The 139,959-nt window shown below is 33.9% G+C and overlaps 9 protein-coding genes, 1 non-coding gene and 1 pseudogene across 10 annotated transcripts; 8 read left to right on the top strand and 3 right to left on the bottom strand.

Moving 5' to 3' along the window:
• Positions 1-8,279: 8,279 nt before the first annotated feature.
• Positions 8,280-12,862, top strand: LOC115972203 (serine/threonine-protein kinase SAPK3-like). The gene is made up of 9 exons (XM_031092408.1): positions 8,280-8,867; positions 10,181-10,255; positions 10,919-11,020; positions 11,148-11,201; positions 11,282-11,374; positions 11,506-11,598; positions 11,817-11,921; positions 12,039-12,137; positions 12,368-12,862. The coding sequence occupies exons 1-9, from the start codon at positions 8,745-8,747 to the stop codon at positions 12,644-12,646; spliced, it is 1,023 nt and encodes a 340-aa protein (XP_030948268.1). The 5' UTR covers positions 8,280-8,744; the 3' UTR covers positions 12,647-12,862.
• A 1,432-nt stretch (positions 12,863-14,294) lies between these two features.
• Positions 14,295-14,366, bottom strand: TRNAW-CCA. Its single transcript has one exon. It is a non-coding gene; the product is annotated as a tRNA-Trp (tRNA).
• Positions 14,367-23,646: 9,280 nt separating this feature from the next.
• Positions 23,647-24,561, top strand: LOC115970726. Its single transcript, XM_031090322.1, has 2 exons — positions 23,647-24,073; positions 24,359-24,561. Exons 1-2 carry the CDS (start codon positions 23,737-23,739, stop codon positions 24,373-24,375), a joined length of 354 nt encoding a protein of 117 aa, XP_030946182.1. The 5' UTR covers positions 23,647-23,736; the 3' UTR covers positions 24,376-24,561.
• A 6,012-nt stretch (positions 24,562-30,573) lies between these two features.
• Positions 30,574-31,542, top strand: LOC115970183. Its single transcript, XM_031089845.1, has 2 exons — positions 30,574-31,076; positions 31,176-31,542. The coding sequence occupies exons 1-2, from the start codon at positions 30,574-30,576 to the stop codon at positions 31,540-31,542; spliced, it is 870 nt and encodes a 289-aa protein (XP_030945705.1).
• Positions 31,543-43,524: 11,982 nt separating this feature from the next.
• On the top strand, positions 43,525-47,215 carry LOC115972325. Its single transcript, XM_031092581.1, has 5 exons — positions 43,525-44,288; positions 44,991-45,089; positions 45,291-45,335; positions 45,620-45,757; positions 46,591-47,215. Exons 1-5 carry the CDS (start codon positions 43,899-43,901, stop codon positions 46,939-46,941), a joined length of 1,023 nt encoding a protein of 340 aa, XP_030948441.1. The 5' UTR covers positions 43,525-43,898; the 3' UTR covers positions 46,942-47,215.
• A 3,667-nt stretch (positions 47,216-50,882) lies between these two features.
• LOC115971276 (DNA repair endonuclease UVH1) lies at positions 50,883-57,491 on the top strand. The gene is made up of 9 exons (XM_031091094.1): positions 50,883-51,841; positions 52,432-52,655; positions 52,884-52,969; positions 53,242-53,397; positions 54,260-55,024; positions 55,777-55,887; positions 55,979-56,239; positions 56,324-56,547; positions 56,987-57,491. Exons 1-9 carry the CDS (start codon positions 50,988-50,990, stop codon positions 57,195-57,197), a joined length of 2,892 nt encoding a protein of 963 aa, XP_030946954.1. The 5' UTR covers positions 50,883-50,987; the 3' UTR covers positions 57,198-57,491.
• Positions 57,492-60,636: 3,145 nt separating this feature from the next.
• On the top strand, positions 60,637-64,852 carry LOC115972404 (phospho-2-dehydro-3-deoxyheptonate aldolase 2, chloroplastic-like). Its single transcript, XM_031092685.1, has 5 exons — positions 60,637-61,251; positions 62,069-62,346; positions 62,618-62,894; positions 63,674-63,919; positions 64,199-64,852. The coding sequence occupies exons 1-5, from the start codon at positions 60,766-60,768 to the stop codon at positions 64,454-64,456; spliced, it is 1,545 nt and encodes a 514-aa protein (XP_030948545.1). The 5' UTR covers positions 60,637-60,765; the 3' UTR covers positions 64,457-64,852.
• Positions 64,853-74,256: 9,404 nt separating this feature from the next.
• Positions 74,257-80,291, bottom strand: LOC115972293 (wall-associated receptor kinase 2-like). The gene is made up of 3 exons (XM_031092517.1): positions 79,304-80,291; positions 78,791-78,940; positions 74,257-75,595 (listed from the first exon to the last, which is right to left on the bottom strand). Exons 1-3 carry the CDS (start codon positions 80,229-80,231, stop codon positions 74,421-74,423), a joined length of 2,253 nt encoding a protein of 750 aa, XP_030948377.1. The 5' UTR covers positions 80,232-80,291; the 3' UTR covers positions 74,257-74,420.
• Positions 80,292-101,819: 21,528 nt separating this feature from the next.
• Positions 101,820-114,144, top strand: LOC115970184 (annotated as a pseudogene).
• A 4,175-nt stretch (positions 114,145-118,319) lies between these two features.
• Positions 118,320-119,934, top strand: LOC115970084 (protein FIP2-like). The gene has a single exon (XM_031089756.1). It carries the CDS (start codon positions 118,719-118,721, stop codon positions 119,820-119,822), a length of 1,104 nt encoding a protein of 367 aa, XP_030945616.1. The 5' UTR covers positions 118,320-118,718; the 3' UTR covers positions 119,823-119,934.
• A 10,445-nt stretch (positions 119,935-130,379) lies between these two features.
• LOC115972182 (cationic amino acid transporter 6, chloroplastic-like) lies at positions 130,380-134,345 on the bottom strand. The gene is made up of 5 exons (XM_031092364.1): positions 133,912-134,345; positions 133,543-133,768; positions 132,678-133,008; positions 132,322-132,550; positions 130,380-131,029 (listed from the first exon to the last, which is right to left on the bottom strand). Exons 1-5 carry the CDS (start codon positions 134,321-134,323, stop codon positions 130,476-130,478), a joined length of 1,752 nt encoding a protein of 583 aa, XP_030948224.1. The 5' UTR covers positions 134,324-134,345; the 3' UTR covers positions 130,380-130,475.
• Between the last annotated feature and the right edge of the window lie 5,614 nt (positions 134,346-139,959).

Genomic DNA, 139,959 nt, shown 5'->3' on the forward strand with positions numbered 1-139,959 from the left:
ACAACACAAAAAATTGACTTTAAAGAACCAAAATTGTCAAATGTGGAAAATAAACCTCAATTCCTAACTTGACCAAGAAGGTATATATTGTGTTTCAGGTGTAAGTAACGAGAAACTCATAACCTATGGCTCCATTTTCAGGGTCTATAGCTGCGTTTTTCAAACGTGGCTATAGCCTTCGTTTTTTGTAGTGTGTGAATTTTACCAGTATATAAGGCATGTGCGAGACTTGCTATATAAACCTAAAACACAATTTACTTTTTCTACTTGATGAGGCATTTCCTATTCATTGAAATTACCAATTTTTTTTACAATGCAAATCAATCCCCTTGTCTTTTTGTTTGACTTTGAATTCTTGCAAATTGTAATTAACTAGTTGATGTCCCATTCGACATGCATGTATGCTATAAATTTCTTTTGAAATATTTGATAAAAACTTACTTTTATAAACAATTTATAATACTAAGTTATAATATTTGAGAAATAAGTTTCAGTTACTCACATGTCATTAGAAAAATATAAATATAAATTTAAAATTAATAAATTTAGAATATGAACATATTGTAATATTGTTTGCATAAATAGGTAAATGTTTATCTACTTTTTTAATTTAAGAACAAAAATATTCTTTTTATATTTTTGAATATTAAATTTTTTTTGTTGGATTTTGTTAAAATTTGATTTATTCTCTACAAATTCGTCAAGTGATATATATTATATATTAAAATTTGATTTTTATATATTAGATAGAAATTTTACTCTAATCTAATCTAAGTGTATATGTGTAATACTCTCTTTTAGAAACTTAAATCTCGACTCTTGTCTTTCATACTTTACATATATTTATATTTGTGAAGTGATTATCGTGCCAAAGGTGCACGATGGTAATATTATAACATTGATTGAGGTTCAACCCTTTTAGCCATATCTTGTCACATCAAGATATTTTCCATCATCAAGCCAAGAAAAATAAAAAATAATAGTCTTCCTCCATTGTCGTCTACAGTGAACCGTAATCTATTGCAAATTGATTGATGACTATCCTCTCTTCTTCGTTCTTTTTCTTTTTGATTGGTTGATGAAGCATTTTGCGTTGGCAGTTTGTCATTGCTTGGTGGCCTCAGTCTTCGGACACTGTGGAAACCATGGGCAACTCCGTGTTGAGAGGGAAGGTTAGGCATTAATTGGACCGACATTATTAGATAATATTAATTATTTTAAAATTGATGTACTTTCTGTTAGTCAGCTATGATTATGTTTGGTCCCTAGTCACTTCTTATTGTTTACTTTTTGTTAATTGGCTATAATTATGTTCCCTGCCGCTCATTCTATGTCGTTTTCTCTTCATTTTTGCTGTTTTGGATTATTTTTGCCTTTTAGGGCTTGGTTGGTGGCGTGTTTAAACGATAGTTTTTATTTTTAAAAAAAAATAAATATAAATAAAAAAAGTGTGTAAAAATACATATAATGTTATTTAAAAATAAAAATATATATTTAAGTTTATGTACTAAACAGCTCTTAATTTTTTATAGCGTTACTTTTGAATTTAGTATTAGTTGCAAGTGAACTCTCGTAGGTTGTTTGAATTTAAGATTGATTGACTCCTTAAAATAAAAAAAATTGTCTTACTAGTCATTGTCAAGTAATATCAAAGTTAGCCTTGGCCAACAATGTGCTTTAATTATTCCCAACAAATAAAAACAAAGTTTTTTTTAAGAGTTCATGGTTATAATTCTTTAATTTAACTGCAAGAGAGTGATATTATTGCCAAAACATGTCGGGATAAGATTTAGTAAAGTATTTATGGCATATGTTAAAGCCTAATTGGATTAGAGGATTTGAGAAAATAGAATCAAAAGAAGAGAATATTTTATTTGAGGATATGCTCTAGCTCGTTAAGTAAAATTTTCTTTTCCGTGTTTGTATGGATAAAGTTTGTTTCTTGATACATAAATAATATTGTTATTGCTGATTTACCGACTGTTCAATAATACTCTTAAATCTCAATAATTTGTTTTTCAAAAAAATATATATATTTAAAGATGTTGTAAACTTAGTCTACCACTTAGAATTTATTATAATTTTGTAAAAATATTGTAAATTTAGCATTTCTAATTCTATTTTAGTATTTTACTCCATTTCATTCTTTTCCGCTCTTTTTTTCTATAAACTCGGAAAGATAGTGTTGGCTAAAAGCAACTTTTTAAGTAAAATAAATGCTTTTAAAAATGCATTATAGATAACTCATAACTCATTTTGCACCTTTTTATTTTATCATTTGTCACTTTATCATCTATTGGGATAAAATGATAAGTTTACGTTTGCAAATTTTCATTTATAATCTTAAACATAAATTTCATATAATTTGTACTTTAACTCTCTCTCACGCACACTTCAAATGAATCTTTCAATTTCTACCAATTTTTATTTAGATATAAGACATACAGTATGCTAATAAAATAAAAAGTCACATATCTTACATCACATCTAGTTAAAAATAATAAGAAACTGAATAATTCAATAGAGGAAATCATTTTCCAGACAGGTTACACCACCTTTCCCTTTTAAATTATTTTCTTATCAACATGAGACTTAATGTTATTACTATAATTTATTACATTTCTAACTTAAAAAAAAAAAAAGATTTATTATATCTCGTTATTTTTCTAACAAATATATATATTTTTAGATAATTACAAATACTGCTAATCTCGCATCTTAAACATTTTCACTCTACATCCTCAAAGACTTTATAAATGGGAGGAACCAATTACGGTCAGGTTGTTGACATTTTTTTTAATCAATACAAGATTCCGTAACAACCAGGAAACCTCCAAAATTATTTCTTTAATGGGCTAGACTGACTTTTTTTTTTATTTTTTTTTTGAGAAAGGCTAGACTGACTTGACATAACATAAACTATTTAAGACTAACCTATCAAGAGTTCTATTGGATTGACGCAACCTTTTTTTTTTTTGAGAAAAAGATTGACGCAACCTAATACTAAACAATGTTGATTAAATTATGTTTAATTTTCTTCCATGTTAACATTTTTAATTATTAAGGTTGTAAAGAATCCTAAATTTGTCGTTGCATATGAAACCTAAGAAGAACTTACTTGTCATCAGTTATTAGACTTAACACTAAATTTTTTTTAATTAAATTATATTCGAATTACATATGGTCATTCCTGCCAACTATCTGGATTGAAGTTTTTTTTTTTTTTTTTTTTTAATTGATTAGTTAGATACTTATTATTATTATTTGCAGATCCCACATGGCAAATGAGTTAGCGGCTAGTTTAGTTTTATGTGATAAAAAATAATAATAATAAAAACTGATAAGTTGGAAACAAATATCTACACTCTTAAGAGCTGAAGAGCTATAATGCATCAATGAAGTTATGAAATTTATATTTCATGAAATTTATAATTGGGTTGCTAAACCATTATTTAAAAAAAATATTAATCAAAGTAGATATGTTAAAAATTAAAATGAATGGATGACTGCTAAGTGAAGGAGGGTAAAAGAGAGAATGAAAAAAAAAAACATTTCATCAAAAATGCATTTGGCAAATAATTTTATAAACAACCTTTATACATGTATTATTTAAGAATTTTGATGTCTAGAATTTAACTATAAAAGATATGTAATTCAAAGTATTTACAACGCTTGTAAATTGTGAAGTAATAAATTCTCTTAGAAAAACGGTTTATAGCTTCCCAAGAAGTTAGTTTAACTGGTGAATAGGTAAGAGTCTAAGGACCTTAAGACTCCTCTAAAGGTTGTATTTGTAAATTTCAGTTAGCTTAATTAGTAAAATCTCTGATAGTTGAATAAGAGATTTGAGGTTCAATCTCCATCTATACTAAAAACTGATTGGTGTCTTAATCTGATTACAAAGAATTATCATCAAAAACGGACGTCATAAATTGAAACTTTCTTAAAAAAAAAAAAAAAATCCTTCAAATAAAAGGGGGAACATTTCATGAATAATGAGTACATGGGTGTTGTGTTTTTTTTTTTTTTTTTTTTTTTTTTTTTTTTTTTAAGTTTTTACTGGTAGTATCATTCACATATATTTTTTTTTAATGTGTGGGGACCATTAAACCTGCCGACATGATTCTTCCTGAGTACATTGAATAATTTATCTTACGACATATAATCAACCAGTCTCACACCTTTCAGACAGTATATTCTATACCACCAAAGAATAAGCACACTCTCTCCGGTTTGGTCCAAGGTATCGTTTTAGGATCCACCTATCTTCATGAGTGTCAAAGTTTTTTAAGTAGGAAAATGCTAATACAAATTTTACTTTAAAAAACTTACAAATTGATATAAATATAGTTAGTATTACCTTAATAATATCAAATACTATATAATAAAAGTTTCACCATAAAAGTTCTGATTGTGCCAACTATCTTCTCTTTTGTGACAAGTAGTTACACTCTCAAGATAATTTAAGTTAAAGGAAACTTAATTACCAAACATCAAGTTTATCATAATTTTTTTTTGAGAAAGTTTATCATATTTTATTCTATCATCTAATTTTCTTAAGAAGGCTAAAATGTAAAAACCACCATTTTAGTTTCATCAAAATTTATTTCAATACTCTAGCAAAATGTTGCGGTTAATTGTCCAAATTTTTACTTTTTTTTTTCCTTCAAATTTTTTATTTAAAAAATCCAATTAATGATTGAAATTTTTTTTTCCTAGAATTTAAAGAACTAAAATGAATTCTGTTGAAACTTAAAGAATATATTTTCTATTTTTACTTTTTAAAGAAATTTAAAATTATACTCGAACTAAGCTCACTGGACCCATTTCAATTGTTTTCGTATGGGCTTGGTTATTTTATGACCCATGTCGTCCATGTTGTCCGGAAAACTATGCAAACAAGGCCCATCCTACACATTCAATAGTTTGGGCTCGCAGTCCAACTTTGTGTTTGTTTGGGCCGGCAGGTTGGTGTTGCGCTGTCTTGAACCCAGTGGATATATGCCTCAAGCAAATCCCAACTCCCAAGCTACCAGTGGCACAAATGTCATTAAAGAATTCAATTGGATATGGTTTATATTCAACCACGTCCATTTAAATAAAGTATCATACAACAAATCTTGCCCTGCTGATCAGAACTTTGTTATGGTTGTAAAATATTACTATTTGATACTACAAAACGTATTTTTACACATTTTTCCATCTACACGTATTTCCATAAAACTTAAACAATTTTACTGGAAATTCAATATACAATTACAAGTTCTCCATTATTTTTACTCAAAAAAAAAAAAAAATCTCTCCATTATTTAATCCCCAAAAAATAATACTAATTCAAAGCTTAAGCTAGGTAAAAAAAAAAAGTAATCAGCCAATCTGGAGATGCCTGGAATTTATTTATTCCAAAGATCAATTGGAAGGTCATATAGTCAAAGATAAAATAAAATTAAAAAAATGGAAGGTCATATGTTCAGACATGAAAATTCAAACACTTCAGATAAGGCCCAAAAAATCACTAAAAAAATCATACTTTTTCACTTAACCGTTTTTCCTTTCGGTGATTTTTCCGAAAATGAAAGGCAACAAGAAAGATTAATCAAGGTTGGTCTATTAGAGCTTTAGAGGTTGAGAATTTGGACACCACTGAAAGCAAATCAACCATTCCATTTGATTTGATACCTATATATATATATATATATATATATAAATTTTTTTTGTTTTTTTGAGTTTCCCACCATATTTCTTCAAAACTTTCAACCAGAGACTAATTACTGTTCGCGACAGGTGGCCCATAGCGAGGTAAATCATTGGCCCATGGAGTTTTTTCTAAGTATTTCAAAAGCTTCCAATCAAACTCAAGATAGTCACTTTGAGACCGAATACTCAACCACTTAGCCAACCCCATTGAGTTGATATCCTATATCTTCTATCTTATTTTGTTTGACTGTACAAATTCTGCATATCAATATCAGATAACGCGTGTATGACTATGTACTGTGAAAATAATAGTATACATAATATAGTGTGAAAACCATGAAAAAATTGATGACTTTTACATACAAATCAAAAGGGGACTTGGCATCAGCTTATTAACGAAGAAAGCGGCCTCCTAATCAAGAAGTGGGGCCCACCCAGAGCTCCAGGTCGGCCCAGCTGGGATATCCACTAAAATGCGCCTTAATCCTTTACCAAATTTTGGAATTCGCACTCAGGCGCGTGATGAGACTAACAATCTTGGCGGTTCATATGCATATGGATTAACAGGAGTTTCGGGCAAAACCAAAACCCAAATAAAAACAGTTTGTCACATTTGAAATTTGAAGTACTAGGACCTCTTATTAGCAGATTTTAAGTATTGTTATTCAATATTATGTGAAAATTGTGGTTTAAAAAGGGTTGAGAAAATATGTTTAAAGTATTCATAATACAAATGATCAATGTGAGCTAAAAAAAAAAAAAACACATTTAGTAGAAGATTTCTTTTAGAAGTGTTTGAGTTACGCTTCTCATTTTAGGGTGTTTGAACACTGAATTTAAAAAACTTCTTCTACTAGTTTTCAGTTTTCAAATAACATTACTTAATGACAATTTTATAAATATGTTAAAAACTGTAAGTTCCATCGGATTAGACTACATGAGGTAACTTTCTCTCTCTTCAAATAAAATATTAATAATACTTTTACTTTACTTTTCAGCTTTAAAAAAAAAAAAAAACACACACACACACACACACACATATATACCAAACACACATAACATATTTTAAAAGAGAGATATTTTAAATACACATACACATACCAAACACACCTAACACATAACATATTTTAAACAACTAAACCAGCTTTTTTCACATTTTAAAATATGTTATTTGAAACATAGTATCAAATACATTTAAATAAATATGTTAACGTAGTAAATTGGGTAAATTCCAAATTACACCTTTAAAGTTTGAGAGCATTTAGATTTTACACCCTAAAATTTTAAATTTTGGATTTTATCCCATGAAATTTTGAGGTGTTTGGATTTTATCCCATAAATTTTAGGGGTGTTTGGATTTTACTCCCTAAATTTTGAGAGTGTTTGGATTTTATACCTTGAAGTTTCAGAATTTGAAGTATAAAATCAAAACACCCTGAGATTTAAGGGGTGAAATTCAAATTCTGATAATTAGGGTGTAAAATCCAAACATTTCCAAACTTTAGGGGTGTAATTTGTAATTTACCCTAGTAAATTTTATGGATCAATAGTGTATAATATTAATAATTACTAACTAAAATGCTGGTCTTAAAAATAAAAATAACTAAACTAATTAATATCTATAATTTATAGGAGGTTTGGTTATTGATGCTAGAGAAGTAAAACTCAGTTGGATGGAAGTCTCAATTAGCCTTGTAGGTATAGTTGTCAAAATGTAAATTGTATTGTGATTTGATTTTTGATTTTTGATTTTTTTATATTATGTATCGGATCTTGTATTGTAAGACACATAAATATTTAATAAAATTTATAGATATACATATATAAAGAATATATTCATTATAAATTCAAAATATATTCAACTAATAATTAATTTAATATCACTTATGTAATAATATTAAACAAGCTAACTAAATAAATCAAATTAACATATGTTTATAATATACATATTCAAATTAATTAAACTCAAAAATAATAATACATGACAAATAAGCCAAAAAAATAATTTATTTTTATCATATTCTTCAATTTGCCTAATCAACTACATCTAAGTCAGTGTTATCATAATATAAAAATCAGTAAAAAAAAAATCAATTCCTTTTTTAGTTTTAAAAAATAAAATTCGACCGACCTCAAAAATGACAAACTCAGAAACTTAAAATTTGAACTTTGAATTAATGATAAAGAAAGGTCGTATATACGAGAATGTTCCAATAATATTCTTCTTTGACCTATGATAGAAAAACTAGTGTATGTATTGCTGTCCACAAAAGAGAAAAGAGCGTGAGGCAGCCGACTTAACCTTAAAATACAATACAAAACAAAAACTGAAAACACGAACAGCTGCTAAAAGCCTACGCCCATGATTAGATATTATTAATATTATACCCACGTGAAAACCGACCGCCTCAAGTAACTACCATGGTCGGGACCCACGTGGCGTACGTTAGCTGATCACTATATTCGGACAGCGAAAGGAACGTGTCGTGCGCCTTGTTGGACCGTAACCTACGCATCCCAGAAAGATAGAATTAGAAACAACAAAGAAAACTCGTTTCGTTTCGTTTCGTGTCAGAAACGTTAAGAGTGGTCTGTGTAGTGTCAGAGTCAAGAGTCTTAAAAACACTCTTTTTTATCAAGCGACACTTGGAAGCCACCCTTTATGGCGTACGTGTCCTTTAATTCTCTGCCAAAAGACAGATCTACCTTTGGATTTCATTAGATTTAGATATATACTACTTTCTTAAAAATCTTTCTGATATTTTTCCCTCATTTAGAGAATGACTGTGTCTCAGATTCTCTTTCAATTTTTGGACCTTTTCGAACGTTCCTGGAAGGTTAAAGCTTGAGTCTGTCTTCGTTTTTTGCAGCACTCCCTTTCTCTTGTTGTGCTTTTTGTTGTTATCTAGGGGGACTTTAGGATTTGTTAGTGCTTGGTGTCTATAAAATTTTGTTGGGGTTGTTTGGTTTTTACTTGCTTTGTGATTTTTGGCATATTGGTATTGTGATTTTGTGTGTGTGATTGTTGTTCATTGGGGTGAGTTGAGATGGAGGAGCGATATGAGCCATTGAAGGACCTTGGTGTAGGGAATTTTGGGGTGGCAAGGTTGGTGAGAGATAAGAAGACAAAAGAGCTTGTTGCAGTCAAATACATAGAAAGGGGAAAGAAGGTAATTTCAATTTGGAGTAAAGTTAATTCAGTCATGCTTTGAGTTCTGCAAATGTTGGTGCTAGAAGTTGTAGTGTGTTTCTTCTTTCTTATGTTTTACTTCTTGCTTGATCTTATATTGTAAATTAGGCTTCTTTCCCCCGGCTGATACATAGAAATGGCGTGCTGGCTTTGTTAAAATTAAGCATTGTCTTGCTTAAATTATCAATTGCTGCTTTTATATAGCTTATTGTTTGATAGAGATTTTTCATTTTTTATGGGCATCCATAAGAAACTGTTTTGCTCATTGTTTGTGTGTACTCAAAACTTGTAAAACACTATATATATATATATATATATAATGTATATTTGGCACTACAAGTACCATAATGTTATGTTTGTGACTTTGTGCGTATTATATAGTCAACACAAGTTTTGTGGTCGAGCAGAAGTAGTGATTTTGTGAATTCGGAAGGAGGCTTGTTTAATGCATGCTTCACTCAATCAGTAAAACTTTTTTTGTTCAATTGCTCAGTAACATTATTATCTCATTATTGGGGAACCACTTTTTGTAATCATGAGGTGTTCAACACCATAACAATTTGTGTTCCTTCACTCAGTGCATTCTCTATGATAATAGCTTGCCATGAAGGTGTATTGCCTGGTTGGACAGGTGTGACCTATGACAAGTGCTACAACCTTATCAATCTGTCAATCACAAGGTTGTGACCTTGCACGAAGGGATGGGTTTGTGTTTATAAATGAGACACAAGAACTGAACTATTGATTATCAAGCCATTCTTATTCTCCATTTCTGGGACAACATTCCTAGATTTGATTTCCATCCACACAAGACTACCTTCCACAGTCCACACAGTGGGACCAACACTTTTCTGTTCCCATGCTTGTGTTTTTGCAGCTGGATATATGCAAAATTTCACAATTTTTCCAGCCAAGAGAACTAGTTAGTTTATGGTGTTTCACAACTACATTATCATGTCATTTTCATAATTCATTACCTGATATGTAGCCAGGCCATGGTTAATAACTTAATATTGCATAACAACTTTTTCCTTTCAAGTCATTGGGCTCCTCAATTGTGGATTAGGTGTTTGGTTCTGTAATTTCTTTCCTACGTTTTCTTACTTTCTATAGTTTGTTGACTGCTTCATATCACAATGGATGTAATTATTGATTTATTATGAAATTATTCTTGTTGACCTATGAGTTTTGACTCAAATGGGTACTTCCTCTTCTTATAAGAAAAAATAGAAAGTGATGTGTGTAACTTATTAATAAATAAAGAAACATTATGATTTCTGTTCTGGGTTTCAGATTGAAGAGAATGTTCAAAGAGAAATCATTAATCACAGATCTCTGAGGCATCCAAACATTGTCAGATTCAAAGAGGTAAGAGTTTGGTATACTGTATGCTTATTGTGTACCTTCATTAGGTTGGGACTCTTAAGGTCTTTTTTTATTATCTACAAGGGTAGTTTTTAGGTATGCCACAATCTGATATTTATAAAGTTAGGGGATGACATTGACTCCAAATCCTGTATGCAAATGTACACAGACTCATGAACAGAGAGGCTCTTAATTAGCCTCATTTTGTCATTTGTGTCCATGTTGTTTATGTCATTTTAATTTCATTAAGGAATCATTTGCATTTTGTTTCTAGAAATCTAGTTACACCAACATGTCTATATAAAAAATTTTGAGCTACATGTGGGGAGATATTTTCTACAAATAATTTGTATGAAGAAAACTAAAATCATGCTAACTAAACCAATACACAAGGATTGGAAACAGACGTATTCCATTATATATTCAAGTCAAACATCAATTTGAATGCACAACAATAAAACACTTCCAAATTTTGTTGGTTAGCAATTAGCATGTTCTTTTCTATTTTCTATGAGGTCTATGGTTGGTTTCCTATAGGCTTAACTGTGTGAAATTTTTCTGTACTTGATGATATAAATTAAACTTGAAACTTGCAGAGAAGATTGTAGATAAACCTTTATTGAGTATATACACAGGAGCATACTTTAAATATCATTTTGGCTGCAGGTATTGTTGACTCCCACACATTTAGCTATTGTCATGGAATATGCAGCTGGTGGTGAACTCTTTGAGAGAATATGCAGTGCTGGCCGATTTAGTGAAGATGAGGTTGTAAACTTGCAGTTTGTACATATCTGTTTAACACATTGGGTCAATTTGTCCTTCAGTTTGATGCATATGGAAGTCATTTATTTGAAGTTCCCTACTGACTGTTTGATGGTGACTCTTACGGCAGGCGAGATTTTTCTTCCAGCAGCTAATCTCTGGAGTCAGCTACTGTCATGCCATGGTATCATATATGAATTTTTTTTCTTCTAGTTTTGGATTACAATCTTGTTTTTTTCTTTTGTCATCTTGCTTTTATTGCAGGAAATTTGTCACAGGGATCTGAAACTGGAAAACACACTTTTGGATGGAAGTCCAACACCTAGACTTAAGATATGTGACTTTGGTTACTCCAAGGTTAATGAATTTCCCAGATTAAATAAGGCTATATTCATTTGAGCTCAGGAAATAGCTTTTGATGCTTTCTTACAGTAACTATTTCTATTCAATTTTGATATATTAGATTTTGGATTTTTCATGCCTTGCAGTCTGCTTTGTTGCACTCCCAACCTAAATCAACAGTTGGAACACCTGCATACATTGCCCCGGAGGTACTCCAGCGAAAGGAATATGATGGGAAGGTACCTAATTCTCTAAGTTCTATTGCAGAATGACTAGAAAGCTTTATTGGGGCATTCCACTTATTTGCAGGGAAGTCTTGGGTGGTTCTTAGCATCTACGTATTAGTTATGGTCATATTGTAGCCATTGTTTACTCTCATAATATCAAATAAATGGATATTCCTACCATATATTTCATAATTTGTTCTATTTGCTTGATAATTTGGTAGCGTTTGTAGATTGCAGATGTTTGGTCATGTGGTGTGACGCTATATGTGATGTTAGTAGGAGCATACCCATTTGAGGATCCTGAAGATCCTAGAAATTTTCGTAAGACTATCGGGGTGAGTCTCTTCTGAACACTAAAATTATGGTCAAATAAAAAATCACCTCTGACCGTCCACCCACATTATTGTTTATTCTTGACTGCTAAGTTAATTTCATTTCATTGTTATTAACAGAGAATAATGAGCATTCAGTACTCCATTCCTGACTATGTACGCGTGTCGGCAGACTGTAGGCAACTCCTTTCTCGTATTTTTGTTGCCAATCCTGCCAAGGTATCTTGTCATGTATCTGTGCATATAAGTTAACAGTTTCATATGCTTCACAAAGCAGTTGATGTGAGCCCACATGATTTCTTCTTATAAATGCCTATAGGATCTTGTAGGTGAACATGAATGCAAGCTTATTCTTATTTAGAAGATTTTGTGTTATTGATATTGGTTCAACTCCATCTTGTATGCCTCCCAAAATATCTACTAACTAATCCTTTCAATTCTCTCTACAGAGGATCACACTCCCAGAGATTAAACGGCATCCTTGGTTTATGAAAAATTTGCCAATAGAACTAATAGAGATTGAGAAGACTAACTATGCAAAAGCAGAAGCAGAACAACCAACTCAGAGCATAGAAGAAATAATGCGGATCATACAAGAGGCAAAGATGCCAGGAGAAGGATCCAAAGCTGGTGGTCAAGCTGCTGCTAGTACATCGGACATTGATGATATAGAGGCAGATATTGAATCTGAAGTTGATGTCAGCGGTGACCATGCCTCTGCTGTGTGAGCATGGTTTAGGAATTATGCTGATAGAGGATTTGTGTTTTAAGTTTAATTACACAAACTTTGGCTTTCATTTGTTGTGTGGAACATATTGTACAGTTGACTATATCCAAGAAACATGTGTACACTGTACACGTAAACTTGAACTGTGTATTGAGCTGGGTTTTGTGTGTATGAAATATATTGCGTTTGCGTGCATATTTTTCATTTATACAAAATATTTTTCCACTGATTGGGATTTACCGCATGTAGTGTTTATGCTTATGGTTGTGTCTCTCACCTTTAAAATAAGTTATATTAACTAATTGACCCTTGTCTTATCAAAAAAAAAAAAAAAACTAATTGACCCTTGGATAAAATATTCTATCCTCACAAGGCTAAGAGGTGGGAAATGAATTTATTTCATGCATCTGTTCTTTCCATATTATTGATCAATTTGGCATTTGAAAATTTATCAATATGATCAGTTTCATTGTTGCCTTAACATCAGTTTCAATATTTCCTTTACAAAAAAATGAAAAATCAGAAAATAGATTACCAAAATATTTCAATGTTTTAATATATATATATATATATATATATTAAATAAAATTTGGCTATAAACTTAGTTGTAGTCTAAGACTACAAATTTCATTAAAAAAGTTAACAAAATTACATATTTTGAAAATTTAACCATTAGATTACATGACACACGTGTCAAATTTCGTGTCAATCAGCTCATAATTTATTTTTTATGCATATTTTAGATTACAAAATTTTGAAATTTAAATATTTGATTGATAAGATAGTTATTAATCTTTGATTTTTTAGAAATTTTGTAATCATGGATGATATAAGAAGAAAATGTAATCCAATGATGGATTTATTAAAATTCATATCTAATAAGAAGATATTGAGTAAAGTTGTAGCTCTAGACTACAACCAAGTTTTTGTTGTCAAATTTTATTCTTTTCTTAATAAGTGTTTTTTTTTTTTTTTTTGCTGAATTTCTTAGTAAGTGTATTTATAGTTGAACTGACACTTAATAGGTTTTTTCATAGAAACATGTAAGTTCAAATCTCCCCCCTCCATTATGACTATCAAATTTATCAACAACAAAAAAATTTGTAACTGAAAATAAAAAACTAATGTGCCGTGTCTCAACTTTTAACCAAACTATTTAATTCTCTATTGTTGAGACATTCTGGAAAATCAAATGGAACAATATCGTGGTGTCTAAAATCTAAGACCTCCAGAACTAAGTCACAACTCATAACATCAATGAGCCCATTTTTTACAATCTATGCACACTTTTGATGGTTTGATGTTTTAAAATAGCAATTTGGGGATTTTACATACTACAACGCTAATGCTCTTAACAAGTGAAATTCAGAACAAAGGCCAACAAGAAATTGACGAAGCTGTTTCTATTTCTCTTCAAAGAAGTCAAAAATAGTTGGACCTGGACACAACTTTAACTTGAGCACGCGCTATTGTTTAGCTTTGAAACGAAAAATTGAAAAGGGGAGAAGAAAAGAAAAACCGATCCGTTAAACGAAAAATTGAACCCAAACACGCGCTATTATTTACCTTTGAAACGAAAAAATTGAAAAGGGCAGGAGAAAATAAAGACCGATCCGTTAAACGATAAATTGAAAAAATAAACAAAAACTTGAACCCGACGTGAATCGAACACGCAACCTTCTGATCTGGAGTCAGACGCGCTACCATTGCGCCACGGATCCTTGATGTTAATGGTGGGGACCATATAATTAATATACCAATACTATCCGGTTTGTGAAATATTTATGATCCAATCAATACCATAGTAAAGCCAATTAAAATAATGACACTTTTTAAACAAAAAAATAAATAAATAAATAATGACACTTTATCTACATTAACTCACTATTTCATGTAACGAGAGATTATAATAGTGTTGCTCATAGTTTGGCCAAACATGCACTTCACATTCAAGACTTTTTAATATGAATGGAGGAAACCCTATCACAAGTTTTTCATGTACTTCAAGTTGATTTACCGATTTATTTCAATGAATTTACGGCTTTCCCCCTCAAAAAAAAAAAAAAAAAGTTGTATGGTGAGTTATGAATCTTTTTTTTTTTTGGGTAAATTTTCAACCTATGGTGTTTATTTCTAATAATAACTCTTTAATCATCAGACTAAGACACCAATCAGTTTTTAGTATAGGCAGAGATTGAACTTTAGATCTCTTATTCAATTATCAGAGATTTTACTAGTTGAGCTAACTGGAACTCACAACTCACCATATATCTCATATCTTATTTTTAAAACGCAATCGAACAAAGTATTTCTCTAAATTAGTTTGAAGAAAAATCCTACGAACTCCTCATATAACTTTATATTGAGTGGGAATTTTGAAAATCTAACTGTTAAATTGCATATTATTATTATATACTTCATGCTTATAAAATTTCAAGAATATTAAAGATTAATTGCTATATCATCAAACAAATGTTAAAATTTTAAGTTTTTGTGATCTAAAATTGTATATTAAAAACAAGTTTATTAATTGAATAGTAAATAACATCTTAATTGAACGAAATTTTATATGAATGTTAAGAATATAAAGAATATGAAATTCAACGGTTTAATTTTCAAAATTTACCACCAAAAAAGAGATATATGAAAAGTTTAAAAAGTTTCTCTCTAAATTAGTTTGGAGAGAAACTTCATTCCAGCAAAGCCTCCTCGACGAGAAATTATACAGTCCTCTGGTGGACTACGTCACTTGTCCACTATTCTACTAAAATACTTCCACTTGTTTAAAATTACTGAGTCAGTAATCAGTTTCAGTTTAAAAGAGTTTTCTAATTCAATAATTTTAAACAAGTGTGAGTCTTTTAGTGGAATAATTGACCACGTCACTTATCCATCCTGTGGACCTTATAATTTCTCCTCCTTGCCCACCGTCACCACAATTGTAGGAGCAAATCAGCCAAACCTACTACCAAATAAAAAAACAAAAAAAAAACAAAACCACCACCACCACAAAAAAGTCAGCAAGATGAACTATTGGTCGAACCTTCCCCTACACATTTTTTTTGCTTTTGATGGTTACAAGAGACCATGTTGTAGATTCAGAGACACAAGTCAACATGATTTCAAAACCAAAGACATTGACTTCTGACAGAGAATGAAGTTTAGCGACAGAAACAAATTGCATTGAATGTTCTGACATTAAACCAGACAAAGCACAACACTAGGAAGACATCATCGAGCATCACAATAATAGTTACGGTACAGGACAGCAAATTGTAGTCCACAACACTACCAAGTTAATAGAAAAGAACACAGAGACCACGAAGAAACCCATTTATTTGTAGTAACAGGCATGGAAGTAGACACTAGACACCACCATGTAAACTAGTTAAATGAGAACATATCATTCCTCCTCAGATTCAGACTCAGCACTCTGGAGCAATTCGATGAAAGGTCGAGCATTCATCCATATCTGAGAGTCTTTGTTGCCTCCCTTCAGGTATGTGAAGTGGACACCACCTAGGGCCGGCCCAAGGCCTAGGCCTAAGGCTCCACAACAAATAAAAAATTTTCCTACTAAAAAAAGTTCATCTCTCTTGGTCCAAAATTTTATAAAAATATAACATTTTTTAAATAATTGGTATTTTTTTTTAAGAGTGATACTAAAAATACTACAAATTTTACTATAGGTTTAACTGACATATCACCAATCACATAAAAAAGTAATTCAAATACAAATAAATTAAGTTGTTGAAATTCATCAATTATAGTCATAATCACATTTATTGTGAACATTTTGTAATATTTTTCTTTTTCATTTCTAACAAGGCTTTTGAAATAGGAGACCAATAAAAATTTAAACCAATTGAAACCCTCATATGTTTCAAAAAAAAATGTTGCAAATGTGATAAATCATCAATAATGACTAATCTCCTGTTAAGCCACACACCAAATAATATCTATCTATCTCTTTCTCTTAAAAAGAATATATAAAATTTTTGCCTTAGGCCTCAAATTTTGTTGGGCCGGCCCTAATACCACCAAGCAAACTAGTTAAATTTCATCGGTAATGTTCATCCATTTTTGTAAAAATTCAAATCTTAGCTTTTTAATCCTTTTTATGTAATGTTTTCAAATTAAAATGTGTTTTTTAACGGAAAAGTTAGAGGTGGATTATGATAGCCTAATGGAACAGATCTCAAGTGGGTAAAGTGCTAAATTTTGAACCACAAATATGTAGTTTAAAATCGAGTCAAACCACAAGTGAATAATTTGTAATTAACCCAAATATAAAATCATTAAGCCTAATCTTCTTTGGTTTAAATCAATTATTTACGATCACATAATAATAATAATAATAATAATAATAATAATAATAATAAACGGAGTAATTTGCGCTGAAAAAGTAAAGATAAAAAATTGTTAATATCAATGTATAGGAAAGACTTCTTCCAAAAAAAAAAGAAAAGAGTATTTTGTGTTTCAAATATGTGTAGTAAATCTCTAATAGCTTGTCAACCCCACGCACCATTGGGACCACTTATTATGATTGTTTTCACTTCATAAACCTGAAACACAATATATCTTCTCGGTCAAGTCGGGTATTGATATTTAATTTCTAGATTTGACGCTTTTTTTTTTTTTTGAGAAAAAGATTTGACGCTTTTAGGTCTTAAGTCTTTAAGAAAGTCCGGACTTTTACACTAATTTTTTACACCCTAGAGTAGTTGTTATTTATTTTTTGAAACAATGCTAGGGTCACAACTTTTACCACAACTCACCATATAACGAGTTGTGAGTAACAGAGAAACAAATGGTAGGTCCACTCCTCACCACTCACAACTCGCTAAACAGTGAGTTATGTAAAAAATTGTGATTCTAGCATTTTCCTTGTTTCGGCGACTAGTGAAGTGAGTGTGTGAGAGTATGCGGATTTTCTGTGAAAAATTAGCATTGCTGGTAGTCTTTATACATCCTTGGCAATAATGTTCACTGTTCAGATTGACTGGCATTCTTTGAAGCAATCAAGTAGGCATCTTCAGACTTCAGCTATAATTGCCTGAACTTGGAATTAAACTAGGTATATTGAATCAATTTGTAATCAGTTTGTATGGGTTTTTTTTTTTTTTGGTGCGTGTTTTGTTCTTTCAATGGGGTTTTTTACTATTGAAAAGTTGTTGGGAAAAGAACTTAAGAACCATTACAAAAATAATATTGCAAACCATAAAGAATGTTTCAGTGTCAATGATAGAAAGAATGATTACCTAAAGCTCGTAAAATTTAAACAGCTTAAAGCCACTGATTAGTGAGTAGTAACTAATTCAAAGGATTATGGCTTCTTAATATGAACTAAAGAACATGAGCCCCTCAATTGATTTGTTCAAACTTGAAAGGCATTTCTCTTCAATGTGAACGTTGGGTGGCATTTGGTTATGGCCTATCCTATTGGTAACCATAATCCAAAAGGGACGCTTAGTAAGACACAGTGGTTGCCAAAATTTGATTCTCTTTGTAATGGTGGGGTCTCAGCAAGCAAATCAAGAAAAGAAAATCAAAAGGGAGGCGAAATCCCATGTTCACGCCTACCTTAGATGTTCTATGTTCAATTGGAAGTCAATAAATATATATACTTACAAATTTGCAATCGTCAAATGCTTGGAAATTTGAATCAAAGAAAATCCACAATTAAGAGGTGGAAGTTTCCGTATCCCTTTCTTTAGATCTACCATACTTTACACACGCCTTATTTCAATCTTTTCCATTTGATTCTCTTCTACTATTATTTTTCTCATGTAGCTAATCAAAAAAAAAAAAAAAAAATGATGGGACATGCAGCTTGAAGACTCAATGTCAAGTCTTTTCGGTGAGAAATGAGCAAGCTTCTCAAGTTGAAGAGAAATGGGCTGCAAAATGAGCAATGATAGTTTTACACTGTGTATTCTAGATACACAATGTCATGTTACCTGAAATCATGTTTTACAAATATAATTTTAGTTAAAATTGTAAAATCGTATTTCAAAACACAATTTCATCATTTCAAAATTATAACTGAAACCGTGTTTTCATTTCACAAGGAGTATGTAATAAAATATAGCCCAATTGTCAATAGAGATCACATCCCAATCAGTGAGTTTGAGCTCAATTTACACCTCATGTTCCTAAATTGTTTTAAAAAAAATTGTGAAAATTTTTGTATACTTATTATTTGATTTGAACTTCAGAAGAAAAAGAGATCTAATAGATTCCTGTTATGTGTTATTTTTTGTATTTGGTGTAGAGGGAGTTTTTTGGTATATTTTGAATTGGGTTACATGAGATGCATGTCTAACGTTGAACTGTATGAGTGATTTTTTATTTTTATAATTTTACATAAATTGTTATAATTTATTTCAATCAACCAGTTCTTTATTCTTTCCAATTCTTTGTAGTTATATCACAAAATATATATATATATATATATATATTAAAAAATATTGAGGAATATTTTCTGGACTTCTAAGAAAACCCTAAAATATTGGATTGATAAAAACTCAACCCAATTGAAACCCTAAATTGTTTAGAAAAAATATTGTAACTTGATCTATTGAATTATCATTAATGAAATTTTTTTTAATAGCTTGAGTGTTCAATTTTTGTAAACTAATCATCATACACACGTGGATTGTCAACACTAGTCACTTTTAATCTTTCACATAATTACACTACTCTCCCTCATTTTGAAAAGCTAGATTCTATTTTTCCCAAATACATATATCCTTTATAGGATTTTAGTAATAATACTTGTTACATTTGTTTATGTTCAAAGAAAATTTTCAAAAAAAAAAATCCTACTTAATTATGATCAATATTTATGTCACAAAAACATTGAGTATATTTATCAATTAAAAAAATTGTTTGCGAAAAATTAATTAGTTATTTTGCATCACCAAAAGTAAGAAGAATGATTTTTAATATCAATGTGTAGGAAAGACTTCTTCAAGTGATAAAAAAATAAAAAATAAAAGTATATTGTGTTGAATCTCTAACAACTGTGAGCCCCACGCACCATTGGGACCACGCATTGTGATTGTTTTCACTTCATAAACCTGAAACACAACATATTTTCTTGGTTAAGTCGGGTAATGATATTTAGGGGCTGTTTGATATAACTAAAACAACAATTTTTAATGTTTAAATAATATTATACGTATTTTTACAAATTTTTTCATTACATGTATTTTCAAAAAATATAAACAACATTACTAGAACAACGTTACTAAACACCTTCTTGATTTCTAGATTTGATGCTTTTAGGTCTTAAGTCTTTAAGAAAGTTCGTAATTTTACACTAAATTTTTACACCCTAGAGTAGTTGTTATTTATTTTTTGGAACAATGTTAGGATCACAACTTTTGCCACAATTAACCATATAGCAAGTTGTGAGTAACGGAGAAAAAAATGGTAGGTCTACACCTTCACCACTCACAATTTGTTAGATAGCAAGTTATGTAAAAAGTTGTAGTTCTAGCATTTTTCTTGTTTCAGCGACCAGTGAAGTGAGTGTGTGAGAGAATATGCGGATTTTCTGTGAAAAATTAGCATTGCTGGTAATCTTTATACATCCTTGGCAATAATGTTCGCTGTTCAGATTGACTCGCATTCTTTGAAGCAATCAAGTAGGCATCTTCAGACTTCAGCTATAATTGCCTGACCTTGGAATTAAACTAGGCATACTGAACCAATTTGTACTCAGGTTGTATGTTTTTTTTTTTTTTTTGGTGTGTTGTTCTTACAATGGGGTTTTTTAATATTGAAATTTTTTTTGGGGAAAAGAACTTAAGAACCATTACAAAAATAATATTGCAAACCATAAAGACTGTTTCAGTGCCAATGACCGAAAGAATGATTACCTAAAGCTCTTAAAAGTTAAACAGCCTAAAGCCACTGATTAGTAACTAGTTCAAAGGATTATGGCTTCTTATATAAACTGAAGAACATGAGGCCCTCAATTGATTTGTTCAAACTTGAAAGGCACTTCTCTTCAATGTAAAAGCCGTGGGTGGCTTGTGGTTATGGCCTATCCTATTGGTAACCATAGTCCAAAAGGGAGGCTTAGAAAGACAGAGTGGTTATCAAGATTTGATTCTCTTTGTAATGGTGGGGTCTCAGCAAGCAAATCAAGAAAAGAAAATCAAACGGGGGCGAAATCCCATTTCCACGGCTACCTTAGATGTTCTATGCTCAATTGGAAGTTTATATATATATATATATATATAGTTGGGTTTAAGTTACATCTGGTGTAACTCTAAGCGTTATTATATCACTTAATAACTTATTATTAGATGTGAATTTTGAGAAATCTACCGTTGGATTACATTATATTCATATACTCTCCATGCTTGCAAAATTTCATAGTGATCAAAGATTAATAGTTATATTATCAATCAATTATTTAAATTTAAGTTTTTGTAATTTAAAATAATTCATAAAATATGAGTTTATGGATCATATGGCAAATAATATCCGATTGGCATGAAAATTGACATACGTGTAAAGCACCTATAGAACATGTAATTTATCGGTGGGATTCTTAAAATATGAATTTAATAACAAATTATTGGGTGGTATAACATTACTTAGAGTTACACTAGGTGTAACTTGAACATAATTCATATATATATATATATATATTCTTACAAATTTGCAATCGTCAAATGCTTTTAGAAATTTGAATCAAAGAAAATCTACAATTAGAGAGGTGGAAGTTTCCATATCCCTTCTACATTTAATTCTCTTTCACTATTCTTTTTCTCATTTAGCTAATTAAAAAAAAAATGATGGGACAAGCAGCTTGAAGACTCAACGTCAAGTCTTTTCGGTGAGAAATGAGCAAGCTTCTCAAGTTGAAGAGAAGTGGGCTCCAAAATGAGCAATGATGGTTTTACACTGAACTAGATACAAAATGTCATGTTAGCTGAAATTATGTTTTAAAAATATAATTTAAGTTAAAATTGTGAAATCGTACCTCAAAACACAATTTTGTCGTTTCAAAATTATAATTGAAATCTTGTTTTCATTTCATAAGAAGTGTGTAATAAGATTTAGCCCAATTGTCAGTAAAGATTACATTCCAATCAATGAGTTTGAGCTCAATTTACCCATCATGTTCCTAAAAATAGGTTGAAGGCTGAATTCTAAGATTAAATTCTTACATTATGTCACTAGATAAATGACCGATCAGTTAGCTTACAATCCCAACACTGGTAGAATGGCTTGTTTTTGATAGGTGGCTTGGATTGGATCCAAAGTTATCAAATTTTAATGGCATTAGGAATGTCAATGTGGATTTTTGGATTTGGTTTGAGCTAATACTAGGGACACAAATTTTTTACTATCTTTTTACATAGCGTGTCAAGTAAGTTATGACTGCAAAAATGTCATTTTTATATGGATTATTATTCACACTACTTTTATAATTAACACCATACCACCTAAATTGTTATAAAAAAAATTGTGAAAATTTTTGTATACTTACCATTTGATTTGAACTTCAGAAGAAAAAGAGATCTAATAGATTCCTGTTATGTGTTTTTTTTTTTGTATTTGGTGTAGAGGGAGTTTTTTGGTATATTTTGGATTGGGTTATATGAGAAGATGCATGTCTAACGTTGAAATGTATAAGTGGTTTTTTATTTTTATAATTTTACATAAATTGTTATAATTTATTTCAATCAACCAGTTCTTTATTCTTTCCAATTCTTTTGTAGTTATATCACCCAAAAAAAAAAAAAAACTAAAAAAATATTGTGGAATATTTTCTGGACTTCTAAGAAAACCCTAAAATATTGGATTGATAAAAACTCAACCCAATTGAAACCCTAAATTGTTTAGAAAAAATATTGTAACTTGATCTATTGAATTATCATTAATGAATTTTTTTTTAATAGCTTGAGTGTTCAATTTTTGTAAACTAATCATCATACACACGTGGATTGTCAACATATATTAGTCACTTTTAATCTTTCACACAATTACACTACTCTCCCTCATTTTGAAAAGCTAGATTCTACTTTTCCCAAATACATATATCCTTTATAGGATTTTAGTAATAATACTTGTTTCATTTGTTTATGTTCAAAGAAAATTTTCAAAAAAAAAAAAAATCCTACTTAATTATGATCAATATTTATGTCACAAAAACATTGAGTATATTTATCAATTAAAAAAATTGTTTGCAAAAAATTAATTAGTTATTTTGCATCATCACCAAAAGTAAGAAGAATGATTTTTAAATGAAAAGATAAAATATCAAATAATAGAAACTTAAAAGCAAATATTATTTAATTGATATTTAAACATAAGAAATACCTCACTTATATTAATTGACTTAGGCGAATATTGAGCCAGTTCTGCTAATAAGAGGGGAGGGCTGCTTAATTGGTTTGCCGAGGGTTGCAAAGGGACTGGTGTGTTTTGTGTCTGTATGTGAAAATGTTTTATGCCTGAGCCCAGAGGTAAAGTATTATTTTACACCTTTCTCAACAGCTGTGCTTTGTCAACTGAAAATATTTTCAATTTGATCAGGATTTTATTTCAATTTGCGCAAACACTCAAAAACACCAAAAATATTTTTGGAAAAATATTATTGGCTGTGCTGCCATAAGCAACCTAATTAAGGAGAAATTATTACGTCTACCAATTTTTGTTAAATTATCGATGTTCCAGAAGTTTAAGTTATTGAGATAGGATAAATTTAATCATTTAACCACATACTTCTAATAATTTTTCCCTTGCTATAGCAATATTGATGAATGACCACTGTATTCTGACATAATTTTGCTCACAGGTTTGTGCCCAGTGTCCACTAAGCTCATTCTCCACAGTCAATGGTCTGGAATCTAGAACTACTATCAAAGTCTTCCTGCACATGGATTCAAATGATGATAAAACCTAAAATATTGAAAGTCCAACTTGTACAGCCACCCACATTAACGGAGAGAATGAACAAAGAGCATCTTGCACCGCCAAATTAAGCCCTCCCATCCCCTATATATATTATTATCAGTCATTTTCAATCGTATTAATTCATTCTACCTTGTAGAGAAAAAGGGAATGGGAAATATGATGAAAGGCTCAAGGGTTTTCATGCTTTTGCTAGTGATCACCATGGTTGTTTTAAGCATGGAGGAGGGTGTAAAATTGGCCAAAGCTGCAGGACCAAGCGCTGCGCAATGCAAAGAGGAGAGGAGGCTTGGGATTAATGCTTGCAAGCCAGTTGTTTATGGCAAGCTTCCAACGCCAGAGTGCTGTGAGCGTGTAAGGGTTACCCATATTGAATGTGTTTGCACTGTCGTTACACCAAAGTTGGCTGCCCTAATTGATATCAATCGTGCAATTCGCCTCATTGAAGGTTGTGGTCGCAGGGTTCCTCGCCACTTCAAATGTGGGAGTAAGTACTCTGTCTCTCCTTTATCTCGAGAAATTATTCACTCTTATAGGATGAGTCATTCCATTCAATCTCTATATATGTTACAAAATATTGGAAAGTTGGACTAACTCTTATTTAGAATTAAGTTATTTTCAATCAACAGAGAGTTCATGAATTAACCAAGCTAATTAATTACATATAGTTTGATATGAAAAGTTTTGGTCTTTTTACCTAAATTAAACATTTAGTTAACTGAATACATGCTTTGTGTTAATGACATCTTTTTCTTTTTTCTCCTTTTTGCAGGTATCACTACTCCATGAATCAAAGTTGCTAATGCTTTGTTGGCTTCCTTTTCTGGTTACTATAAAAATATGATTAGCTATTGTCAACGTGGTTGGAGAGAGGATGGGTAGCCTTGGATCAACAGATAATAATGGATTATTATTATTAATAAGAAGTTCTTGGGTTATTTCCCAGCCTCATGATTGATGATTATGTAATGTACTGTTCTTTAATTTCTATGAATTAAACTTATTTATTATACTAAAGAGTATATTGTGGGCTTAGTTACATTTTTTTCATTCCTTCGGATATCTCAGCATCATCATTTGTGGGTACAACAGAGAAGCTAATTTTTCTGTTTTTGTATTTGTTATGAGGGTTTCTGATGGTAGAAGTGTTAAGAATATGAATCATAGTAAATCACCATTTGTTGAAGCTATTGAAGATAAAGTTAGAGAAAAAGATAAAGTCTCACGTAACATCAGATAACTAGAGTTTATCCCTTTTTTGTTGTAATCTTTTTATTTTTCAAATGCTTTTAAGCCTGGAGATTGATTTGGCTAGCTTTCTTTACACTGTTTTTCAAACTTGAAGAACACTATGGCAGGGAATGATTTTTTTTTTTTTTTTAGAACCCAATTTACTGCTGCTTGGGTATTTTTGCTTCTTAGGATGCAAGATGGTGAAAAGATTAAAGATTTCATCATTCATTTTCATATTTTGACAGTAAAAGATGGCCAAACGGGTTGAATTTCTGTAAAATTTTCTGGCTGTGATTTTAACAAGTTTTCAGTTTTTTAAAGTGTATTAAACCTTTATACCTGCATTCTTATAGTAAAAAAAAAGGGTCTTTTTGTTGATTCTTTTGAAAAGCTCAAGTTCATAAGCGATGAAGTTTGAAACGATGACGAGTTTGTAAAAAAACAAGGAGAGAATGGGTCCGGCGGTGATGATGTTTCAGAGAGTAGAGGGAGGCGAAGGGTAGAAGATTACAGAAATAAAGGAGAGAGCGTTCTAACGGGGGAGGAGCCTGACCCCAAACTAAGACCATTTAATTAAAATCCATATTGAGTCAACACCGGTTGAAACCAATCACAATCGATTATGCAAATTATGAATACAAAGAAAAAAGAGAGGGAAATTTTCAATTAATTTCTTGAATAATGATGCAAATTTCATTTTATTCAATAATTAGTTATTTCATGAAGTTTTCTTAATCTTCATCCTCTAATATAATTAAGTGGCAACTTCACTGGGAGGTATGACATAGTTTGTTGAGTAATCATCTTGAAGACTTGATCGCGCCCTGCCATTTTTAGAACATTGTTCTCACGGTTCCTTGAGCTCATTTCATGACGTTGATAATAATACTATTACTAACCATGAGTCCATTAAGTGATGTTAACAGCTATGGGTCATTAGTCCATTTCATCAAGTGAAGAAATTGTGAGTCGTGATCCCGACTTGAAAAGCATGAGGAGTTTTTGAAAAAAAAGCTCATTCCTTGTAGTTGTCCCAAAATGTATTCTTTTTTCATATAATGAGATGACATGAATTGACTAATAGAATAACACCATGAGAGAGAGAGAGAGAGAGAGAGAGAGAGAGAGAGAGATTAAATAATTTTTTGAGTTAGAAAAAGACGAAATATAGCAATAGTAGAGAAAACTATCTTATTGGCCCACTCTATAGATTGGAGACAAGGGATACATTCTTCAACAATAGGCCCTCTTTGTCTTACGTGTGTGTGAGAGGGCATTGCCGCATTTGGGGGGTGTGGGAAAGACTTTATTGAAGAGATTATAAAATGCGGCCAAACCATGTGATTTATCATAAAGTAATTAATAATTAAAGAAGAAATCCATCCAACCCTACATAATACGGAAGGCTTCAACTCCATGCTACAAACTCTATAATTGTTGTTGATTTGGTATTCTGCCCCCAAATAATAAGTATCACATCAATTGTAATTTAGAAGTACCTAATAATTACCTTTTAGTTAAGATTGAAAAGCCACCTAATAATGAAGTGATATAGTACGAAGAAGTAATTGATTAAGGCTGTGTTTGGTTCCCGTAAAATATTTTTCGGAAAATAAATATTTTTCGAAAATGCTATTTTTGGGAAAGGAAAATATTTTCAAGTGTTTGGTTGCATTTCAAAAAATATTTTCTGGTGTTGGTTGTACTCTTGAAAATACTCTAGAAAATCCATTTTTATCATGTTTCTCACATTTTCTCAGCTTCCAAACAAATATATCATGAAATCCAACAAAACCCAAATTCATCAAAACCCAAATTCTCAATACCCAACAAAAAAAAAAATTCATCAAATCAAAGATCAACCCAAAATCAGAGAACAACAAAACAAGAACCACCCACGCCACCACAACAACAACAACAAAATCAAAGATCAAAGAGAGCAAGCAGATCGGTGACGAGATTGACCTAGAGGAGGATCGACCCAGAGCAAGCAGATCGGCGATTCGGTGGGACGATCTCGGGTTTGATGAATGGTTCGACAATTTCTGGGTTCGCGACTATCGGTGGCGAATGGGTTTGATGATTTTTGGGTTCGCGATGATCGGTGACGAATGGGTTTGACGATTTCTGGGTTCGTGATCTGAGGAATGGATTCGACGGCGCGATCTCTCTCTCTCTCTCTCTCTCTCTCTCTCTCTCTCTCTGTGTTTGTGCGTCTGAGTCCTTCCTTCTCTCGCTCTCTCTCTCTCTCTTTGGGCATTGCTCAACGAACAAGCTTGGTCTTGGGTTTTCTGGGTTCGTCGGAGCTCTTGGATGTGGATCAATCTCGCCTTCGCCGATGCTGGGGTGCTAGTGCGATCTCTCTTCCTTGCTGTCTCTCTCTCTCTCTCTCTCTTTTATTTTCCTGAAGCGGAAGTGATTTGAAGTGAAAATGAGAACGGGAATTATTTTCCGCCCATTCAGCCTTATTTTACGGTCAAATTGAAAACATTTTCAGTTTGACCGAATTTTCAGTAATAGCCAAACATCCACTTTTCCGGAAAAGCATTTCCGGAATCAGTTTGAAGCCAAAACAAACATAGCCTAAGAAATAAATCCATACAACCTACATCACGAGTTGGGCTTCAATTCTATACTTTTTACTCCCTTCCACACAATAACTCTATTATCGCATTTGTTTTCTGTTTTTAAGAAAAAGAAATTTGTTATATTTTTCAATATAATAATAATGGTAATGTTCTTCAATTAATCTTCGTCTATAATTTTATAACACTTACACCATATAATTATCTTTTTTGGGGGATGGGGATAATGGAGAGAAAATAAATGAAATGAAATTAATAATTACTTTCTTAAGCTTGAATTTTGATTTCGTAGAGAAAGTGCTGGAAAGAACAAAGACCATCTTGCATCCACCAAACTGTATATGATATGTATTAGCATTACCTTTTTAAAATGATAGATTAACTCGAGGAACAAATAAGAATTGGGTCAGTTTCCCTACTGATAGTCACCAGATACAGCTAGCAAAATATAAATTAAGACCATTTAATTAAAATCCTTACTGAGTCAACAATGGGATAAACTAATCACAGTAGGTTATGCAAATTATGATTTTAAAAAAGGAGGGGGAAATTTCAATTTATTTCTTGAATAATGACAAAATTTTCATTTTATTCAATAATTATTTATTTCATGGTGTTTTCTTAATCTTCATCCTTTTGTATAATTAAGTGGCAACTTTACTAGGAGTTGTTAGTATATACGTTAGTTTAGCCCGTTGGGCTTGAGCCTAATGTACCGTACTATACTCATATTACTTGTATTTTATACATATTGTGCCTATATAAGATTCTTTATTATACAGTGTTATATACATCATATATACAAAAGAATATACAGTTTATTCTCTCAGTTGCTCCAATGCCAATTTAACAATATAAAGACAGAGATTGAAAAAATAAACTGTATATGATGTGTATAACACTCAACAATAAAGAACCTTACATAAACATAATATATATGAAGTACAAGTGATATAAATGTATTACAAGTACAACACACTAGACTCAATCCCAGTGAACTAGACTAGCAGGTGGTGTGACATTGTTTGTTGAGTAATCATCTTGAGGACTTGATCTCGTCCTGCCACTTTAGGACATTATTCTCGTAGTTCCTTGAGCTCATTGCATGACGTCAATAATAATACTATTACTAACAATGAGCCCATTAAGTGATGTTAAAAACTATGGGTCATTAGTCCATTTTATCAAGTGAAGAAATTGTGAGTCATGAATCATGATCTCAACTCGAAAAGCATGAGGAATTTTTGAAAAAATGTTCAATCCATGTAGTTGGATGAAATGTGGGCTTTTAAGTTTTAAGGGTTTATGTGAACCTGTCCCAAAATCTATTCTTTTTTCTTTATAAAATATAATGAGATGACATGAATGGACTAATAGAATAACACCATGTGGCTCTGAGAGAGAGAGAGAGAGAATTATTTAGAAAGTATTTTGTGAATTAGGTGATAACTTAAATAATTTTTTGAGTTAGAAAAATACTAAATATAGCAATAGTAGTAGAGAAAAGAAAAGTAGAAAACAATCTTTATTGGCCTACTCTATAGAGTAAACAGCGGAGATAAGGGATGCACTCTTCAAAAATAGGCCCCCTATGTCTTACATGTGAGGTCATTGCCGCGATTAGGGGGTGTGGGAAAGACTTTAGTGAAGAGTAATTATAAACTGCGGTCAAACCATTTGATTTATCATAAAGTAATTAATTAAGGAAGCAATCCATCCAAACCTAAATAATACGCAAGGCTTCATCTTTATGGTACACACCATCTACTGCCTTGAGTCAAAAAAGAGAAAAAAAGAAAAAGTACACACCCTATAATTGTTGTTGATTTAGTATCTTGCCCCCTCAAATAATAAGTATCACATTAATTGTAATTTGAAATTACCTAATAATTATTACTTTTTAGTGAAGATTAAAAAGCCCCCAAACGATTTGATATATTATGAAAAGCTATCCTTTTGTCTCATTTAGTAGTCTAGATGGAGGATATTCTACCAGACATTTCATCTGTACTATAGGTTGATTTGAACAGTTTCCCTTAATAATATGACGCAATGTCTTTCTTCTAAAAAAAAATTATGAAGAAGTAATTGATTAAGAAAGAAATCCATACAACCTACGTCATGAGTTGGGCTTTAACTCTATGGTAGACATCCTATATTTTTTGTAGGGATAAGGGCCTAAAATTATATATTGGGTCTTGGGCCTTGGCCAAGGACATTAGTTGGTCCGAAGACGAATAAACAGTAGTTTGATTGTTAAGCTCAGAGTCCTTTTAGTAGGTTGGAAAGGGAAAAGTTGGGGAAGGTGGTCTAAAGAGGATTATCTCCTCGGATAAACAAAGCGCAGATCAAATGTATATCTTATTGTTCAAAGTGACATTCCAAGAAATTTTACTAATAAGGACGTGCATTATGAACATACAGGAGGGATGGAAGTTCAAAAATATCTAATAGAAAGCTGCTACCACCGCATTGAATGCTTTGTAACTAACTCTCTGGCTGCATTAATGAGGAAGTGATCTCTAAACAGTATTTTTCAGCCTTACAGCTATCTCCAAAAACTTCAGAAGGGTGTTGATAGGACAAGGATCAACATTAACAATCTACTATCCACGTGTAGGGTAAAAATGAGAAGAAAGAGGTAGTATAAATGAGAGGAGGGGATCGGAAAATTGAGAGAGGAAAGGTTTGTAGCAATCAAATTGTATCTGTAAACATTTTCAATTGGTATATACAAGAATTGACCTCCTCGGATTGTGTCAATGACGAATCTACTTTAATTAATCTAGTATACTTCTGTTTAATTGTCTTTTAAATCCATTCTAACTGTTATCCTATTCGTAATAACCTAGTTTTCCAACCCACTATCTACAAATTCATTGTATTGAGCTTATTGGGCTTGGATCCATTATATCTTAGGCTGGGGATCCAAAAACGGTCCTTAGAATTAGCGCTATCTGTGGGAAGCACTCATGGAATAGTGAGTGTAACGGTTAATCATGGTGGGATCAGGTCCACACCAGGGAGAATCCAAGGGGTCCCAACGTCAAGATGATTTCCTCAATCTTGAGCGTAGAAGGGACTGGAAAGGAAGTGTACATACCGTCCATACTGGTGAAAGTTAGTCTCAACGTGGAGTCATGTCTCTCACGCAAAAAATACCAAGGACATGCAATTAGAGATTGATCATTTAAAGAGGAAGTTGCACCACGAACGGCGAAGACAAACTCCCTCCCATTCTAACTTCTCTTCTGACAATGAGGAGGACGGTAGTTATAGACGTAGATCAAGGACTCCTCCTAGTGAGTCTTTTTCGTATGAAGAGGAATACCACCATGAGCACAAAGACAGGAACAAGTCTTCCAAAGGCGTAGGAAATGACGCGATGAGCAGAGCACCTAACCAAATTTCCAAATCACCTTTCACGCACAGAATCGAGGGAGGGAAACTTCCTTGGCAGTTCAACCAACCAACATTCACCGTCTACAATGGTAGAATAGACCCTATGGAGTATGTGAGTCATTTCAACCAAAGAATGATTGTTCACTTGAGGAATGAGACACTGATGTGCAAGGTGTTCCCATCTAACTTAGGGCCTGTGGCAATGAGGTGGTTTGATGGCTTGGGGGCGGGTTTTGTTGATTCTTTTAAGGAACTTACCCAAGCTTTCAGGTCTCGTTTTATTTCGTGCAATAGGGTTCCTCGGCCCTTAGATTCTCTATTTTCCATGTCCATGTGAGAGGGTGAGACCTTGAAAATGTATTCGGACAGATATTGGGAGATGTTCAATGAGATAGATGGTGACTTTGACAACGTAGCCATCAGGACTTTCAAGGTCGGTCTACCTGCCGAGCATGGATTGAGGAAGTCTTTGATTAGAAAACCTGTTACTAGTGTATGCCAGCTCATGGATCGGATTGATAAGTATAAAAGGGTCGAGAAGGACCAACAGCAAGGTAAGGGAAAGGGTAAGGTTATCCCTCAAGAGAAGAGGGATTTTAGGTCGGACCGATACGACAATAACAGACCCCGAAAGGATTTTGCTGAACAATCTGGATCTACAGTTCCTCAGGCAGTTAACACTGTGTTCCAAGAACTAGTGCATCAAGTCTTGGAAAAGATCAAGAACGAGTCATAATTCAAATAGCCAAAAAAAATGGGAAGAAACCCCTTGAGGTGCAATTAGAGCCTTCATTGTCAATACCATCAAGAGCGGGAGCATACCACTAAGGACTGTAGAACTCTGTGGAACCATCTGGAGCAACTAGTTAGGAAAGGAAGGTTACAATAATTTTTGTATCGACCCAACGGGCAAAGAGACTAATCAAGGTCAGGGGCTCAAGAGAACACTTCTTCAAGGCCCTCATTAGGCACCATTAATGTCATCTTTGCTGCGCTTGGGAGGACTGGTTCTCATCCTTCCAGGGTAATGCTTGTAGCTCGGCTAACAGCCGAGAGCTCCAATTCTGAGTCAAAGAGAGCTAGAATAGAGATTCGACCGACGCTGAGTTTTTTGGACGAGGATAAGATGGGAACCATCTAGCCACACGATGATGCTTTGGTGGTCACCCTCAAAATAGGAGAGTATGACATAAAGAGGGTGATGGTAGACCAAGGTAGTGGTGCAGAGATTATGTACCCTAACTAGTACCGAGGGCTGAACTTAAAGCCCAAGGACCTGACAGCCTATGATTCACCTTTGGTGAGTTTTTATGGGAATGTTGTCATCCCAAAAGGTCAGATTAGGTTGCCTGTGCAGGCAGGTTCAGATTTGGTTGAAGTGAATTTCATTGTGATGGATGCGTACTCTCCCTACACAGCCATTGTGGCCAGGCCCTGGCTTCATGCCTTGGGGGCCGTTTCAGCAACTCTACATTTGAAAGTGAAGTATCCATCAGGGGACCAGATTAAGGAGCTTGTGGGGAGTTAATCCATGGCTAGGTAGTGCCTCATCACTACAAGTATGCATCAGCCTACAGCTGAGTCCTCGACCTTTACTGAGGGGGGCTCATAGCAATCAAGAATTCTAGCCATATCTACGGATGTGGTGTTGGGAGAAGCAAAGTGTGAGAGGTTGGAGGAAATTGCTATAGACGGCGATCCGAAGAAGTTTTTTCAAGTCGGAGCTCAATTGCCTTCTCAGGAGAAGGAAGAGCTGTTAGCATTTCTTAGGAGGAATATCGATGTGTTCGCCTAGAATGCCTACGAGGCTCTTGGGGTAGATCCTGACTTCATTTACCATCATTTGACTGTCAACCCAACTGTCCTCCCTAGAAAGCAACCACCTCGGCACTTATCTAAAGAGCTCTCCGATGTTGTTAAGGAAGAGGTGAACAAGTTTAAGCGAGCTGGGGCTATCAAAGAAGTATTCTACCCTGAATGGCTGGCCAACACTGTGGTTGTGAAGAAGAAAAATGGAAAGTGGCGGGAATGTGTGCACTTCACAGATCTGAACAAGGTATGCCCAAAAGACCCTTTCCTTATGTCTCGGATAGACCAGCTAGTGAATGCCACTGTAGGTCATCCGATGATGAGCTTTTTGGATGCTTTTCAAAGATACCACCAGATATTTTTGGCTTTGGACGATCAGGAGAGAACAGCTTCTGTCACTCCTATTGGGAATTACCATTACAAGGTGATGCCCTTTGGCTTAAAAAATGCAGGGGCTATCTACCAGAGGATGATAACCAAGATGTTTGAGCCACAGCTGGGGAAGAGCATTGTGATTTATATAGACAACATGGTGTTCAAGAGTAAGTTGGAATTTGAATACATCAACGACCTCGGGAATATCTTTAAGATCTTGAGGAGGCATAAGCTGTGGCTCAATTTATCTAAGTGTTCGTTTGGGGTAAGGTTAGTTAAATTCTTGGGGTACATGGTTACACATCGTGGAATCAAAGTCAACCCTGATCAGATTAAAGCAATTAACAATTTACAACCACCTTGAAATCCCAAAGAGGCCCAGAAGCTAACAGAGATGACTGCCGCTCTAAACCGATTCATCTCTCAGTCAACAAACAGGTGTAAACCTTTCTTCCAGTTGTTGAAAAAATAGAAGGGATTTGAATGGACCAAAGAGTGTGTTTTAGCCTTCCAACAGTTGAAGGAGTATCTATCTCGGCCACCCATTATGTCCAAACCCGAGGTAGATGAAGTTTTGTTTGCCTACATCGCAGTGGCTTCCCATGCGGTAAGCTTGGTGCTGGTACGGGTTGATAGTGGTGTGTAGAGGCTAGTTTATTATGTGAGCAAGTCACTACACGAGGCTGAGGTCCGTTACCTACCACTGGAGAAAGCCATTTTGGCAATAGTGCATGCCACATGTAAGCTCCCCCACTATTTCCAATCATACACGATTGTTATTCTGACCCAGCTCCCATTTAGATCTCTACTTCGAAGTGCTAATTACACTGGGAGGATTGCCAAGTGGGGTACAATCCTAAAGGCCTTTGATATCAAGTACATGCCTCGCACCTCTATCAAGGGTCAAGTCCTCGTCGATCTGGTAGTTGAGTTTACCGAAACCCCATTAGAAGAGAGAGTGGAGAAGTAGAACATGGATGAAAAATCAGTTGGTTCAATCTCCTTACAAGAACCTTCGTCCTGGAAGGTATACGTTGATAGTGCAGCGAACCATAGAGGATCTGGAGTGGGGTTAGTTTTGATATCTCCTAAGAGGATAACAATTGAGAAATCCTTAAGATTGGGCTTCTTGACCATAAATAATGAAGCTAAGTATAAAACTCTACTGGTAGGGATGACTATGGTTCAGAAAATGGGTGGAAAAGCAGTGGAAATGTTCTCTGATTCAAGGCTGGTTGTGGGCCAAGTTCAAGGAGAGTTGGAAGATAGAGATCTCAGAATGCAGGAATATTTGAACCAGGTTAGACACTTACAGTCTAGATTTGAGTATTTTAATTTGTCGCAAATCCCTAGAAGTAGAAATACACATACTGATTCTCTTACCACGCTGGCAATCTCCTCGACACAAAGTTTACCACGGGTGATCATTGTGGAAGATCTATGTAAACCTACTAAGGAAGGAGGAAATGGGGTTCATATTCATCAAATAAGGGTAGGTCCTAGCTAGGTGGACTCTATTGTGCTATTCCTTAAGGAATATTTCTTGCCTAAGAGTAAGTTTGAGGCCGACAAGGTTCGGAGGAAGGCACCTCGGTTTTGGATGTTCGAGGACCAAAAGCTGTACAAGGGATCTTTTTCTAGCCCATATCTGCTATGCATACACCCTGAGACAGTTGAGCTACTCTTAAAAGAATTACATGAAGGGATTTGTGAAAACCATACAGGAGGCAGATCTTTGTCTCACAGGGCCCTCACTCAAGGCTATTGGTGGCCAAATATGTAGAGGGAAGTGCAAGAGTATGTGAAGAAGTGCGACCAATGCCAAAGATTTACACCCAACATTCATCAACCAGAAGGAGTTCTTAATCCTCTGTCTAGCCCTTGGCCTTTCACTCAATGGGGCTTGGACATTATAGGTCATTTCCCTAAGGTAGCAGGGAATAAGAGGTATTTGTTGGTCGGCACAGATTAATTCACCAAATGGGTTAAAGCTGAACCGTTGGCAAATATCAGGGATGTGGATGCCAAGAGATTTGTTTAGAAAGATATTGTCACTCAGTTTGGAATCCCTCATACTCTCATCTCAGACAAAGGTCTTCAGTTTAATAGTAAGGCCATCAAGAGGTATTGTTATGACCTGGGCATAACGAATAGATATTCCACCCCGACATATCCACAGGGGAATGGACAAGTTGAAGCTGTCAATAAGGTCACAGTGAGTGGACTTAAAAAGAGGTTGGAGGACGCAAAGGGAAAATAGGCAGAAAAGTTGCCACACATTCTTTGGACATACCGGACTACACCTCGTAGGTCCACTGGGGAGACCCCCTTTTCAATGACTTATGGAGCCAAGACTATTATCCCTCTAGAGACTAGATTCCCAACATTGAGAACGAGTTCTTTCACTCCAAGCAACAATAACGAACTACTAGAAAAAAGCCTAGACTTAATTGAAGAGTGAAGAGAAAATATCATAGTCCAATTAGCCTATTATCAACACAATCTCAAGCAAGGATATGATGCCAACGTGAAGTTAAAGCCACTGGCGCTTGGAGACTTGATGTTAAGAAAGGTTTTGGGTACTGCAAAGAACCTAGCATGGGGAAAATTGAGACCTAATTGGGAAGGACCATATTGCATTACATTAGTGGCAGGAATATGTGCATATTTTCTGGAAGATCTAGATGAAAATACTGTACTTCATTCCTGGAATGTAAATAACCTGAGAATGTATTATTATTATTAATGAAAGCAGTTTTTACCATATTTCTGGTTTATCATATTATATATCATCCGTTTTACTACTTGTTAAATATTAAACAGAACCCTAGTCATGCTTGACTTCCCGGACCATATACTTTGGGTAAATTAATACTTAATGACATCTTTCTAAGTGTTAAACAAAACCTTAGTCATGCCTGGCTCCTCCGACCACATGCTTTGGGTAAATTGGCACTCTATGACATCTTTCTAAGTGTTAAACAGAACCTTTATCATACCTGGCTCCTTGGACCACATGCTTTAGGTAAATTAATACTTAATGACTCCTTTCTAAGTGTTAAATAGAACCTTAGTCATGTCTGGCTCCTCAGACCACATGCTTTGGGTAAATTGACACTTTATGACATATTTCCAAGTGTTAAACAGAACCTTAGTCATGTCTGGCTTCTCAAACCACATGCTTTAGGTAAATTAATATTTAATGACTCATTTTTAAGTGTTAAACAGAATCTTAGTCATGCCTGACTCCTCAGACCACGTGCTTTGGGTAAATTGACACTCTATGGCATCTTTCCAAGTGTTGGACGTAACCTTGGGTATGTCTGACTCCTCAGACCACACGCCTTGGGTGAATCAACACAACCTATTTATTTTCCTAACTGTCAAAACAGATCCCAGGTTATACCCAACCCCTCAAACCAATGGCTTTAAGTAAGTTCATGTTCTTGGATATTTATATAAGTGTTGAGCAGAAGAAGGGTTGTCTGTCCTGTTTATTTTTTACAAGATATATTATTCATCTCCATAAAATTCAGCCTTCCTTACAAAAGGCCTAACCCTCAGTAGAAGTATGTGATAATTCTCTTTATTGCTGGCACTTGTTTAATTTATTTGAATTAGCAATAATGCACTACTATTAGCTTTTGTTAAAGTATGAGTAATAACAATCTACTATTGTTAGCAATCTTATCAGTCCCAAGTCCTATTAAGGGACAGAACAGTAACAACACCAATAAGAGAATAAAGGTTACAAGGAAAAAGAAAGATTCATGAAACAAAAGGTAAAGTCTTTTCATTGATCAAAAGGAGAGTATATTAAAAATAGTGGTGAAATACCACAACACAAAAAATATATGTACAAAAAGATGAAAAAGAAAATACTTTAACTATGCCTTTGCTTGATGAGGGTCCTCCTTGAGATCAGTTGCCTTAAATTGGGTATCTCCAGCCTTGGACTTAGACTTTGCATCCTTAGCCTTGGAGACCACATCCCTAATCGTGAGAGCATCCTCAGAGTGATTGGCCTTCATCGGTGGCTAGACCTCCTTACCCAACCCTTGTTGAGACTTCAACATCAGGAGAAGAGGTTTGGATGGTGGAGAGCTGCTAAAGAGGAGGGAAACGATCAGTAGTAGGAGGAGGGAGCGTCGCTAGAACTTCTTGGATGTCCTCCGAGAAGAAAATGTTCACAGCCCTCCTCAGCTCGGAGTCAGCAGGGACTTCTGCCCAGTTGAGCGCTTCTGCCCATGTCTTGATGCAGTAGTCCCTACATACTCCTGCCACCTCTTCTGCCAACCGAGTCTCCATTTCCTACATCCCACGTTCATAGGATGCAATCTCCGCGGCCTCAGAAGCTTCCTTAGCCACCCGAGCTGCATCCTTCACTTTCTACAACTCAACCTTAAGATCTAGGACCAGCTGTCTTTGGGTGGCCAACTCTATCTTAGTCATGTGAAGCTGCTTGCATTGGTCCTCGGCCTGGATCTCCGCGCTCTTCAAACCAGGCTCAGCACTTCTTCTCGCCCTCTCCTCGGCAATCAACTTGGTGGCCATCTCCGTTTGCTCTTGCTTGAAGGCTCCTAGGGACTTCTCAGTCTTAGCGTGGGAATAGGCCTCAACCCTAGCCTCATTACGAGCATCCCAGACCCACTCCTTAACCACAAAAACTTGCTGAGTAACCTGCATAATAAAAAAAAAAAAAAAAAAACGAAGGAATCTATATATATATATATATATATGAGAGAGAGAGAGAGAGAGAGAGAGAGAGAGAGAGAGAGAGAGAGAGAGAGAGAGAGAGAGGAAGAATGAAAGCGCAGCTTAGCATTTAATTCAAAGATTTGTTGGTTAACTTACCATGGCAAGGTCCCTCTTTAGGGACAGAAAGAGGTCTGGCTGCCTCATGCGTCTAAGAGCTTCCATATCTTTTAGGAGGAGAAAAGGCTACTCTAGGGCTTCAATAACGTAGGCTGAATGCCCTCTCTAGAATTCCTAAACTAAAGCGTCCCATGGGATGGCAGCGCCATCGAACTCTAACCGAGGAGCCCAAGTGCGTTGTTGTCGGCGCACCTTGGCCCCAACGGGGTCCTCCCTGCTATCCACAAAGGAGGCCTATTTATCTTTAACAGTTTTCTGCTACTTAGCCTCCTTTTGAGGGACCACCTCACCCTTCTCCAATTTCTGCTCCTTCCTCTTCTTCTTCAAATTGGGGAGAGGGATCAGGCTTAGTGAGGTTGTGGGAGGAGGAGGGGGAGGGGGGAGATTGTCGGCAACCTGAGACTTAAGAACCTCCCTGGAGGATGACCCCTTGTTCCTCCCAGCAACAAGATCTTTTAGGCCTCTCCTTAGGTTCAAGGCCATGTCTTCCTCTTCCTCGAAGCTGCTGTCCGGACGAGCTACTACAAGGACTAGGGTACGAACACTTGAGAGTTTGTCAAATTCGTCCTCAGCGTCCGATATGGGAATGACTTACGCTCCCTAGTCCTTCTTCTCTTCTTCGAGGTGAAACTGATCTATCTTCTCCTTGAGTGATAGGCGTAAAGAGGTAGTTTCCTCCCTAGGAACTGCTGCTTCAGGGAGAGTAGGGACAAGAGGAATCCCAGTAAGCACGACGTCCTCTCGGGCTAGAAATTTAGGAATAGAGACGTCTATTCTGTGAAGTCTAGGGTTGCCTACCCTGATCGCGTGACCCACTTCCTGGAAAATGTTCGAGATGGGCTGGAAGTCCAAAATAAGGTGCCTCGCCTTCAGCTGCCTATCTCATTTACAAACACCTCGAATTTGAGGACTTTGTTGAGGTCGTTGATGTTGACTAAGTTGAGGCGGGGCGCTACGTGCCTTTTATCTGCAAAAACAGCTGAGAAGTAGATAATAGTCAGATTACTAAAACCCATTATCGAAGGGGAAAAAAAAAAGAGATAGTAAGACTAAAAGATCTAAATTTCATGCTAATCGACCCAACTCTAGGGTATCCCACCTGGTTTTCCCTCCCGAGTTAGGCAACGAAGACCATTATGCCATTCCCTAAAGGTGATCATGTAGTCGTCTTCATGCCCTTGTTAGACTTGGGGTGGCATGATACCAGCCTAACAATGGTGGACCGAGACTTAAGGTAATATCCCGCGTCGACAAGTGAGTGGCACTCATACATGTGAACGATATCGTGCCATGTGAGTCCCAGGCCCATCTGCTTATTGAGAGCATCTACGCTGCCTAAGACCCTAAATAGGTTAGGAGTGCATTGTTGGGGGCACAACCTGTGGTTGATTAGATAGTCTCGGGTCACCCTATTCCTGGGAAGTGTCATTCCTCCTTCTATGAAAACGATCATAGGAATGACAACTTCCCCTTCTTCTCTATCAAAGTCTATCTAGTCTGGGGGATAATACCGTAAGGCTACTCCCTGAGGAATGTGGTACTTGGCCCTGAAACCCTCTATACCAGTAGAAGTGTCAACAAGGTGCTTAAATCTACCTATTGGGTTAAGCTAAAAGAAAAAGAATGTAGTTTTCAAGGAAAGAAAATAAAGGATGGAAAGTCGAGGAGACCGGCCAAGAAGAAAACAACCTAGAAAAGAGGAAACTTACGAGAATGAGTACGTTAGTTGCTTCTGGTACATCTTAAAGGTTTGAATTTTTCAGAGAAAAAGACTTGGAGATTTTAGAAATTTGGGAAGCTTTTGAAGGCTTGAGAGTTATGGATTTCTTGAGAGCTCGAAGATTTGTAAGACGAAGAAAAATGATTTCCCCAAGTGCCTTATATAGAAGGCGGAATTGAGTGAGAGTTATCCCGCTCAAATTCCAAGGGGAAATGCCAACTGTAGGATTTATCTCTCACTATTGGATACGAGGAACAGAGCGCTGCCTAGAGCATTAAATGAGATATTGCGGGCTCCAAAGCGTTAGGAGCAGTTACAGCGCACATAAAGCAATGTTTTCATACGTGTAAATCAAAGAAGTAAATGGTCTTAACTCTTAAAAATCAAAATCCCACTTTTACTCCTTGGATAAGAGGGAAAAAACTAAGGTTTTGAGGGGCTATTGTAGGGATAAGGGTCCAAAATTATATATTGGGCATTGGGCCTTGGCCGAGGACGTTGGTTTGTTTGAGGATGAATAAATAGTAGTTTGGGTGTTAAGCTCAGAGTCCTTTTAGTATGTTGCAAATGAAAAAGTTGGGAAGGTGGTCCGAGGAGGATTATCTCCTCAAATAAACAAAGTGCAGATCAAATGTATATTCTATTGTTCAAAGAGACCTTCCAAGAAATTCCACTGATAGGGACGTGCATTATAAATGTACAGAAGGGATGGAAGCTCAGAAATATCTAATAGAAAGTTGTTACCACCGCATTGAATGCTTTGTAGCTAATTCTCTGGCCGCATTAATGAGAAAATGATCTCTGAATAGTGTTTTTCAGCCTTACAGCTAGGGGTGTCCACAGGTCGGGCCGGGTCGGGTTTGTGCCTGACCCGAAACCGACCCGAATTTTTCTGGTGGGTAAAAATCGAAACCGAAACCAACCCGTTTTAATGGTCGGGTCATCCAGTTCGGGTCCGTCGGGTTTCAGGTTGGTGTCGGTTCGGTTTCAGGTTTCGCCGCCAGTTCCGATATTTCGCTGTCGGTGCCGATATTTCGTCGGATCGGTCTAGATCTGGCCGATATTTGGCTGGATTTGTCGAATCTGGAGTAGATCTCACCGAATCTCGCCGGATCTGGTGGATTTCAAGTAGATTTTCGTCGGAAAATAAAAAATATCGCCGGATCTGGTGGATTTCAAGTAGCTATTTGTCGGAAAGCCTTTCAATCTCACCGGATTTTGTTGATTTTATGGTCGAGTCGGGTGGCTCAGGTTTTTGGGGAGGAAACCCGCTGGCCGACCCAAAGGGATCGGGTTCTGTGGGTGGCGACCCGTCGCCGACCGTCGGATTGGTCGGTTCGGGTGGTGGCGGTTCGGGTTCGGGCGGGTCCGACGGGTTGGGTGGGTGGACGGGTTCTGTGGACACCCCTACTTACAGCTATCTCCAAAGATTTCAAAAGGGTGCTGATTGGACAAGGATCAACATTAACAATCTACTGTCCACATGTAGGGTAAAGATGAGAAGAAAGAGGTAGTATAAATGAGAGGAGGGGATCGGAAAATTGAGAGAGGAAAGTTCTATAGCAATCAAACTGTATCTGTAAACATTTTCAATTGGTATATACAAGAACTGACCTCCTCGGATTGTGTTAAGGATGAATCTACTTTAATTAATCCAGTATACTTCTGTTTAATTGTCTTTTAAATCCATTCTAACCATTATCCCATTCGTTATAACTTAGTTTTCCAACCCACTCTTTACAAATTCATTGTATTGGGATTATTGGGCCTGGATCCATTTATATCTTGGGCTGGGGATCCAAAAATGATCCTTACACTTTTTACTCCCTCCCACACAATAACTTTATTATCAAATTTGTTTTCTGTTTTTAAGAAAAAGAAATTTGTTATATTTTTAAATATAATAATAATGGTAATGTACTTCAATTAATATTCATCTTTTAATTTTATAACACTAACACCACATAATTTTCTTTTTTATTTGGGGGGGGGGGGATAATGGAGAGAAAAAAAAGATGAAATTAATAATTACAGTCTTATGTTTGATTTTGTAGAGAAAGTGTTGGAAAGAGCAAAGAGAATATATATATATATATATATATATATATATATTTTTTTTTTTTAAATTCAATAGATTTTGTTTTAAATTTTATTATTGATTGACATTTTGGAGAAATTGAGAGTTGAGAGTTGAGTCGAACATTTCATATATTATTTTGTCTCCTTTAAATTTTTTTTATTTTTATTTTTTTTTTATCATTTTTTGGAAGGCAAAATTGGGTGCAGCTAATATCTTTTTGAATTTCAAGCATAAAGTTACTCCTATCATAAATCTAGGGTAATTCAAATTCTATAACTTAATAGTTTCAAACAGTTTAATAAGAGTTTGAATATCCTTTTTTAACTATTATAAGTCCTTATTTAGAACATAGAACGATGACAAAGTGATGATTTGAATTTTTATTCTCCTTATAAAGGAGATGATATCATTAAGATACAAGACTCTTGATGATATTAAACTTAGTGCATGTTTCATTTTTGCAAATATTTTTTATTATTAATAACTTCATTCATGCTTGCTTATTAATTCTTAATATGATGAAAACTTTTCTTTATATAAGGATATAAGCTAGATAGAAGCAACATGTCCTTTAATTTCATTCTTTCAGAAGTGGTGTCTTTTTTTATGTAGAGTTTTTGGATCGATTGTAGTTTAAATTTTGCTTTTTTCATACCATAAAATCATTCAATGCATTATGTGTATTAAGTCATTTTTTCACGTAACATGAGATTTTTCTTAAAGTACATGAAACTTACTTTTATGTGAGAAGAGTATAGTAGTATACAAAGTAATTTCTTTTATGAACTCCCAAACAAATTATAGTTTATACCACCTTATTTGCATTTCCATTTTTTAGGAATTTTCTGACCATCGAAATATTTCTCATAGTTTTATCAAAATTTAGAAACATTATATTTTTAAGCTTATTGTAAGGACACGATTCCTGCGCGGCCCAGTGACATTTTTGGGTTCACGCGGGAGAGATCCCTCACAATACGATTTGTAGAGAGTGGGCTTGAAAAGCTTGGACTTGGTCACGGGGCGATGGTCCGGTCTGGATTTCAGAAGGGTCCCTGTGGAAAATGGACTGGGCCTAAACGTTTAAAGCCCCGCCATGCTGCCACTTCTGAGAATGGGCTCCTCGGACTTGATCCGAGGACCCTTGTGATCCTTTCCGGCTGTCCAACGGAGGACCTTCTCCGTTCTGTGCATGGATCGTTCCGGCGATCTTATTCATGAAGTCTTTCTTTTTCCTCTTTTCCCTTACTAGATTCACTTACTTCTCCTTTTATACTAGCGTGCATTCGATGTCCTTCGTCCACGTGTAGGGTCAGTCTTTACAAATACTGACATTGGTCCCATCAGTCTAATCCCGGAATTGTTGGGGATGACTTGATAAAGCTGCAGAGTACGGTTCTGTCAGGCATTGGGCCTTATCAGAAGGGTATTTAGGGTAATCGCCCCAAGGTATTTTGGATTTCCTTACGAATTTATCCCTTTATTCTGGGCGGATTATGGGCCTGCCGAGGACTAGACTGTCCTCGGCTGCCTCCCAAAATTGGTCTGTGCTCTGCGTCATGGAGCTTGGGCCACAGTTCTCCTCGGATTGGGCCCTCGGACTCTCTAAGGGCAAATGGGCCTGGTCCACGAATTGTTGGGCCCCACACTTATCATTTAGGATGTAAGTATATAAGTGTAAGATATTAAATCCTATTATTAATAAATTAAAGTTTGAAATTTGAAAAGGTAAGTAAAATCAAACCCTCAACCTCAATCCATACTAATTGTAAATCCTAAACACGACACCCATTTAAATGGATGAGATTTTCTTCTTAAAAAAAAAAAAAGAAGAGATTTAAGAAAATTATTTTTAAAATTTTTAGGATTTAATTTGTTTGAAAAGTAATTTCCCCCGAAATTTTTATTGGTAAAGCTTTAGAATTAGAACATTATCATTTTCACTGTCCAGTCAAAGGCTGCTAAAGAAGGAAACACAAACGTCTGTGAAAATCGTTGACCCACTCAGCTGCTCCACTCTCCATGATCATTCATTGATTCATACACTTTTCTTTCTAAGATTCTTCGTCCTTAATTACGAAGTATTAAAAGAAGTCACTGTTCTATACGCAAAACCCAACCTGCTCTGTTTTCCACAGTCAACTCCATCCAGATCTCAACGCCCGATTCTCTCCCCACAATCCAAAGACTCCAAATCCCTTTCTGGGTTTTACTCTTCTCCCCCAAATCTCAAATGGGTCGCAAGCCAAATGACTCAGAGTCCTCCTGCAACACCTCTCTGATCCTCCTCTTGGTGGTTCTGAGTTCCTGTGCTCTGGTCTACTTATTCCTCTCTGTGTTTCTCACACCAAGTAGGGAGTACTACTCTATTCATGTTGAGCCTTTGGAATTTCTTGAAGAGGATGCTATTGCAGGGGAAGAGAATGGAGCTTGTTGTAGAGGGATTGAGAATATGGAGCTTTGGGGTAATGCTGTGAAGTGGGGTTCGGACTTCAAGTTCAATTCCTCTGAGGAGTGTTGCAAGGCTTGTAAGGCTATGTGTAGTGGCAATGATGGGCCGTGTTTGTGTGATTCCTGGGTCTTTTGTGGAAATCGGGAGGCTTGCGGATCGAAATTCGGAGAGGTGAGTGTAATTTGGTTCTTGGATCTCTATAATTTTTTTGTGTAATTTTGGTTTAATATGTTTGGTATGTGATTTGGTTATTCTGGTGAATTGCTTGTTTGTTTGTGAATCTTTGGAATGCTGAAACAATTTATTCGAAAATGAGGAATATGCGTGAACTCTGAAGTGGTTTCAGTAACTTGCAGTATATTTAAATGTGGAAACTCTAATAGTAATAGATTTTCATTCTTAATAGAAACGACTAAGGTTGCCATCCAGTAAAGCCGTATTCCGTATTTACTGAGTTTTTATAGGTTCACACGCTAAATTTGATTTGGAAAGTGTGGTCTTTGGTGATTGTTGTTCAATGATCAATATGCAATTGCCTAATGAGTTCCATAATATGGTTCATTGGCAAAGAGATCTATTGAAATAATAAGAGTTCATCTATATGTAACTTATTCTGTTGGGATTCCTAAGATTAGTTGGATTGTTCACCTTTTAAAGCACTTCCGGAATTTTATTTTATTTTTCTTTTCTTTTGATGATTGGTAGTGGACAGTTATGACACAATTTCAGAATATGTTTGATTTTTGTGAATTTTAACCAGATATTTATATTTTATCATCCCATGGTTGCCCATAAAGTTCTAATTAAACAATATACTACATTTCTCAACTAAATGAGTTATAACTTCATTTCATTCACTTCAAATTGCTTCAGTGTTGGCTGAAGAAACAAAAGGACACCTTGGCCCCACAACGGCAAGATTTGGGGCAGAAAGTTAGTTGGACTTCTGGGCTCATCTTTGGAAAAGGAGAGGTATACAATAACTTTTTTGCTGATGTGAATAATTTTCATACTGTGAAATCGGAAGGTTCTCATCATTTTTGTGATGTTTTTGTACATTTGCTATTGATGATATCATTCCGTCATCTCTCTCTGTTTTCAATTTTGAATTTTCAGCATTTAATGGTATGGTTAACTTATCTCTTAGTTTTATATTATTGTCTTTTCTTGTAGGGCATTGTGGGCTTCGAAACAGAATATGGCACTCTTCATATAAAAGTAAGCGTTCATGCTCTCTGCAGCTTTAAGCTCCATATGCTTTTTATATGGTAATAATGACCTGTAGCACTGGTATAGTTAACTGGCAATGAAGCTAGAATCTTTTCTATAGATGATAAGTTTAGGTGCACTAGCTTACAAGCTTGCATTAGTTGATATCCTCCTTTCCTGTAGTAAATATCAAACTTTTGTTCATGGTCTACAAATGTTTTGATTTGGTTTTCTGGTTTTATGTAACATTCTAATATTTCCAGTACATAATGACAATACTTCATTTTGTGCAGCTTTTCCCTGACTGTGCCCCGCATTCTGTGACCTACATTCTTGAGCTGTTGACGTTGCGCCATTGTGCAGGTTGCCAATTTTATCGGGCAGAGAGCCGGGGTCTCTCTTGGGATTCAGAAGGAAACCACATAAAAAATGTGAGGCTTCATTAATTTTCTTTTTACTTATCCATCCGCAGTGTGATAGGAAATTGGAGGAAATGCACGTGTACCACTTTCTGGTTTAATTGTGTACTTTTGCTCTATAGTTTCGCCTATGGTAACTTGGTCATACTGGTATTTGTATTTAGGCTTTCATCTAGAGTCTATAGTTGCTTCTCATGAGCTTTAAAACTTTGATTTGTCATTTGGCCTCAAAGTTTTTTTCCACTCCCCCAACATAGTGTGATTCTACTATATATAAAATTCAAAATTAAGGGGCTTCACCAATCACATTTATCACAAGAGAGAGAGAGAGAGAGAGAGAGAGAGAGAAGGGCATAATCCATCAACATAGCTACATATAAATTCAGAGCATCCAATGGATAGTGAGGATAGTACTTGAAATTAATTCTCTCTAAAAATTCACCCATGCCGAGACACATGCATGTGGGAATATCTTGCTTTAAAGTTTAAACTTGAATGCCAATAGGGTAACTAAATAGCCACCAGAAATTAGCTGTTTTTGACTATTAATGTTTACATCAATGATGCAATTATTGTCCTTTTCATGTGTTTTGACAAAATGTGGAGGTTCCTTACCTTTTGAAACTTTTGATCCACGTTAGCTTCTGGACATACCAAAGGGATGAAGTGTTGTGCAGACCATATGTACACATACATGTTCTCTCTCTCTCTCTCAACACCAGCTTTTGTTAAACACTCCTTGGCTTCTTCTGATTTACTGTGTGTATTGACTGCGGTAACACTGTTTTTATAATAATTTGAGTATTTAATAGTTATAACTCAGCCTTGTTTTGTGACTTTCCCAGGCGCCTTTAGGCCCTCCTTTTGCATTGATTCAAGGAAAACTGGAACCCCAAGGAATTACATTCAATAAGATCCCAACTGAAGTATGCCCAATTATAAGAAGGGGTTCAGTTGCTTGGATTGGTTCTGGCCCAGAGTTTTTCATAAGCCTTGCAAACCACCAAGAGTGGAAAAATGCATACACAGTGTTTGGTTCAGTCCTTCCAGAAGACATGGAAATTGCCGAGAAAATTGCTCAGCTCCCCACTACACCAGATGTTTGGAACAATATCAACGTGACCGTCTTGAAGAAACCTGTTCCCTTTTCGATTCAAAGAATCAAGAAGAGTAATGGAGATCTTAACGGCATGTAACCTCAGGTTAAATCCATATGTAGATGTTTGCGTGTAAATGACAATTTTTGTTGCATTTTTTTTTTTTCACGGCTGCTTTCAGATGTTACAAATTCTATTTGCATATCTTTGTAAGTTTGTGGTAGTAATAACACCAATTTCTGGAGCTGTTTGTATTGATCTCGCTGGTGGGCGCTTAGTCATATGAGAGTTCTGTTCTTTGGTCTATGTAACGAACTTCATACATTCATAAAAAGAAATACAAATGAAGTACTACTACTTGCACTGACTAGCATCTTGCGTGTAACTCCATTACGCAGTATAGCAGGTAGTTGATCATAAATTTGTCAGAGGATAAATGTATGTGTGATGGTACAGAATGTGTTGAGATTACAAGCTGACCAGCTTGTGTTAAGTCAGTGAATGGTGCCATTACATAAAGCCTGAGACTGTAAGACACGACATCGTTTTGCTTTCATCCAATTCACTGTAAAACTGATACGATGCTGTATCTCTATATTTAATCAATCACATGCTAAATATGTGTAATTCTGTTAGACAGCCGTTGGGTTTAGTTAGTTTGTTGTGACAGTTATAGGCTCTGTTCTATGTGCATATACACAGTGCTTCATGATTGTAAACCATAAGATAACATTTTGAGTAAAATTGAATGGTGTGCATTTTATTCATCTCTCTGAAATACTCTCAAAGTTCACATGGTATCAGAGCCAGCGTGGCCAATTTTTCGAATACCATTGATTCTGCTTCATAATCAAACTCTTCCACTCAAGCCCGTTAGCACTCTTATGAAATATGTACTTAAGTCAATCAAGGTTGATAGCACGAATTAGCTGCTATGGAAGAACTAGTTAACTTTGATCTTGAAAACCTTCTCAATATTTGAGTATATCGATGGCTCTCACTCTCCTCCAAGTAAGTTTATCCTCGATAGCAAAGGTAAATTCAATGGAGTCAAGAATACAAAGCATCAAATTTGTTTAAATAGAGATCAAGCACTGCTAACTTTGATGAAATCTACTCTTACACCTTCAGCTTTGTCCATCGTTGTTGGACTTAAATCCACTCATGATATTTGGAACACACTCAAGAAAAGGTACACCTCAATTCTCACTCTAACGTGCTTAATCTAAGAGTTGGATTGCAATTGTTAGGTCCATATATTTAGGTTGGCAAACCGTGAACAATTGTAACAGTTAGAATCTAGATTGTCTACTAAATTGGTTTCAAGGTTAGTTATTTGATCTAGAAAATTGAAGTTCGAGCAGTTGAAGACTCAAGGAAGAGTTTTATTTTGACATATTTTCTTTATAATCCATCAATTAAAGAAGATAAAAGTGTTTTTTTTTTTTTTTTCGTTAGGGTTCTGACCACAAGAGAACCTTCAAGATTCTACAAGCCTACTCTCCTTAGAATCCTTATGAAATCTTTTGTAACTTGTAGAAAAACTAGTAGACTAATGGAGGCTACTATATTAGTCTACTAGTGAATGTTGGTTGTTTCACTTTGATAGAAGGCTATTCATGATTTGTTTAATTAATAATTAATAAATTAACTGATATAATTGGGGTCTAAAAACCTAAAGAGTTACCCTCTTTTTGCACAAAGTTTCAAAATAATTACTCTCTTATGAAATCTTTTGTAATTTGTAGAAAAACTAATAGACTAATGGAGGCTACTTGTGAATATTAGTTGTTTCACTTTGATAGAAGGCTATTCATGATTTGTTTAATTAATCATTTGGCTTTAGAATTAATTAACTGATATAATTGGGGGTCTAAAAAACCAAGAGTTACTCTATTTTTGCGTCCTCAAAGTTTCAAATTAATTAAATTGCTACTCTATTTTCTTTTAAGACATATGCAACACATTATTCCATCAAATGACTAATATCATTTGGATTTTAAAATACAATACAATTTGGAATTTTTTCTAGTAGGTGGACAATCACATAACAATGTCTTTTCTAGGGTTTAAACTTGAACCATTTCATGTTTGCACTATCACTTGGCACCCTCAAGAATATGTCCTAAACTTAACAACAAAAAGGTGTTATCATATAACTTCGGTGTGGGGTCTAGTGGTCAAGCACTTTGTTCACCTTATTTCTAGCGCATAGGTTTGAGTAGTTTGGGACATTTTAGGATAGGGTGGTGGGCCATGCACAAATAGGGCTTATCTCGTTAGATGAATAGTAACTTGCTCCTATAATTTCACTTTTTTTTATTATATAAAAAGAAGCAAAAAAAAAGAAAGAAAGAAAAAAGAAATGTTATTACGTAGTACTTCGTTAATGTTTAACTATTACTCTACTTAAAATTTGATTTTAAAAAATATTAAGAAATTAAAATGATTTACTCCTATTGAAGTTAATGGCCAAAAGTTTTAATTATCCACCATTATTTTTATTTTAATAATTAAATTTAGCCCTTACTTTTTGTATGTGTTATTTTGTTTAGAGTAACTGTCATATATATTTGTATAACTCACTTTTATCATGTGATCGTACTTTAAGTAGATCCATGGACCTTTTTGATACATGAATTTCTTGTGATCCATGAATCTCTATCACTCAACTACCAATAAGGTGAGTATATGAATAATAAGCATAAAAAAAATATTAAAAAAAAAAATCAGTAAGTGCTTAAAAATTTGGAATGCAACTTATAATTGTCATTCAGGAATAATATTAAGTATCAAAGTACCCTTCATGTCAGTACAAAAAAATGGTTTCCTTGTTCCTGTAAAAACCTAAAGGTATGCCAAAAGAAAAAAAAACTCATTTCATTAAATCACTTGATGTATTCAAGTTAAAAATCATTCCATGCCCTGCAATTTGCTTACTCAATGGGTTCACATGGAGTTCTCCTTTTTTGATTGTTCCACTACGAATTGGAGACTAGAGAAATTTACGTTGAAATTGAAATTTAGCATTTTATTTTGTTTTTTTGAAATTAAATTTATCCATCATAACCAAATTTGTTTCTGCTACTATTGAATTTCATATTCTCAATCTAACAACAGATAGAAACATAGAAAAAGAAAAAGAAAACACTTACATGGACCTAATCAAAGGTGAGGTAAGGTACCAAATCTAAAATGGAATTAGGTTGCACAACCATAGAAAAAAGTATAATACCTGAGATGGAAGAAGGAAGGAAAGGTGAGGTTATGCGAGAGGAGGGAGACCACCATGGCAGTGGCTGTTGCTTGGAGAAGAAAGCATGACGTGAGGTAGGATGCCACTGTCTCTAGGGAGGGTGGTGGCTGGGCTTGGGTTTGTTCAATCCCTCTCTCTCTCTCGTGGGTTTGTGAATCTCACGTCAGATTGCAAATTGAGTTTTGATTTGGAACCGGATTAGGATTAGGATTTCCTCTTTGTTTCTTATGTGTAAATTTTAATTTTGTAATTTTTTAATAAAGAGAAATGCCATATCATTAAAAAATGTCAAGTCATTTTTCTGTTAACTACGTAAGCAATATCGCTAACGGGAGTTAACAAAAGGACTTATATCGCTTATTTTGAAAACTTAAGAAACCAATTGTGCTCATTTGAAACTCAAGGGACCAATTGCGCTCACAAGGTAAACTTGAGGGACTAATATTGTAGTTTCATTTAAAATTTAAAGGTTAAAAGCTTTAAAAAAAATCAAAAGATTTTTATTATTTTGTAGATTATTTTAATAATCCTAATATTTGTTTTAGTTTTGATTAAAAAAAATACATAATATATTTTCATCATTTAATTTTTTTTTCTTTTATTTTTACTTTGTATTTTACTACATTTCGCGAGTTTATTTTATATTATATGATTTTTTACAATCACATGTAACTTACATGTTAATGGAAGTGAAATGCTATAGGTTGTACTTAAAGAGGAGTTTTTGACTTTTGTTAAGGCAACGTCGTCGTTTTGATCTACTATTGACTGAGGAGAGGAGCAAGCGCCTCACTTCGACTCCTAAATAAAAAGTCTCCCAATTCCAAAATCAAACCGCCCCGCCACAAACAACCGCCAAACCCTTCTCTTCATCACCACCACCACCAGAATGGTCCAATTCCACGAGCAAATAATTGGAGAACTTCTAGAAGATCCGAACGGCGGTCTAGTAGTCCTCTCCTCCGGCCTCTCTCTCCCAAAACTCATCTCCTCTCTCCTCCACCTCCACTCCTCCACCACCGGAACCCTCCTCCTCCTCTCTCCTCCTTCTCTCAAATCCCTCATCCTCCACCACCACCACTCTAACCACCCTCAACTACCTTCCGAAATCTCCGCCGAATTTCCCGCTAACCACCGCCTCTCTCTCTACTCCTCCAACTCCATCTTCTTCATCACCCCTCGCATCCTCATCGTGGATCTCTTGTCCAACAAGCTCTCTCCTTCTCTCATCTCCGGCCTCGTCATCCTCAACGCTCACTCTCTCTCCGAGACCTCCACCGAAGCCTTCATCGTCCGCATCCTCCGGTCCTCCAACAGAGACCTCTACGTCCGAGCTTTCTCCGACAAGCCTCACGCGATGGTCTCCGGCTTCGCCAAAGCCGAGCGCACCATGAAATGCCTTTACCTCAAGCGCCTCCACCTCTGGCCGAGATTCCAGGTCCACGTCGCGGAGGAGCTCGAGCGGGACCCGCCGGTTGTGGTCGACGTCAGGGTTCCGATGACGAAGTACATGGTTGGGATTCAGAAGGCTATTATTGAGGTTATGGATGCGTGCTTGAAGGAAATGAGGAAGACTAATAAGGTTGATGTTGAGGATCTGACGGTGGAGAATGGCTTGTTCAAGTCGTTTGATGAGATTGTGAGGCGGCAGTTGGATCCGATTTGGCATACCTTGGGGAAGAAGACGAAGCAGCTTGTTTCCGACTTGAAGACCTTGAGGAAACTCTTGGATTATCTCGTTAGGTACTTGTACTTGCTTTGCTCAATTCATTCATTTCGAAGAAACTTACATTTTGATCACTCTTAATAAGCGAATTCACTTCACTAGATTATACTTTCAAATATGACTTATATTTCATTCGTATGCGTAGCGTGAATTCGTGATTTATTAAGTCTAAAGCTACCATGAATTTCGTGACATTTTTCATAGCTATTGAAGTAGCACTGATCGGTGTATATAAAAGTGACGTTAGTAGTAATCCAAGCGAAAAAAAGCTATGAAATTTGTTGTGCTTGTAGCATTGCTAATTATGATTTTGCTGGTAGCTTTAGTTTCCAGTGTGTTAAGATTTTTATTTTTTATTTTTTTTAATCAGTATGATATGCGTGCACTCAGTGATTTAGAGTTTATTGAACAATGTATGAATTTGAAGGAATAGTTTGATTGTCTTTGTGGATGAATTGATTTTTCTTTCCGAGTTTCTGGTCAAATAGATTGTGATTCGAGTCTTTGGAGTTTGTTGTTGGATAAAGAGTTTCCTTTTGTTCTATTTAAGAACTTGAGTAGAGATATGATGGTTTTTGTGATTACTTTTGTGAAAATACTTGGGTAGGTATGATGCAGTGACTTTTTTGAAGTATTTGGATACGCTGAGGGTGTCGGAGAGTTTTCGGTCTGTTTGGATATTTGCAGAGTCGAGCTATAAGATATTTGACTATGCAAAGAAACGGGTATATCGTTTTGGGAGGTCAGATGGTGCGAAATCAAGTGGGCAGGGTAAGAGCGTGACAGGCAAAAAGAGAAAATCAAAGGGGGATGACAAGAATGAGAAAGAAGGTGAGTGATTGTTATTATTTTTACTATTCTGCTTTGCTCTGGCTTCCATGTGTATTGTTCTACTTCATTTTAGCTTAAATTTTGAATTTTGTCATCAAAGACAGAGAAAAAAAAATTTAAAAGGGCAGGTAAAATGGAGGAATAGTGGTGCACTGGTGAGCTCTTGTGAACCGTTTTTTTTTTTTCTTTTCCTTTTTAACTTTTATTCTTTAAATGAATATGTGGCAGTTGGCGGTACTTCGTTAGCAAGTACAAGTAGTGGGTTAGTTTTGGAGGAAGTCTTGGAGGAGGCACCAAAGTGGAAGGTGTTACGTGTGAGTGAGTGAGTTCCATTTTCTTTGCAATCTGTTGGCTATTTTTTTTTCTAATTGTTGCAGAACATTTTTTATTTTGCAACCTTATATTCATAAGCGATTAATGTGTCCTACAAAGGAAAGATAAGCTATGATTCTGTCCTGATGATCATATTTATTTTGTGTTTTTAGTTTCTCCTATTGTTTCAGTTTGATGGTTTTAGTTCCAAAAACTTTGAAGGTGTTGATCTTAGAAGTCCACTCTAAATTTAAGAGTTACAATTTTATTACAGGAGGTTCTTGAAGAGATAGAAGGGGAAAGACAAAAGCAGAGAGAAGAGTTTCAGGTTGAAGGTGAAGAAAATGATAGTGGTATTGTTCTAGTGGCATGCAAAGATGAACGCTCCTGCATGCAGCTTGAAGAATGCATCTTGAACAGTACACAGAAGGTTTTTCCCACATTCTCTTCTTATGTTTTAGATTTCCTTGTATTCTTTAGCAGTATTATATTCACTTTGTATCACACTTGTTTGTAAGATTATGTTTTTTTTTTTTTCCAAATATCATACTGTAGTCTAGTCAATTGGCTAGCAACCCTCAGACCTAAGTTAAACCAAGCTTTTGATATCTTGAGGATGTTTTGAAGGTTTTATCAAAGCACAGATATACGCTTCTTGTTTCCTCCAACATAATGACCACACACACACATCCTTTACTAATACTTATCCTCATTGCACTTTCAGCCCACCACAAATATTTGTGATTGTAGTCTTTTAACTGATAAATACTATATCTGATAAAAATATGAAATGAAACTCATTTATTCTTCTATGCAATGAAATTCATTTGTACCTGGTCAAAGGTTCTCACAGATTTTTACATACTTGCACTGAGAACCTGGTTGCATTTTGATAAAAAAATCTTTTTGACTATTTTGAAAACTAAGTGAATGATACACAACCTTAATTGACTTATAATTGGTTATTAATTAAAACCTATGACTCTAAATTTATGTCGAATAGCATGTGTTCATTTTGATAGACTTGCATTTTGCATGTTCAAGATTTCTTTCTAAAGCAATTCCATATTTGATCAAACAGGTTTTTAAGCAACAGTATGTAAGTAGAACTTTTGGTAATATTGCTTAATAAAATTTTGGGTTCTCTTAAAAAAGATTTGTACAAAGAGTTGGCTGGTATGGACTTTTTGGTGTACACTTTTATCTTTTTTCCTTTTTTTTTTTTTTTTTGGAAATTGATAATGAATGGATACATTAAAAATAACTATTTAATGTTGCATTTCGTGCTGAAGGTCATGCGTGAAGAATGGGAGAAGTACTTACTAAACAAAGTAGACCTGCGTGACCTACAAACACGTTATAAAAAGAAACCAAAGGATCCCAAAGGTTTTGGGGTTCTTGATGGCATTGTCCCCATAACACCGGCGCAGAATGCACAGGCTAGCAGCAGCATAAACAAGCAGGAACATGATGCACTTTTGGCTGCCGCATCAGAGTTAAGAAGTCAAGCTAAAAAGGATTGTGCTATTGGAGATGATCCGCAGCCTCATGATGGCAGCAAAAAAGGTGGAAAAGGAAAAGGAAAGGGAAGGAGTAAGAAAGGCCCGGCTAATGTTCAGAGTCTTGGGAATAAAAAGGCAGCAAGGAATGATAAAGTTGAAACATCAGATTCAGAAAACGAAGGCAAAAAAGATGAAATCAATCCAGCCACTGTAGACAAATCAATTCTTTGGAAGCATACTCAAGAGTCTAATATTACAGGATCCAGAACTGCTAAGCCACTGCCACCGGTGCACTTTTATGCCCTAGAAAGTGATCAGCCTATACTGGACACTTTGAAGCCCTCTGTAATTATTGTATACCAACCAGACATAACTTTTGTCAGGGAAATTGAAGTTTATAAATCTGAGAATCTATCAAAAAATTTGAAGGTTTACTTTCTTTTCTATGAAGATTCTACTGAAGTGCAAAAGTTTGAGGCTAGTATAAGGAGGGAGAATGCAGCCTTTGAATCTCTGATCAGGCAGAAATCAATGATGATGATTCCAGTTGATCAGGTATGACTTTTGTTGTTCAGTTTATTTTTTAACATAGAGGATGTTCTTGTGGACTCGTCTGTCATGGTTATATGTTTACTTACAATCTATTGGTACCAACCATGGCATTAATCTTGCATGCATTTAGAACAAATTCAACAAGTTGTTAATGTGAATTCATTCGTAGCTGATAAATTACCATTTGTCCTAAAAGCTTAAGCTATTAAGAAATTGTGAATTTAATCATTTAACCATAATTTTAACACTCCTCCTTATCTATAGTAATGTGGAGATAGGGATTGAACTCAAGATCTCTTGCTTTAATGCCATGATAAATTACCGATTGTTCCAAAAGCTTAAGTTATTAGAAAATGATGAATTTAATCATAATTCTAACAGTAGCAATAATATTTTGTATTATCTCCATTTTGAACATCCTAGAGTTATAATTTGGATGATTCTTTTAATGCCCTTAAAATGTTTTCTTGAAATTATGCAGAGATGCCCCCTCTCAGTTTTTGACATGCAAAGCCTGATTGTGTTATCTCCTCCTATTCAAGTGAAATAGATGATTCTCTAGTTCTTCAATACAGATCTCAGTGATTTTATCGTGTCCATGAAACAGAATTTTGTTTGTCTATTTGGATTTATGAATTATTCTGGCATCATATAATAATTGAAATGTTGTTCATCCTACATTTTATCCCTTCACAATCAAAATTAAGTACTTATATGCTTCTGTATGTTGTGGGACTCACCTGGGTTTGAGTCAGGATGGGCGCTGTCTGGGATTAAATTCTTCTGTAGAGCCACAAGCCTCAAGTTCCCAAAACTCTATAACAAGAAAGGCAGGTGGAAGGAAGGAAATTGAGAAAGAGATGCAGGTGTCTGTTTTTCTTCTTCCTCTGTGATCTCTCTCTCCAGATATGCATATTAGGAATTTTATTTTACTTTATTTACTTTTTCTCTTCTCAGGTAATAGTGGACATGAGGGAGTTTATGAGCAGTCTTCCAAATATTCTCCACCAGAGGGGTATGCGCATAATTCCAGTAACCTTGGAAGTAGGGGATTATATTATCTCACCATTAGTATGTGTAGAGAGAAAGAGTATCCAAGATCTTTTTATGAGCTTCACATCAGGTCGCCTTTACCACCAAGTAGAGACAATGGTCCGCTATTATAAAATACCTGTTCTCCTGATTGAGTTTTCACAAGACAAAAGTTTTTCATTTCAGGTAATTGATTTACATTTATGAACAGAAAGCCATGGTTTAGGCTTCATATTCTGCTGGTTTGATTTTTTAAATTTTGGTTTGCAGTCTGCAAGTGATATTGGTGATGATGTGACGCCAAACAGTATTATATCGAAACTTTCTTTGCTCGCTCTCCATTTTCCCCGTCTGCGAATCATCTGGTCTCGGAGTCTGCATGCTACAGCTGAAATATTTGCTTCACTCAAGGCAAATCAGGATGAACCTGACGAGACCAAAGCAATGCGAGTTGGTGTTCCCTCTGAAGAGGGTATTGTGGAAGATGATGTGAGGTAAGTTGTGTAATTTTAATTTGGTTTTCACTGCCAATAGTTGAGTTTTTCAATCTGATGCTCCTAGAGAGAATTTGGGGTGGGGGGGGGGGGGGGGAGGGGAGGAATATGGTGGTAACTACCATTAGCTGGGTTATAGGTGTGAATCCAGAACTTTTTTCATGGCTGACTCAAAGTGAAAACTACTACAAGTTTTGGTGGTGGAAATGATCAAAATTAACAGTCCTTGAGCAAATAAGCATAAAGATGATTTAATTTTGTGAGGTATGTTTAATAGAGCAGGTGGTACACTTGAGGCCTAATGGTGTGTGCTGCAATAGAAAAAGAGGACCTTTTGTTCTTGAGCCTTACAGGGGTTTGAATTAGTCTAGTTAAGTTGCTTGATTTCGCTTTTCATCTAGTATATGAATTTGATGGTATGTTACATTCATCTTTACAGAGCTGAAAACTACAATACATCTGCAATTGAGTTTCTGAGACGACTCCCAGGTGTGACAGATTCAAATTACAGGGCTATAATGGATGGATGCAATAGCCTGGCAGATCTCGCCCTTCTTCCTGTAGAGAGATTAGCTGAACTAATGGGTGGTCAGAAAGCTGCTAGGACTCTCAGGGAATTCCTTGATGCAAAGTATCCAACCTTGTTATGAGGGTTAGTAGCAAGTCATCCAGAAACGACACCTAATTAATTCATTTGTTTGGATATTTGATTTATTCATTAGTGCATTACTATTGAAATTTTGTATTTAGGGTTTTATGAGATCATTATTCCCGTCCCTGTGTTGCGGGTCAAAACTGCCTCTTCCCCCTCCCCAAAGAGCCAAAGAAAAAAGAGGATGATTAATGTCTCCTCTATGGTTCCCATGTATTGCTAGCTGATCCATTGTAATTGTAATTTTTAAATTAAATAGATTATCTGGCCGTTTCATTGGCAATCTATTGAATGCCTAGAGTGTGACATTTAGACTTTTTTAGCTGTAATTTAAATCTCTCTCTCTCTCTCTCTCTCTGCGTGGGTTTTGGGGTGATGACTGGTTGTAATGCTCGCGAACGAGTTGTTCTTATAAGTTTTGATTTTTCAGCCCTAACTCCATCTCCCCACTCCACAACCTTTTCAATTGGTTATCAGCTAAAGCCGAAATTTTATAGATAAAATTATTCGTTATTTTAAAATCGCAACAGAGCTTGCCATCCACGTCCAATATTGAAGTGCATGCCAAAAATGAAAACAAAAAGAAAAAGAAAATTGTTACATAAGGATTCCATAACTATATATATATATATATATATACACACACATATATGTATACAAACACACGCCCACGAAATATACAAATCTAAGTTCTAATCACAAAATTTCTATTTTTGCAGGGTTTGAAAGATGTCATAGTACTAGGTAGTTTTACTCATAATTTTTAATTTTTTGGAGACACTGATTCTTGAACTTGAATCCGTGACTTATTCCTTTTGGTGGAAGGCACTTGCCATCACACTAAGACGACTTGACCTTTTAAAAAAAAGTTCATACCCAATTTATAAAACTCATTTTTGCGAGGTGTGGAAGAAATTATACTATCATCGTAGGCAATCTTAGCCTACTTTTACTTATTAATTGTGTTGTAGTGCAATTTGATTCTAAGTTACTTTTACTTATTAATTGTTGAGATTTTATCATTGCTTATCTATTTTTATATTTTAAAATTCTGTTTGTGCTTTATGTTAATTTCTTAGTATGCGGAATTCCTCACATATTTCTTCAAAAGTCTAACTAAATTCAATTTAGAATTCCTCCTATATTCTTTTAGATCATAGATAATATTTGGCTAAATTTGATTCATCGGTCCAAATTCCTATATAAGTCTATCTTTATTTAACTTCTTTTTCATTTTTTTTAATAGTTCGGAAATATGGATTGTTTTTCATGTGTAATATTAACATATGTGTTCTTAAAGGCTAAAACACAATATAATTAGAGACATTACTCAAGTTGTATAAGTTAGGGTGTTAACCATTTAAATAAAATCAATACTAAAATAGATGATTTAAATATCAAAAATATAAATATATATATTTTTAGAGTCCAAACCCGAGGTTCAAGTTTATTGCAAAAAAGAAATAACAGCTTACAATGAGTCACAAATGACCAGAGGAGCTATATTGTTAGGAGATGATTCAATTCAAACCTGAAGCTCATTGCTAGAAACTGCTTTTCTTGTTAAAAAATGGGCAACTGAATTGCCTATATGTTTAACATGAGAGAACTTACAAGAACGAAAACCATTAGCTAGCACAAGAACATCGTGTATCACATGACCATACTTCAGATTCATTGTGACTCCAGCTAAGATGGCCTTGATAATTACCTCAACATCACCCTCAGAGCACTAAAAAGTACTCAATTCTTTAGCAAAAATTAGTGAGCTACGAGGTTTCTCTAGTTGATTATGGTCATCTGATTGAAGAGGCGAAAGCCTTTGCAGGTTCCTTTGTTGGTTCCTCTCGCCTCTGCAGGTTCCTTTGTTGTTTGTAGTTTTTCTCAAATTAAAAGACATGGCAATTCTGCTGCTCATCACATTGCTAAACATGTTAAAAATTTTGAGGTGTAGATGAAAGATGTTCCATCTCACCTACACGCTGTAATCTTAACTGATTTGACTATCTTTTAGTAATAAGATTACAGCCTCCTTCTTTAAAAAAAAAAAAAAAAAATCCATAATAAAGCACGATTTTTAAGCTCAAACTTTTATTATATATTAAAGGGAAATGCTAACGAGTGTCCTTAGAGTATTGGTTAATGTAAGGACGCGCTTGGATCCTTGGCCCAAAGTATGATTGGATTCAAGCCTAATGAGTCCAATACAATGAATTTGTAGAGAGTGAGTTGGTAAACTAGGTTCTAATGAATGGGACAACGGTTAGAATGGAATTTCAAAGATAATTAAACAGAAATGGACTGGAGTTATCTGAGTAAATTTTGTCATTGGCACAATCTGAGGAGGTATGTTCTAGTATATATTGATTGGAAATGGTTACGGATATGATTCAAGCTGTTACAGTGTTTTCTCTTACAAACTTCTGATCTCCTCTTCATAAAGGATCTCTTCCATTATATAGTTCTCTTTAGACGATCTTGGCCTTTCACTTGTAGTCCATCCAAGTTTCTACTTGAGTGCTTGTCCCATTAGACACTCTCTCAGGCCCTTTGTGCGTTGGGTAGCCAACGCAGCATTATTCAGGAGTCTTCTCCATATTAATGCAGCCAGAAAGTTAGCTGCAAAACATTCAATGTGTGGTAGCAGCTTTTTCCTTAGATATTTTAGGACTCTTCCTTGTCTTTTTTTTCTGCAATGCTTACTCGTGTCAACAGAATTTCCTAGAACATTCCTCCGGACGGCAGACCACCTCTACAGACCTCGGCTTGGGCTGGTCAAGGAGGCATTCATCCTCGGCCCAACCTCCTGGGCCATTATGGTCAAAGTTGACTTTTTCATTTACTAACATGGGTTCCTTTGACAATGTTTACCCTTCTCGGGCGAACCCTTATCCTCGGTTTGGACCTCAGGCCCAATATAAACATAGATAATGAATTCTTGGGCCCAATACCCCTACAGTTAATAATCCATTTTAGGAAGATTTTGACATTACTTTTATGAAAAATGAAAAAAGTTGTCAAAACATTAATTGTTTTTTTTTCCTCATAAAAACTCTCTTTAATTGAATTGTTAACCAATACCCTAAAGACAGTTGTTAGCAAATTTTATCATTTTTTTTCTAATATTGTTATTATATTTTATTTTTTATCAACTTTTTTTGTTTTTGTATTTTTTGTTTTTTTTGTTTCTGTTTTTTTTTTTGTTTTTTTTTGTTTCTATAAGTAATTTAAATATGAGTAATGCTAACAAGTGAAATGATAACGAATACTCTTAAAATATTGATTAACAATTCAATTAAAGAAAACTTTTATAAAAAATATTATTATTTTGATAATTTTTTTATTTTTCATAAAAATTATGTCAAGACTTTCTTAAAATAGATTATTAATCGATTACGTCCTTTCTATCACTCGATAGCATTTCCAAAGCAATATCGATAAGAAGTTAAGAACAAAGGTGTTGTTTGTATCCCAAAATAGCGCGCGACTCATTCCACACTCCGCACACAAACGCAGCTACATTCCAATCCATCCTCGTCTCTCATCTCTGACTCAAAAAGAAAAAGATGTCTCTGACTCACATTCTCAGAGGCTCTGTTTCTATAACCCCACTTCTCTCTCATTCTCACACCACTACTCCCACCACCAAACCCCACTTCCTCCACGTCACCACTCCAAAACCCACCACCACCACCACCACCACCACCATACCTTCTGTGTCAGTCTCTGACATTTCTTCCTCAGAAAGCTGGGCCCCACACTCATGGACGTCCAAGAAGGCCCTCCAGCTCCCGGACTACCCGGACCCGGAAGAGCTCCGGTTGGTCCTCAATACCCTCGAGTCCTTCCCTCCCATCGTGTTCGCCGGCGAGGCCCGCAACCTCGAGGAGCGGCTGGCTCAGGCCGCATTGGGTGAGGCCTTTTTGCTTCAAGGTGGTGACTGTGCCGAGAGCTTCAAGGAGTTCAGTGCCGATAACATCAGAGACACTTTCCGGGTTTTGTTGCAAATGGGTATCGTCCTCACCTACGGGGCACAAATACCTGTCATTAAGGTTCGGTCCGGTTCTCTCTCTCTGTCTTTCGTTTCTTTTTTGGGTTTTTTCGTTAGATGATTTGGGTGGGTCTTTTGTTGTTACTTGCATGCTTTAAAATTTTGGGAATTCGAGTGTGTATTTGTTGTGTGCCGAGGATTAGGAATGCGTTTTGTTCGTTCTTTTGAGTGCTAGATGCTTCATAATTGGGAATTTTGAAAGATGGATATGTGGGTCTGAGTTGCTTAATGCATGTTTGTTTAGTTTTTATTTTAACATATAAAGCGTGTGTTTGAAAAAAGTTTTGCTTTTTGTCTCAGTTTTTTTTTTGGCAAACACTCTATCTTTTAGCCTTTTTGATTCTTATGGATATGGCGTCCTTACCACTTGCCAGGTTTTGGCCACGGTTTAATACACTATCCTTAACTTATTTCATGTATAAATTAATACATTTTCCTCATGAGTTGCTAACAACTTTTTTATTAGTGCCTGACCATGTAGTTCTCCCTTGATTGTTTACCAAACTAGTAATTTGGGTTCTCGTTAATATGTAATGATTTGTGGTTAATTTTATTATACAAAGTCAACTCTTAGTTCTAATATTTTTTTCCATGATCTTTTGTGTGTGCACCTTGCTTACATGTAGTTGACAAACTCCAGATTTGGGATTGAGTGATCAAATTCTGACTGAAAGTTGCTGCATTTGTTTAACGTTTAAAGCTTAGTGTACCATAACAAAATGTGCAAAGCCTTGTGTGCTAAAATCACGTATATAATGCCATGTGTAACTACAAGACATTTAAGTGAAATTTGCTTCACTTTGTTTACTTCATGACAGGTAGGAAGGATGGCAGGCCAATTTGCAAAACCTAGGTCAGATGCTTTTGAGATTAAAGATGGTGTGAAGCTCCCTAGTTATCGGGGAGACAATATCAATGGTGATGCTTTTAATGAGAAATCTAGAATACCTGATCCGCAAAGGTTGATCAGAGCATACCTCCAATCTGTTGGCACGCTGAATCTCCTTAGAGCATTTGCCACTGGAGGGTATGCTGCCATGCAGAGAGTCTCACAGTGGAATCTTGATTTTGTGGTTCACAGTGAACAGGGAGACAGGTATTTTATTTATAACACCTCCGGTCCTCCATGCAATGCAATTTTTCTGTTGTGCCTCAATTTCTTATCTATAGTTATTCTGATTATTTTAGTCAATAACCTTATGTTTCAACTCAAGCAGTGGATTTCATAAAAATAGTTATTATTTTGTGGTCTGATACTCTTTATTAGCGAGAGAGTTGCATGAAAATGAATGCTTTGAGTAATCAAATTTACCCAGGTTGGTTTCTTTTTGTATCATACTTACTGAACCTTACTTCGTTGAGGAAAGGTACATGGAACTTGCGCAAAGAGTGGATGAAGCTCTGGGGTTCATGGCTGCTGCTGGGGTTACTGTAAATCATCCCATGATGAACACTGTTGAGTTTTGGACATCTCATGAATGTCTTCATTTACCATATGAGCAAGCCATGACGAGGGTGGATTCAACAACTGGGTGTTATTATGATTGTTCTGCTCACATGCTTTGGGTTGGTGAGAGGACTCGGCAGTTAGATGGAGCACATGTTGAATTCCTCCGGGGTGTATCTAATCCTCTTGGTATAAAGGTAAATGGCAGTTGCACTTATAAGGAGATAAGCATGGCAGTTGTATTCATGAGAATCTACAAAGGCAACCTCAAGTTATATAATTTTAATCTAATAAAAATGTTGCTCCGAAGATATTATTGTCTATAAACTTCAATGGTGAGAACAAGGGGGATTTCCAGGTTAAATCACACACTACTCAAATTATTAGAAATAATGCTTAACTTTAGATCTATGTAAAAGTCATAAAACCCCTGTTTTACTTGATTTACTTGATAATTTAATGTGTATAAGTATGACGTGTGTCCAAAAGATTTAAGGAGACTAACTGTCTCATGTCTTTTGTGTGTGATACTCTGAGCTATTCTTTGGATTCTTATTATGGACATTGGTGCATGTCATTGATCTTTTTGTGAAGAATCTTGGTAAGTTTAAGGTTTTCTTGTATAGGGGGTCTTGAAGTGATTGAGTGGGCTCAGTTGCTTTCACTCAAATGGTGCTCAAGATTTATGTACTTCGAGGTTTTAGGCCCTGTTTGGTACACCCACTTAAACACATGTTTTCAGTTTTTTAACAACATTACACTTATTTCCATAGACTTTTTCATCTACACGTATTTCCTCACATGTTTTCAAACACATGTTTTCAGTTTTTTAGTGCATGTACCAAACACCTCCTTAATTGTTGAAAAGTCAATTATTAAGTTCTCTGTAATTTCACACATGAGATTAAAATTTCAACGATAATATTTTTCTACATTCTCTTCTCTGGGTTGTTGATGTCTGGACTTGGTCATGCAGGTGAGTGACAAAATGGATCCAAAGGAGCTTGTGAAATTGTGTGAAACTCTCAACCCTCACAACAAACCTGGAAGGCTGACAATAATAACTCGAATGGGGGCAGATAATATGCGGGTAAAGCTTCCCCATCTGATTAAAGCTGTGCGCCAGGCTGGGCTTATTGTCACTTGGGTTAGTGATCCCATGCATGGGAACACAATAAAGGCTCCTTCTGGTCTCAAGACACGACCGTTCGATAGTATCAGGGTAAGAACTCAACAATTCTCAGCTTCTGGACCCAGGTTACACCTTCAGAATACCCCAGAAGGGAGTTTTGCTCTACTTCCCTCAATCTTCACTTTACGATTGAAAATGGAACAATCATTCACTAGCAGCATAAGTGCATGATCCTTACTTTAACTGCTTCCTCTCCCAGACTCTATCTTAGTCGAAATCTATTGACCTTTTCTTCTTTGAATTCTACCCTTCTAATTTCTTTTCACAAAGGCATTGCTTGTCTGTAATGATACTTCTCTTTTGTCTCAGGCTGAGTTGAGGGCTTTCTTTGATGTTCATGCACAAGAAGGAAGCCATCCTGGGGGAGTTCATTTGGAGATGACTGGGCAGAATGTGACGGAGTGCATTGGAGGGTCGAAGGCAGTGACCTTTGAAGAATTGAATTCCCGCTATCACACACACTGTGACCCCAGGCTGAATGCTTCACAGTCACTTGAATTGGCATTTGCCATAGCTGAGAGGCTGAGGAAGAAAAGGTTAAAACCTGCTAACAACTTTCAAAGGTAATGGTCCTATGAAGTGAGATATTTTGAGGTTTTGATCTTTTGCTCTTGGAAGTTCTCAATCAATTTATTTAGGGTCTTATATATATATATATATATATAAAAGAGTGTAGACACTTTTTTTTTGCTACCATAAAATTCTTATGCTTAAATGGAGGCCCTTGGCTTGTTAATTATATTTCTTTATAAATCATGCTTGTCATAGTTGGACCTCTGTGTGTGTGTGTGTGTGCGCGCGCGGGCTCATGCATGACTGGTGCTTTGGAACATTCTAGTTTGTGATGATGTTACAAATTTAATGGCTACATCATGCCCTTTACAATATGAGATTATGATGTCTCAAATTTCTTGTATTTGATGTGCTTTTCATGTTAGGTATAATGGATGTAAAATTTTGCTACCTTGGTGTGATTTCCATGCAACTTCTGAATATTTATCAAGCTAGAAGATTTTCTATAGTTTTTGGGCAGGTTGTTTTCATTGTCTAACCTTCGTATGCATAATTTATGTCATGGAGTCTTGACTTTAAGTTAGAGGTCATGCCTTGGTGTAATAGTAGGAAGTGCCTTCCACCAAAAGAGGTGAGTTGATCAGTTGATGTCTAGTTCCCCAAAAAATGGGGAAGACCCTTACACCAATTCGTTCCTTCTAGTGGTTGAAGGTACAGGTTGGTGAATCTTGTCCCCTCAAGGGCCTATAATTATTGTTATTTCGCATTTACTTTGAGTTGCACTGAAGTGGAAAAAAGGAGGAGGAATTCAGCTTCGAATTCGCATAGGCTTCCTGGGGGAACCTTAAATGGACCACGTCAGCGATTAGAATGTTGGTTTGGGCCCTTTGTCTTGTTCGATCTTGTCATTTTCCATTGGGGGTGAGAACTGAGAAGAGCTTGGTTTTAGGCTAGGTCCATGAGCATCTGTTCGAATGGTGAAGGCCTAATGGGTCCTCTTAATTTCGAGGTTGGACAGCTGTTTTTATAATAGAAAAGGGAAACATGGGTTAACCTCCTCAAGTGATCACAAAGCATGCATCTTTATACGCTACAAACTAAAATCATTCTACGTTTGTTGTCATCCCAAAAGAATCCAAACTATATAAATAATCACTCAACCTAATAGATCTTGTGGTTATTGGGCCAAGAGTTCTGTAATTTAACTAGCATTTTCTGGTATCTTCAATAGAGACATCTAAGTGGCATTTTTTGGTGTCTTACGTCTAAGTTCAAACTTCTCGTTCCAAAACTATTTAATTATCCCAAAAAAAAAGAAAAGAAAAGTCCGGTGGTTGTTGCTTATTGGAACAATTAGCTGCTTGAAGCCTTGAACAAAGAACCAAAAGCAAACCTGAAAATGCTATTTATATATTTTTAATGGTTTTATCAAATAATAGTGGGCCACTGGCTTTATGCAAAATAGAAATAGGAAAAAAAATGCAAAAATAGAAACAGAAAAAAATAGAACAAACAATTACTTAGTGAACACAAAAATTTACATGAGTTGGTTCTTAGTCTAAGGCTTGCATCCAAGGTAGGGTTTGCGCAGGTCAAATTTACATGAGTTGGTTCTTAGTCTAAGGCTTGCATCCAAGGTAGGGTTTGTGCAGGTCAGGTTGCGCACGTGGAGGGCAATATTTTTAACCAACCCGGAAAATTTCAATCTGTTGCTAACTCACCAATCTATTAAATCGGTGGGTCAGTCAAAAATCTTAATGGTTTCAACTTGGTGGATTGAGTGAGTTGGGTGGGTTAACAAATTCAATTAAATAAATGAAATTATTTCAATTCAATTAGATAGTTTTTTGCTCTCACAAATAAGAAAAGAAAAGAAAAATTGCAATTTTTATTAAATATAATTACAAATGCTACATTTTTTTTTTATTAGAATGGTTGAAAAACTTATCCCACTAAAAAGAAAAATATCTTAAAATCTAAAATTAGACATGTACATGGAGTAGGAATAATAACAAAAACTTAGAGAGAGCGGCTGGAGTTATTAAGAAAGAGAAATGTGAAAAATAAAAAATAAAAAGAAAGAGTGAGAGATGAGAGATGAGAAAAATAAAGCAAGTGAATATGTGAGGGAGAGTTTTGCAATATAACAAAATGTGTGTATATATATATATATATATATATATATATATATGCTATGCAACCGCTATTCAACCCAATATGCTGAATTATCTATCTAATCCACCTAACTCGACTCGCCTCACTTAATAGACCTGCATGTATTGGATTGGGTTGATTCTAGTTTTTGTTATGAGGTGTGTTATGCTCCTTTAAAGGATTATGAGTATGTCTCCTCCTATATTGATTATTCTTACCACGTCTACAGCCTTGACTTTTATTTTCTCCATTTCTTTCAAATAATATTCCATTCACTTCAAGGAATGGTGTGAAGCTAGTCAGGCGAGATTGGTGATTTCTCAATAAAAGCTTATTATTTTGTTCAGCCACTAAAAGACATGATATAAATTTAGAATACTTCTGGAACTTACACTCTCATTATTGCTATTGCAAGAGCACAAACAAGACATGAAATGTAATAAACGTTTTTCTAACATGTCTTCATCAGTATTTTTCACCACATAATTTCAATTGTGAGCTGATTTTTAATAGTGTTGAGTTATACTCACTCGCATTTTTGAAATCTTGCAACCTTAGATTCAACCAGTCATAATGAGTTATTGGGAGGATTACAGTTGTATGGTGCTTGTATCTCTCCCTTAGATATTTCTACAGAACTAGGGGATCTTTTACTGTGAGGTACTCAATTTTTAGTTCTTCATGGACATCATGATGAATAAATTAAGATCATTGCATTTGCCCGATCCTATTGGGATGCTTGGTTGTCATCTTTAATGGCATCTTTGAGGGTCATTGCATCCAACTGGATCTTAGCATCCAAGAACCATGATAGATAATTCTTGCTCGATATGTCAAGGGCATCGAACTCAAGTTTTGTTAGGTTTGACATGATCTATATATATAACTAAAATGTAGCAGTATTAATAATTAAAATAAATAAGCATTTAGGACATGCCAAATTTAATTAAGCAGTACAATATTTAGTCTATATTATTCAGATGTAAACTCTTATTAGGCGAAAACATCATTTTGGTCCCTACAATTTGGTAGTAGTCAATTTGGTTTCTGCTATTTTCAACTTGCAGTCAATTTGGTTCATATCGTTAAATCACTAACGGAAAACGCCTACGTGGCAACTAAAATAATAACAAAATATTTTTTTATTGACATTAAAAAATGCCACATCAGCATTTGAATTTAAAAAAAAATTAATTTTCAATTTTAAATAAATAAAAATAATAATGAAAACAAAAAAATAAGACGTTAATTCAGATCCATAACAATCTTCAACACGAACAAGAACTTGAACCCAGAAATATAAATCCTAAATCAATCTCCACAAATCAAAACCTAAATCAACCTCCACAACACACCAGTCATCCTTAATCTTTCACACTGCCAAAGAGGAAAAAAAAAAAAAAAAAAAACCATCGTTTTCTATTCATCAAGAGCCACCATCGTGAATCACAAATCAACCCAACATCCATCCATTCACCAAATCAAAATACATCAAAATCACATTGCTACATTCCACAGTTCGGAAAATTCCAAGGATGACTCAAAGCTATTTGCAACTCCCTAAAATCGCAAGAGTTCAAAAAAACAAATCCAAGGTAACTCTATTTGAGCTACCTAAGGGAACAGTGGGAGCCGATTCACATAGCGCCAAGGACAAAAAAAAAAGGGGGTGGGGGGGGGGGGGGGGGGGGTTTGTTGAGGTTGATTTGGAGGAATTGATTTTGCTTTGAATTTTCTAGGTTCAACCGTTGTAGTAATAGCCTGGGGTACCACTACAAAGGTTAGACCCTTTTGTAGTAGTACTCTGGTTTTGTAATGTATTATAAATCTGTTTAAAAAACTTTGTATATTACTTTTGACTTTCGTGTTTGTGTTCTAATAAGTATTAATGTTTTCTAAAAAAAAAAAATATATATATATATATATATAGGGATGTTTATCCTAAATTGGTTGTGTGTGTTAGAGTTTCAGTTTCAATCCTTAGAATGTTTCAAAATGTATATTATGTTCCTATAAAAAAAAATGTATATTATGTTTTATAGTATTAGATTTGCAAAATTGAATTGTTTTTATTTGACAATAACGCTCCGTTTGTTTTGAAGTAAAATATTTTCAGGAAAATATTTTACACATTTTACTATGTTTGTGTTTGATGAAAAATATGGTTAATTGTAAAATATTTTCTAGTCAAAGTGTAAAATCAGGCCAACCAATTGTAAAATATTTTACAAAAGTCACTCACATGTCTTTTCCTACTGTCTCGATATAGTGTCCTTTCTTAATATTAGAGCATAGTTTATCTTCCACAAACCAGACCACCGGGCATCGATCCACTTCTAGATGCCACTCATCACCGGCCATTAATCCACTTGTCAGTGCCACTCATCATTGACTGCATCTCCACCGCTGTCAACACCACCCATCGATTCACCTCCCTGAGTTTTTTTTTTTTTTTTTCCTCCATTGTCGTCGTTAGCCCCACTATTTCTTGGCCACCTCCATTATCGGCGGTTCATGCTTTTAATCTCAGTTCTTTTTTTTTTTTTTTTCCTTTTACTGCCACATGGCTTTACCAATTTGGGTTTTTGGATGGTTTATGGGTCATGGGTGGCTAGGTTTGTGGGTTGTGGTGGATGGCTGGGATGTTTTGTCGGTCTTGGTGGTAGTTGGGTTGTGGGTTTTTGTGGATAGATAAAATGGTTTGTGGTAGTGACTGTTGTGGGTTGCAGTGGGTGGTTGGCCATTTTTTTTTTTTTAATCTTTTCCCTTTCCAATAGGTGGATTTAAGTGGTCAGTGTGTTGGGTTTAAGCCACTACAGTGGTTGTTTGGGTGGTCGGTGTATTGGTGGTGGGTTGGTTTTTACTTTTTACTGATTTAGTGGTGGTTGCTTGGATTTAATGGGTTGTGAGATTAGGAAACTTTTTTAATTTTACATTTCTTATCATTTTCATGTAGACAATCAAACACTGAAAAATGAAAATATTTTCAATAAAATATTTTACATGTAAAATATTTTATGTTTGAAAAAATTCTACTTTGAAATAGAACATAAATGTAAAAAAGTTAGTATAAAGTCATTGAATTAAGAAGTTTTTAAAACAACCTTATCTTTTAGTTAAATCGGCTTTTCTGAAAAAAGACAAATAGAGAATTAGAAAAGCTAAATGAAAGTTTAGTCAAAATTATCTACCATCTTCCTCTTTCACAATCTCTCAACCTTTAAGAACTATGTCCAATTATTAAAAAAAAAAAACTAAAAAAAAAAAGGCCAAGTTCTTAGCACACATCACTTCCAAAGTTTTAGACTAACTACAAAAAATTTTGTTTGATGTTCTAACTAAAAAAATTTAAATGATACAACTTATCATTTAGCTATACATGATATAAAAAGTAAAGAAGTGAAAAAAAAAAGGGAGAGTGAAGAATTTTCTATCCAATTAATCTGTTGCCAAATAGTTACACAAGTATTAAAAACATAACTTAAGGAGCACAAACTAGTAAATTACTGGGCCACATCCGGTTTGAAAAATTCAGACACCACCAACAAAGACAAATAGACGATCACTCAATTGAGTCAATTCAAAGTTCAAACAAAAATGATAATTCATATCAAAATTTAAAAACTATTAATATTAATATATATTTAACTATCCTCATCGCCTCAACTTTTTTTTTTTTTTTTTTTTTTTTTTTGTGTGTGTGGTTAATAACTCATACATAAAAATATTGCTGCATGATGCATGCATGCATACATTTATTATGAAGTTCATCGCTCATAAAAAATTAAAAAAAAAAAAATACTTTGAATACCCCTTTCATGTGATTAAAGCTTATAAACTATCTCTTGGTTCAATTGACACCATATCGGGTTTAAGTCGTTCCAACTTAATCATTGACTTATAAAAAAAAAAAATTTATCAATTATGTATATAATTTTTCATGTGAAATATTGGAGGAAATTAAAAACCTATCTGCTTGAATAATTAACAAAAATAAAAATATTTAAGTTTTTCTAGATAATCCTTTCTATTAGAGATAGGGATAGCATTTTGGTCTAATTTGTTTTTGGCTTCCTTAACTAATCAATAATTAGACTAGAATAGACTAAGAATAGAAGAAACTGGATAGGTGAGTAAATAATGATTCGAATAGGAAGTGAAATTGATAATGGTGGCGTAGGATTCTTCTACTAATTCTTAGATTTAAATGGATGGTGCTTGTTTACCAATAATCAAGCAAAATCTAAATAGATAATTATATCCAATCTATCTATGCTATTATTTATGTATACAATCATGCTTTTGGATATATGAAATGATGATTTTTCCCTCTTCTAAGATTAAATTATGGGTGCTAAATAGTATGTCTATAATAACCTTTTATTTCAAGAGGCAAAATGAAGATAATCTCTTTTTCTGAATTTGAGTAGAATGTCGTGGTGAAAATGTATTGAAAAAAAATATAGCCAAGATAATATATGAAGGAAAGGAGATAATATATAGCAATAATTTGTCAAGTGATCAGCCACACGCCAACGAACTAGTTGTAATATTATTTGTTCGATAAATATTACATGTAAGTGTGTCATTGATTTTCAAAAAGGTGAAGTAATTGAATTTCATAGGAAATGGGTACGGCTGCACAATTTTCTGTTGAAGGCTGCATAATTAAAGGCCGAAATTTCAAAATTAGCACTCAGGCCAAACCATTCAATTTACAACAAAATCATTCATCCCAATAAATTTTTATATTTCAAATTTGGCTATCATCTAAACATTTGATGTTATCCAAAAAAAAGCTAACTAAATAGATAATTACAGTGTAATAGAATACCAAACAAGGTTATGCTAATGGAATAATACATGTTTGTATCGTATACAAAACATATACAGCGGAAAATTAATGGATCTACTTCATTCGCAATCGATAACATGTACTATGTAAATTTTAGAATATAAGAACACAAGAGTGTACCTTGGTGTGGTGAATTTCAAAAACAAAGATTAGAAGTACTTGAGAACACTTTTAATCTTCACTCTAATCAATATATATATATATATATATATAAAACCGAAGCTTTTGAAGCTTTCACAAATTTCCACATCAGCACAATATTAAAAAAAAAAAAACATAAAAAAAAAAACGCAATAAAAGACACCCTTTCACGATGTCTGCCTCCCGATGCTCTGTCTTTCCCTTTCACAATGCTCTGCCATCTCTTCCCTGCCTTTCTCTTCTACCAGCTCCTCCTCAATCAGACCCACGGCAAACCAACAGCAAAGCATCACATCTAAAAACCCAAAGATTCCTCAATGAAAACCCACCATACCCACAAACCAACAAACCCAAACTCTTTTTTTCCTATTCACAACATGATTCCAATCCCAGCAATTGCTATGCCTCCCTTAATCCCATCAAGCCCAACTCTATATATCATCGTAGAACCCGCTCCCCTACTAAAACTTTTCCCAAGATTGATAAATACTCCTGCGGACAAATCAACAAGAGAAAGGGTGAGCTAAAAGACAAAATCTTGAACACTTACCAGTTATCTCTACAAACCAGCCCCACAACCGCAGTGAACAATAATTCTAAGGAAGAAGAAGATGGAGGGACTGATATATATGGGTATTGCGACCACAGTATAGAGAAAGAGAAGAAAATATTTTTTGAGAAGCAAGAGAGGAAAATATAAAAGAGCAAGGGAAAGGACAAATAAATAACTTACGGTAATGTTTAGCAAAAAAAAAAAAAAACTTACGGTAATCAGACCCCTTTACAAAAATTAGCGGATTAGCCCAACTCTATATTTAAAAATAAAAAATAAAAAGATGGGCTAACCAGCCACTTTTTTTTTTTTTTAGAAAAACCAGCCACTTTAATATATATATATATATATATATATCAGAAGTTTTTGAAACTCTCACAATATTTAAATAGAATTATCATTTTATTTAAATAAAATTATTTTTGTTTAGTTCAAACTTAACAGGGAGTGAAACTCTATCTCTCTAATAAGTCCAACTTAAACTCAAACTCATCATTTTTTATTAAACAAAATTATTTTTGTTTAATCCAAACTTAATAAGGAGTGAAACTTTATCTCTATGACAAGTCTAACTTAAACTCAAACTCAAACATTGATATTATTATTATTATTATTATCTCTCTACTTCACTAATGTGATATTTTATGATAGGGTGCAAACCTATAGCCATGGATTATTCTTTTGAATGTAACCCAATCTTTTTCTTATATTTTTCTATTTTTTAGTCATATATATTTTGTTTTGTTTCAATAATTTCTAAGCAGTGAATTATTTGATTCTTTAATATTTTTTGATCTTTGAAAAGTTTTAATATTTAAATTTTTGAGTTATTTTTTGCTGTATCTGAAATTATCTGACAAATTTTTTATAAGCCATTACACGTTCAAGTAATGGTTTCTTCATCAAATTGTAACACAAATTGAAGTTATACAAAAACGAATCATGTAATGGTGTAGTTTTTTAATCAATTTAAGACTTTATAAAATTATTTTAGCCTACCTTACAAATAGGTAGGTTCCCGTGCATAGCACGGGTTAGCGACTAGTTCCACTAATGCCCAAGAAGTGTGGTTTCCCAATCAGTTTATATGAATGTGTTCAAGAAAGAATTAGAGAGTGCCCAACACTCACATATAAACCATTTCATTCTCTTTTAAAATTCTGTATGTTTCTCTCCTTATAACTGATTATCTAATTGGGCTAGCCTTTTGAGCCTTTCCAATTGGGTTTTAGTATGTGGCTTGGAATAAGACCAAAAGGGAACAAATAAAACTCTAACTCCAATGGGCCTTGGGCTTTTTTGTCAACTCTTGACAAGTCCAAAATTACCATTAATTATATTTAATACTACTATATAAATATAATTGCACTTTAGGCCTTGTTAATAAATTATATCCCAAGACTTTATTGTACATGCAACATCTTCATAAAATATTCGTAGTAATATAAAGTCATGAATGTAGACTGCCACTTTGTAGATTACTACATCTTAATCCTTGAGTACTCGGTTTAATCTTTTAAGCTATTCATCATATATTTATGAAATCCAATTTCATAAATATATACTTTAGTAACTCTTTACTAAAGTAGTTAGGCCTAACATTCTGAATAACCAAACCTGTTAAACTTATCTCAAGGGAATATTTTATATCTCCGTTAAGAGATTATGAATTCCATCTCGAGAATATATATTCCATCAACACTAAATGTGGTTGCCCAACATACTGAGGTTTTGAGCGTGACTTTAATCTCACTCCTGATATATCAAAGTAACCTACATTTCATGATCAGGTTCATTATTCTCTCAGGATTAAGAGTTCATATAAATAGAAGTCGTGAGATTTATTATTCATTTGACAGTCATTAAGAGAATAATAAATCTCATAGCAGTCTAGTTTAATATGTTTTAACTCTTAAAACATATCAACTAGAAGTCTCCACTTTTATGATCAAGACAAATCATCTTAGTTGATATGTTATAGTCTTCGCAGATGAAATGCCCAATTTCATCACAGACTACGAACTAAAATTTTGAGTTTACAAAGAACTTGTGATTTATATGTTCTGTGACTTTTCACATAAATTACATACTATACATCTTATGGACTATATGATAATGTCTAAATATTTATGTTACCATTATTTTAGATAATAATAAAACAATTTTATTAATCACAATATTAAGTCATACATAATGTCATACATAATATTATACATAGCATCATATAATAGGATTTAAGAGCACTAATCCTAACATCTGCTACATACAACAATATTACCTAAATATCAACACCATATAGGGTACTTGAGATTGTTTCATAAATCTATGGATGAGTCAACTTGGTTCAATATTAATGGGGTTTCACTGAGATGGAACTCAGATAATTGGCAGCCCATGTGAGAAGTTGCATTCTCAAACTCCAAACCATGGAATGGTAAGTCACTAGTTAAGCTCTCTGTATCTTCACTGTTATACTGAACCAACAAGCTTTCATGGGACACTCTCATTAGCTTAGCAAGAACCTCTGCCACTTCCATCATTGGTGGTCTTTTTTCCCCACAACTATTAAGACAATTCACTATCAGTTTAGCAACTTCCAATATTTGCTCCCTTTCAATTCTATCAATGGCCTCAACATTCAAAATTTGTAATAGATTTTCGTTTTGTAATGAAGAGACGAAATATTGAATGAGGTTACTCCTTTCTCCAAACCTAGTAAAAGTGCACGGGTTCTGTCCTGTTAAGAGCTCTACGAGGAGAACTCCGAAACTATATACATCACTTTTTGCGGTTAAATTACCTGTTGTAAGATATTCAGGGTCCAGGTAACCGAGAGTTCCTTGCACGGCTATAGCTAGTCCATTTTGACCTAATGGAATGAGAACTGAAGCTCCAAAATCAGATACTTTTGCTGTATGGTGATCATCTAAGAGTATGTTACTAGACTTTACATCTCTATGAATGATTGGTGGGTCTGCTGAAGAATGCAAGTAATTTAGGGCGGATGCTGTCTCTTCAGCTATTCTTAGACAATTCTTCCATGACCTTAAGAAACTTGACTTAGTCTTATGGATATGTTCAAAGAGTGTTCCGTTTGATATGAATTCATAAACAAGCAATGGAATGTCAGTGTGTAGGCATAAACCTAAGAGCTTGACGACATTCTTGTGATTGACTTGGGAAATAATACAAATTTCATGTTGAAATTGTTGGTTAAGATCTGTCTTGTCCAAGCCCCTAGGCTTCTTGACGGCTATGTGGGTATCATCAGCTAATACCCCTCTGTAAACTGATCCAAAACCGCCTTGACCGAGAAGATGGCCATAGTTATTGGTGACTTTTATTAGCTCTTCCTCTTTAAATATCCTTACCCTTTGGTTCTGCAGCACTAAACCACCATGTTTTATGAAGTTTTTTTCTTGTCTCCTCCTTTTATAGAGAATGAAGATTAGGAGAATGCTAATCACAAACGAAATGATTGCTCCTAGAACTGTATGCAAAAAAAAATGGCAAAAAAAAAAAAAAATGAGAATAGTTTAATGACCAACAATAATGATGAGGAAATTGATAACAACATTTTTATTCCATCTTTTTGGGTACAACATGGTTTTCAAACCCGAACCAAACTGGCCTGTTCGACTGAGTTAATTGTGAACCAATCATGAAACCGATTTTTAATGAGTGTGAACTGGCTATTTGAACAATTTGAGAGAACCCCTTGAACCGCAGTCCAACCCGAAAAGTTGTTTGAACTATGAGTCGGTTCAACCGGGTCAAAGAGCTGACTTTATTTTAAAAAATAGAGAAAACCTGAGATTTGACACTCAATTAAGAACAAAGACCAACATTGTAACCATCAGACCACTTGCTCCCCTTGTGTTCAACTATAATCTATTATTATATTTATTGTATAATTACATGATTTATAATTTCTCAACATATTATATTACCTCTCTCTCAATTTATTAAATATTACTAAATTTGTTTTCTTTGATAAATTTACTTGTGATTTAATAATAATTCTCATTGGCATGGGGATTTACTAAATTAATTAAAAATGATTTTTTTTTTAATTTAATCAGAATGATTTATACTTGAAGGATAATTATACAAGTTTATTTTCATGCTTATTTATGTTGTATTATTTTTTATTAACCATATAATATCATGAAAATTTATTTGAAAGTTTTTCTTTTCAAATTTTTATAGATAGTTTTAGTCAATCTTGCTAATATTTACAAATTTGATATAATTATTTTATGTTAATTAATTACTAAATTAATTATGACATAATCACGGTTTGACCTCGATCGGACCTTGGTCCAACCTTAAAAACTTTGAACTTCTCCCTTTTGCCGGTTCTTTGAACGATCTAGGTCTAAAAACTAGGGATGGCAATGGGGCGGGGTGGGGCCGAAGGATGAGATCTTCGCCCCCGCCCCGCATGGATTTTTCTTGCCCCATCCCCGCCCCGCATGATGGGGAAAATTTCTTGCCCCATCCCCGCCCCTTAAGGCCCCACGAAGACCCGCGAAGTCCCACCCTACACCGTAAAACTTTATTTCTTGTTAATTTTTCCTACAACTATTACCATTTTTTCAAATAAAATGACATGTTTCAATAATAAAAATATACTTGAAATTATAAATAAATTTATCCTATCAAATTAAACTAATTTTTAGCAAAAACTAAATAATATTATCTAAATGTTTAACAAGACAATATCACAACAAAAATCTCATAACATGATAAAATAAAATTTTAACAAGTTTAAAGAAACAGTGTTGTTAAGTAGCCAAATGCCCACACAAAATTACAAAAACAATTACACAGACACATATTTAGAGCCACAGACCCGTAATTCATTAAAAAAAATTATATTATGTACATGATGAAAAGTAAGTTGAGAAAGACCGTATGAATCATGAATGAAATCATCAATTCAATAGTATATAAATTTGTTTCCAATAAAGACAAAAAAAAGAAGAAGTTAAAATTGGTACCTTATTTCCAACTTTGCTAGAGAGAAAAAAGAGGTAGAGCCACGTTAGGTAGAATAAAATAAGTTGATGATATTTTTGTTTAAATAGTAGGGTTTTAGGATATAATAAAATTACAATTTAACCCTTATTAATGCGGGGCGGGGTGGGGATGGGGCGGGGCGGGGTGGGTCTAAAAAGTGTAAACCCATCCCCGCCCCGCCCCGTGGTGTGGGTCTAAAATCTCGCCCCATCCCCGCCCCACCACCTTTGCGGGGTGGGGAAAACCCGCACGGGATGAAGCAGGGAGGGGCGGGTCAAGCGGGGCGGGGAAAAATTGCCATCCCTACTAAAAACCATGGGGTATAGCTCATGATTTCTTAGTAATTAAATTGCCAAATATTTGAATTTGTTATGAGCACAATATTTTTTAATAATTGATTACATGGTATGTAATATTTTGGCTGTTATGCAAGAAAAAAAAAGTATATTGCAATGAAACTTTTTGTTGCAATAAACTCAAAATTTTTGCAATAAACTCTTGTTGTAACAAAAACATTATTGCAATAAAATCTTAGGCAATAGGTTATTTTTCGTTGTGATAACGTTTTGTTGCAATAAAATCTTATTGCAACAAAAACATTTCATTGCACACTATTGCAATAAAGATTGAGAAAATAGGTTATTGTGACTGAAAATTTATGTGCAACAATGTTTTGTTGCAACAAAATATTTTTGTTATTATTAGAATTTATTTATTACAACAAAATTTTGTGTTGCAATGATTTTTTTGGTTGCCATAAATTATTACAACAATATTACACAGATGCAATAAATTGTTGTAGTAGTTTTGTGGTTAGGGGCGGACTTAGGATTTCAAGCTAGGGGGGTCAAAGTATACAGAAAAAAAAAAAAAAAAATACATCCATATAGCATTAACAAACTATCAATCAAGATAAATATATAAAATCATTGTTTCTTAATAGATTAAGATGCAATTATCTACCAATAACAACAACAAAAAAAACCACTAAATAATATTATTTCTTAAGAGCATTAGCTATTGCAAAAAAAAAATATATATATATATATATTTTTTCACAAACCAGAAATTATTTTTTCTACTTTAATATAGCATTTGATATGTCTGTACAGTAATATTTTTGGTATTTGGTGTTCTAAATACTAAATATTTAGCATTTAGAACACTTAATGTTAATATTCTAATACTAGGTTGACTATGATTTTTTATTTTTTATTTTAAATTTTTGAGTTGAATAGTTGTTAATTGGGTTAGGCTAATTAAAAGGAAAGTAATCCAAATTTTTGAAAGATGGAAACGCAACTCTAGAAATAAAAAAATATAACCAATAATTTTTTTTTCTTTGGGCCAGGGGCCCGGGCCCCCTTGGGCAATCTCTGTAAAATTGTGGCAGTGGACCTTTTTTTCTTGTAGTGGGGAAACATCATTTTCTCATAGTACTATTATTGATTGTAAAATATGTTAAGATAACTTTGTTAGAGCCATCTAGAATGTCATAGAAAGAAATATGGTCAACGCCTTTTTACTTTTCTTCCTATTATTTCCCTTTTCCTTTACGTTTTTCTTTCTCTTATTTTTACTCGAGTCTTTTCTTTTAATTTCTAGCTAAGCCACTTACTCAAGATGCATGAAATTTTTTTAATCATGGAAAAGTAAATAATACCTGTGACAATTACGATAAGACGAACTCCACGACAAGCAACTTTACCGTCACCACGCATAACAAGTGGGCAGATGCATGTGTAATTTCCTGGTGTATTTTTGCAAGTACCTTCACATGGGTAGGTGCTTGGATCTTCGCACTCATTTATATCTATGAAATAATAAGGACTACAGTTACAAACTAATCATTAGGGAAAAGAGATATAAAAAATTAAAATGATTGTCATAAGTCTGTGCCCATAGTATAATTAACTATAGTGAATCTTTTGTGATATATTTGGATCCTCCCGAGTTCTAATAGCGTTGTAAGCTAATTATTAGCAGATTCTTAGGGGTTTAGTTATTCCATACTAGTTAGTACCTAATTCCTCCTTAATTTAAGTTTCCTCCTCATAGGAAGAAAAAAAAAAAAATAGTAACAATAACAAAAATCATTCTACCAAAAAAAAAAACAATAACAAAAATCAACAATTGATTAAGTTTAACAATAAATGAAAGCAATTGATTAATTCACCTTGGCAGCCCTGGCGGAGGTAGGGGTTTCCGATGTATCCTTCTTGACAAGAGCAACGATATCCGCGGCCATTGTCAGAGTAGGAGCACAAAGTTCCTGTGTCACCGCAGGCGTATCCTGAGGGTCCTTCACTTGCTTCGCACTTTTCCTTTCCCACCACCCAATCAAGCACCACTGGTGGACTAGGATACCGATTATCAATTGATGGGTCAATGTGGAGGTCTATAGTGGACGTATTGAACAAGGTTGGATCCGTTAAGAAGGCATAGACGCATGAAATATTACTCACCGAATTATCGCTTATATTGTTTGAGCTTATTTTTCCAAGAGTAATATTTAATGTCTTGAGGTGCTTAGGAATTTGTGTCTGGCAGCATCCAACACCTGAGCAAGAGCCATCATCAGGAGGACTGCTTTCATTGTAGCTGCACAAGGAGAAACATCCACCCCCAAAACCACCGTTAGCATCATTCATGAAGGCCAAGTTATCGCAACCGAGAGATGTAAACTTGTTTCGGGAGTTGGAGAAGGTCAGTGGCCCATTTAACAGTGTAATTTGCTGATCAAATTGCCACTTGAGCCCTGTTTCATTGTAGCAACGAAATGCTGCATCTATGCCGGTGGTTGCTGTGCTGTTCTCCACCGATATGTTGTACACGAAAATGTTTTCACCTATGTACAGTTTAGGAGGATTGGTGCTACGGTTGCAAACGAGTAGGAAGGACTTGTTCTTTGCACACTTGGGGTCTTCAATCCCGAACGGGTACGGAACAATTATATCTCCACATGTTTCAAGGCAACCAGGATTTGCAACAGAACTTGCTGCTAATGATGCAGTGGCTATGCACGCCCATACAAACAGCACCACCACGAACCATAGAAACCAAGTTATGTGCTGAATTGTTCTGGTTTTCTTTTCCATCATCATCTTTTCTTTTATTATAGATCAGTGCTTCTCTTTAGACCTTGATATCATATTTATTGAAATTGCTTGATGACCCGGCCTCGGCCCCGTCACCATTACTATCAAATACATGTCAAACATTTTAATAATTTTTTATTTATTTATTTTTTGTTTCTAAAATTATGTATTTTGTCGAAGACCATATATCCAAAACATTGAAATGAACCCATAATTAATATTTTTTCTCTTGGAAGGCTTGGGTCTATTAAAAGGGCTCTAAGTCTATCCGCTGGTGCCCCACATTTTATACTAGTTTACTCAACTGAAACTGAAAAGACATGATTTGTTGAAAAATCTTGTGTGAACCCAAGCGGAGCCACTTCAAGAAACTATAACCAATTACCAATTTCTAAGCAGCTTGCCCTCACATTATTCTCCAACCCATATGTGTGGGTCGTTGATTTATCGTTTTACCTAACTCGAAAGAGAAAGTTTCTCTTTTTTTTTTCTTTTTTTTTCTTTTTTTTTTTGAGAGGAGAGAAAGTTTATCTATTTTGTTGAATAGTATGTAGGAACGGACTCAAGATTCAAACTTAGGGAGTCGAAGTTTTTTGTTCAAAAATTAAAAAAAAAATTGGAATATCAATATTAAAGGTTGGCAATGATGCATTACTAGCATTAATTTTTTAATTATTTATTTCTTTTGAAAAAAAAAATCAATAATAAGAATTTATAATCAAAAGTTTTCAAGATTTGACCAAGGTTAGATTGATTATTTATTCTATCCACATTATAAATTTTAAATTTTTTTTAAAATTCTTTTTACATAATTCTATAACTAATAACTTCATAATGATATATATATATATATATATATATATAAAACTAATAACTTCACAAAAAAAAAACTATAGTTAAAAGTTTAAATCCATGTCAAGCATTTCTCTCCCAAAAAAAAAAAAAAAAATTCTATGTCAAGAATTATATTAAAAAACAGCTTAAATAATGGTTAATAAATATCATGCATTAATATTAAGAAAAAAAAAGGTGAAACAATTATTGGTGTTTTGGTAAGGTTGAGATTTTTTTTTTTTTTTAAATTTGCAAGTTTGAAAAAATAGTATAAAAAATAAATAAACAAACAATCACATGATAATAAATGGTAACTTTTTAACTAAGTACTAGGAGCACACGCAGCATAATGGGAGTGTTGAGCCTTGGCCCCTTCTGCACCAAGTAAAATGAGCAAATAAAGTGAAAGGGATAGAGGCTTAGTTGGAAAATTTATTATGCCAGTCATATCATCATAAATTCTTGAAAGAGAAAGTTCTACTATTTTGTTAAATAGTACGCAAGAACGGACCCAAGATTCAAACTTAGGGAGTCGAAGTTTTTTGTTCAAAAATTTAAAAAATTGGAATATCAATACTAAAGGTTGACAACGATGCATTACTAGCATTAATTATTTATTTCTTTTGAAAAAAAATCAATAATAAGAATTTATAATAAAAAATTTTCAAGATTTGACCAAGGTTAGACTGATTATTATTCTATTCACATTATAAATTATAATTTTTTTTTATTCTTTTCACATAATTCTATATCTAATAACTTCATAATGATATTGTAGGTGCCCAATTTGTTACGATCCCTAGACAGTGTTGGGCTCATACGAAAAGAGGCCCTCACAATATCATTTGTAGAGAGTGGGCTTCAAAGGTATGACCTTGGGCATAGATCAGCTGTTTAGTAGTAGTTCCTACGGGAAATACTGCATGGGCGGGCTTGGTTTCCCTAGCTAAACCCCTTTTCTTTTTTAGCAAGAGTTGTAAGACCCCCCGGAGCTTTATTTTCTTCTCCTTTTATACTGGTGTTCCATCCCCCTTTTTTGCGTCCACGTGTTGATTTTACTTTTGGGGTGCAGGCCTGTCCAGTCGACCCATACCTAGAGTGGTTGGGAGTTGTTGGAAAAGTGCATGGGCATGGGCATGGGCTTGTCAGACGCTGAATTCCGTATTACTGTGTTGGTTACTTTTTCTCTGGCCCTGCCCCTACACTCAGTTTGCTCCTTTCTTTGGGCGTTTAGTGAAGTGCGGAGTAGGAGGTCGTCCTTAGCAATGGCTCTCCTCGGCTTGGGCTACGGACCTTAAGATAAACTGGACCTGGGTCGGGGCTACACTTTCTTTGGCCCCACAGATATATATATATATATATATATAACTAATAACTTCATACACAAAAAAAAAAAAAAAAAAAAAAAACACTATAGTTAAAAGTTTAAATCCATGTCAAGCATTTCTCTTTGTAGACACTCAATTTTGCACCCTTAATTTAATCAAGGAGAATGACTTGAATGACCATCCATTTACCCCAGAAATCATAATTGCATTACATGCATCAACTTGTCTTTGAATTACATGCATCAATTCATTCATTACATATCATAAAAATGATCTTAAGATTCTAACGGTCGCAACAGTGTTTCCGATTATCAAATCGGACTATTGGATCGAAAAATATCGCATGATCAAGTTTGCATGGTCAACATGCATTGTGTCTAGGTAGAATCGACCACACACGATCAATTTAAATTAATTTTGATTGGTTAAACAATTAAAATTAATTAAATAATTTTGTGATTGGTTGATAATTAGTGTTTAAAATAGGGATGCATGCATGGGAATAAAATGGATGATTGGATAACAATAAAATTGTGGATAATCTGAACTTTATCAAGATTTATTTTAAGGTATTTATCTTCAAGATAATTACTCTTTAAAAATTCTGAATTATCCAGAAAAGAGATAAAAAAAACATGTTTAGATACAAGGATCGGCCAAAAAACCCTAGAAGGAGAGTCCAAATGGCACCCGAACACGGAAGTGCGTTCGGCATCCAAGAGCCAATTCGGCACTTTTGGAGAGCCGAATGACACTTTAAAAGTGCTGAATTTCCATGATGTGGGCTTTGGCCCAATAGCCTTCGGGTGACGATAAGGCACACCCTTTTCGAATTTTTCACAAAAGGATGCGTTTGGATTTAAACCCTAATCGCCCATGCCTATTTTTTAGAGTCTTTTGGCCTCTATAAATAGAGATTGAACCTCATAATTCAGCACCTTTTTTTTACGCTCTGAGAGGCATATGTTTTGGAGACTCACAAATTGCTAAGATTAATGGATCATCTCTGAGATTTGCTAGAAGAATTAGGGCTTTTAGATTTCAAAGATAGCTGAACAAGTATCTTTGAACCCTAAAACATCCTCTCAAGTAGAAGAGTGCTCATGCAAGAGGTTGCTTTCTAACCCTTTTTGTTCTTATGTTCTTTAATCATGATGATGCATGCTTTCTTGTTTTAAGTGTTCATGTTTTGATTTGTTAATTTAGATTATCAAAATATGTTCTTGATCTTTTTATCATTATTATAATCTGTTTCTTAGTTTTAGAGATCTGCATGCACTAAATTGATTTTTTTTTTTTTATCAAAATAAAACGGATCTACATTTTTCTTAGATGTAGATCTAAATTTTTTATCAAAATAAAATGGATCTACATCTTTTAGATATAGATCTGAATTTTTCATCAAATAAAAAACTGATCTACATCTTTCTTAGATGTAGATCTAAATTTTGCTTAAAATAAAGAACTGATTTGTATCTTTCTTAAGATACAAATCTGATTTTTCTTAAAACATATGCAGATTTTTGGAATAAAGAAATAGATCATGAATTGTTGTTTGTTTTGTTTGCGTCATGTAACATGAAATTATTTTGTGAATGAGATCCTCTTCATATAAAAATGTCTTTTTTTTTTCAAATATAAATACAGATCTGATCTTTTACAAAACTCAAAACCATTTTTTTATCATCACAAAATAGATCTGAATTTTCCCTTCAAAACCCACTTTTTTTCAAATACTACAAAACAGATCTGAAATTTTGACAAATCAAAATCATTTTTTTAACAATAAAAACATATCTGAATTTTTTAAAACAAAAGAAGAGATTTCATTCATAAATAAATTTGTGTGATTTAATTTTTCATTCACATGTTCAATATATCATTCATGACATGCATAACATAGTACATTGGTCACAAGAGTCTAGAAGACCAGACTTTGTCTGGGCGGAATGGGTGCCTAACACCTTCCCATTCCGTAACCTGACCTCTGAATTTAGGTCTTTGGTTAAGTAGATCTAGTCTTATCTTCTTTTGTTGTGGGTAGAACGTAACTAGGACAACAAGCCATGTAAATATTTGGTAGATTGTAACTAGGACCCAAAGTTGTGTAACTGTTCAATTTTTCAAGATATGTAATTTTTTATTCAATCAATGAAAAGAACAATTCAATCATGTATTTATTTTTTCTTATTGTTTGTATAAAAAAAATAAGTGGCGACCCCATACCACTTACCCAAAAAGAGAGGTGTCCCAAAAGGTACCCGAATCTCTTTTTTTTTGAAGGATGCGTCTCTCATAGTGGCGACTCCGCTAGACATACTTAAAATATCTTCTTCTTCTTTTTTAGAGGCACTCTTGAGGTCTCTCACACTCTCCCAAAAAAAAAAAAAAATCTATGTCAAGCATTATATTAAAAAACAGCTAAAATAATGGTTAATAAATATCATGCATTAATATTCAGCAAAAAAAAAAAGGTGAAATAATTATTGGTGTTTTGGAAAGGTTGAGATTTTTTTTTTAAATTTAAATTGCAAGTTTGAAAAAATAGTATTAAAAAAAATCTATTAAACAATCACATGATAATAAATGGTAACTTTTTAACTAAGTACTAGGAGCACACGCAACAAAATGGAAGTGTTGAGCCTTGGCCCATTCTGCACCAAATAAAATGAGCAAATAAAGTGAATGGGGCAAAGGCTTAGTTGGAAAATTTCTTATGCCAATCATATCATCATGAATTCTCGAAAGAGAAAGTTTATCTATTTTGTTGAATAGTATGCAAGAACGGACCCAAGATTCAAACTTAGGGAGTTGAAGTTTTTTGTTCAAAAATTTAAAAAAATCGGAATATCAATACTAAAGGTTGACAACGATGTATTACTAGCATTAATTATTTAACTATTTATTTCTTAAAAAAAATAAATAATAAGAATTTATAATCAAAAGTTTTCAAGATTTGACCAAGGTTAGACTGATTATTTATTCTATCCACATTATAAATTTAATTTTTTTTTATTCTTTTCACATAATTCTATAACTAATAACTTCATAATGATATATATATATATATATATATATATATACACATATATATAAAACTAATAACTTCACACAAAAAAAAAATATATATGTGTCAAGCATTATATTAAAAAACAACTAAAATAATGGTTAATAAATAACATGCATTAATATTCAGCCAAAAAAAAAAAAAGATGAAACAATTGTTGGTGTTTTGGTAAGGTTGAGATTTAAATATATATATATATATATATATATTGCTAGTTTTAAAAAATAGTATAATAAAAATCTATTAAACAATCACATGATAATAAATGGTAACATTTTAACTAAGTACTAGGAGCACACATAGCAAAATGGGAGTGTTGAGCCTTGGCCCCTTCTACACCTAATAAAATGAGCAAATAAAGTGAATGGGGCAGAGGCATAGTTGGAAAATTTATTATGCCACTCATATCATCATGAATTCTTGAAAGCGAAAGTTTATCTATTTCGTTGAATAGTACGCAGGAACGGACCCAAGATTCAAACTTAGGGAATCGAAGTTTTTTGTTCAAAAATTTAGAAAAATTGGAATATCAATACTAAAGGTTGACAACGATGCATTACTAGCATTAATTTTTTAATTATTTAATTCTTTTGAAAAAAATCAATAATAAGAATTTATAATCAAAAGTTTTCAAGATTTGACCAGGGTTAGACTGATTGTTTATTCTATCCGCATTATAAATTATAAATTTTTTTTTTATTCTTTTCACATAATTCTATAACTAATAACTTCATAATGATATATATATATATTGTAAGGGCGTGCTTTAGTGCTTAAGTCCAAAAGATGAATGGATTAAAGCCTAAAGAGTCCCATACAACAAATTTGTAGAGAGTGGGCTAAAAAGCTAGGCTTCAATGAAGTGGACAACAACCTCAACGGGCTAAAGATGGTAAGAGATTAAGGAAAAATAATGAATAGACAAATGTGGTGCACAGAAATTCTTCCTCGGCAATGTCCGAGAAGAATAGTTCTTGAATAAATTTCTCTTAGATTTGATTATAGTTGTTATTCTTAATGCTACAATGTTCTTAATAAAGTCATAGTGAATGAACTTAAGAAGAGGTTGGATGATGCAAAGGGCAAATGGGTGGACGAGCTCCCACACGTCCTTTGGACATATTGAACTACCCTTCGTAGGTCAACGGGGGAGACCCCTTTTTCAATGACCTATGGGGTCGAGGCCGTGATTCCTCTAGAGACCAGATTCCCAATGCTGAGGACTAGTTTATTCGCTCTAGACAACAATGACAACCTACTAGAAAAGAGCTTGGACCTAGTTGAGGAGCGGAGAGAAAACACCATGGTTCAATTAGCATATCACCAGTAGAAACTCAAACAAGGGTATGATTCCAGTGTGAAGATAAGACCACTTAACCTTGGAATATCAATACTAAAGGTTGACAACGATGCATTACTAGCATTAATTTTTTAATTATTTATTTCTTTTGAAAAAAAAATCAATAATAAGAATTTATAATCAAAAGTTTTCAAGATTTGACCAAGGTTAGACTGATTATTTATTCTATCCACATTATAAATTAATTTTTTTTACACTTTTCACTTAATTTTATAACTAATAACTTCATAATGATTTATATATATATATATATATATATATATGAAACTAATAACTTCACCCAAAAAAAAAAAAAAAAAACTATAGTTAAAAGTTTAAATCCATGTCAAGCATTCTCTCCCAAAAAAAAATAAATAAATAAAAAATTCTATGTCAAGCATTATATTAAAAAATAGCTAAAATAATGGTTAATAAATATCATGCATTAATATTCAGCAAAAAAAAAAAAAAGGTGAAACAATTATTGGTGTTTTGGTAAGGTTGAGATTTAAAAAAAAAAAAAAAATTGCAAGTTTGAAAAAATAGTATAAAAAAAAATCTATTAAACAATCACATGATAATAAATGGTAACTTTTTAACTAAGTACTAGGAGCACACATAGCATAATGGGAGTGTTGAGCCTTGGCCCCTTCTACACTAAATAAAATGAGCAAATAAAGTGAATGGGATAGAGACTTAGTTGGAAAATTTATTATGCCAGTCATATCATCATGAATTCTCAAAAGAGAAAGCTCATCTATTTCGTTGAATAGTACGCAAGAATGGACCCAAGATTCAAACTTAGGGAGTTGAAGTTTTTTGTTCAAAATTAAAAAAAAAAAAAAAAATTGGAATATCAATACTAAAGGTTGACAATGATGCATTACTAGCATTAATTTTTTAATTATTCATTTCTTTTGAAAAAAAATAAATAATAAGTGTGAGGACACAATTTGAGTCCTAAGTCCAAAAGGTAAAAGGATTTAGGCTCAAAGAGCTCAATACAATAAATTTGTAGAGAGTGGGTTAGAAAAACTAGGGTCGAATAAGTTGGGTAGCAATTATAATCAATCCAAATGACAATAAAGTAAAAATAGACTGGTTTTATCTAAAGAGAATCGTCCTCAGCACAGTCCGAGGAAATCAGTTCTTGTATATATTTCTTGAAATTGATTACAAGTACAGTTCTTATTGCTACAGTGATTCTCTCTCAATTCTTCGATCCCCTTCCATCCGAGTCTCCCCTTTATTTTATAGTCTCTTCTTTCTTTTATCTCCACCCTCCACATATACATTAGATTGCTAGTGTGGATCATTGTCCCATCAGCACCCTCCTGAAGTCTTTGGGAGTAACTATAAGGTTGAAAAAATACTGTTCAGATATCACTTCCTCATTAATATATATGGCCAGAGAGTTAGATACAAAGCATTTAATGCGGTGGTAACAACTTTCTCTTAGATATTTCTCAGCTCCCATTTATCTTGTACATTCATAATGTATATCCTTATCAATAGAAATTCCTGTAATGTCACTCTGGATGATAGAACACACGTTTTGATTCCTGCTTCGTTTAGCCGAGGAGATACTCCTCATTGGCCTACCTTCCCCAGCCTTTTCTCGTTCGTAGCTTGCTCATGGGGTTCTGAGTCTTACATCTTCATTACTGTTTATCTATCCTCGGATCATTAAGCGGGAGATTCTAGCCTTTTGCCCTTAATTTTTAAAAAATTTAGCAATATGCCCCTATTTCGAAACTATATAGGGATATGCCCCTATTTCGATACTCGATTACCTTAAAATCGAGTTTCAATGAAATACTCGATTCGTAGAAAATCGAGTTATGCCGAATAAAACTAAAAAAAAAAAAAAAAAAAGCTTGGAACTCGATTTTAGGAAAGTCGAGTTCCAAAACGCCGCTATAGGGCTATAAAACGTCACTATAGGGCTTAAAAACGCCACTATAGGGCCCCTTGAACTTAGTATGAGGACTTACTATAAAAAAATTTTGCAGGAAAACGCCACTATAGGGCTCTAAAACGTCACTATAGGGCTTAAAAACATCACTATAGGGCCTAAAAACACCACTATAGGGCACCTAGAACAGGGCGATTACAATTATAAATTTTTTTTTGCAGGAAAACGCCGCTATAGGGCCTTAAAACGTCACTATAGGGTTTAAAAACGCCACTATAGGGCACCTTGAATATGGGCCAATCACACTTATAAAAAAATTTGCAGGAAAACGCCGCTATAGGGCTTTAAAACGTCACTATAGGGCTTAAAAACGCTACTATAGGGCTCCCTGAATATGGGGCAATCACACTTATAAAATTTTTTTTTGCATGGAACTGATTTCCTGAAACTCGAGTTCCATGGAAATTTTTTATTTTTTATTTATTTTTTTAAGTTTGATCGGGCATAACTCGATTTTCTACAAATCGAGTATTTAATTAAACTCAATTTTAGGATAATTGAGTATCAAAATAGGGGCACGCTCCTATATAGTTTGCAAACAGGGGCATATTGCCAATTTTTTTAAAAAAATTAAGGGTAAAATGCCAGAATCTCCTCATTAAGCGTCCTCAAACAAGGCCCAAGGCCCAACATATACTCTTGGACCCCTTATCCCGATAATAAGAATTTATAATCAAAAGTTTTCAAGATTTGAGCAAGGTTAGACTGATTATTTATTCTATCCACATTATAAATTTTAATTTTTTAATTTATTCTTTTCACATAATTCTATAACTAATAACTTCATAGTGATATATATATAACTAATAACTTCAAACCAAAAAAAAAAAAAAAACTGTAGTTAAAAGTTTAAATCCATGTCAAGCATTTCTCTCCAAAAAAAAAAAAAAACATTTCTATATCAAGCATTATATTAAAAAACAGCTTAAATAATGGTTAATAAATATCATACATTAATATTCAGCCAAAAAAAAAAAAAGGTGAAATAATTATTAGTGTTTTGGTAAGGTTGAGAATTTTTTTTTTAAAGAAAATTTGCAAGTTTGAAAAAATAATATAAAAAATATCTATTAAACAATCACATGATAATAAATGGTAACTTTTTAACTAAGTACTAGGAGCACACATAACATAATGGGAGTGTTGAGCCCTGGCCCCTTCTGCACCAAATAAAATGAGCAAATAAAGTGAATGGGACAGAGGCTTAGTTCAAAAATTTATTATGCCAGTCATATCATCATGAATTCTAAAGGTAGACCATGTCCAAAAGCTGCTCCCCCTCCCCCTCTAAAACTGCACTAAACTTATGGTACATCAATTTTAGCTAACCAATTTTCGCCTTTAAAAAAAAAAAAAATTTATATCTTAGAAAAAAGTTTTCTTTTCTTTTTGGCTTTAAATTTTGTATGGGTTGTCCAAGATAATGCCTGTATGCCGAGGCCAACATGTAATGCCAAAGTCTGCCGTCTTGATTAATAATTTTATATTTAAATTTTCAATATATAAATATTCGCACATGCAATCTTTTAATTTTAACATTTTTTTTGTGTGTGTTTATACATTATCATTTCACTGCTTTTCTTTTCTTCAAACAGTACTTTTGGTGTTTATCCTATCCGTCTTCACTACCCACCCACTCCCAGACAAGATTTATCAAAATCTCAGTTTTGTCTTTGATTTGGTCTCCCCCTTCCTTATTTTTCTCGCTAATCCTATTTTGTTTTCATACTTCAGCCAAATCAACCATTTTGGCTCAACAAAAAATAACACTTGGCCAAACCAAGAGCATTGTAGTTAGAGCTATTGGCTATTTTATATATTTAGTAGATATAATAAAGTTTTTCCCATCATTACATTAATTTGGCTAAGGCACAAAGTTTATTACCAATAGACTAATCACACACATGCTTTGGTGGCATTTAGGTAAGGGCCGTAAGGCACAAAATAATAGATTTTTATTTTTCACACGTGTATTACCATTTATACATGCATGCCAAGTATATACCAAAGTTAATAAAACATTAAAAATCAATAAAATTCTATCATTCAAAAAATAAATAATATTTTTCACGGATTGAGTTAATAAAGACACCAATTAATCCAAGCTATTAGTGGTACTAATTGGTGTGTGGGTGGAGCGATCAGCGGCATAAGAGTTGTCTTTGTGACTATAGGACATGAAGTCATTTGAGAGGGGCAAAGAGCTCTCAAATGAGAGGGAGAAATTGGGTAAAGGTTATTGGGTTGTTGTGATTTTTTTTGTTAGGATTTGTAATTGATTTGTTGTTATTGTTTTTGCTTACATTGGATTTATTTTTTTTCCTAAAATTTTTCTTATTATTTGGATATGTGCATTTTCTTTATTATAAAATTTTCTTGTTATTCATTTTTGGGATTTCATGGGTTAGTTTGTAAATTTTTTGGGAGAGGGGGGCCAAGTATACAAGTTTTAGAGTGAAAAGTAATTTTTTTTTTTTTTTTTTTTTTTTTTTAATATATATACTTGTGAATTTTTTTTCAAGAGCTGAAGCCTGGGAGGGCCATGGCCCCCCTCAGCCCTAAGGTAGTTCTATCAATGATTTAATATAGTACACATTGATTTATAAAGTGCTTTCCATAAAAAACATATTTATAAAGAGCTTAAAAGTACTTTTTTTTTTATTACTATATATACAAAAAAATATAGTTTATATTTAGAGAAAAAAAAAATTAGCCATATCTTTTTTCTATTCGGCTCTTGGCCCCCAATAACAAATCTCTAGCTCCACAACTGAATATAATATATAGCCGTCAAGGGCTTCATGTGTAACCCATCCAGTCAAGAATATAATAATAATAATAATAATAATCTATATATATATATATAAAACCGAAGCTTTTGAAGCTCCCACAATTTTCCACGTCAGCACAATATTTAAATTAAATTTAAATTAAATTAAATTTTCCACCTCATCACTATTTTCATTTTCCAATGCAAATTAGACTTCTAGCCAAATAAGGACACTCTCCCACCGCCTCTACTCTCTCCTATTTAAGAATTGCTTGCGTAGAAAACCTAAGCCCCAAAAACTTATTTTTGCCGCAACACAATTTTCTCCTTAAAACTTATTTTTCTTCAAGATTTTTTTTGAGGTCGGCTCATGCTTCACAATTCACATATTCCACTTATGTATTGGACTCCTCTCCTTCTTCGGTCAATGCATCAAGGTTAGGGTTATTTGATTTGTTCAATAAAAATTATAGATTTGTTGCTTTTTCTTATAAGTTTGTCAATTGTTGTTTTGTTTATTTAATTGCTGGGCCTGAATCTTTTAATTAAATCTTCAAATTTTTATTGAACAAATCAAATAACCCTAACCTTGATGCATTGACCGAAGAAGGAGAGGAGTCCAATACATAAGTGGAAAAGCTATAATCATGGATTCCCTTCTTTCTATTGTATTTCTCTATTGCGTAATTATTGTATTTCTCTATTGCGTAATTATATATATATATATTGTTTTATTTCAATACTTTTGAAGCTTTGAATCTTCTGATTTTTTTTAATTTTTTTTTTTTTGGCCTTTTGGAAGTTTTAACATCATAACTTTTGGGTTTTATTTTTTCTATTATCAGAAATTATCTAGAAGATTTTAATGAATATCCATGGATTATTCTTTTTGAGGGTAACCCATCTTTATCTTATATTTTTATTCCTAACTTTTTTTTCCTATATTTTTTCTTTAATTGTCCGTGTTTACGTCTCTTTTGTTTTTCTTATTTTTTCTTTAATTGTCCGTGTTTATGTCTCTTTTTGTGTGAGTATATGTCATTGTATCTGGGTACTTAGGCAAAATCTATAAAGACTAAAGATGTTTTTTTTTTGGTAATGAATCCTGTGTTTTTCATGACTTTAGTGAGTCATATTCTTAATGATCGAAATGGTTTTGTTTGACGTGGATTTTGTTCATATTGGTTTCAAAGTTTATTTCTTGGCTTATATTATAGATTGTAATATATTTATTTATCAAACTGTTTAGTTGAGTTTGTTTTCGAAATTGTTTTCAGTGTTGGACATTTTCTTGAAGCATGTTGGTATCATATATTAAAATATTGTTAAGTTGATAATAATAATAATAATAATATAGTTTAATAAATGTCTGAAACGTATAGCTGTTAACAAATGTTTTAGTTATATGATTTTATTTTACAAATTCAATTTTGGTGTTGTAGTAAAATAAACAAAGATTAAATTATATATTGTACTCAATACATTTCCCGTGCATCGCACGGGTTAGCGACTAGTAATAATAATTATGTAACCCACAAGAGATTAAATTTTCCATGCCTTTGACAAGTGACAATAGTTCCATAGACCACAATTCATGCTAGTTAATAGAGTGACCTACAAGACCTTAATTTTGTCTTTTTGAGGAGACACTAGACCTAATTCTCCATGTCATGGGCCAAATACTTTTTGAAACATTTTAATGGGTTAAAGTCTTTTCTAAGATAATGAGAGCTGAGAAGGTAAAGAAAAGCCTAACCCATAAAATACACTAACACTAGGGATTAGAACTGTGTTGTGGCTGTTAATCATGGTTATGGTCTCCTGCTGGGTTGAACCGGTTAGAAATTAATTCATTACAAAAAATCGCTGGAAGAAGAATAAGATTAGTGTTAGTTTATCTTCTCAAAAAAAAAAAAAAAAAGTATTGTGCTTGGCTCACCATTGATATCTTATTAAAACACTAATTTGAAACTTACTAGGATAATTAACACAATTTCTCCTAGTTCAATCTAGCATGGATCTTTAGCAAATAGTTATATATAGTCTAGAAGTGATGCTAGTCAATAGTTGAACCATGATGCCATTACTTTGCAAGTCTAAATTGAATTTTTGAACTTTAACCAAAGACTCATTCAATGTAATTAGGATAAAAGTCTTCTAACAGACCACATGTTTTGAAGTCTTTTGAATAATTCAATAGTTATAACAAGAGAGGGAGGCTTTGAATCATGGAAATACCAGGAGATGTCAATTAATTAAACTACAAAAATCTTGGCACGGGTTTTGAAGTATATTCCCCTATAACACAAGTTTTCAAGTTTGAATGAATTTAGAGAATCAATGACTTTTTTTTTTTTTTTGGAAACACATAGAATCAATGACTTGAAAAGAGTAGTTGTATATCTTCAAACAATTATATAGCTCAAATGTCACGCTAGTCAATGAATCCAAATTTTCTGTCCCACTTTTCCTGCTCCACTCTATACTCCACCAATAAAAACTTGCCACGTGTTAACATAATTAATAAAATACTATCATTATTGACTTATTAATTAGACCCCTTCCCTTTTAATTAGCCTAGCCCAACTAGCAACTACCAAACTCAAAAACTTAACAAAAACAAAATTTTAAAATAAAAAATAAAAAATCCTAGTTAGCCCAATATTAAAATACTAGCATTAGGTGTTCTAAATGCTAAATATTTAGTATTTAGAACACCAAATACCAAAAACACTATTGTATGAGACATTTCAAATGCTATATTTAAGTAGCAAAAGTAAGTTTTGGTTTGTGAAAATATTATTTTTTTTTTGCAACAGTTGATGCTCTTAAGAAATAATATTATTTTGTGTTTTTTTGTCTTTGTTGGCACATGATTACATCATAATATATTAAAAAATAATGATTTTGCATATTAATCTTGGTTGGTAGTTTGTTAGTACTATATGAATACCTATTTGGATTTTTTTTTTCTTCTTATACTTTGGCCCCCATTGGCTTGAAATTCTAGGCTCGTCCCTGTTTCCAAGTCTAAATTTATTTTACGAACACTAACCAAAGACTCATTGCAACATTATTAGGATTAAAGATTTCTCTAATAGTACCACACATTTTGAAGTTTGTTTGTTTTTTCAATTAAATAGTTATAACGGAAGAGGGAAGATTGGAATCCATAATGCCTCCATTGATAGATATATCTAATTAGAATACACTATCTTTTCAAATAAAGCAACCTAACACTAAATAAATTTTAATTTAGGTTTGATTAAATTTCTTGGAGCAAATTTTAATTAATATGTATCTTCTACTCTAAAAGGTCTCTAATTGATTTTTTATTTATTAATACTTATTAAACGAATGTTAAATGACAAATTACACCTCTAACTTTGACTTAATTTTTAATTCAGTTCTTTAAGTTTTACTCTTTATCATTTAAGTCCTTTAACTTTCATTTGTTTTCATTGTATTCCTTCCATTCAATCCACATTGGATGATATTGAACTAATAGCAAGATTGGATAGTATTGATGAAGTAACTAAATTAAAAACATATTGAAGTTAAGAATTTTAAAAAAAAAAAATGAAACTTAAATGACTAATTTGAAAATAAGTTAAAGTTGGAGGATGTAATTTGGAGTTTAAACTTAAATAAAAATAAATTTTCTTGATCATTAAATGGGATGTGGATGGGTAGAAAACTAGATATGTAATTGCATTTCATTGTTATTTTTTGTAAAGTTGTGATTTACAAATATGTATTCTGTTGGCTTTTATTCTGTGCTAAATTTGATTGTAATTTTATTCAATCTTTTGTACCTTGTATTTATTGTGGGAGTTGTTTGTAAGGGTTGTGTGATAGAGAAAGAGAGTGTGTGAAGACTCAAGCAATTGAAGCCAGAAGATTTCTCGCGAGTATCTCATGACTAAGCATCTCACGAAGTGAAGCATGTGCCTTGCACATGACTGGAATGCGAAGAGTTAGTACAGATGGAGACAATTGTGTTTTGCGAGTATCTCGCGGGTAAGGCTTTCCTACGAGACACCTGCGAAATATTCTGTTATGTCAAACTGTACTATCTGATACACACTTTCTGTACCCACACTATATATACCCACATTAAGGAGTGCTTCTGAGAGAAAACCCTAGCCAAACACCTTGAGAGTTAGAGATTATCATACCCATATATCTCTACATATAAGCTTGTGGATTTCCTTAACTCCTACCTCTCCATTTCCGTACCATTGAGAGGTTGATAGCCCAAACACTTACCACACCCTTTCAGAGTGTCAAGTGAGGTTTTGGTGCTGCTGGGAAGTATTGGAAGAAGCCAAGAATGGCAGATGCAACATGGAGCTTGTTGCAGGATCCAGATAGCTAGACAAGACACGGTTCCAAGAAGCCTTGTTGGAGTAGGAGCTTGAAGGGCTTAGGTACAACGGGTATATTAGGCTTGGAGGGTTTCTTGGTAACCCATGTATCCCAACTGATTTTCTAGTGGATCAATTACCGCTTGGAGGGCGGCGGAGAGGTTTTTCGCCGAGTTCTGAGGTTTCCTCTTCGATAACACACCAGCGTGTTATCTGTGTTTACTTTCTTCTTCCCTACTCTTTTGCATTTCATTTTACTGCTGTGATTATATGAATATGTGTTAGAGTAGCTTGTTTGTTTTTCCGCTCACATTTACATTATTCCGCACTTAGAATTAAGTTAGTGTAAAATCTATCGAGCCGTAACTTTTATTTAGAGGTCTAAACAGCTCTTGTGTTTTTAACACATTTTTGAGCTTTCATTTTTATCTAATTTGAGAAAAATTAATGGATGATGTAAAAATGACCTGGATATCATGATTGCTACACATTTGATAATTGCCATACACTTTGTCTGCAATTATGCAATCTACATCAAACAATTATTATATAGTCCAAAATTTTAAGATTATAACTTTCCAAGTTTTTTAAAGTTTCAAACAATAACTAAAAGACTTTGGAAGTTTTGAACAATAACCAAAGACTCGATGAGACGTTAACAAGTTTAAAGTCTTCTAATGTTGTCACTTGTTTTCATGATTAAAGGTATCTAGCATATCAATGACTTTAAAAGAGTTGCGATTATTTTCTCCCACACAAATTTTAAGAGATAAAGCTACTAATTAAACTTTTTTTACCAACTATTTCGGAAGACTCTATCTTCCCCATAAGTCCACTCTCCCCAGTCATGCTACTAATTAAACTTTTTTTTACTTGCTTTCTTTACAAATGTATGTATACTTATTTAGAAAAAGCTAGTCCATATTATGAAAGAGCAATCCAAACAGTCATGTATTAGTATTGTTTAAGTTGCACCAATCACATTCTTGTTACCAATTTATCATTGTTTTGCTACACACTTTATTACTCTAAAAAAAATGTAGTACAATTTATATTTTTAAAATTTTAGTAATAAGAGAATCAAAGACTAAGAAATAGAAATAACATTAGGTATATAAGAGAAAAAAAAAAAAGTGCTAATTATTGAAAATAGGAAAGATGATGTTGGCTACGCCCTTTTTTTAATAAGTGCTTACACTTTAGTAAAGTAAACTTCCCTTTAAACCAGTGGCATTTGGCATGTTCCTAAAAAGTAAAAACTGGTTTGTGCACAAACAATATCTAGAGTTTAAATCTCAGCTCCCCTAAAATTTTGCTCAAACAATCTGTCAAAATGTTCAAATCTTTCGCCTCTAGTAGTATATATCCATACTCAATGAACTCTCTATTTTTTCCCTATTCGCTGTGATTTGTGAATTCTTTGAGGCAGTGATTAATCACTCATTGCATCGAGAAGAAGATCGACCTTCCTCCTTCGGGCACATTATAAAAGATGTAAAGACTACAGTAAGAAGATTGACAAACTGCACCACTACGGTTACTCTCATGTGCGTAGATCAAGAAATGACGTTGCTTATGTATTAGCAAAAAAAAATTTTTTTTTTTTTTAAGAGAGTTTCAATCTATAGCGTCTGTTCCTGATGATAACTTGTAAGGTTGAATTTATTCAATTATGTGTTGGTTTTATTCCATGCCAAATTTGCTTGTAATTTAGCAATTAGATACCCTATATTTAGGTGGGATTTATGAAAGAGTAGTGTGTGAGAGAGTATGAAGAAAACTCAAGATGTGTGCACTTAAGAAGAGCCTCATGACTGGCAAGTCGTCAAAGGTGGCACACGTGTGAAGCATGCAGGGACGTTGAAGGGTCACGACAACTAGAGCACTACAGGACAAAACTTCCAGTATGGTTAGGTAGTTAGGTTGCGATTCAAACTCGCGACTCGTTCCAATCGTGAGGTTAAGTCACCAGAATGCCTTGTTTGATGAAAACTGACTTTTTGCATTCCTCATACACTCCACTATAAATACCCTTATACCTATGAAATGTTGAGAGCATCTAGAGAGAATTTTGAGAGAGAAACCCTAGAGAAAAACAAGATTGACTCATCCATAATCTTCATCATTTGATTCTCCAAATTCCTCTACTCTCACTCTCTCCATTGATATATCCTTGAGAGGTACATTTGCCAAACCCTTATCTCACCATACCCATATCAGTGAGAAGGTGTTTTGGTGTTTGGGAAGCAATTCAAAGAGGACCAATTTATTTGATTGATGCAATGAGCTTATTGCGGGATCCGGTAAGCTACAGAAGATAAGGTTCGACATAACCCTATTGGAGTAAGAAGCTTGGAGGGTTTAGGTGAATTGGGTAGATTAGGCTTAGAGGATCTTCTGCTATTCATGTATCCTAACTTTATTCTCTAGTAGATTATTGACTGCTTGGAGGACGGTAGAAAGGTTTTTTACTGAGTACTTTGGTTTCCTTTTCAATAACACATCACCGTATTATCTTTGTGTTTGCACCTCTCTTTCCTTTCTCTTTACCTTTTAATTGCTGTTGTGTTTGTAATTAATTATGGTTTAGAGTGTGTTACCAATTTGGATATAGCTTATATTTCATATTCCGCACATATACTGTTTGATTATAAGCTTATGTTGGTAATTTTGTAATTAGGGGTCTAAATGTTCATTGGTGTTTTACATGCTATTTGAACTTTCGTAACTCTTTATCATCAAACCAAGACACCAATTAGTTTTTTTGTGTAAGTGAAGATTGAACTCCAAATCTTTTATTTAACTACCTGAGACTTTACCAGTTGAGCGAAAAAAACTCGTAACAACTCCTTGAGTTTTTTGGTTGGGTTGGAATTAGTTCCACCAATGTTGACCTTGCTTATATATAATGAATAAGTTAGGTCTTAAATAAAATTACCAACTTGATTCTATATATATTATAAAAAACAAAAATTAAAAATCTCAAATGCAATGTCACTGTTAATCTGACAAATTTAAGCATTAATGCTTAAATTTGCTACCTCATGTATAGTTTCACTTTCAGGATTTGTTTGGATACCGTTTATTATTGAAAATTGAAAACTTATTGCTGAAAATACTGTAGCAAAATAATTTTTAAATATGTAAATAGTGCCATGAGACCCAATTTTAAAGTAAAATTTACGTTTTTCCGTACTTGCAGGTCCCGCGAACAGTGCACGGGACCCCAAAAAAAATGTCAAACACAGACGTCCCCTGTTTTCAGTGCAATCTAAACTCACACTCAATTTTATTCTTGGTTTTCTTTAGATGAAATGATGCAAGAATTATAGGCCAATAAACTAATACTTGTACATTTACACTTTTTTTAATCAATAAACCATCATCTTTAAGTCTATGCAGCCTTTTGAAATCAGGGTAGGTTTGGAAGTATATATCTCGGCTCTCTATTATTGGTTTTTATAAATCTAAAGGACGGAAGTCGTCCTTACATATATATTGCTCAAAAAAGTCCTCATATATAGAGTGATACTATATAGTTACGGACAAACTTATTTTTTTACATAAATAAATTTTTTTATTTTTTTTATTTTTTATAGATACGTTAACATAAATAATTGATTGGAGTCTACTTTTCTTTTTTAATATTATTTATTTACACTCATCATTTTATGGCTCTTTCAATCCCTCTATTTTGTGCCCATCCATTAGAGCCATTTCTTTTCTCTGGAACTTGTAGTCAACAAAACCCACTTTTTATTTGATTCAAAATTAATATGATAATTTTACCTAGGCTTCTTCAAACACAAATTTCTAACTCTACTCCTGAGTGGAACCTAAAAGCATTGCTATGGCCCCCTTTTTTTTTTTTTGTGCCAAATATTCAGTTTTTGCACGAAATTATTTTGTTATGTAGCCCCTTTTGGAACTTGAGTTTGCTAATTTCAAATTATAAGTGAAAATTGAGTTTAGTAAACTCAAGCTCCAAGCAATTTAGCTTCTCGCGTGGATTGTCTACTTAGAACTGGAGTTTGCTAAACTCGATTTTCAATTAAAGCTCAAGTTTAACAAACTTGAGTTCTAAAAGGGTTACATAACAAAATAGCTTTGAGTAGAGGCTTTTAGTAATATTTTTTGCAAAAACTAAATATTTGGCAAAAAATGCCCATAACCATCAATATTTTATTACTTCTTAAGAAGATCGAGGAACTTCGGAGTTTCAATTTTCATCCATAAAATTAGTGTTATATTTTAAAGAAAGTAATATGAAAAATGAAATAAATATAATAAAAAATATATATTTATTATTAGTTATTATGAATTTATTCTATATATTTATATTATTTTAAAATTAGGCAAAACTACACTATTGATCCCTAAAGTTTACCTGTTGAGCGCTTTTAGACCCTGAAGTTTCAATGGAACGCTACTAGTCTCTAAAGTTTTAAACCTAAACACAGTTGCTCACTTCACTAACTTCCATTAGTTTCTTTGCTTACTTGTTTTACGGAAGAATGAGTAGGCATATTTTTAATGATGTGACAACCCTGTCATATCAATTGCAATGTCTAAAAGTAAAATTGTTGCATTGTAACATAAGTGGTCGAATCAAAATTTGACACTTCATTTAAAACTACAACCCAGAACCAAGTCACCAAAATTCTAATGGAATCTTAAAATCTCTTTTCCTCTATGGTATTCCTTCTCTCTCTCTGTAAATTTTAGCCAAACATGAAACATCAGATAGATACGGTGAGACAAGGAGGACTCAAGACAGCAGCCACTTGATTTGGATCAAAGTCTCTGAAGACCTTTAGATCTTCAAAGAGAGGCAGCACACTCGAAGTCTTATAAGATCCTAAACTAAAACATTCACGAAGCCCAATTTTTAGCGTATAAATCCCAGGAAAGCAATGCTCAAAGAATTTACCTAGATTGTCATAGTTTTCTTGTTCAACTCAAGTTGAATTTTTGTGCAGAGATTAGACCAATGATCAAGTCAAATACCAAGACAAATTATATAATATTAAAAAAAAAAAAAGAGAAATCATTAAAAGTATGTCTACTCATTTTTCCATTAGACACATAAGCATAAAACTAACCGTAGTTTATGAAAAGACCAATTGTGTTTAATTTTGAAACTTTAGGGACTAATAATGCTCAATTAAAACTTTAAGGACTAAATGCGCTCAGCAAATAAATTTTAGGAACTAATAATGTAGTTTTGCCTAAAAATTATTTATAACATCACTAGTCCAACTATTGGTTTAACCTTATTGGAACCAAAGAACTGAAAACCAGTCATCTTTTTTGCTTTTTATTCTGTCCATTTTTTAATACCATATGCCTTTGGTTAACAGAGATCTTGGCCAGTCAGATCAGGTGCTGACAAGGTGACAATGAACGTAAGGTGCTTGCAAAGTCTGCTGGCCAGCCGGCACATCTGCACATCATCTTTCCCTAATAATTTTCTAAAGATGTATATATATATATATATATATATATATATATATATATAGAGGGTTTAACTCTACAAAAGTTACACATTTTTTTTAGAAATGCTACGTCTACAACATTTTTACAATAAATCACAGATGGTTAGTTGTTATTGATTCAAATTTGAAACTAACACTAAGATTATTTTTTTGCCAACAATAACAACCTTCCACTTAGGATTTATTGTAGAAATGTTGTAGACATATCATTTCTCTTATTTAAACAGTAGATTTTTAAGAAATCTAATGATTAGAAAATCTCTATAATCAATGTCATCTTTAAAATTAATTGCTTTCCATATTAGCTAACCTAATTAATTTGAAAGAATATTACATTATTTTCTTTTTAACTTTCTTTCTCTCTCTTAATCAATTTATCCCTAACCTTGCACAAAAGTATATTCTCAACGTTCTTGGGCATGGAGGCAGTTGTGCTGGACGAAAATTGTTAAAGCAGGTGTCAAATGTGTAGGTTGGACAAACTCATTTTAGCTGAATCGTTAGCAATAGAAAATAGTGCTACCTGAGATCATGCTTTAATAACTCCAGAAAACCAAGTATTCCGTCCTTTACCTGAGTGGTACTTTTGATTTTGCATTACGACTTATTATTAAAATGGTTATTTCTTACCCGCTGGTGCAGTAATTTAAATTTCTTTGCCAGGACTAATACATTGGGAGCATACTTAATTACACCGGCAATTGGCTCAAACTTTGTAATAGCAAAAATGCAAGGTTCAATTGTAGAATTGTATTGGTAGTCAATTTCTTTGATTTCAAGTTTTGGTATGGGTCATATAGTTTTGATGCATCTTGTGGTATTTGGTGGCTCTTCAGCTTAAGAGATAAACGCTTCAAGATTTTAGATTGGTGAATACTTTAATTTGTCACACTGATTGCAACTCGTCATTCATCATGCACAAGTTGGCACATTCACATGTTTTATAACTTGAGCTTTTTGCCAGACATTCGCATGCTGAGCATCTCATGATCAATGTAAGATTGGTGTACAGACGATGCAGTTTTTACACGATACATTGGGAGAATTTGCTATTGAAGAAAAATTAAGCTGGAGTTTGTGTGATACTACTTGATTCCTTAGAGATAACCGACTCATTATACATCTTGTAAACTATACATAACAAGCATGTAGTTGAACTCTGCAACTATTTGTTTGTTTTGAGAGGAAAATTATACAGCTTATGATTTTTAATGACACTATAGAGATTTTTCTACACACTATCAATTGTTGAAATGCAATGAGATGTCATGTATTGTGTCTAGTCTCGTTAAATCCTAACTTTTTAGTGTCAGATGGAAAATGTTCATGTTAATCTATATTACTTATTATGCTTCTAAATGTAGGTGGAAGAATAGTTTGATGCTACTATGTAATTTTTTTCTATTCAAGATTTATTTTATTTGTTCAATATGTAAATTCCAATTTAAGTAAGAGTCTAATAGTTTTAAAGGTCCAATTATAAGTATTCCAGGGTTAAAACAGTATTTAATATTGGATTTTTTTTTACAAATTATGGCCACTTTTGTATTCAGGGTAGAAATATAATTTCTGCAATTTTTGCAAATTAAGGGTTTGGTAGTTTAGTTGAGTCTAGAATTATCTTATGTTTTCTTTGAGTTCAAATTAGTTTTTACTACCTTATAAGGTTTATAGTTTGGTAATCTAATGAGGAGTTTGTTTACTAGTCAAAATAGGAGTCCTAGTTCTATTAGAAAAGGCAAGATCTCTATAAAGTGTGTCATTGTACTCAAACAAGGAGTTGATTAATAAAAATATTAAATTTTTTGAGTACAGAGGCATGTTGGTCTTATTGTTCTTTTTCTCTTATTGTTCTTTTTCTCTTACTGTTCATGTGAACTATTCACAGATTGTGGGTAGTCTGGGTAGATTTGATTTCAGTTTTTCTTCACCTCTTTGCAATCCTAAATCAAACTTTTTCCGTTCTCTATTTAAAGCCGTAGTCATTCTTGAACCCAAACTCTTCTTTCTAAAGCTTTAAGAACTTGATCCACAAATTCTCCTAAATCTTAGTCCACCACAAGAGCATATAGAGAGAATTCCCCAATTTGGTTTATTTCACTAACTTCCCACATGCTATACGTTCTTTGCCTGATTTTCTTCATGTTAATTTCTGAATTTTTTTATCATGCACAGACAAGAAAAATGTGATGTGAAATTACAGAAATCAATACTTGACATACATGATTTGGCACATTGAGGTTCTCTGTCTCTCTCTCTCATCTAGAAATGAATTACCCTGTGGTCTTTAACAAGAGTGACATACCCTATAAAATCCTTTATTATAGTTTGTGTCTGAAAAATGACTCAATGCCCTATGATGATTTAACTAGGTAGTCGGGATAAGCTATAGTCATTAATTTCTTAATGACAACTCAACTCATGTCTTCTAGTCTACTCATCTTTCCTTCTTTTCTTTTCTTTTTTCTTTTTTTTTTGCAAGTAATAAAATTTCTCTTATTGCAAAAATAAAAGTGGTTGAAATTTCTGTTTTCACCTCAGAGGTCTCTTGTTGCAGAGATGCAAGCAGGGCACTGTTATATATGTACCTTTAATTAGTCAATATACTGAGCAAGAAGTGTATGGAAAGTTATTTCCTGATGTGCATTATATGCTATGTCTGTCATCCATGATTTGGGTGATGCCCTTTCAAAGATATGTTGTTTGAATTTATTGCCTGCTGAGTATTTTTTTCGTTGCTGATATTTTCTCTATCCTGTGCAGGGAATTCATAATCAGGACTTCCGCCATCTGATGTTGAGAGGTCTGCGTATTTACTTTTTCTTTCCCCCTTTTATTTCATATGGACCATTTTACAAGCAGGTTATAATTATAAATTTAATTTACTTTGTAACATTTGTTGTTGTTGGAACATTTTAATATTAAATAATTAAAATGAGTAAATGTTATAAAATAAATGTAAAGATGTGGAGTGAATATGGAAGATGAAAAGTTGTGAAAAATGTTTAATCCCACATTGAAAAGGAGAGAGACTTTTTTATTCTTTTTAATTGTGGTGATTAATGGGCTAACATGAATTATCTCAGATATTGGGCTAGATACGTGCGCAAGGGGGAGGTGAAGAGTGGAGGTCAGCCCCTTGGATCCTCCTACTTGACAGTCCATTCAGAATAATTACCATATCCGTTGGTGAGTAAATGGCCCGAATTAATACTCCATTTTGGGCCTATTCATTCTTCAGAAACTCCTCATCTCACCATTAATAGTGTAACTCCAGCCCATCAGATTAATATCCAACAATTAATCTTGTAACACCCATTACATCAGAATAATTGGACCTAATTGGCAAGGAAGGGTGTTCTTTCTGGTGGAGCTTTGGGCTTGAACACTTTGTGCAGAGGTTGTTCTAGCCATACAACACTCGTTGGGCTGTTGTATCCTGGGGGAGACAAGTCAGAGAAGGTCTGCACCGGTTACAAGAGTTAGCCAACCAAGGGCTTGAATCTCCTTAAAGAGAGCGAGTGCCGCGCCTCAATCCAAATGAGAAACCAAATGAGCCTGTTGGAGATCTCAACAAGCCCTTTCGCTTTAAGGGAGCCCATTTTAAGAGGTGGAAAGGAAAGGTCATCTTCTACTTAAGTCTTCTCAAAGTCTCCTACATCCTCACTGACAAGAATCCGTCAAAAGTTCCTACCGATGAGATGAGTGAGGAAGAATATATTCTCCATCAAGAAAAAATAGATAAGTATACAAAAGATGAATATAATTGTCGCTCTTATCTATTGAATTGTCTTGCCGATCATTTCTATGATTATTATGATACAACTTACAATTCTGCTAAGAAAATTTGGAAGGCTTTACAAAGCAAGTATGATACCGAGGAGGCAGGTGCAAAGAAGTATGCTGCTAGTAGATTTTTCCGTTACCAAATGGTGGATGGAAAATCGGTGGTGGATCAAGCACAAGACTTCCAAATGATTGTGGCAGAATTGAGATCCGAAGGCATAAAGATTGGAGACAATTTGGTGGTAGCTGGCATAATTGATAAACTACCACAATCTTGGAGGGAGTTCCAAAAAACTTTGCGGCACAAACAGAAGGAGACATCCTTGGAGACTTTGATCACACGCATCCGTGTGGAGGAGGAGGCTAGAGGACAAGATGCACTCATGACACAAGAGAGCAATGGTAATTCCACCACAAAGGTAAACCTTATTTCATCCAATAATAATATGCCCAAAAATCATTTTCCTAGAAATGTTCAATTGAAGCCTAAAAAAAGAGCCTTTAAAAATAATAATAGACCTCAAGGAAGGGGAAACCCAAATAAAAATTACAATAAGAACCAAGGACCCCCTTCACAAGATCAATTTAATAGATCCTGTTTTGTCTGTGGCAAGAGTGGGCATATTGCTCGATTTTGCAAATTTCGGAAACGTGAATCTGTCCCGCAGGCTAACGTAACCGAAGAGCCTTTAGTGGCTATGATTACAGACATCAATATGGTGCAATATGTTGAAGGGTGGTGGGCAGATTCCGGTGCTAATAGGCACGTCTGCTATGACAAGAATTGGTTCAAATTGTACACTCCTTTTGAAGAAGAAAAAACTGTTATGCTTGGTGACTCTAGTAAAACCAAGGTTCTTGGGAGTGGAGAGGTTGAATTGAAATTCACTTCTGGACGTGTGCTAACATTGAAAGATGTACTTTACACTCCGTCCATGAGGAAGAATTTGATGTCAAGTTTTTTGCTTAACAAGGCTGGCTTCAAGCAAACTATGGAATCTGATAATTATGTAATCACAAAAAAGGGATTATTTGTGGGCAAGGGTTATGCTTGTGATGGAATGTTTAAATTGAATGTTGAGAATAATAAAGCATCTACCAGTTCAGTTTATATGCTTTCTTCTATTAATTTTTGGCATGCTCGTTTGTGTCATATAAATAGTAGATATGTGGGAATCATGAGTAGTTTAGGATTAATTCCAAGACTGTCAAAAGATTTTGAAAAATGTGAAACTTGTAGTCAAGCTAAGATTACAAAAAGGCCTCATAAAAATGTTGTAAGAAATACCGAATTGCTTGAGTTAATTCATTCCGATTTATGTGAATTTGAGGGAATTTTAACTCGTGGAGGAAATAGATATATTATCACTTTTATTGATGATTTCTCAAAATATACAACTATTTATTTGTTGAAAAATAAAAGTGATGCTTTTGAAAAATTTCAAGATTTTTTACAAGAAGTTGAAAATCAATTCGGTAGAAAAATAAAAAGAATAAGAAGTGATAGAGGCCGTGAGTATGAATCAAGTGCATTCAACTCATTTGCTCAGTCTTTGGGAATTATCCATGAAACTACTGCACCATATTCACCTGCTTCTAATGGTGTGGCTGAAAGAAAAAATAGAACTTTAATTGAGTTAACAAATGCCATGTTAATTGAATCTGGTGCACCTTTACATTTTTGGGGTGAAGCTATTTTAACTGCATGTCATGTTTTGAATAGGGTGCCACATAAAAAGTCACACACCACACCTTTTGAGATGTGGAAAGGACATAAGCCAAATTTGGGATATTTGAGAGTATGGGGTTGTCTTGCTTATGTAAGGCTTACTGACCCTAAAATGCCTAAATTAGGTATAAGAGCTACTACCTGTGCTTTTCTTGGTTATGCGATTAATAGTGCAGCCTATAGATTTTTTGATCTTGAAAACAAAATAATTTTTGAATCTGGTGATGCAATTTTTCATGAAGAAAAATTTCCTTTTAAATTGAAAAATAGTGGGGGTGAAGAAAATATTTTGTCACAACCTAGTTCTTCTACTTCACATTTTCAAAATCAAGAAAATTTTGAAATGGAACCTAGAAGGAGTAAAAGAGCTAGAGTTGAAAAGGATTTTGGTCCTGATTATTATGTTTTTAACATTGAGGAAAATCCCAAAAATTTAAAAGAGGCTTTAACATCACCTGATGCCATATTTTGGAAAGAGGCTGTAAATGATGAGATGGAATCTCTAATTTCTAATAGAACTTGGAAATTAGTAGATCTTCCACCGGGTTGTAAGACCATAGGTTGTAAATGGGTCCTTAGAAAAAAGTTGAAACCGGATGGGTCAATAGATAAGTTTAAAGCTAGACTTGTTGCAAAAGGCTTTAAACAAAAAGCTGATCTTGATTTCTTTGATACATTTTCTCCGGTAACAAGAATTACATCTATTAGATTGTTAATTGCCATTGCTGCAATTTTTGATTTGAAAATTCATCAAATGGATGTAAAAACTGCTTTTCTTAATGGGGACCTAGAGGAAGAGATTTATATGGACCAACCCGAAGGCTTTGTAGAGCCTGGCCAAGAAAGCAAGGTATGTAAGCTAACTAAATCCCTATATGGCTTGAAACAAGCACCTAAGCAGTGGCATGAAAAGTTTGATTCCTGCATGATTGAGAATGGTTATAAATCAAATGAATGTGATAAATGTATTTATTCTAAATCATGGAATAATTTACATGTTATTATTAGCCTCTATGTGGATGATATGTTAATTTTTGGCTCAAATATGCATGTTATAAATGAAACAAAAAATATGCTTAAAAGCCATTTTGATATGAAAGATCTTGGTGAGGCTAATTTTATTTTGGGCATGAAAATTACAAAAACATGTGATGGAATATATCTTGATCAATCACATTACGTTGAGAAAATATTGAGAAAATATAATTTTCATGATCACAAAAGTGTAGCTACTCCTTTTGATTCTAGTGTTCATTTATTTCCTGTGAATAATGATAATGAGATTTTTAATCAAAAGGATTATGCTAGTATCATTGGTAGTTTGCGTTATGCTACAGATTGTACTAGACCTGACATTGCATATGCAGTAGGAGTGCTTAGCAGATTTACTAGCAAACCTAGTAAAGATCATTGGCTAGCTATTGAGCGAGTTATGAAATATTTAATTGGTACCAAAAACTATGGCTTATTTTATAAAAAGTACCCTGCTGTGATTGAAGCTTTTAGTGATGCCGATTGGAATACTTTGTCAGGTGATTCTCTCTCTACCACTGGTTATATTTTTACCTTAGGTAGTGGTGCTATTTGTTGGAAATCTAAAAAGCAAACAATAATTGCTAATTCAACAATGGAAGCTGAATTAATAGCATTAGCTTCAGCTAGTGAAGAGGCAAATTGGCTCAGAGATTTGTTATATGAAATTCCCCTTTGGGAAAAGCCAATTCCACCTATATTAATTCATTGTGATAGCACTGCCACAATTGGTAGAGTTAAAAACCGTTACTACAACGGTAAATCCAGACCTATAAGAAGAAAGCACAGTACCGTGCGATCTTATTTGAGTAGTGGCATCATAACTGTGGATTATATTAAATCTAATGATAATCTTGCAGATCCATTTACCAAGGCCTTGGCAAAAGATAGAGTCTGGAATACATCGAGGGGGATGGGACTAAAGTCCATAGAATCATGAGCCATGTATGAGGATACCCAACCCAAGGACCAGAGATCCTGAGAATTGGGTTCAATGGGAAAAACGAATCATATGATGGTCGTAAGAAATGCACTATTTATTTTTTTTTAAATTATTTATTCTGTAAATAATTTTTTAATTGTTCATCCCTATGATGTAAGTGCATTTATCCTGTAATGTGGAGAGGTTGAGTAAAAAACTCTTAATGAAATTTGTAGCTCGTATGAGTGGGGTGTCAGAATTGCAGGAGCACCCTTGACAAATTTCACCTATGTGAGTGTGGGGGTGGGGCCGCTCCCTATGAGATTTGGACTTAATCTCAAATACACCCATGAAACTGGGATCAGCACATGGCCGTAAAGTGCTAGCTATAAAAGCTCATGTCAACACCTGGGTTGTTATGTGTAAGCAGTGATGTTTAATTTCCCTAAAGCAGTCCTAGTTCAAGTCGGAGACCACTACGACTCTGGAGTTGAGATCGCTGTTTTACTAAGTGAAGGTTCAATGCAGAGCACACCTTCATGATGCATAGTGACCCATCTTTGCCTGGTAATCTCTCTTTAACTAAAATTTAATATTAAAATGAGTGGGGGATTGTTGGAACATTTTAATATTAAATAATTAAAATGAGTAAATGTTATAAAATAAATGTAAAGATGTGGAGTGAATATGGAAGATGAAGAGTTGTGAAAAATGTTTAATCCCACATTGAAAAGGAGAGAGACTTTTTTATTCTTTTTAATTGTGGTGATTAATGGGCTAACATGAATTGTCTCAGATATTGGGCTAGATACGTGCGCAAGGGGGAGGTGAAGAGTGGAGGTATCAAAAATGGAAATGAATCAGCCCCTTGGATCCTCCTACTTGACAGTCCATTCAGAATAATTACCATATCCGTTGGTGAGTAAATGGCCCGAATTAATACTCCATTTTTATTATGGACAATGAAGAGCCATTAACCCACTTAATGGACTATCCGTTTGTGTATTATTTCCATTATTATTGTGTTTGCACCAACAGTTGTTTATCCCTCTAGGTTCATATTTGTGGTTCAAGGTCCTGTGACTCTCACCAATGTTTCTGGTGATAGCCATGAACTGATAGTAAGAAATTTTATCGATATTTAATTTTAATTATGTATTATTTTTTTTATAGCATTAAGGTTAAGTAACTCATTATGAAATATATCATATACTTTTCAACTATTCCTATTTTGATAATTATTATGTTTGCTTTATTCATTATTAAATTATTACACATTAATTGCTATCAAATTCTAATACTATTATGCAAATTAAATGCCTTGACTTTTATGATTTATCTACACGGCATATGTGTAATATGTTTTGCATCACTTCCTTATGTTCATGAACATTCACAACTTTATTTTTTTATTTTAAATTTTATCAAAAAGAATTTCGTTGTTGTTTTGGTGTATAATGTAATTCATACGCCATTCAGAATCTTGTATGGTTTTGGTTATGCTTGCTTATCATTATGATCAATCATTCTTTTATGTTTCCAAGCATTTTCAAACATTTAAACTATGTTATGTTTGCAAACACAAAGTTTAACCATGATCCTATGATTTTTTTTTTTTTTTTTTTTTTTTTTTTTTTTTTTTTTTTAATTCGAAAGTTACAACAGGGGAGGGAGGGGTTCAAAACCCTGTTGGCAACCACAATCCTAGGAAGTTGAGTTGATCAAAAAGAGAAATTGTAAAACAGAATGGAAGACAAACAGAAAGAGAACAGAAGCAATGACTTAGGAAACTGATTAAGAGTGAGATGGTACTGATTTGTGTGGTTGAGAACATGGTTGAACTTACCAATATCCTACGCTGTAAAATATGTTGTTTGCCCTACCTTGGTAATTGGTATGCCCTTTTTTTTAGGATAAATCCTACCCTGGTATGCCATTAGGAGCTTCTTTTAAAGAGTACTTAGTTGAGCTTACCACTTATTATTTATCATTAATTACCATCCCAACTAGTGTGACAAACTGGATTGAGAGATTACAACAGAATTTCTTGTGGGGTGGCTTGGGAGATGAATCCAGACATCATGTAGTGGGATGGGATACATTTTTTTCTCGTTTTGCTCATGGAGGATTGGGCATTAGAGAAGCTTGCCTTTTTGTAACCAAAATCTACTAGGTAAGTGTCTCTGGCACTTTGGGGTAGGAAACATGCTTTTGAAGGTGTGTAGTAGCGTTGAAGTATGGTGTGGAATGGGGTGGTTGGAGTACGAAACCTATTTGAGGACCTGATCAGGGATGTGGTTTGTGGATGAGAATCAGCTTTTTCAAACATTACACTCATTTTAATGTAGGCATTGGTAGTTAGATTCGATTTTGGCATAACTGTTGGTGTGGAGATCAACCTTTGAGGGTGGTTTTTCTTGTCTTGTATAACTGTGCAACAGAAAGAGACAGGTCTTTAGAGTCTTTGTTGGTGTGACAGATCAAGGAGGAGCTAGGATGTCACATTTCTTTGGGGCTTTAATGATCAGGAGTTAGAGTTGGTAGCCTCATTTCTTATTCTTATTGACTCTAATACACCTTTAGAGAGGGTTATGATGAAATCAGGTGGAGGTTATAGAGGAGTGGGAAATTCAATGTTGTTATTTCTATACTGCTTTTGGGGGCTCTTGTGTTGTACTCTTCCCTGAGGCATCTGTAGTGTTAGGGCCCCACAACGGGTTTCCTTCTTTGTCGGGATGGCATTATGGGGGGAAGATTCTTACTTTTGAGAATCTCATTAAGCAAGTTATACACTAGCAAGTTGATGTTGCATGTGCTAGTATAGCGAGGAGATGGTGGATCATCTATTGTTACATTGTACTTCTGCTATTGAGTTGTGAAGCTTTCTTTTTGATCCTTTGGTATTCAATGGGTGTTACTAGAATAGGTCATCAATCTTGTGTTTAGATGAAGAAACTAGGTTGGTAAGAATTCATTAGATATTTGGAACTTAGTTCCGTTATGCTTGATGTGAACTATAGGGAACCAATCATTAACGATGTTAACTAGTTCTTTACGTGATTGGTCTCGCACAATACATAGTGGTTCACTAAAAGTTCTTCTATCGTTGTGTTTATAGATTTGTTGTCTTTTTGTATGTACTTTTCCCATGGTAATTATTTAGGCTTCTTTTTGTCCATTGTTAGTTTTTTTTCAATGAATTTAGCATTACCTATTAAAAAGTAGTATGCTATTATACTTCAATATGAAGGCAGTTTACAGTTTGCTTGAATAATAAAATTTAGGCCAAAATGCAAAACTCACCTTCTAAGCTTGGTGCTAATTCCTGTTAATCATAGGTGCGGATTCCTTGTTTTAGTTTCTCTTGCTTGGTGCTGATTCCAAACAAGCCTAAGAGCTGATTCTTAGGTTATTTTTATTTTTCTGTTTTTCAATTTTGGTGTTGCATCAGTTTTGGTTTAGTCCTGCATCAGTATGTACGTACGTAAAAGAAGTTGTTTGGGTTATTTGGCTTTGTTTGTATCATAGCATCAAATGTTTTTGTGATTTGGTTGATGTTTTGCATGAGGTGTACAGTGAGACTATTAGGGATCATTGATAAAGGATGGGAGAAAGTATATTGCCATTTTTTATATCAAACAAAGAAAATCTAATGCCATTTTTACTTAATGTATATAAAAATTTAAAAAAGAAGAAGTTAAATCTATTGCCATTTCTCTTTAAAATGCAGTTTGATTCATATGCTTATCTACCTCCTAATTTTCAACATTAACTCAAGTGAGACGCATCTGCTACTCTTGCCAATCTTGTGGTATTTGAGAGAAGGTATGTGTCCCATTGCGATATATATAATTGATTGGATGGGTTGCAATCTCTTCCGGACCTTTCATTTTCATTGCATGCTTAAAATGAGAATTCACTCAGGGTACCTTGAAATGCCCATTAAAGCTACTGAAAATTTCGTTTTATGAGTTATGAGTTACTCCAATATCGAAACATTATTTACACCAAAAATATTTAGGTATATGAGGTAATCCTTAATACATTTTATATTCAACTGTCATGTTTACTTTTAGGTATGCCTCTCTGGAAAAGTATGTCACTGAGCAGATTGTCAGTTCAACAAAAAAACAGCCACTCCTTGAACTCCAGGAGAATTAAGTTTTGGATTTTTTGTTATTATGTTCTTAGTATTTCAGAAAGGTTGGAACTTGAAAGTCCTGTTTTCTTGTATAAATCCATCATTGGTTGCATAGGAGCTGTTCCTTGATTTGTATTGATGAGAAAAAAGCCTCCTTTATATATTTCTAATTTTTCCTGGCTCTTGGAATCCATACATTACAAATACTCAATTGTATATAGCCAATTTATATGTGATTTCTGGGAACTATTTCTTTTTATTTCATTTAGATTTGTATTTTGGTGATAAGTTTAATCGCTGTTATTAACTTTTTGTGTTCTAACTTCTTTACATGGTATCAGATCTTTGAAATTAGGAAGCTTCTCCCCACATCTTTGCCATATGACTTCAATATCCATGTAAGCTTTAATCAATTTGTTTGAGGCCATTCCCGGTTTTCTTGGTCATGTCATTCTTTTCAGTAATTTACCATATACCATGCCTGCAGATCATGGATTTTCAACCTGGAGAATATCTTAATGTGAAGGTATTCTTCTCTTTCTTGATGGTAAAACCCTTACATTGAGTTTCTGGAAACTGCTCCTTGAACCTTAATGTAGGTTTGGATATGTGACATATAAATCGTAATATCAGTCAAAGTAATTTCTAATTTGAGTTCCTTAACTTACATCGAAGCAAAAGTTTGGTGAGCCTAAAAAAGTAATTAATTTAATGAATCTTTAGAGCCTTGCATAATTCACATCCTGACCAATATAATTTTTTTTCAAAAAATAAATTTGATTGATTTTCTCTAGTGTAGGTTATGTTAAATAATTATTGAAGTACCGAATAGTTATGATAGTTATTTTAGTCTCCAGCTTCTCTAGGATGCTTTGCTCCTAATGTTACGAGGGATTCAGTAAATTATATCTTTTATCTATTTGCTTTTACAGGAGGTGCATTACAATCAGCGTGGTATGTTGCTTTTAGAGGGACAGTGCATTTATCGTTTGGGTGATAGCTGGTAAGAGTTTTTAAGAGCTGAGAGTGTGTTATGATGCAATATTTTTCCTGCTGATGTCGCCTGAAATGGACAACAATTATTTGATGATATTGTAGACTAATGTGAAAATAGTTAGTAGGAAATGGGAGTGTACTTAGGATTACCTGGTATTTTGTACCTCTCAATTGACCTATAGTTCTTGATTATATATTTGTATAGTATCTTCTTTATTTAATTAAGATATTTGCATTATCCAACAAGATGAAATAATTATCTTAAATAATTAAAGAAATTGGCACTATCCTCTTGGAATTGTCCAATGCCTAGTCTACCAACTAAAATTCAATCTAATAGGAATTAATTTTCAATTAATTTTTAGTTAATTTTTTAACGACCAATCAAAGGTAATGACTAAAGTAGACTTTGGTCCTTAAAGTTTAAGTTTGCTTTCATTTTAGCCCTTTACATTTCAAAATTTTTCTTTTTATTTGATTTCATTTTCATATTGACCCTCACATCTATTTCTATTAGTAATCTGACCTTTAAGTGACATATAAGTGATATCTATTAAACCACCTCACCCATTTAATGTCAGGTATTATGTAATCATTAACAAAAATAGACAACATGATCCATATGTAAACGAGATTAGGGATGGCAATGGGGCGGGGCGGGGCCGAAGGATGGGGTCTTCGTCCCCGCCCCGCATGGTTTTATCTTGCCCCATCCCCGCCCCGCCCCGCATGACGGGGAATACTTTCTCACCCCATCCCCGTCCCTTGGGGCCCCACGAAGCCCCGCCCCACCCCGTAACACTCTACTTTTTGTTAATTTACCCTACAACTAGTACAATTTTTTTAATAAAACCTATTTCATTAATAAAAATATACTTGAAATTACAACTAAATTTATCTCATCAAATCAAATCAATTTTTAGAAAAAATTGAATAATATATCCAAGTGTTTATCAAGACAATCATTAAAAAATAAAAATAAATAAAAATCTCATAGTATAACACAACAAAATAAAGGTAGAGAATCACATTGGGTAGAATAAAATATGCTAATATTAATATGTTTGTTTAAATAGTAGAGTTTTAGAGCATGAAAATTTTACAATTATAACTTTTAGTAACGCGGGGCGGGGTGGGGATGGGGAGGGGCGGGGCGGGGTGGGTCTAAAAAGCCTAAACCCATCCCCGCCCCGCCCCGTGGTGCGGGGCTAAAATCTTGCCCCATCCCCGCCCCACCGCCTTTGCGGGGCGGGGAAAACCCGCGTGGGGCGAAGCGGGGAGGGGCGGGTTAAGCGGGGCGGGGAAAAATTGCCATCCCTAAACGAGATCAAACCAAAATGGGAAATTTTTGAAATGTAGAGCACTAAAAGTAAATATAAATAAAAACCCAGAACTTTAAGTGCCAAAAGTGTACTTTGGTAAAAATTAATCTAAGATCATGGTAATCATGCATATTTATAATAAGACTATATCTTGACCAATCAAAATTAAGCTTTCTTCACCAACACGTATTCTTGGCGTGATGGTCACTCCACAAATACTAAGTTCTTGTGGGGTAGGGGGCAGGAGTCGAGGTTTTAAGTCTTAAGAGGGAAATTTCATAGACATATACATTTAGATTAGATTATAGTAAAATTTTTATCTTGTTTCAAAAAAAAAAAAAATTAAGCTTTCATCAAACCATGGTCAAAGCATTGTTTTATACATAGAAAAAGACCAATTTATCCTTGATTACATCTTGAACACATGTAATGTGAATTTTAAGTTCAAGCTCAATTATGGATTTTTTTTTTTTTAATCCATGTTAATTATCATTTTCCCTTAGTTCTAAAAAGATTGAAAAATGTGGATTCTAATGTTTTCTATACTAGGACGTCTAAAGTAAGATTTTCCCTAGATTTTTAGAACTGCGACGATCCTTGCCTTTGGTTCCCTGAGTAATCCCTTCTCCTATTTTTCTTGGGACTGGGCAAGGGCCATGCGGTTTGGCCTTCTCATCTGGTTGCATTGCTTCTTAGAGTCTAAACTTTAGATTTGGCAGAAGTAACCTTTTGACTTGTGCATCCTACAATGGCTGGGCTCTTGATCGCATCTCTTGATAGTCAACGTTATAGCTTAACCACTACTACTTCCACTAGGGTGGGAAAATCTAATAATATGTATCTTTGTTATGCTGAAAGCCACTAAGCTAGTAGAGCTTGGTGTATACGGGGGCGGCTTGATGCATTTGGGGGCCTAAAGCAAAAATTGATCATCTTGTTTTAAATGCAAAATTACTACTAATTAATATGAACTACGTAAAAAAAAAAAAAAAAATTTATAGATAGAAAAAATTTGGCAAAATTTGTCATACTTGTTGATGATGTAGATTGATAGTAGTAAGTAAATTGATCATCTTGTTTTAAATGCAAAATTACTACTAATTAACATGAACTACGTAAAAAAAAAAAAAAAAAATTTATAGACAGAAAAAATTTGACAAAATTTGTCATACTTGTTGATGATGTAGATTGATAGTAGTAAGTAAAAGAGTGGTGTTAGTGGTAGACTTAGATAAAAGCTAGTAAAAGCTTGCTAACTAAACTCTTATTTTTTTTAGAAGTGCAACATTCACAATATTTTTTACAACAAATCCTAGGTTTTAAATTGCTTTTTGTTTTCTATTTGAAAATATCACTATAATTATTTTTTTGCCATCAATAACAGGCTGTAACAACCTGCTACTTAGCATTAGTTGTAAAAGTGTTGTGAAAAATATTGTAAACGTTGCATTTTTCTCTATTTTTTATTTGTTTTTCATTTGGTAAAAAAAATATTATTTTATTTATTGATAATAAATAACCTTATTGTTTAAAATTTGGGGGCCTTTTTTTTACTTGGAACCTTAGGCAACCGCATTTCTTGCTCCATCATTCAGCCGGCCCTGGGTGTATACCATTGTTGGCGATCACCTCCACGATGTCTTTGACATGGAGCGAGGGTCCTATAGCATTCTTGTTGTTAGGACTCCTAAATTATGAATGCAGGGCTACCCCTAGAAGGAGATTTTTTTATAAAACGTTTGATTGACTATTCCCACATACAACACTATTGTAAAGGGTACATACTTTCTCTATTTTGAGGGGTATTTGTAGGCACTGGTGGCTCTACTTGTATGTGACCGGCTCTACTTATATGTGAGTGTGGTCCTAGGACCACCCTCACTTGTCAAAAAAAAAAAAAATTATATATGCCAAAAAAAAAATTATATAAAAATTTATTTTAAATTAATATGTTCTGGAACCACCTTGACTTGAAAATATTGTGTATATATACTTCAAAAAAATATATTATTTACTAAATTAACCTATTTTGATAACCCTAATAAAAATGTTGAACACTTTTACTTGAAACTCATAAGAATTTGATTTCAATAAATATAAGAATAATACTACATCCACAGCATTTTCATAATAAATTTTATATAGTAAGCTATTACTAATTCTAATTTGGGTTCAATATTGACATGTTTTATCCACCAGTAATAGGCTAACAACTTGTTGCACAAGATTTGTTATGAAATTGTTGTGGTCACTTTATTATTTTCATATTAGCATTTTCAATTTGTACTTTATCTTTTATTAGTCTTTTTTTTTTTTTCCTTATTCTCTTTGTTAATACAAAAAATTGTAATATTTCATGTATTTGAGTTTTTTTTTTTTTTTTTTGGTGACGTTAATATATTCAAATTGTCTTTTTATTAAATTATGTATAATTTAAGTTTCTTAGTGACCACCCTAAAAATAATTCCAAAAGCCGCCACTATTTGTAGGGTTCCCCTAATGAAGGTTGGCAGGTTTTTACCCATATAGTAAGGCAAAGAGTTTGATAACACGCCAACCTTTGAAAGGGAGAGAGTATTTCATAAAATAGTCTCATAAGACTCACAATAGGAGGGCCTGCACATGTGAAACACATACATTTTGTAAAAGACAAGTATCATAAAATACTTTTTTTTTTTCAAATTGATGGAAGGGACGTGATTCAAATATAGCTCTTTTCCATAGTTGCCTTTAAAATTGTCTATTTTGAATAGTTGAATTTATTTTGGACCTCAACATGAAAAATTAGAAGAGTAATATTACCACCATAAATTATTTTAATAAACTTTTACAAATTATTAATGGATTAAATTCTTAATAATTATCACATAGACCTACCAAATAACATTACCTTTTTACTTACTAATTATTATTCACTATATCATTAATTTGTACAAAAATTTATAAAATTGCGTGTGAATTAAGTATTGTCCAAATAAGGAAAAGAGTGAAAAGTTTATCAACGGTCTACATGGCCCACTCTCAATTCAGGTATGGCCTACACTACAGCCCATCAAATACAACCACCAATCTTACTTTTTCTCAACCCACATGACACCATCACCACCACGATAGCCGACCAATAAGGCAACAACATCAAGAACGAAGGATCAACAACATTCAACAACACACATGGCATCCGTACAATGAATGCAACTCGTGGGGCTCCCAACCCCATTAGTCAGCGGGTGGTGAGTGATGAATTCAGCTGCCAACTCTACTACTCTCTTCTCTATTTTGCGCGCACTCTAGCATCACTCCAAGACTCACCCACCACCACCACCACCACCGACGACTTTCTTCCTTTAAAACTACTCCACAAGACCCTGCCCTACCACAACCACCACCATCATGTCCGCCCCACGCAGGATCCCACCACCATGCTGGACCGACGACGAAACCATAGCTCTAATCTCATCCTTCAACGACAAGTGGCTCAGCCGCAGTGGCAGCCGCGGCAGCCTCAGCGCCTCCGAATGGGAAGCCGTGGCTACCGATGTCACTTCCAAATCCTCCACCCAGTGCCGCCACAAGATGGAGAAGCTCCGCAAACGCTACCGTTCCGAAAAGCAAAAGCACAATCATCACTCTTTCGTCTCTTCCTGGGTCCTCTTCCCTCTCTTGGACGATATAGAAGCTCGCTCTTCCTCTTCTTTTTCTTCTTTTCCGTCTCCGGTGCCACCCAAGAAGAAGAAAATTGCTCAGACTAATGATAATTCTGACTCTGTTCCTGGTTTTGGAAATGGGATTTCTATTAAAACCCTTTCTGATAGGAATTCGATTTCTCAGGCTTTGACGGCCAAAAGCTTTTCCAAAGTTGGTGGTAGTTTCAATGCTGATCGTGAATTTTACCGCAAATCGAGAGGTGGGTCTGGCGTAGAAAGCTTAGTTGGTCAAAATTTGGTGGCGCCTCAGGAGATTCGGTCGAGAAGCTATAGCACCGTTACGGATAGTTGTAGTTCTAAGCCTGATTTTGATGAAAATGTTGGTGGGTTTCCTGTGAGAACCTTGGGTGAAAGGAATTTGGTGCCCCCGGGGTTTGAGCAGAAGAATAATCCTGTTAAATTAGGTGAGAAGTTTAGTCCGGAGTTTAAATACAAGCATAAGATGGACTATGCCATTGACAAAAGAGGTGGGAATTCTGTGAATTCGAGAATTAGTCCGAAGAATTTGAATTTTGAATTCAAGGATAGGAATGTGGTTCGGAAGAAGAGGGAGGTGGTGGGTTCGTTTACGGCAGTGGTTTCGGCGATTAAGATGTTGGGGGAGGAGTATGTGAAGGTGGAGACGATGAAGATGGAAATGGCTATGGAGATTGAGAAAATGAGGATGGAGATGGAGTTGAAGCGCAATGAGGTGATACTCGAGTCACATAAACTTGCTGTGGAAGCCTTTCTGAATGCAATGTTTGATAGGAAAAAGAAGAAAGTGAAGGTGGTTTCAGTTGATTCTTAGATGGAAGTGAAGTTACAGTTCTACTTGGAATTTGCAAATTAAGGAATGTTCCTTTTATGTACCTACCCTGGTGAATGACTAGGAAACTTTTTTCCGTAGGATGGAACTTTCACATGCTGCGGGTTTTAGTTTTGTAAGTTGATTTTAACCTTTTGACTTTCTTTTCTTCATATAGTATATTCGAGGTTCAAAGATAAATAAATTATGTGAGTTGATTCACGAAGAATCATTGCGTATGTTTTTTGTGCTGTGCGTTTCCTTAAGCTTTTTACTCTTTACTTTCTGGTGGTTGAATTTGCAGAACTATAGGTTAGTTTAGCTCTTGAATGATGGCTTTAATTGTTAGTGACAATGAACTACTTCAGGGTTGCTAGGCTAAAAAATTTATACAACTATACTTTGAACTTGTTTAATTTGGGCTTTTTGATGGAAGAGGTGACATGAAAGTTCATAATATTAGTTAAAAGGATATTTATTCTGAAATAGTTCAGCTAATTTTGAAAGACTTCCAAGAGGTTTGGTTATATTTAGAAACAAAATTTGATGTAAAAACAGAGGATTGGAGATGTCATTATTGTCTTCTTTGACATGAGCCTTTCTAAATGGCATTTCAAACCAAAGTTGCCATGGTCATCACCACCACCGACCTCCTTCCTTCATGTTTCAATTAACTGTTCTGGGTTTCAATGATTTGGGAATTGAGCTTCAGACATTGTATCTAGAAACATGACAACTGCATTTTTCCAACAAGGTATCACCTTTTGGACCTCGATGGCTTCCCTTTTCAGTTACGATAGAGTTTCATCTTCCATCACAAAACTCATAAATCCGGCATTTTCATGCTGGGTAGAGGCATTGCATTGTTCAATCAATCAGGCCTACTATGGGGAAGCTCAGACAATTGGCTGCCTTGTATAAAAGAAAAGATGGCATTTGTGGTTGCACCCAAACTTTGAACTGGTTTAAACTTCACTGCTTTTTGTCAAAATCTGGCAAAGTAGGATGATGAGTTATAGGTCTTATATGGCTTTAAAGGTGAGCTGAATCCATAAAAATGGATACACTTTGATATTATAAATCTAAAGATATATTTAGAGTTTGTTTAAGAACAACTTATTTAGCTGAAATTAAAAATATTTTGCTGAAAGTGTATTAAAAAAAAAAAGTTAAAAGCTAATTGAATAGTACAATGGGATCTATGAATAGTACCAAAAAGTGTAATGGAACCCATAAAAAGTACCAAAAAATGCAATGAAACTCATGAATACCACCAAAAAGAAACTACAAAATCAAATAAGCTTCAATTTTCATAATTTCCTAAGCGGTCTCTTAGTATCACGTAAAATGAAGGGGCACTATGTACAATGGTAAATATAAAAAATAAAACTTAATCATAAAATAGACTCTCCTCAAGTTTTACACATTATCAAAACAATTCTTATAGCTAGCCTCCAATAAGTTCTAATTATATGGAATATCTAGTACACAATAACAAGAGCTCTATCCTTCTCAAAATTAAAAATAATAAATAACAATAAGGTTTATCTTAAATGATATTTCCACTCTTTCGAAGAAAATTCACCGTATATATAAGGTCAAGATCAAGTTACACATAGTTTAACTTTAAACAATATTATACTATCAAATAACTTTTATTGAATTTATATTTTGAAAATCACATTGTTAAATTACATATTCTCTATGTTCTTCAGTCCAATAGGCATTTTGTGCCAGTCAGGTTAATTTACAAATCAATCTATAAACTCATTTTTATGTACAATTTTAAAATACAAAAACTTGAAAATTAAATAATTTATAGATAATATAGTTAATGATTTCTCATCATTCTAAAATTTTGCAAGCATAGAGGGTATAAAAAGATCCAATAGTGTATTGTCAAAATTTGTATTCAATAAAAAAATATTGAGTGGTATAACATTGTTTAAAATTACACTACTTGAACATGCGTTCAAAAGTGTACTCTACCCATCGCAATTTTATTAGGATCATGAATGGAGTTGTTGTCATAATCTTTTGTAAGATTATTGAGTTGTTTATGAATGGTTTGGGTTCGGCTCAAGAGAAAACTTATTTATAATCGCTTATTTAGCAAACAAGATAAGTTCAAGCCCAAGTTCAGGCTTGACTATTAAACAAGCCTAATTCAAATATAATTACATGTTCATAAATAAGCTCATGACTCGTGAGTATGAGGTTCGATTTAAGTGTGTGTTTGTGTGTGTGTATTGGATTGTTATAACTTATAAAATCTCAAATTATTATTTGTAATTTTTTAATAATTATGTAGTCCAATTCTAGTAAAGTTATCTATAATTTTTAATAATGTAAGGTTGGTTAATCTAATTTTTGTAAGTTCATAAACGAAAATAGTGCTATCTAATTAACTCAATTTATATATTTTGTTCATAAAAAGTTATATATTTATTAATTATTAGCATATATTTGTGAAAGGCTAAAAATTATAGTCATGGTGTTTGTGGTTTTAAAAAATAGGACTAGTAAGAGAACCGAAAAAGAGAGTGGTTACCAATTCTCTAGTCCGATCAGGGTCAAACCAATGACGTCAAAAATAATTTAACTAAAAATTTTAAAATTTTAAAAGTGTGAAAAATTTCCAATTAATTATGTATATATCTTTGATAATGTTATTAAGTTTTATATTTTTAATAATGTTAATATTTTTTACACAACCTATATAACAAATAGTTTTAAATATTCTCCTAAAAAATAATATTAAATTTTAAAAAGGAATCTACTTTATATATATATATATATATATATATATTATCTAGTTTTATGTTATCTACTTATATACTCCAAAATAGTATTGAATATTATTTTAAAATCCACGTCAATGAGTTGTTGCCCCTCGCTTAAAAAAATAAAAATAAAAATAGTTGGTGCCTTGATGGTGTAATCAATACTTTAAGAGTACTATAAATGCGTACTCTCCTTTCTTTAATAATAATGAAACCCACAATTCATACGAGACGAGGGAGTATGCATTTACTTCCCTAATATTCTATAATTTTTTGTACATATACATATGAGAGAGAAGACTACACATTTATGATACTCCGAGAGTACTTAATAATTTTCCTGCTTAAAAGGTTCCTAATATTTGCATTTTTTTTTTGCTTTTAATGCATTGATGTGGTTTCCTATTAAATAAGTTTGACACCTACTTTTCCACTCTTACTTTTGATGGCATTAATGTGAACGTATTAATGAGAAATTTTTCCAAAACAAACTCCCTTTATCTCATTAAAGATTAAACTACATAAAAGTCATGACACCTAATATAAATAATAAATGTCCTAATAAATTTCCTAAATATAAAATAATACTAAATGCTCATACTAAATAGAATAAGTCTTGTGCCACATACCACCACCCTTCTACCAACCACAACTTGCCACATGGGCGAGTTATGGCATTTGTTGTGCCACTTTATGTGGCACTAGAAGCACTCTACTAAATAGGTTCCTAATATTTGCCTTGGTTTTTGCTTTTAATGCATTGATGTGGTTTCCTATTAAATAAGTTTGACACCTACTTTTCCTCTCTTACTTTTGATGGCATTAATGTGATTGTATTAATGAGAAATTTTACCAAAACAAACTCCCTTTATCTCATTAAAGATTAAACTGGATAAAGTCATGACACCTTTTATTTATACATGATAAAAATTCCACTCTAACCTAATTTAAGTATATATGTATATGAAACTTCCTTCTAGAGACTTGAATTCTAGCCCTTGACCCCACACCCCACAAGCACTTATACTTTTAGAGAGACCATCGCACTAAGGGCGCGTAATGATAAAAGTCATGACACCTAATATAAATAACCAATGCCCTGAGGGCATTCGTTAGCATTTTCCTTTTGAAATAAAGTAAGAGGTATGTGATGAAATTTATTTGTGGGCAAAATTTCTCATTAATATGATCACATTAATGCAATTAAAAGTAAGAGTGGAAAATTAGGTCTCAAACTTATTTATTAGGAAATCACATCAATGCATTAAATGGAAAAAAAAAATGCAAATATTAGGAACCTATTTAGTATTGTTTTATATTTGGGAAATTTATTAGGATTAGCATGACTCATTTCAAAATTCAATATCCTTCTTTCAATAAAGTTTAAATTAATGAGGCTAGTTTCGGAAAATTGTACCTTTTTATGTTAAAAAATGCACTGAATGTTGTTCCCTTAAAAAAAATGTATTTTCTAAACATGCCAAACTAAATGGGTTGGGGGAAGTACTTTTTTGCATACTTATTAAACTTAATCTAGATACTGACCCAGTCTATGACCCGAGTTATTGGGTTAGTGGTTCAACTAGTGGGTCATCTGTCAAATTATAGGGTCAAATAAAAAATGTAGAAAAGAAAGAAAAAAAGGTATATATATATATATAAGTTTGAGAAATCATAACACAAATATTTAAATTTAAAAAATAGGCATATGTTTATATTAAACTAGCCATTGTAATTCTAAATCAAGATTCACAATTATAAAGTAGTCTTTTGATAGGATGAGAGTTTTGGAAATAGATAGACAAACAAAGAAGTGCCTTTTTTTTTATAAAAAAAAATCTTTAAGTTTTCTCCTCTTTAAATTACCATATTATGACACATTAAAAAATAAATAAGGTAATTATTTATACAAAATGGAATGGTAAAAGGGCTCCTCTATGATCATAGAAACGAATATAAAAAATGAAACAATATTTTAATGCTTACCAATTTGATCTTGTTGCTGCAAGCAAAAAACATGCACAAACCATTTCATGAAGTATGTGTTCGGATAACCCAAAGTCTCAATGGTTAGCTCTCGATTCCCTAGCTTTCATCTCTCAGTGTCAGTGTCAGTGTCGGCCCAGTAGAGTGCTTTCGTTGTTGGTGTTCTTTCTGATCTCTATGTTTTTCACTACTCCACTGGAAATTCCCTCTACCCCTATCGTACTCTAGCTTGGTAGTTTCTACCGCCTGTCTAGGGTTGAGCCCTAAGATTTGACAACAGACTTAAAAAGCCACCTACATACACTTAACGCCCAATCATTACTGATAATGCTAGCATCCTCTGTATTACCCAAAGTGGACCTATAGATGTAATTTTATAAATTTTAGAAACTTAGCTGGGTGATAAAAACTCATCTAGGTTACACAAGTCGCCACAAACCCATTGGGTTTGACTTGGTTTGACCTGCTCATTGGCAGAAATGGTCAATTTAAACACTCGGACTGATCTAAGTGTCGGGTCACCGGGTTTTCAGAGCAACCGGCCATGTTGGTCTAGGTTTAATAACTATGCTTTTTTGTATTAAACAGAACTGATAAAAAAACTAGTCTAACTGGTCTAGTTCTCGGTTAAACCATGTTTTCGATTTTTTTTTTTTTTCCATTTTAGATAGAACCGAACTGAATTTAGGCATGATTCATTGGTAGAACCAACTGAAATGATTTTTAAAACAATGATGGTGCTTATCATATTGGGAAAAATGAGGGTTTTTTTTTTTTTAAGTTAGGAAAAGAATGAGTTAATTAGCTTGTGAACAAACTTAGGCTTGTTTGGCACCCAAAACAAAAAAAAACAAAAAAAAACAAAAAAAAAAATGAAACAAGCTTGAACATGTAATATTGTTAGGTGATGAACCCAAGCTTGGCTTGCATTCGAAATAAAATTAAATGAATTAATCCTAAACTTTTAATACTCTGATCAACTTGGCTTATTTGTAGCAAATTTTTTTATTATTAATTATTAGTAATAAGCCTATTAGAATGTACAAGAACGGGAATATATGTATTTAATTTGATTCAAAGTTTTGAAAAAGTAAATTGTAAATAGAAATATATCTATAGTCTTGCCTCCATTATGAGATTCAATACTAGGGCCAAAATAGATAGACACGAAAATTAGAGAGACATGGTCGAAAAATACAGAGAGAGAGAGAGAGAGAGGGGGACTTACCTTGCTTGGCTGGAATAAGAGAGGCAAGCAACCGAGGCAAAGAGAGGTGAGAGTCAACTAGTGAGAGACTAGATGATGGAGAAAAAGTGTGAAAAATGAGAGCAAAATTGGTTTTGGCTCTTCAATATACTTCAATTTAGTCCATTGTGCTAGAAAGAGTCGTTGGCGCTAGTAGCTATTCATTAAATGCAATAAAAGTAGTAGGTTTGACTTGAGCGGACTTAACAGTTGGTGCGTCCCAGTCATTTTCAAGAAATTAACAAGAATGTCACTCTACTCGTTTTCACTAAAAATGAAAACGCTGGAAATGTGTATCCATTTTTTATATCCAAATCCAAATTTTAGAATACTAAAAATGAAAACTGAGTACAAATCCTCAAACCAAACCAAACCATTTTTTAGTGGTGGGTCCCACCAAAAACTGAAAATGAATATAGAAAACACCTACTTTTTTTTTCAAACTAAACACCAGTATCGATTGAATGGTAGATGCAATTAATGCAGTTGCTTAAGGCCCCAAGTAAAAAAAATGATCCCAAATTTTAACCAATAGAGTTATTTATAACCAATCAATAAAATAATATTTATTTTATTTTTTTATCAAATGAAAAACAAACAAAGAAGAGAGAGAAATGCAATGTCCATAACATTTCCACAACACTTTTAAATCAAATACTAAGTAGTAGGTTGTTATAGCTTGTTATTGATGGCAAAAAAATAATTATAGTTGTGGAAGAAACGAATCTTTCCCCAATCAGGTATTGTTCGCTTTGGGAATGGGCCGAGGAGCCGATACCACCCTCACAAATTTTTTCAATCCCACATCGAGGAGAGACGCCTCCCACCCTTGCCTTATAAGCACTTGGCCTAAAGAAGGGTGTACCATAGTGTGTGTTTGAGGGCAGTGTCCATCAAAGGTATTATTCGCTTTGGGTGAAGACCGCACGGGTTTGTTACCCCGAAGGGCACGCCTCGACCATAGGTATGCACTAGCAGTTTTTAAGACTTGCTCTAATCACACACACTAGGCCAAGTGCTTATAAGGCAAGGGTGGGAGGCGTCTCTCCCCGATGTGGAATTGAACAAATTCGTGAGGGTGGCATCAGCTCCTCGGCCCATTCCCAAAGCGAACAATACCTGATTGAGGAAAGATTTGTTACTCCCATAAAAAGGCGCATTTTGGGGTTTAAGGGGAAACCCCCACCTTCCCCCTGCTAGTTTATTAGACTTGCTCAGGAGTGCATAGTGCATGCGATGCATAGCAGTTTTTGAGACTTGCTCTATGTGATCACACATACTATGGTACGCCCTTCCTTAAGCCAAGTGCTTATAAGTTAAGGGTGGGAGGCGTCTCTCCCCGATGTGGGATTGAGCAAATCCGTGCTGGTGGGAGCAAGGGTCGACCCTACCCATCCCAAAGCGGACAATACCTGATTGGGGAAAGATTTGTTCCTCCCACAATAGTGATGAGTTCAAATAGAAAATAAGAAGCAACTTAACACCTAGCATTTGTTGTAAAAAATATTTTGAATGTTACACTTCTCAAAAAAAAAAAAAAAAAAAAAAAGCAATACACAAAAAAATTCACAACATTTTTCACAATACTTGAGTTACCAAATTTTTACTAGTTCTTATCTAGATCCACCATTAATATCACTCTTTTACTTATCACTATCAATCTGCCACATCAACATGTGTGAAAAGTTTTGTCAAATTTTATATATCTATAAACTTTCTAAAATAAAAAATAAAAAATATACATGGTTCATGCTAAAAACTAGTAATTTTGCTAAAACAAGATAATCAGTTTTTGCATTTGGCCCTCAAATGCATCAAGCCGTCCCTGCTAAACACCCTTTAATAGGGACAAACCCAAGGGGGCCCGGGCCCCCCCGATCCTAAGAAATTTTTTTTTTTCTACTATATATATTTATATTTTTGCAGTTGGGCCCTATCTTCCAAAACCTTAGGCCCACCTCCCCTCAAATTAGCCTAGCTAGCCCATCCCATCTAACAACCACCTAACCCAAAAACTTAAAAACAAAACTTTAAAAAAAAAATTAAAATTAAAATCCTAGTCAGCCCAGTATAAGAGCTTTCAAATTAGTTCATGCAAAAAAAATTCGTCTATTTTAGCATAAAAACCTATATTTTCTATTTTACATACTTATTTTTCAAAACACTTCACATCAGATTATTTATTTTACACAATATTACATTAAAATATCAATTTTTCTTGATTTTTTTTTTTTAAAAAAAATTTCACACGTAATAACCAACATCCACACTCTTCCTTCGACCTTAGGATATGTAAAGAAAAATAAATATAAAAAAATATATGCAAAGTGAGTAATATCAGTGTAAATTTACACAGTTATTGTAAGAACTTTGCAAATAACATATTTTTAGTTTGACTGATATGGATGATTTTGGAGGTTGAATGTGTAAAAGTGATACTTTTTTTTCTTTCTATTTTGCATTGTTTGATGCAAATGCTCGAAAGAAACAATATAATTTTGTGTTTTTTTTTTTTTTTTGGTGGATAATTGCATCTTAATGTATTAAGAAACAATTATTTTGTGTATTTTTATTGGTTAATAATTAGTTAATACTAAATGGATGACTATTTGAATTTTTTTTTTGGCTTATACTCCGGCTCCCCCCAACTTGAAATCCTAGGTCCGTTCTTGCCCTCTAAGTCTCTCAATCTCCTCAAGTAATGGTGCTTATAGTGTGGTGTTTAGCAAAGATAGGATTTTCTCTGCTTGGGTGTGCGTGTTGCCATCTTTGTCCTTCTCGGATTGAAGCTAGTGTTGTATAGCAGCAAAGAAGGTGCGTTGGGCAAGAAAGATTTGATGAGGCTAAATCTGGCTATGGAATGCTATAGGGTCAAGATGAAAGGGGTGTTTAGAAAATGGATATGATAGCTGAAGTGATTTCATGTGGGAAGCCTGTCGATATTAGATAAAAAATAATTACATGAAATAAATTAATTTGTCTCGATCGAATATTGGATAAATTATTTGGACAATTGAGACCAAAATCCAATCCAATTGTGAAAAAATTGTGCTCATTTTAAAGATCATGAAATTCTCTTTAAAGTGACAGTTTACAGGCCCAACTCGAAGTTGAAACATATAAGATATCGTAGAAGCATTGAATCTTTAGCCAAAAAAACTTAACTATTTTTACGAATTTTGATTATTAAAAGTAATGATCATTTTGACACAATACCAAAAAAGTTTGGTACCAAATTACTATATTTGAAAGGTGATTGACCAAATTGACAAACAACCTAACGATTAAGGATCAAATAGGTAATATACCCTATATCTTCCGCCCAACCTAGTTGACGGAATGATAGTGCACAAATAAGGACCAATTTAGACAATCCCCAAATTTTAGGGGTGTTTAATTTCAAATTTAAAGAATAAGGAGCTTTTGGGCTTTGGTTGAAGAGGGTGATGATGATGATGATTTCAAGGATGATGATGATGATGATTATGGGCCTATCTACCCCTGGTCTTCCTCCTCGAATACATTTTTATTTTTACTTTAAAATATAGGGAGTTTGAATCTGACCCAAATTCATGAATGTTTTGCATTTTTTTCAAAAATAAAAATTATACTGATCTAAGATTAGAATCTTCAAATGGATTATACCTCCACGGCACAAGAATTAAAAAATGAGACGTATTACTTTTACACGCTATGTGTTGTATTCTATAGAATCCTCTGCCTTCCTAGAGAAAAAAAATGGTTTAAAACAAGATAAATCTCCGTTCATCAAAATTTATCTCTTACAACATTCCCACTTTATTAGACGAGCCAGAAAATGACAAAAATGAAGAACTAAGCCAACCATTGTACTTGCCAAGTGGTTCGATATATTGTGTCCATCATTACTTTACTGTTAGTCTATGGCCTGAAATTACCTCAATCATCTTCTCCACTACCAAAAACGCCATTCTCTTGACATCTAACCAATTTATATGATGGTGATCACCATTACACATGGAAGAAAAGAAAGAAAGTGCAACCAACCATGTACATGAGGAAATATCTCTCTCTCTCTCTCTTATGCCTTCGTTAAAATTATGTTTAAGTGATTAAATTCACAATTTTCTAACAGCTTAAACTTTTTAGACAATCGGTAATTTAATATGATATAAGTGACTAAATTCATCATTTCCTAATAGTTTAAACTTTTGGAACAATCGTTAATTTAATATGGTATCAGAACAAGAAATCCTAAGTTCGATCATTGTCTTCACTCTCTCTTCCATTTAAAATGTTAAATTCTCACGTATTGGGCCCCCACTTATTAAGTGGAAGTTTAGGCCCACATATGAGAAGGAGTGTTAGAATTATGATTTAGTTAGATTCACAATTTTCTAATGGCTTAAATTTTTGGAACAATCAGTAATTTAACAGCCATTTCCTTTTCGTTGGTGACCTATTATTTATTTGTTGTGTGTCTGTTTTATGGGATTTTCTTCTTGTTGCAAGGAAATTCCATAAATAGACATCGTAATACAATCTTAAAAGTTAAAACTAAAATGACCGCTTCAAGAGAAATTAAAGAGAAAAAAATGTTGAAAATTTACAGAACTCAAAGTGTTCAATGCTTTGTTTTTTTTCTGGCTGGACATTCTTTATTCAAATCACTTGAATATCAACCTTAGGCAGTAGGATTGATGAGTTTGGATTCACTTCATTAACACCCATCTCAGACTCCTCTGCTTTGTAAGTTGAATGAACACCATATAGCACATAGAACAAAGTTATCAAACATGCCCATATACCAAAAGTTTGGAATGCACTCATCTTTAATGTGCTCATGAGGAAGACATTAAGGAAGACTGACATTGCGGCTGGCCATGGCATAAATGGCACCGACCATTCCGTGTCTTGGCGTAGACAAGGTACCATGTATTGGAAGAGGGCAGTGATGATGATCATGGATCCTCCGAAAATGGAAAGATTCCACCATTGTTCATGGAACTGCCATGATATGGAGAAGCCAAGAGCACAAAATGATAGGAGGAAAAGGAACAAGAAGGTATGAGAAGGGGGGTTGTGGCTTATCATCACATATTTTCGATAGATGAGAGCGTTGGCGACAAGGTAGAACACCAAGAGTACGCCAAGGTTGATCATTTCCACCACTATTTTTAGTTCAGTGAAGAGTGCGATTGTGGCTGTGCAGAGTCCTACATCATGAAGAGGGAAGGATTTGTGAGACTTTGTCTTTACTCATGGTAAATATAGGTAAAACGTTGAAATAATGTATTTTATATAAATATATATAGATATATATATATATATATATATTTATATTTATATATATAACTGATAAGAATGCTGATGGTTCAACACTTCAATTAAAATGGGAAAATAGATAATTGAGAGTAAATAGATAAAGTACTTCCCTTGGTACTTTTATGCAAGAGAAATGCTAGATAGATAATATTTTTGTTTCGAGCAATGTCTATTACACGCACTTTAGTGAAAACATAGTACATACAAGCGGCAATTTACAAGGGAACTTGTGGCTTTAAATCACGATTTCGAAATTATGATTTAAAGTCACAAGTTCTCTTGTAAATTATAGCTTGTGTGTTGTATCTAGTACCTACTATGTGTACACTTAGCTGTGCACTAGTCATTTTCCACTGGTTTTACATGATCTCATGTCTTGTTTAGTGCAGAGTAATAGAGACAGAAGTCTTGTCCCAACGTGTTTCGCAATTTGCTAAAAGTTAAATTTTTTATTTTATTATGGGCTATTATAAAATTATTTTATTAACTACTATTGATAACTTGTTATCTTAATAGTTATGAAAATAATTGTGTATGAAGACTTTTTTTTCATGTGATTTGGACATTATCTCCCCCCACCCCACCTCTTACATGCAATGAATTAGGTGGGGGAAAGATCTGGCTAAAAATTTTATGGGGTGGAAATATCTTTCTAAGTTCTCAATGAATCCTGAGTATATCAGAATTGTTACAAACAAAACACGGTTTTCTTTCTTAAATACTAATAGTATTATTTTTGTTATTATTTTCTGTTACCTTTGTGGTGGTGTTCCCCCACTCTGAAAAATGGATAGACCTTGGACAAGATTGGTGGTAAGAACATGTTAAATAAGTTATCATGAAATTCCATTAATACAACCCAAAATCCAACCCAAAATAGGAAAGATAGACTGAACTTTTTAAGAAAATATATGATGGGAAGTATTACATGAATTGATATCCACTTGATTGTTACCAGGTACATGATCAAGCTTTGATACCAATTAAATGACCAATTGTCCCAAAATTTAAATTGTTAAGAAATTGTGAGATTAACATCTTCTATGTTGTACGAGTATTACCTCAGGTTTTTAAATTAAATTCATACAATATAGATTTGTTTATTTTGTGTTTCCTCTTTGGGATGTATTGGGAGAGACAAAGTTCAAGGAGAAGCATATCACGCGTGCAAGAATTTACATACCCAAGAAGAGGGTGGCATTCAAGGGGGTGCCTCTTGAAGGATGCACCCGAGCAAACCATGGCGGCACTAGCCGGGCCCTTCCAAGAACACAAAGGTATCTAGCTTGACCTAACATGGCAACCAGGAGAGAAGCAATAATTCCCAAGCATGCGCCTGCCCCAACAACATTAGCCGCCCACTTCCACCCAATTTGTTGGAAAGCCATTGAAAATGAGGCTGATTCTGATATCTATAAAATGGCTATAATTTAGAATTTGCTCTAAGAGAGCTTGAAGTTTTCTTATATGCTTTTGCTCTTCACATGCTTAATAAGTAAACACATGATGTCTTTGAGATATCAAATTTAGATTACTCACCTTGTTGTAAGGAACCATGAAACACAAAGACAAGGCCATGAGGCAATATAGTACAGAAACAATGAGAACTGAACCTACAATTCCCACTGGAAGACTCTTTGAAGGATTTTGGATCTCTTCTGCCATTGTTGAAACCGAGTCATAGCCAATATAGCTGAAGTAAACACCAGCTGCTCCATCTAGGAGACCTCTAACACCATGGGGAGTTAGTCCATCTGGGCTTACCATGTTATTGGAATTCCCATGAAGAAAGCCAGCAATTATTATAAATGCAAAGAAAACTACATGAAAGACTGTCATAATAAGGTTCAAGATAGAGCTCTCCTTTGTACTGCATCAATAAAAAAAGACATCCATGTGTCACTTTTGAAATCCACAAACAAACAAACAATCTTATCAAAAAAAAAAAAAAAAGAAATCCACAAACAATCAAACCATTATTAACTGACGGTCCAATAAAATTAAAGAAAGTACAATTATCTGTAATGGTAATAGTTATATGGTTATAATGATGATAATAAGTAACCAACGAAATTATAATAGTTATGATAACATCAAGAATAATATATTAAATCTTCTATAATATAGGATTAACATTATAAAAAAATAAAAAATAAAAACATTACTCCAAAAGACTTGTGACTCAGTGGGATTGTCTGACATTTTTAGGGAGAAAACTTGGGATTAGAAATAGAATCCCAGTCCCACTTGTAATTAAAACAAAAAATAAAAAGATTAAAACCAAGCCAAATGGCCACTAACCCACGTCAATGGAAGATCTACCTATCTACAAGAACCCTGTGCACCAATATTAATAAAACCTCATAAGAAAGAAAACTAGTAAAATAAATGTAAGAAATCAAACCTATGGCATAGACAGAGGGTGAGAAGGAGAATAAGAGCAACGGCAGGGAAATCCAACATGTCGTAACCTTTTATTAGTCCATCCACTTGGACTCTCCATGCTGTGGTTGAATTATGTACTCCAAAAGCACTAGACAAATACTCTGTAAAAGTTCGTGCTACCGCAGCGTTGGATAATACATATTCCATTAGTATGTTTGCTCCAGCAAAATAGCCCGCAAACTCTCCTACATCATATCAAAAATAAAGCTCTAGATGAAGAATAAAATGGAGTACCATACTAATTAAAAACAAAAATAAAAACACCCAACAAGTATTTCTTTAGGGAAATGGAAAAAGCAAGGATTTTGAAAAAGCTATATATACATACCAAAGGTCACTCTAAGATAGCTGAAGGCACCTCCGGCAACTGGAATTTGAACTGAAAATTCAGTGTAACACAAGGAGGAAAGAAGGGCTGATATTCCAGCAATGATAAATGAAATGAAGACGGAAGGACCAGATTTTTCAAGGGCTGCAGTACCGGTTGTGACAAAGACTCCAACACCAAGCATTCCACCAACACCAAGGGCTACCAGATCATACCACTGCAGCTTCCTCTTCATGTCAGCACCAGACCTTTGCCTCACTTGGTTGAGCTCTTGGTCTGGGGTCCAAGTGGCTAACATTCTCTTTCTGAGCCTTTGAGGTGTTTGGGAGAGGGAATAGAGGTATTTGGAGATGCAAATGGAGTTGGGTGCAGTTTGGGTGGTGGCCATGTTTGTGAGTGTCTTTGCTTCCATGAAATGAAGGTGGGATTGATGGTTTTAAATATACATTTGGGAGATGATTTCATATAATGCTTGATAGTTTTTTACTAATAAAGATTGATCAGAGAATCCAAATGGGTGTCCCTACTAGCTAGCTTTATTGTGAGTACCTAGTTGTCCTTGTGTGTGTATAGAATGACAATGATGCCCTCTCCCTTTCTCTTTCTTAATTTCCCTCTCTTTGATTGCTAACAAGTAACAGCCTTTGAGAGTCCCAAGCAAGACCTTCCCAAAGAGAGGCTCTTCTGTTATATAAAAGCATGCACAAAAAAGATAGAAAAAAGCCAAACTATTTTGAAGTGAGCTTTAGTAAGAGGAATCACTATGTGTAGAAGGGACTTTGACCTAATCTTTGGAATTTCACATCTAAATTTTGAAAGATGTGACAAGCATCCAACACTTTGTTAAAGTAACTAAAGATTTCTTCAAATAAGTCTCAAGAATAATTGAACTTGATTCCTCAACAGGAGCACCTTCACTTCACAGTTCCAGCCAATATATTGATGATGCCCCTGCTTCCAGAAAGTCTCTAAAATTTTAAAGCCAAGCACGTGTTAGTGCACCAAAGCTGGACTAATATATTTTGTTACATAGTCTTACCACATCTGATTCCATCTGATCTATGACCAATATAACAACTACTCAATTTAATGGAACCATATCTTTCAAAGTTGAATTTAAAATTCAGCTTGAGAAGTGGAACGAGTGGTTTTTGAGTACTCGTAAGTTAAAATAATGTCCAGAACAAGTAAAAGAAATAATAATAAACTGAGGTTGGAGCTTTGAACCTTTAATTATCATCTTCGTGAAAGCTTGTCTGACATCTGATGTTATACAGGTTATGCAACATAACATATTCTCTAAACCATATGTTAAGCTCCCAAATTGATATATTGGTTGTTTCAAAATATACGGAATAAAGCTTGTCTGGCATTTCAACATAATGCAGTATTGTAGCTTCTTCAAGTTACAGCACACTTCTCAAAGACATATACTATATGTTCCTAATATGGTAAAGTAATTCAGTTTCAAATTAAGATAACCACTTATTAAAAGAGTTAGCCTTGCATCTATAATTGACACCTATTTGACATATCCCACTGCCACTAAGGGAGAGAAGAATCAAGAAATTGATTGGGCTTAATTCCCTTCTTAATTATTGTAGAAGAGATTAATATAGGACTTAATGATTTGGGATGTCCTTTACTTTTTTATGTACATATACAGACAAAATAAACATACATGTATATGGAATACAAATCATCTACATCACTTTTTGTGTTGCATTTTGTATTCCATCAATTGTAATACATATATGCTATATATATATATATATATATATATATTTCCATTTTAAACTTTAGTGATTTTAAGGGAAGTAAAAATAATACATGATAAGTTGTAATTAATGGAGCCTCAAGTGAAACATAAATAGTACATAGGATTTGTATTCATACATGTGTACATACAAATACATGAATACAAATTCTCTATCTCATTTTTTGTGCTCCACTTTATATACCACAAATCATAACTTGCCATGTTTTCATTTAACTTTTTTTATAAAATAAATAAAGTTTTAAATGGAAAAAATTCAAAACACATGGCATACTATGATTAGTAGAGCATAAAATAGAACATAAAAAAATGAGACAGAAAACTTATATTCACAGAATCATATAGATAAAAGCGCATGTGATGTTGTGTCATTGTTCAAACATAATTTTGTACATATGGCAGTTCATTTGTAAAATGAGCTCTATTAAGTCTAGGACTTGGCAAACTGCGATCAAAAGTTTTTTTGTATTGATCTTAAAGGTTAAGATAATTGTCCGAATTCTGCATTTTAGCTTTCAAGTTTAAACCTTCTGACAGCTTTCGATAGCTTTTTGATTGATCTAGAAGTCAAGTGTCTAGGTTTTCATGTATACAAGTCTAAGGTATATAAGAAAACCCTAGTAAACATGCAAAATATATACATTTGGAGTTCTATTGATTGTAAATCTGAAGGTGTTAAGCCTCCTGGTCTCAAAAGACACTACTAGTGTTACAGACAGACCAGACTGAAGAACTTAAAGAATCGGTGTGTTGAAGTTGTTGCATTTTCTAAAATATCAATACTGGACCAAAATTTTCCAGTGGGTACTTGAAGTGGTGGCAGAGGTTCACATGCAACATCTCCATATTTAGTTTGTAAAACTTCAATTTAGTTAGTAGATTTGTTTTGGTTGCTAGGTTTAGCGGTTTTGACATTAGAATTGTTATTCCACTGGTTTTTCCTATGTTACCATAATGTGGGCCAAAATAGGCATTTGCCCTTTCGCCCAAAACAAGTAACAAAATACCCCTGTTTTGAAACTCAATTTTTAAAAAATCGATTTACTTGCAAAATGTTACATGGAACTCGAGTTCCATATATATATATATATATATATATTTTTTTTTTTTTTTAATTTTTTGCCTATAACTCGATTTTTTAAAAATCAAGTTTTTTATTAAAACTCAATTTTTAGAAAATTGAGTTTAAAAGGGGTAAATGTCCATTTTGGCCCAATAATGTGTGTTGATTGTTACATTGTTCTTTCTTTTCTTTTATTTATTTATTTTTTTTTTTATGAGCGTTGTTCTTTCTATTAATTGCGCAATATTGGATCTATTTGCGTAACCAAGGACCATTCAAAACTTAACTAAGTAACAACTTGGCCTTAAAACTTGGATAACTAGGTCTAAAAACTAACAAGCTCTGCTATATACACAAACGAAAAATAAAAACAAAAAATCTCCAAAAGAAACACATACACCTTGCATAAATTTTCACTCGGTGCCCGCCATGCAAGAGATAGTCTGTTATTTATTTGGTGTACACAGACTGTCTCAATTGTGACTAACACCACACATTTATACTGATGATTCATTTGGTGTGCGTAGTCTATCTCAATTGAGACAGACTTTATGATTTACATGCACTGTCGTCTGAGTGATTTGATAGAATATGGGGAACGAAAATAAGTCTAAAGACACAACAAAGTTTATAACATATTTTATAATAATTGAGGTGATAAGTTGTAATTAACTAGTATATAATAATTTTCTAAAGAAAAAAAATTGGTATATAATATAAATGATGTTAATTATGCTTCCTATAAAAGTGACATTGGATCACTTATAATATATAGCTTCAATAAGTTTAAAAATATATATTTATGAAATTCGTTAGGTTCATAACATCAATAATAATAATAATATTTTTTTAATACAAGATAGAAATTCTACTCTAACTTAATTTAAATGTATATGTGTGTGAAGTTCTTTCCTAGAAACTTAAACTCCAACCTTTCTTAGAAACTTAAATCCCAACACCCTTAGTGCACAGTAGTATAATAATAATAATAATATTAATAAAGTAAAAGATGCAGTTTTTTTCTCTAGCATAAATTTGCTACTTATCCAATAATAATTTATATGAATGATAAAGAGAACCCTAGTGGAGCTAAGGTGAGGTTAAGGTTGAACCTATAATGAAAAGCCTACATACCCCATACCATTTGGATTTTAGACCCTACTTTTTGGTTCTTTAATGGGTTTTAGCTATTATGGTCAAGGGTAATGGAACTAGAATTTCAGAATTGAGGGGTCAATAAAGTAATAACAATTAAAAAAGGAAAACAAACTAAAGAGGGTTATATAGTAAATAAGGAAAGATTGGGGCAGGACCACCTATATTCTTGCAAAATTAAATTGAAATATAAGGCTAGTAAAGTGAAACTTTGGAAGGCATTTCCAAAAATGTATGCAGTTCCGTCCATGATTATGGTCACATTTGGTAGGTCTATTCGATTGCCCCTCCCCACCTCTAAAAGAACAAATAATATTATATTCACAATAATTTTACAACAAATCTTAGATAATAGACTATTATTAAGTTTAATCTGAACTCATCATTGACATTACCTTTTTTGCCATCAATAACAATCGGCTACTTAGCATTTTTTGTGAAATTATTGTGAAAGTGTTGTGAACTTAACATTACTCAAACCAAAATATTGTTAAAGAAGATGGTTCTAAAATTCTATCCAGAATCCAACGAGCTGACTGAAGTGATTATTGGTTGGTATTCTATATTTTAAGCAAATGGAATATATGTCATTCACCTAAGTCTCTTTCGTTGTAGAGATTTGGCTTTCTCTACTTGAATGTACTCCTTTTTAGCCTATAAAACTCATTAGTAACTCTATTAAGTAAATACCTCGGTGTGGTTTTTATCCTTTTCAGATGGGATATAACCTTGGAATTACTCAGATTTCAACCCTATCCTCGTTTCACAGTTTAGAGTCAAGTTTTTCAACAAAAGCATAATGCTTCTCATCTTTATGTCTCCACGTCCAATTGGGCTTCATGATACTTTACAAGCTGTGCCCAGAAGTGCTTTATGTAACTTTCGGTAAAAGGAAGAAAATGGATGGGAATCAGTATGTAGCAGTTAACGGTTATAAAAAAGTAGAATTTTTATATCTATTAAAACACAAGTGGGAGAGGAAGTGGTGCACATATCACCACCATGCGAAAGCTAATCTATTATCCTTTCTCTTTGGTATATATTTCCTTTATCCTTTTCTTTTGTATTCATATATATCACACCAAAAAAGAACTCTCTCTTATGTGTGAATCAAACCCAAATCTAAGCTGTGTAAAAAGGAAAAGAGAAAGCTTCACTTGATTATGTGACATACATAATACTTCTGTCATGTTACAAATCCACACAAGTTGTCACTGATGGAGCTTTTCCTCAGTGATTTAAAAGCAACAGTGGCTCGAGAATATTAGGCTGAGATTGAGTGGTCCACGAGGTCCTTCACTTCTCCACGCGTAGCAATGGGAAACAACAACAAAAATTTGATTCTGTGGAGCAAATATTCTGTCAATATCTCTATGGATTCCTTTACTGTGAGGAAGAAACTTATCCGTGCACACCACTTGAGATGTGTCTGGACTATATAGGCTAGCTGTGCTTGAATTATGTGAATGCTAATCGCGTTTTCAAACACAAATCATGAGGGTCATGAAGTGGGTATTGTTTGCTTAACATCACAATTTTAGATAATGGAATACTAAGCTAATCAAGTTGCCATGGAACACGAGTTTTTGCTCTTGATGATTAATTTGAAACTTCTAGCACTGGCCATGTGATTGGTATTCTTAGAATGGTGAAAATAAGTCAAACGGTTAAAAATATCCTTAACTCAAAAATAGAAGGAGATGTTTGATAGCTTTGGGAGTAAGATTTAAGAAGTAACTGTTCCAAAATTCTTGGGAGAAAACTCTATAAAATATTCTTGAAGAAGCATTTGAAAGGGATCATCGGAATCTCCAAAAAATTATATATTCTATAACATTAACAATAGAATCGAGGAGTAGGCTTAACCTAGCAGTTTGAAGCAACTAGTGTTAATTTTTGGAGTTGAGTGAGGATACTCATTGATTCCTATTGTGATTGATTGAGCGAGGTAAATGCAAGTTTCTCATTATTTATTGCTTGATATTTGTAGTACGTTGTTTTTATTATTCAATTTTTTACTCATTCAAGTCCTTTTAGTTCTGGCAATTCCAAA

Source organism: Quercus lobata, chromosome 12, assembly GCF_001633185.2.
Source record: "Quercus lobata isolate SW786 chromosome 12, ValleyOak3.0 Primary Assembly, whole genome shotgun sequence".
Classification (NCBI taxonomy): domain Eukaryota; kingdom Viridiplantae; phylum Streptophyta; class Magnoliopsida; order Fagales; family Fagaceae; genus Quercus; species Quercus lobata.

Excerpts from the sequence above, each read along its gene's own strand:
- LOC115972182 (XM_031092364.1), bottom strand. The coding sequence starts at position 134,323 with ATGGAAGCAAAGACACTCACAAACATGGCCACCACCCAAACTGCACCC. Across the intron at positions 133,769-133,911 it reads CTATCTTAGAGTGACCTTTG|GAGAGTTTGCGGGCTATTTT; the intron begins GTATGTATATAT and ends GATATGATGTAG. Across the intron at positions 131,030-132,321 it reads GAATGCCACCCTCTTCTTGG|GACTCTGCACAGCCACAATC; the intron begins GTATGTAAATTC and ends TTCATGATGTAG.
- LOC115970084 (XM_031089756.1), top strand. The coding sequence starts at position 118,719 with ATGTCCGCCCCACGCAGGATCCCACCACCATGCTGGACCGACGACGAA.
- LOC115972404 (XM_031092685.1), top strand. The coding sequence starts at position 60,766 with ATGTCTCTGACTCACATTCTCAGAGGCTCTGTTTCTATAACCCCACTT. Across the intron at positions 61,252-62,068 it reads CACAAATACCTGTCATTAAG|GTAGGAAGGATGGCAGGCCA; the intron begins GTTCGGTCCGGT and ends ACTTCATGACAG. Across the intron at positions 63,920-64,198 it reads GACCGTTCGATAGTATCAGG|GCTGAGTTGAGGGCTTTCTT; the intron begins GTAAGAACTCAA and ends CTTTTGTCTCAG.
- LOC115972203 (XM_031092408.1), top strand. The coding sequence starts at position 8,745 with ATGGAGGAGCGATATGAGCCATTGAAGGACCTTGGTGTAGGGAATTTT. Across the intron at positions 11,922-12,038 it reads ATTTTCGTAAGACTATCGGG|AGAATAATGAGCATTCAGTA; the intron begins GTGAGTCTCTTC and ends TGTTATTAACAG. Across the intron at positions 12,138-12,367 it reads TTGTTGCCAATCCTGCCAAG|AGGATCACACTCCCAGAGAT; the intron begins GTATCTTGTCAT and ends TTCTCTCTACAG.
- LOC115970726 (XM_031090322.1), top strand. The coding sequence starts at position 23,737 with ATGGGAAATATGATGAAAGGCTCAAGGGTTTTCATGCTTTTGCTAGTG.
- LOC115972293 (XM_031092517.1), bottom strand. The coding sequence starts at position 80,231 with ATGATGATGGAAAAGAAAACCAGAACAATTCAGCACATAACTTGGTTT. Across the intron at positions 78,941-79,303 it reads CCTCCGCCAGGGCTGCCAAG|ATATAAATGAGTGCGAAGAT; the intron begins GTGAATTAATCA and ends ATTATTTCATAG. Across the intron at positions 75,596-78,790 it reads TCTTATCGTAATTGTCACAG|TTCTAGGAGCAATCATTTCG; the intron begins GTATTATTTACT and ends TTTTGCATACAG.
- LOC115970183 (XM_031089845.1), top strand. The coding sequence starts at position 30,574 with ATGCAATTAGAGATTGATCATTTAAAGAGGAAGTTGCACCACGAACGG. Across the intron at positions 31,077-31,175 it reads GAACTTACCCAAGCTTTCAG|ATATTGGGAGATGTTCAATG; the intron begins GTCTCGTTTTAT and ends GTATTCGGACAG.
- LOC115972325 (XM_031092581.1), top strand. The coding sequence starts at position 43,899 with ATGGGTCGCAAGCCAAATGACTCAGAGTCCTCCTGCAACACCTCTCTG. Across the intron at positions 44,289-44,990 it reads GCGGATCGAAATTCGGAGAG|TGTTGGCTGAAGAAACAAAA; the intron begins GTGAGTGTAATT and ends AAATTGCTTCAG. Across the intron at positions 45,336-45,619 it reads ATGGCACTCTTCATATAAAA|CTTTTCCCTGACTGTGCCCC; the intron begins GTAAGCGTTCAT and ends CATTTTGTGCAG.
- LOC115971276 (XM_031091094.1), top strand. The coding sequence starts at position 50,988 with ATGGTCCAATTCCACGAGCAAATAATTGGAGAACTTCTAGAAGATCCG. Across the intron at positions 52,970-53,241 it reads CAAAGTGGAAGGTGTTACGT|GAGGTTCTTGAAGAGATAGA; the intron begins GTGAGTGAGTGA and ends ATTTTATTACAG. Across the intron at positions 56,240-56,323 it reads ACAAAAGTTTTTCATTTCAG|TCTGCAAGTGATATTGGTGA; the intron begins GTAATTGATTTA and ends TTTGGTTTGCAG.